The sequence below is a fragment of the Saccopteryx bilineata genome, chromosome 1, assembly GCF_036850765.1.
Source record: "Saccopteryx bilineata isolate mSacBil1 chromosome 1, mSacBil1_pri_phased_curated, whole genome shotgun sequence".
Lineage (NCBI taxonomy): Eukaryota > Metazoa > Chordata > Mammalia > Chiroptera > Emballonuridae > Saccopteryx > Saccopteryx bilineata.
In genome coordinates this window covers 305727053-305868973 of record NC_089490.1, presented here as the reverse complement: position 1 = coordinate 305868973, position 141921 = coordinate 305727053, and the positions used below count along the sequence as shown (strand labels likewise).

At 47.4% G+C, this 141921-nt stretch overlaps 3 protein-coding genes and 1 non-coding gene across 5 annotated transcripts; 2 read left to right on the top strand and 2 right to left on the bottom strand.

Moving 5' to 3' along the window:
* The first annotated feature begins 2513 nt into the window (after nt 1-2513).
* SCN4B (sodium voltage-gated channel beta subunit 4) lies at nt 2514-25795 on the top strand. The gene is made up of 5 exons (XM_066245821.1): nt 2514-3012; nt 14279-14451; nt 15419-15647; nt 18678-18807; nt 22125-25795. The coding sequence occupies exons 1-5, from the start codon at nt 2952-2954 to the stop codon at nt 22216-22218; spliced, it is 687 nt and encodes a 228-aa protein (XP_066101918.1). The 5' UTR covers nt 2514-2951; the 3' UTR covers nt 22219-25795.
* On the bottom strand, nt 17902-18092 carry LOC136321432 (U2 spliceosomal RNA). The gene has a single exon (XR_010728678.1). It is a non-coding gene; the product is annotated as a U2 spliceosomal RNA (small nuclear RNA).
* Nucleotides 25796-41904: 16109 nt separating the features above from the next.
* TMPRSS4 (transmembrane serine protease 4) lies at nt 41905-74619 on the bottom strand. Of its 2 annotated transcripts, none has more exons than XM_066245788.1 (13): nt 74370-74619; nt 59090-59123; nt 56052-56165; nt 55492-55644; nt 54255-54384; nt 50960-51064; nt 50006-50046; nt 47617-47776; nt 46234-46400; nt 44980-45078; nt 44659-44801; nt 42892-43041; nt 41905-42476 (listed from the first exon to the last, which is right to left on the bottom strand). In XM_066245788.1, the coding sequence occupies exons 1-13, from the start codon at nt 74370-74372 to the stop codon at nt 42465-42467; spliced, it is 1311 nt and encodes a 436-aa protein (XP_066101885.1). In that variant the 5' UTR covers nt 74373-74619; the 3' UTR covers nt 41905-42464. The 2 variants fall into 2 exon arrangements, with proteins under 2 accessions (XP_066101885.1, XP_066101896.1); XM_066245799.1 differs by having other exon boundaries at nt 50960-51061.
* Nucleotides 66842-131140, top strand: SMIM35 (small integral membrane protein 35). The gene is made up of 5 exons (XM_066245809.1): nt 66842-67009; nt 125368-125484; nt 126518-126551; nt 127998-128133; nt 129992-131140. The coding sequence occupies exons 1-4, from the start codon at nt 67003-67005 to the stop codon at nt 128095-128097; spliced, it is 258 nt and encodes an 85-aa protein (XP_066101906.1). The 5' UTR covers nt 66842-67002; the 3' UTR covers nt 128098-128133; nt 129992-131140.
* The last annotated feature ends 10781 nt before the right edge of the window (nt 131141-141921 follow it).

The following is a 141921-nucleotide window of genomic DNA, read 5'->3' as shown; positions in this document are numbered from 1 at the left end:
CAGCTGGGGGCTGTGTTCAAGTCAATGTCCCCACTCTCAAAAGACCATCAGTAGAAGGGGGGAAAGGAGTCAAGGTGCTCAAGTATTTCTTCCCATCTGCACCCAGAAACTGGGGACTCTTCAGGGGGCTGAACCAGGGAGGGCTCCTCAAAGAGATAGTTTTCAAAAGGCAGCAGAAAAGGAACTCTGACGTTTTGTTGATCTCTCTCCTGGTACTCTCAAGAGGATCCTCTAAGCTCCATCAATGAACTAGTGTTTTGAGAATTTTTGAGGAGACTGCTCTGTAAATATAAAAGCCCCCAACTGCCAGTGCAGTTCTCAAGCATTCCCCCACTCCCAGCGCGGAGCCCTCCTGGTGTTCTTTAGGGGAGAGATGGGGGCTTGGAGGAGCAGAGCAGGTAACAGGGGAGGTTCTAATCCTTTAAGAGTCACGTTTTCTGTGACCTTGAGCCACACATTCCACCACTCTGGGCCTGTGTCTTCATCTGTGAGTTGTGTGGGTTTCCCGAGGATCCTTCTGGCTCTAAGAGTCGGTGAACAATGCAGCAGCAGGGGGAGTGGAAGGCAAGAGGGAACTGACCTTTTCCTGTCACCAGGATCTAAAGATATCCTGGGAGCTCTGTCCCTTCCCCTCCTTCTTCTTGGGGCAGGGGTCACTTTCCTTCCCTTTGGCTCACTTCCTGTCTCACCTCAGCCTCCTGCTCTGAGAAATATGAACCCTGTTATAAAAATAAAGCGGGCAGCGTGGATGCCTGGGCCTGCTGATCTAGTGTCCGGGAATGCCCAGGGGAGGGGAGGGTGAGTGTGGAGATGGAAAGAGGCTTAGTTCTTTTGAGCCACAGACCTGTTTGAGAATAATAAGAGCTAAAATGTACTGTGGACTACCCTATGCCTAGCACTTTTACATGCAATAACATCTCAGTCTTCAGAGCCAGGTTCATTTCTGATGTTCGCAAGACCTGGACTGGGGCACGAATGGAAATTACATGTATGTCTAAATAGAAGTAATAAATTAGGATATTAAAATGTTAAAATGTACCTATTGTCCCCTCCCCTTTTAATTCATTTTTCTTGGTCTTAATTTTAAGGTCAGGTCCAGAAACCATAACTCGGTCCACTCTTCTCTGGTCCTGAAGAACAGGGGTCCTCATGAATGCCTGGGAACGCACTACCTGCATGTCCAGTTCCATCCAGGTCCCATTCTCTGCAAACAGCTGCCCTTTGCCTATGGGCGCACATCTGCATGTGAGGAGCCAGCAGCAAGGTCTAGAAGAGGAGGTGCATGGTCTACCTTCCTTTCTGTCCCATGAATCCCTTTTCTCGTGAGGAGGAATATGGCCAGAGGAGGGTCAGAGTGAGGGCCTCTAAACCTAGGATCCCTGGGCTGAGAGACCCCTGCTGGCTAGGTCTCAGGATGGCATTACTCTTAACAGTCCCAAGGAGATAAAGATCTTTTTTCTTTTTTTTTTTTTACCATTTACAAACAGAGGCTTCTGCAGAAGTTGCATAACTTGCTCAAGGTCACACCACAATAAATGCTGGAGCTGGGATTTGACTCCCCAGAACCTGACTCCAGATCCTGATATGGTCACAGCTATTCCGAGTAAAGCAGCGAGCCTCTTCCAGAAAAAACAAGTACACATTCAGCATGTCCCATGCAACCTCAAGGGGTCTCTCTGAAGCCCACCAGGGACCTTAGGTTAAGAAGGTGGGTGGTGGGAAGCTGTTAGGGGTGCAGGGCCTCTGTAGCAATGGTCAGGCCACGAAGGGGAGCAGGTTTCCAATTGTGAACCAGTTTCCAGACATGAAAAGAGTGGAGAGTCAGAAAAGATGACAGGATCTGGGGAAGAAAGGAAGCTTGGATGCCTGGGACGGGGGAAGCTACTGGACATTAGCTACCAAACTTCCCCCAAAGCACTCCTCTCTTTAACTCAGGACTGTCTGGGGAAAGGCTTGCTTGTTGGCAGTCTCCCCTCAGCCCTCTGACCTGGCTGATTCCCAAGCCAGGAGTTTAAAAGGGGGGGGCGGGGGGTAGTCTTCCCAGGTTCTGAAGGAGACTGGGCAACTCTTGAAGGAAGGTGGAAAGGCCAGAGTCTGAGGGGGCCTCCTCGGTGGGAAGATGAGGAGTAGGGGCGCCGCGGATCGGCATGTCTGGACCGATCCCCTAGCCAGGAGCATTATGATCAGGAGATTCCGTGAAGGAAAGGGGTGGTCGAGGGCGCCGGGGCCGGGCAGTGTGCGATTGGAAGCTTCGCTCCGGGAGCCGGGCGCTTGTGGCTCTGCAGAGGGCAGGACCGCACACGCCCACCGGCTGCGGCAGTGTGGGGCGGACACCTGGGTGGTCCCCTCGCGGCCCTAAGCGGGGAGCCGCTGTCCCAGCGTGTTCCCAAAACACAACAACACAGCTTCCCAACGCTGGGAAAGCGCCACCTCGACTCCACCTCCAAACTATCCTCCCCTCGGCAGCTCAACGCCGGGGAGGATGTGGGCGGCTGCCGGCGCCTCTGCAGTACCACGCCGCAGCAGCCGGCCGGGTGGAGAGGGAGTGGGAGCCCGGGCTGCTCCGGGAGCCCGGACCACGGGGCGGGCACGCGGGGCCGTGCTGGCAGCGGGCGGGAGCGCCCGGGCTCCGCGGCGGCCACCTCCCGTTCTGCGGCTGGAGCGTTTCCAGGGCTAGGCGCAGAGACGCCGGCCCCCGCGTTCGCTCAGCCGTCCTCCACCGTTCCTGCCCTCGGACTCCTTTCTCTCCCCGCTTGCCCTCAGCTACTCCCTGCAGCCGGCTCCTCCTCTCCCTCCCCTTACTCCCGCCTTCTCCTTGCTAACTTTCCCGAGCCCCTGCGGGCGGCGTAGAGCTCCCGGCAGTGCGGGCCCCACTGCAGACCCGGCTGACAGCTCGCTGTGCTCTGTATCCCGTCCCCGCGCCCCTGGCGCGCTCCGGAGCGAACGGGACGATGGCCGGGACTGGGGACCGAGGCGCAGCCTGGGCGAGATGGCTGGGCGCTGGGATTTTGGGTAAGGCAGCCCCAGCTTAGTCTCTTCTCCTGCCTCTTCCCCCACCTTTCCACTAGAGGAGGGGACACTCGGAAGAGCAGCACTTGGGACGGGGTGGCCTTTGGAGTGCGGCATGGAGCGAGAACCGGCTACCGGCTTCCTGCCGTAGCGCGGCTGGATCCGCTATTGCTCCCGAAGGACTGTGCGCATCCCCTGGCCCATCGGCTTGCCAGTCTCGCAATTAGTTCTTTGTTGTTGTGGGCGCTCTCAGCTTCAGACTTCTAGAGCTTGGGTCTGCAGCGTGGGTCCCCTGAGTTCAGAGGTTTGGGTATGCTGGGGAAGGCTATCTGTACCTTGAGTGTAGGGAATGCCTGGTGGTTTCCAATCCTGCCCAGAGCTGTTGGCCACTTGGATGCTTGCTACCCAGGCATCAGACATACACCAATTGGAGGGGGCACTCCTCCTCCTCTTGGCCCTTTTTCTGTTTGACTTTTCTGCCCTCCACCTCCTTCGGTGCCCACTGCCTTCCCTGCAGCTCCACACTAAGACCTGGAAGGGGTTGGAGGGACTTGGAAGACCCATCAACGCCCCTTTAGGAAGGATGTTGGCTCTCCTGATAAAGCGATAACATGGGGAGGGCCTGTTTAACTGGCTCCTGCTCTTCATTTTGGGGAGGAATGTGAAGAAGAGGCACATCCAGAGGACACAGAAGGAACACAGTATTAATATCTATGAATATGCACATGGTAGTGTTCAGTGTCAGACGACAAGAGATTAGAGACAGGCATTTATTAGTCCAGAATGAAACTTCATAAATCATAGATGGATTTCAATGTAAGCTGACCCTGTCCCTGGCACCTGCACTCTTCCTGTTTATATTGGTCAGATTTGGCTTTTGGCAGCTGCCGCCTTTGGGTTAGGCATGTGATATAAACAGGATGTGATATAGGCAGTTGTGTTGAAAAAAGAGAGACCAACACCTTTAAGAATGGCAGTCTCTGCTGTTTCTGCCCTTGTAAATTGCATACAGAGTTGTGATGTTGGCACCTGGGGGTAGAGGGGGATAGGATGTTTTCTTACTCAGGAGCCTCTGATATATACCCTAACTCTAGATGGGTTAACACTGGTGTTTTCTCTGGTAACTTTGGCACAGTGTATGCTGGTTTCACAGTGACCCCGATGAAATGGACCTCTGTGAGGCCTGAGGTCCCTCCTCATGGGGTGGGCATGGTGCTACTCCTCATAACTCCACCTCATCTCATCCCTGATCATCCCAGTTTCCCACTCTGACCATGCCAAGGGTAAGGGGTTACTGGGAATTCAAACTCACAGTCATTAAACTATCCCACTTATCAACACCTCCTGCTGTTTGGTCCAGTGGTAGATGCCAGTGCCAGGCCTGTTAGAATGTTTGTGGAACCAGTCTTCTGTGGAGAGCCATACTGTACACTAAGTGTGTGTGTGTGTGTGTGTGTGTGTGTGTGTGTGTGTGTAAGGGGATTGTGGTCAGGGTCTTTGTAGTTTTCTTCAGGTGGAAGTCCCTACCTACTCCAAGGACAGTACAGCTGGTAGATTGGGTGGGGGCAGAACCCATTGGAACAGATTTGGATGGAGCTCTGAGCTACCCTCTCCTCCTGGACTGCCCTCTCCTGGGAGTCCAGGAGAAAGCAAAATGATCTGGGCCAGCAGGCTCCAGAATTGGCCCCACCTGCTCTGCCCTGTACCCCACTGCTTCCCTCTTGGACCTTACCCAGGCAACCACTGCTGAGCCCTCACTGTGACATTCCCCTAGGCTTGGGACACAGAAGCCATCTTTGCTCTCAGTCCAGTGAGGAGATGTGGAGACCACTGGACAGTCAATTGCAGGTGCTCCCTGGCAGCACTGGCGGTGGCAGGAACTTTGGGAACCACAGCACAGAGCTCCCCTAAGGATGATAAAAGCATGCTCCAGAGAGGAAGAGTGACTTGCTTGACCGTGCATGGCTAACTGACGGTCAAGTGAACAGAATCCAGTGTCTCCAGGCTCTGTCATATTAACTTGCTTCCCAGTTAAAGTCTGGTGAGGGGGAATGTCAGCAGAGACTGTGTTGATGGGTTAAAGAATGTGAGGAACTCTGGGGCATAGTGGGATAGAGGTTGGGTTGGGGATGCAGAGCTGCTGTCCTCACAACTATGGGGCCTGGGAATACAGCATTAAGCTCCCCGGAGTCCTCTACCCCTCCAGCTCCTCACAGACAGAGACTTCAGTGATGATGATACCCTAGCAAGACACCCTTTTCTTGAGAAGCAGTTTCCAAGGCTACAGTGTTACAATTAAGGTTTATGTAGGTGCCAGTCCCTTTTAAAGCATGTAACTGGTAATGTATCTGTCCTACACACCTCTTCCTTGTTTCCTGATTTGCTTAATGGCTGTGATCTGTGTTTAATTATCACTTGTGAGGGTGCTATGTTGCACAACCCTCCTTCCCTTGGTATGTATTTATTAAGGGCTTGTTTAATGAGAATGCAATTAGTGAGAGGGTGCTCAGTCCCACTCAGAGGGGAAAAAAAGTAGAGGGTAAATAAAGAGTTCATGGGGAGAAGGAGAGGAAAGGGGAGAAGTGGAGAGAGACCACAGGTTTGAACCTGGACCCAGTTTAGTTCCTTTTCTGGAGATGCAGGCTTGGGGGGCATCCCTAAATCCTTATGGCTGGCTACCTCCTGGTGGGATCAGAATGATGGGCAGACCCTGGGCACAGATTCTCCTACTTTGCTCTGTTGCTAAGATTGTAGGGATCTGTGGGTAAGCCACAGTCTGGCCCTGCTAACATGCCCTCTTCTGTGGCCTGCAAGAGGAGGGACTGGCACACTGCTTGGACTTGTTTGCAAAGCTGGCTTTGTTGAACATTCTATTACTTTTCAGGGTCATGTTGCTATCCCAGCAAAGCTCCTGGGGGTGGACAGGAAGCAGGCAGGTTGCCTAGGGAGTGGAGCTGAAATCTTTCCTTTGTCTCTGGGCCCAGGGGCTTTGCCTCGCCCTCCCTGACTCCCACAGCCCCCAAGGCCCGCACCTACGATCGCCTTAGTCTCTTTCTGCTTCCCAGCTCTAACTTTGAGTCGATCTGACCCACTGGGGCCAGAGTGTATCAACTTATTTGTTAAAGTCAACCTGTTGTGTCAGGCAAGCCCTTGGAGCTAAACTTATTGTAGGCACCACCTTGTCCCTCTTTCTTTCCTCCATACCGGGTGGTGAGACGGATGCTTGGATGTGGCATTTGCCTCGGAATATCTGCTAGTGTGAATATTTGATAAAAACACTCGCATGTACCAAATACTGTTTTTACTTTAAGAAAACTTGAGAGTCCTGAGTATTCCTTAGACAAAACTGCAGCACCCGGATGAAGATGGTGTTGGGCGGAAAACTTCAGAGAATGGCAAACAAGATGGCTACACTGGGAGTAGGCAAATGGTCAGGGCCTTTTGGTGAACAAAGGCAAAACTTTGGGGCTCAGGATTGAATCCCACAGGCTGATGAATAGGAGAACTTAACTTGTTCATCAGTTCATCATGATGCCAGAAACAGGCCCCCCAATCCCAAATACACATGTACTCTGTGGAATTCTAAGGAGTTAATTGTTGGACAAAGCAAAGGAAGTCCTTCTGTACTTGGGGAAACAGCCAGCCACATAAAAATAATTACCTCCGAGAAGTGGAACCGGGTGGGAGTATACAACAATGTTCGGATGGTCTGGGGACATTCTTTTTTCTTCCTTTTTTTAAATAATTTTCTATTTCTTTCTGAAGCTGGAAACGGGGAGAGACAGTCAGACAGAATCCCGCATGCGCCGGACCACGGGGCGATGCTCTGCCCCTCCAGGGCGTCGCTCTGCCGCAACCAGAGCCACTCTAGCGCCTGGGGCAGAGGCCAAGGAGCCATCCCCAGCGCCCGGGCCATCTTTGCTCCAATGGAGCCCTGGCTGCGGGAGGGGAAGAGAGAGACAGAGAGGAAGGAGGGGGTGGGGGTGGAGAAGCAAATGGGCGCTTCTCCTATGTGCCCTGGCCGGGAATCGAACCCGGGTCCCCCGCACTCCAGGCTGACGCTCTACCGCTGAGCCAACCGGCCAGGGCCGGTCTGGGGGCATTCTTGGTTGACATTGGCCATTAAGCTGGGGTGCCCTGGTTATATCCAGACCTGCGATGGAGGCCAGCCCTGTCCCTTCCCCTTCTTGCAATCACTGTCTTCTTCTACCTGCAGAGGACCTAGGTCAGAGGGATTGGCTCACTGAAGCCCTTCTTGTGTTTGATAATCTCATGTTTGGCTCTCCTTTAGGAGAGGTACTAAAGACAGCCATCCCTGATTTGGGGATGTGCACACCAGATGTAGTATCTCTGACTTTCTCAAGGTCAGCAGGTGGAGTGGGACCTGTTTTTCTTTGACTAGCTCTCTCCTGGCTTGGTCATCCCCCTGAAGAACTTCTCCAGGGGCCTTTTGTGGACCCACACCTGCCTATGCTCCCTCTAGTCCCCCCAGCACAGCCTCACAGGTGAGACCACAGCAGATGGGCCACTGGGCTTTCCTGTGCACAAGCTTCCCAATCTGCACCGGCAGGACTTCCTGACTGCTGGGAGGGTGTGCCAGTGGGACGGCCATGTGTGCCCACCCTCTCTGATGCCTTAACTTGAGTGGGGTTCAGTATGTCATGGAAAAGTCTCTGCCTTTTTTTTTGTTTTGTTTTGTTTTTTGTTCCCTTCAGGCTATGGAGGGAATGGCAATGCTTCTTTCTGGGAGTCTGGGAGCTTCGACTGTGTTAGAGTGAAGTCATCCACAGGGCAGCACTCTAATCAGGCAGAAATGTGCACCATTATTAGCCAGACCTTAAGAAAATAGTTTTCGCCTGACGTGGTGGTGGCGCAGTGGATAGAGCGTCGGACTGGGATGCGGAGGACCCAGGTTCGAGACCCCGAGGTCGCCAGCTTGAGTGCAGGCTCATCTGGTTTGAGCAAAAGCCCACTAGCTTGAACCCAAGGTCACTGGCTTGAGCAGGGGATTATTCAGTCTGCTGAAGGCCCGCGGTCAAGACACATATGAGAAAGCAATCAATGAACAACTAAGATGTTGCAACGAAAAACTAATGATTGATGCTTCTCATCTCTCTCCGTTCCTGTCTGTTTCTATCTATCCCTCTCTCTGACTCTCTCTCTGTCACTGTAAAAAAAAAAATTTTTCTCCTTCGTTCCGGGCTCTTCTTTTTCTGCTCCTGTTTAAAATATTTCACTTTTGATGTGCTCTTGTATATGCCATTCTGGGACAGGGAGGGGATTTGGCCCCGACTTGAGTCACCCCCCATCTTCCCCGTGTCAACATCAAAACAACAACAACAAAAACACAACTTCCAATCCTGTAAGAATTTTTTATGAGTTTATTTGAGCCAAACTGTTGGCAATTGCCGGGAAGCAAAGTCTCAATGAATTGAGGAAGTGCTCCGGAAATGGCAGTTTCACCACCTATTTTGTACACCAGAATCACGGGAGCCGTAAGAGGGTTCCATTGAATTGATTGGTGATAGATTAGGGAGATGGGAGAAAGCACAGCAGGGAAATCTCTGGGGTTGAATAAAGAGTGAAAATGTGCATGTTGTTGAAACTTCTTTTACATGGATAGGAAGACAGTTAACCTTCAATGAGTCACATGATAACAATAACAATGAGGGGGTTTGCTGGTTCCTGCTCTGGTGGGATGCCTGCCTAAGGGGTGGGGGACAGGAAAAGAAGATGACCCTTACATTTATTTCTAAGGCATGTTATCAGGTACCTTATGTAGATGCAAAAAGACAACTGACAGGCTTGAGTAAACTAGCATTTGACCTTTCTTAGAGAAAATACCTCCCTAGAACATGACTAACTAAATTAAACTGGTTTTAGTTAGAAAGTTTTAATTTAGACCATCCTGGGTGGTTACTTTAGGTCTCTGAGTTTGCAAGGCCATTGTGTAGGCTCACCAGGAGCTTGTGAGGTTTAGTTGATGGCCCCATATTTGTTTACTTAATTTTTTTGTCCACATCCGGGATCCCGGTTCCTAGGCAGGGGTGGCAGGGGCACTGGAGATGGAACTCCTCTGCTTCTTAGAGCCTGACCTTGAGAAAGCCTGCTGCTGTCAGAACGCTGCCTTTCCTGAGAGCTTCCCTACCTACCACAGCTCCGCACTCTGGTCCTTGGTTTGTGGGGGCAGTGGGGTGGGGGAGGGGAGAAGCAGAGCTGGGGTCTCCAATCAGAAGGCTATCTTCTAGGCTGGAGGGTAGAATATTGTTTCTGGTTCCTGTTGCTAGACCTCTGGTGTGTGGGGAGGTGGTGGGGATGGGGTTAGGGTGGCAAGTGCACTGCTCACAAAAATTAGGGGATATTAAAAAATGAATGTGAAGTGATATAAAAAAGGCATTTTTAAAAATTAAACAAGAACATCAGAAAAGCAAACAAGTCAAAGAAAGTTGTTTGATTATGCAAATGAGATGCAAACTCAATTATTGTGACTGAGTAGCAAGTGACATATTGGTGGGGTGAACAGAAGCATGTCAAACTGGATGAGAGTGCCGCACATTGACTGTTCAGTAGGTGTATGGTCACCCAAGACTGCCAAACCACACTGACAGCGATGGGGCACGGACAGATCAGAGTGTCCAGCAGTTCTTGTGGGATCCTCTGCCACTCCTGCTCCAGGGCAACTTCCAGCTCAAGAAATGTTGTGGGAGGCATGGGGCGGTTTGCCAGACGTCTTCCCAGTGTATCCCAAGTATGTTCAATGGACTCGGGTCTGGAGAACGTGAAGGCCAGTCCATGTTTGATTCCTGCCTCCTGAAGCATGTTGTTGATGAGATGCGCACGGTGGGGCCTTGCATTATTGTCCATGAAAAGAGAGCTGTTTCCAACTGCTCCAGCATAGGGTACCACTATAGGGTGCAAGACCTCATCTTGATATCTGACAGCAGTCAGCGATCCGTTTCTGATTATGTGGAGGTCAGTATGACCACCAGTGCTGATGCCAGCCCACACCATGATTCCACCACCACCGAAGGAGTCCCTTTCTCGCACGAAATGTGAATTTTCCCGTGTTCGTTGTTCATGCCAGATCAGGACACGATGATTGTCAGGCTGCAGACTGAGAAGAGAACAGTTGACCACTCATGACGGGTCCAATGATGATGCTCATCAGCCCACCTTCTATGGGTTCTATGGTGTTCAGCCGATAACGGAATGCATACCATTGGTCGCCGGGCATGCAGTCCAAGACGATGGAACCAATTTTGTATGATCTGGGTGCATATCTGTCATCAACAGAAACTGTCCCCGCAGCTCTGTTGCATTGCTGCACCTGTTCTTTCTTGCCAATAAGGTCAAGTAGCGGTCATCTATTGCTGTTGTGGCAGACGGGCGACCCTGCCCTCGTCTTCTTCGTACTGTGTCAGTCTCTTGAAAGTGATTCCACAGTCTGCTAATCATGCTTTGGGATGTTCCAAGTGCTGTTGCCACTGTCGTCTGTGTTTGACCAGCTTCAAGACGTCCTATGGCTCTCCAGGCTTCGTATTCAGGCATACTGTGTTGCAGGGGCATTGCAAGGGCTGGGAAATTGCAGGCTGTGCACTTTCAAGATCAGGGCACATGCAGATACTCCAGTACTTTTAACCTTTTGTATAGTACATTTTCACCAATGATACTTACCTTTGGCATTCTGACACAAGTTGAAATTAATATGTGTAGTGATTCTCAAAGTGTCCTGCTGACCACAGCATTCCCGGAGAACATTTTAGAAATGCAAATTCTCCGGCTCCGCTCTAGAGCTCCTGAACCAGGAACTCTAAACGTTGGGCCAGGCTAAGTGTCTTCCCTGTGGTTCTGATGCTCTCTCGAGTTGGAAAGCCACTGCTTGGGAGTGTTCCTGGTACACAGGAGCTGACCCGAGAGTGAGCAATAATGCAAGTAACCTCTCAGCACTAATTGGAATCCTGGTGGGCAAACCCTGCTATTTTAAAATGTAAGGAAAGGTTTTCTTGTTTTGGGGTAATAGAAATATCTCTTGTTGACCTTAGGCAAATCACCTATATACTTTCTATGTTCAGTTATCTCGTCTTTAATATGGAGCTACTATAGCACACATTTATAATATGGGTGTGAAGATAAAAAGTGGCTGGCATATAGTAAATGCTCAATAAATACATGCAACAGGTCCTCAAATTATGTCATTTTGTTCAATGTTGTTTTGAGACAATGTTAATAGGTTGCCATAGGAACTTAACTTCTGTTTTTATCAACTGTCCCACGGTAAAATTGGTTTTGCTCCACAAAGTTTCATTTAAAGTCATCAAACTTATTGATGATGTGAGTGATGGCTTATGGCAGTGGTTCTCAAACTTTTTGAAGTTGGGGCACATTTAAAATCCTACAAATAATTGTAGGCACACTATATACAAATTTCTGAGAAATATGTTATAATAATTAAGTCAAATATTAAAGAAAAAATATAAATATAAAGCCCAAGCGTGCTTTTATGGTAATTAAATGAAATAAATACAACAAAATTAAATTTATTCTGACATTAAAAAACATTTTTATGTTACATTTTTTGAGTTTCACTTTTTAGAGTTTGTAAAAAAGAGGGGTTAAAAAATAAAATAATGACAAAATGTTATCTTTTTCTATATATAGATACATTCTTAGTAAGATTTAGTAAATTCGGCAGGTCCCGGAGTGAATATGTTAAGTTTTTTCATTCTTGTGTTTATGAAAAACATGAGCCTGATGTGTCCTTGTGATTTCTTCAATGTTTGGGCATATATTTGAAAGGCAAACTCTCATTTCCTCATCAATACATTGAAGAATTCCTCTCTTTTTACTCTTAATTGTGTTGAGTGCAGAAAACCCCCACCATACATATCATCTTAACTTTACACCAAACAAAGGATAAAAGAAACTTGCCTCCAGTCTTTCCAGGGAACATGGGGGTAGTGTAAACAATCCAGCACCACAGCTTAACAGCCTTTTGCAACCTAATCAGGCAAATGAGGTGGGGGTTGGGCAGACTGTCAGCTTTCAGCCAATTCCTCACACTTCTATCTCCCAAAAATCTAAACTCCAAAAACCCTATTGGTTTTTTGGTCCCCAACAGGCACATATTTCTCTGGAATACCATAGGGCACACCTGGAAATCTTCTAGGACACACCAGTGCACCTTGGCGCACACTTTGAGAACCACTGGCTTATGGTGTCAGCTGTTATCAACAGTAGCAGGGGTCGTGGTTGGGTTTCTGGGCTGTGGGGTGTTATGCCTGAGCTTTAAGGTAAGAGCACCCCGCTTTGCCTTCAGAAGCTAAGGTGACATGAGAAAGCTGAGGAGAGTCCCTGACAGCAAGAGCCCCCTGCCAGCTCCCCTTGGGGCCACTCCTCTGTCAGTTAGAAAGCTTTGCTTGGGTGCACCATTATCTCATGTGGGCAAAACAAGAGGAAATGGGTTCCTTGAGAGTGAGGATTGGGAGAAAGATCAAGGTTGGTAACCTTTAAAATAAAGATTGACCCTGGCTGTGTCAGGAACAAGAACGGTTATGGGATTTGCCTACAGAGCTGGGAGCTGATCTGGGCTGAGGGGGTTTCTCAATTGGCCCAGTCACTAAAACCCAGTCAGGTCAGCCATGTCTCCTCCCATTTGGGGTCTTGGTTGTTCTATCTCTTAAACGAAGCAGTGGGATTCATGGATCAGTCTGGGCCCTTTAGCTCTGACATTTGTGGGCATACCAGGCTGGAGGCCCAAGCAGTTGAGGACAGCAGCAGTCTAGGAATACATGCCAGGGAAACTTCGGGATAGGAGGCAGTGCAGCCAGGTGGCTTCTCTCAATGGCCTGTGAGCCCTTGAGTCAGACCCCAGCTCAGATTTCAGCTACCCTAGCAGTCATAGGGCTTTGGGCAAGGCACTCTGCTTTTCCAAGCCTTGCTTTCCCCACCTGCACAACATGATTAGTAACATTCTCCGTACAGGCGTGAAGTGGGAATGAAATGAGGATACTCATATGCAGTGCTTGGCAAGGATCTGGGTCTGGAAAGGGGACATTGTTCTTGGGGGTCACTGGGAACCTGAATAAGACCCCCTCTGAGTTCTCACCTGGGGTGGCTTCATTGTATCTAGAAGCAAGGAGAGGAAGCGTCCAAATCTGACCCCCTCACCCTCAACCTTGATTGCAGTGGGATTTTCTCAAGGACTTTGTAAGATAAGGGAAGGCTAGGTACCCTTATAAGGACTCAGGAGGTGGTCCTAGAGGCCATGAGTGGAAACTCATGGTTTCCACTTGCCCAAAAGACAGGGATGATTGATATGCTGGTAAGTGGTTGTGGTGTGGAGGGGGATGGAGGGAGGTCTGGGGACTGTCCTAGGGTGAGGAGCTGTGGGATGTGGGGGCTTCATGGGCTACTCTAGATCGGGAGGAGACAAGGTAGAGCACCCTTTGGTTGTGTGGAATCTGATCTCTGACGTGTCTTCAGCCCTCTTACTTTCTCTCCCTTGATTGCTTTAGCTGTTCCACCATGCTGCTGCCCAGTGCCGAGACCAGGCCCATTCCCATGCACACACCACACATTCCATCCTGCTGCCCAGTTGTTCTCGGGATCCCGTTCCGTAGCCTGAGGGTGTTGGACTCACATGGCCAAACAAGTTTCATTAGAGTGTCCCTCTGACCCTCTACCCCTCAGGGCTGTGGGTACTGGTGGGAGCCTCCAGGGCTCGGCCCAAATGGTGTCCTGGGCCTGCGGCTGCAGTTTTCTCTTCTCCACCACATGGAACCTTGCTTTCTGCCCCTCAAACCTCGCAATCCTGAAAATGTAAAGAGGAGGCCACGTACTCGGGAAATTTCTGTGGCAAATCCAAGGAGCCCATCCTGCACTTGGGGTAGGGCAGGGATGGCATATTCAGGGACTGTGCCTGCAGAGGCGGGGGCACTGACGCCCTGCACCCTGGCAAGGGCCTCATTTTCTTGGGTTGTGGTGACACCTAGTGGTCATTCCAAATGCCAGAAGAGCTGCAAAGTGGTCCAGAATTCCATCTTGCCCAGGCCGAGGGGGTGGGGCAGGGGGAATGGAGAATTAAGATGAGTGGTCCAGGTAGTGTCAACTGAAGTAAAGGCAACCATTTTCTTGAGGTTGACACTGAAGGTGACTGGAACCCCTCTGACTGAACATGCCACCCTGCCCTGCCTGAGACCCCCAATTCCAGACCTCCAGCCTGGAGGTTCCAGAAGGGTTTTACTGAGAGACGTGGTGCCCCCTCACACAGGTCTCTTCCTGCTCCCTGTGTCCCTGTCGCTGGAGGTGTCTGTGGGAAAGGCCACCAGCATCTATGCTGTCAATGGCACGGAGGTCCTGCTGCCCTGCACCTTCTCCAGCTGCTTTGGCTTCTATGACCTTGGCTTTTGGTGGGTCTACAACGGCAGTGATACATTCAGAATTGTAAGTAGTGGGGCAAAGAAAAGGCCAGGACAGATCAGATCCTCCTCCCTTCCCCGTTGCTTCTCCCCTGCCTCTATTCTAGACTCTGGTCCTTTGGAGGTCGACCTCACTGGGATGGCTCCCAGAACTTGCCTTGTGTCATCCTTTCTCCCAATGTTCCTTGCAGAGCCTACCTAGAAAGAGTCTAAGTGGGAGGGATGCTTAGAGCATGTTGCCAGAATTGGGGGTCTCCTGGCTAGAGTCCTCTGGTTGGTCTGAAGAAAGACTTGAATTGCTTGTGTAATAATTAATAATTTAATTTATAAAGCAAGAAAGAGAAAGACCTTTGAAAAGCTTGGAGAGAGGGAACGAGAAGAGTCCAAATAGGAGAAGGGCAAGGGAACTGGACTTGGAAAGAAGGGAGAGGAAGCTGAGAAGGGAACGAGACCCGTGGGAGCATCGTGGGGCTGTGGGTGGGGATGGTCAGTCAACAGCTGTTTACTGAGGAAGCACCCTGCAAACTAGGAGGGGACCTTAGAGATAGACGTGGAGAAGCCACGAGTGACCAACTCAATGTAACTAAATGCTTAACTTAGAGAATACTGATAGCTCTTAATGGAGGGTCACAGTTAAGATGGACAGGGGATGTGTGTCAGCAAAGGCTGGGGGAGTGTCTGAAGGGAAAAAGTGTGCTATTTGCAGAAGTTATTATAAAAGGCTTTTATGAAGAAAGCAGCAAGAGCTGTGCTATATTCCAGGGAGACTTCAATAAAAGAACATGGGTTTAGCCTGAAGCAAGTAAAATCAGGTTAGACTGGCAGAGCTATTGATATTAGAAGGAAGGCAAGAGGGAGAGAATACCTCTGAGCACAGGCTTTTCCTGGAAAAGACAGGGCAGGGGCCCAGGGAGTGGGCTGGAGAGATGTCATGACCCTTGAGGACCCTGATTCTTTCTTGTCCACCTTCTCTTTCCCCATCTACCTGCCAGCTCATAAACGGGACTGTGAAGAATGAGAAGTCTGACCCCAAGGTGCATTTGAAGACCGATGACCGCATCATTCTGGTGGGCTCTACTAAGGAGAAGATGAACAACATCTCCTTTCTGCTGACGGACCTGGATTTCAGCGACACAGGCAAATATACCTGTCATGTGAAGAATCCCAAGGAGAAAAATCTTCAGCACGAGGCCACCATTTTCCTCCAAGTGGTTGATAAACGTATGCATTGGGGGCTGAGACAAAGGCAGTGGAGTGGGAAGATCTGGGGGGAGGTAATCCAGTGTTATAGTGAAATGGTAAAATGGGGACCACACTGGTGTTTTTCTTTCACTTTCCTCTTTCAAGAGTTACTGGAGTTATATCTGGAAGCTCTCAGGACTTAACTTGAATACTTATTCTCCCAATGAGTAACTTATAAAATACACCTAGGTCCTGTGAACCTCATTTTCTTCATCTGTAAAATGGGAATATGGTTGCATTTTCCTAGGGTTGCTCTGAGAGTTGGAGAGGCTCCATGGGAGGGTTTTAGGACTGGTAAAGCTTCCTCTGAAAATGCTGATTATTACTACTCTTGTGTTTTTCTTTAGCAAGAGTTGATTGAATTCCAGGCATTGTACCAAAAAGTGTTATAAATGCTACACAGTGTTCTCACTTGAGGGATTGATAGTTCAAGGTAGGAGAAAAGATAAGTAGCTAGATAATTGAAATCGGAGCAGAGCATGTAGACATATAGGCAACAGAGATTAATAAGAATGTTCTTGCCTCTCTGGAGCTTACGTCCCAGTTGAGCGTTCTAGTCGGACACAGGTGCAACAATTAGACAATGAAGGACCCATGTGATAAGGAGCCGGATGGTCACACAACTCCAGACATTGTAGACAGCTAAGGAAGGGATGGGAGGAATTAGGCTGGGCTTCATGGAGGGGGAGCCTGGAAGGCTAGGAAGGTGCAGAAGCAGAGAAAAAGGGAAGGAAACCTGCTCAAGGCTCCTGATTGTGCTGAGTTTCATGTGTGCCTGGGCGTTCACTGCTCTTCGGAATGACATGGAATGTCTGGAGCAAGAGATGCTCATGGTTCATTGTTGGCTGTGAACATGGTTCATTGATGGCCGAGGACACAGCAAGACGCCATCAGGCAGCTTGTTCTGAGTCTGGGGTCACTCATCAGAGGCAAGTCTGCATAGGGCATCACCCCTTCCTCTCTGGATGTCACCCCAGTTTATGCTTAGCCTCAGAGGTAGATTAAGGTTGGTTGAGGCCCCGGACACAGAAGAAAATATTGGGCCATTTTAAAAAAAAGAGAGAGACAGGAAAATAAAAATACATGTTAACCATATTTTTAAAGAAATAAAAAAAAATATTATGTACTATTAATGTTAAACTTGCACATATGAAACCAAACTTGGTGTCGTTAGAAAAATGTATAAAGTTGTGGTTTTGCGGGGACCTTCAGAAATCGGGGCCCAGAGTGCGTGCCCAGTGCACCACCGTTAAATCTGCCTCTGCTTAGCCTTTTCAAGAGGAAAAAGAAAGGGAAGGGAACCAACATTTATGGAACATTTCTGAGTTCTTGGGCACTAAATTAGGCACTCTCACTTATTTTTGCTCCTTTGCTCCTCACATATCTCTTCAAGCTGATCTTTTCTTCATTATTACAGATTTGTTTATCAATTTGTCAACAAATGTTTATTGAACACCTACAGTGCGGTAGACATTTTTCTAGATTCTAAGGATACAGCATGCACAAGATAGACAAATTCTTGCCTTATGAAGATTACTTTCTAGTTGAGGGAGATATATGCAGAAAACAAAATAAAGGAGAAAATTGTATTGTATAAGAAGAACACGGTTAGTGTTATGAAGAAAAAATAAGGCAGGGAAAGAAATGGGGTGCTGGCAGGATTACTGGGAAAGGCCTCACTGGGAAAGGTGACACAGAATGAGGAATTCAAAGGAGGTGAGAGAGAAAGCTGTGAGGGTGGCTTTGGGAAGATGGTCCAGGCAGAGGGAACTGCCAGTGCAAAAGCCCTGAGGCAGGTGCTTGAAAAACAAGGAGGCCAGTGTGGCTGGAACAGAGTGAGTAGTAGATGAGTCAGATTAAACCTGAGTGTGTGGAGCTCTGTAAGCATGAGACGAGAGTCCCTGGAGGGCTCTGAGCAGATAGTTAATGCTGGATCAGGCTCACCCTGGCTGCTGTGCAAAGAATAGCTGGTGGAGGTAGGAGGCCAGTTAGGAGGCTACAACAAACATCCAGGCAAGAGATAGATGTCTTGGTTTAGAGTGGTGGTCAGAGGTCAGATTCCAGAATAGTTCTGAAGTTAGGGCCATCAGGATTCTCAGGTGGATTGGGTATGGGGTTTGAGAAAAAGAGGGGAGTCAAGGATGACTCCAGGGATTTTGGTCAGAGCAACTGGAAAGATGGAATTTTCTGGGGTTTTTTGTTTGTTTTTTTGGTTTTTTGGGGGGGTCTCTAAGAGGGGTGCACCGTTCCCGGAAGTACTGCAATACCGGGTCGATGCGTGGAGTGGACGGAGCAAGCCCCTATTCCATCTCCTATTTCTAAAAATCCATTTAATATATTGTCCTCGGATAGAGGACCTATCAGATATTAAACTGATAAGAACGGATACTACATTTGATCTTAGCCAAAAGGCCGAGAAGCGATAGGATGGAGTTTTCTGAATGAAGATAGGAGGGGCTATGGGTGGAACAGGCTTGTGAAGTCTGGAGGTCAGTTTTCAGATGAGGAAACAGAGGCAAGAAGGGTTAGATGATCTGCTCAAGGTTACCAGCTTGTTAATGACTCCTGAAATCCTGTATTTAAAATCCAGGCTGGCTCCAAGGTCTTCCCACTACTTGAGAGATATAGGAAGAGTGTTAATTTTTTTTTTTTTTTTTTTTTTTGCACAGGCAAAAAAGACATAGAGGGAGACCATGCTGTTCTCAAGTGGCAATTTGGAAGCCCTGAGTCTGAATTACTTTAGAATTTGTCTGTCTGTCTGTGGGAGGATATGTGGGAGGGGAAGAGGAAGAGGGGCCCCTTTGTGTAGTGTCTTAGCCTTATGGGTGCCATGTTTCAGCTTCATCTGTTTCCTGTTGTTAGGCTTGGGGAGGGCCAGGGGCCTGGGGTGGACATGTCCCAGATATGGGGGCTGGAGGCTATGTAGACCTTGGACTGGCATGGTGCTTGGCTCTAGGTGACTCCTGCTCCCCTAGTTCACCCCCCTCTCTCCCTGCTCTGGCCATGCAGTGGAAGAAGTGGACAACATGGTGACATTCATCATCTTGGCTGTCGTGGGTGGGGTCATTGGGCTCCTCATCTTCATCCTGCTGGTCAAGAAGCTCATCACCTTTATCCTCAAGAAGACTCAGGAAAAGAAGTGAGTTGACTCCATGGCACCCTTCTGTCCTTCCACCAGCCCGCCGCCCACTCTCATCTCGTGGATGTACCCCGCACCCTCTGGTTCCACGGCCAATGGCCCCCATCGGACCCCCCTTTTCATCATCCCCTCATTTCATCTCGTCTTCCTCATCCTACCACTCTCGCTCTTACCCCTGCAACTCTCCTCTCCTCTTCTCACCTCACCTCAGCCCCTCTTCTCCATCCTCCCAATAGGTACTTATTGAGCAGGTTGAACTCACTGAGTACACAGATGCAATCTACTTGCTCTTTCTCATCCCACTGCCTTTCTGCCCATCCCATTAGCTCCTCTCTTTCTACTGGCACCACCCTAACCTCAAGTCTCACTAAATTATTTAGGAAGCCCCCTATTTTTTTTTAAATCAGAGAAAATATCAGATTCCATGTACAGAAACTCTAACATGGGAAGATCTCTCCAGGGAGATGGGAGTCTTTTATTATGAAATTCTGAAAATTTAAATAGGAGAGATAAAGAAATACAAAAAAGCTGTACCGCCTCCTTGGAAGCCCTAGGGTAGGTTCAGGTATAAAAAGAGACATCTATCAGGGGAAGAGGAAGGCAAGTGGGGAGGGGCACAAACCCCCAGGCCCAGAACTGCCTAGACAGGCGGGCTCCACAGTGGCAGGTGGGGGCTGTCGCAAAACCTGACTGGGGAAAAGACATGGAAAACTGTGTTTTTAACAAGAAAGATGAGATGAGGCAGGCCTGCCATGGAGCGGAGAGGTGACAATGCCCGGGAGACGGAGAGAGAAGGGAGCACTGCTCTGTTCTGTTTGTTGAGAAGAGAGAATGAAGCTGGGAGGGCAGAAGCTACAGCGAGAACAGGGGAAGGAAGCTGAAGGCAGAGGGGATGGTAAGGGTGTTGGGGGTGTGGAGTGGGAAGCCGTTGGTCCCCTCAGCCTAGGTCCTGGCTGAGGTGAAGAGCTCTTGGGTTGTCTCCCTGCACCAAGGCCAGAGGCTGTGAAGGGTTTAGAAATCTTCAGAGGGACTCAGAACATGAAGCAGGACAAAATTCTGTTTTTAATAACCAGTAATACAGTTGATGGGGAGCAAAATCACAGAACAGGGTTTCAACATACGGGTTAAAGGCCCTCGGGAAACAGTGGTCGTGAGGTGCCGCAGGGCAGGCGAACCGCTTTCTCGCTTGAACACGGGGTCAGCTTCAAAACTTCAGCCGTTGCCACCAGACCCTACCGACTCCCGGGGCACATCCGGAGCTCACACATCCATGCTCTCATTCAGTGGATAATTTTGAGGTGCTGTGTGCAAGGCACAATGCCTGGTGCGGTGGGAAATTCCAGAAGGAGTGGAGCAGTGGCAGCCAAGAGGTGCAACAGAACCCACTGCTTGGGTTCCCAGCACTGCATAGCGTCCCTAGGGTGGGACGCTAGGGAAGGATTTCTGGTCACAGGGCTGTTTGTGGTAGGCCTTGCAAGATGGACCTAATTTAAGCCCTGGGGAGGGCAAAGAGAAGGGTGTTCCAGATGGGGGACCGCCAAGAGAAAAGGCAGGAAGTCTGGGAAGTGAGTATGTGACTTGAGAACAAGGTGTTCTGTGTGTTGGGGGTAGATGGTATGATCGGGAGGAAGGGGATAAAAACCCTGCAAAGGGGGTTAGGGACAGGCACTTGGGGACCTGCGAGTCCAGGCTGAGGTTGGTTTTCTTTCTAATCATAGAGGAGCTAGCAAGGGTCTGCAGGGCCTGGCACACCAGAGGCTTTCAGAAGAAAGGGTCTGCCATCATGGGCAGAGCAACTGTGTGGGGAGGTCTGGAGGCGGGAGACAGGCCCCAGGGAAGCCTGAGACGGGTCCTATCAGTGGCGGTGGTGAGGAAAGCCTGTATTAACAGCAGAGATGGGGAGCCCCCTGAGAGGAAGGGAGGTGCCCTACAGCGTCTCATCATCAGTTCTGGGCTTTCACGTGTGGGCGTGGCTTCCTCTTCCCTTATTCCTGCGCATCTTTCTTGGTCTCAGCTTACATGAAACTTCCAAAGAGCCTTCCTGGACCCCTGGAAGGAGCCTTTTTGCATTGAGCCCCTCCTTGGTACACCTCCACTCTTATTATTTACCACGTTGTATCACAGCCACTTCTTTAATATCTGATTCCCTGAAAAACTGCAAATTTTCTGAGATCAGGCTTCATGTAAAATTGTACCCTTCTAGCCTGACAGTGCCTGGTGCCCAGTAGGTTCTCAGTAAAGAAATATGCATCCACATTTAGGTGAGTAGGAATTGGCTTAGGTATATATATAGAGAGGGGATGGATGGACCCATCTCAGTAGAGGTCTCCAGTGGTATGCCACAGGCCCTGCTTGTTCATTGTTATTAAGATTTGAACCATATGAGGAATGGTATACTTACCAGATTTCCAGGAGCCTAACGACTATGTTAGAGAGCAAAATTGGGATCTTGAAGAATCCTGATAGGCTGGACGAAGTTCTGCAGGATGAAATTGATGAGGACAAGATGCTAAGTCCTTCCTCGAAGGCCTCAAACCTGGCTATACAGGCCCAGGGCAAAGCTAAAATGGAGTTTAGCAACAGCAGCTAAGAAAAAGCATTGGGAATGTTCAGGAGCAGAAGGCTGGCTGGGACGAGGCAGTCAGTCCTTCCCGGGAGATCTGCCATTGCGGTGGGAGGACTTCAACTGAAGCATGCTCGTCCTGGGGCAGCCAGGGTGCTGATGCTCCTGGGACGGCATCTTTTCAGCTAACCACATCTCCTTCTTGCTGCCTCTGCCCTGTCCCACCGCCCCTTGCCCACACCTGCCATCCTTGGTGCCAGAGCCCTGCCCCTTCCTTCTTCTCCTTTGGTCAGCGAGCTCAAGGAGGAAGGGCCTGCTGGCACTGGGGGAGGAGTGCTTTGCCCTCAGTATATTGCCCTCTCTCTTGGACCCTTTGTGTGGGTGGGCACAGCCTGGGAATTACCCTGGTTTGGCTTCCTCTCAACAGTGACACCTGGGAACAGTGCTGATACCCATGCCCCCTGTCATGTGGAGATGACCAGGTGATGGCTAGCCTTACTGAGTACTGTCTATGGGCCAGACACTGTTGTCAGTGCTCATTGACTCTTCCTAGCAACCCCATAAAGAAGGTGTCATTGTTATACCCATTGTATAGATGAGGAAACTGAGGTGCAGTGGTTAGGCGACTTGGCCTCTGGCTATCTCAGCTTTACAGAAGGCCAGGGAGAAAGCTGAGTGCAGGGGTCATGGCGCCTCCCACCCCCACAATTCATCCATTACTCCTGTTTCTCCTCTGTCCTCCCACCCTCTGCAGGAAGGAGTGCCTTGTAAGTTCTTCCGGGAACGACAATACAGAGAACGGGTTGCCGGCCTCCAAGGCGGAAGAGAAACCACCAACAAAGGTGTGAGCTCCTGCTTGGGGCCAGGCAGCCACAGAGAGCCTCACTTTCTGATGGTGAAACACGCTTGAGCCATGTCTGCGAACCCACGTGCCTGAGACATCTGCTGCTTGGCTCAAACTATAGTCTTTCTGGGTGGGGAGAAATTGGGGTCCTGTCCAGCCTGCCTAACTCCCTCTCAGCCAGGGCTTCCTAGGGATAAGGGCTGGTGGGGGTACAGTGGAAGGTTCAGGAAGGAAAAGGAGAGGCTCCGATGGTGTGGAGAGTTGGCCCCCCAACACTTTGGTGGTGGTTCTTCATAAGGCCCCCCAGCCTGTGAGAGCAACGCCTTGGTTTTCCTCTAGATTTCTCTTCAAGGGAGACTGGGAGAATCAGGGAGGGCTGTCCCAGGAGCTGGACCTTGTGTGTGGAGAGCTAACCCTTTTGATGGTGGAAATGATCGAGACTCTGTACAGGGTGTGGGGCTGCTGGAGTGCCACAGTGAGAGGCTTTGATGGATTTCTGACTGTCCCTCGAGTGGGCACTTCTCTTTATCCCCCCACCAGAGGGTGACTGCCTGCCTTGGGCCCACATCCTTGCTCCCACTACCCCTGCTGCTCTGAATCTGATACCTCCCAATCAGGGCTGGCTGTCTTGGTGTTGGGGGTTCCAGGCCCCCTGCCTGCTCCTCTAGGTTCCTGGGGGGCTCATGAAGGGGTCCACCAGGCCTTCCTGAAACACTGGGGCACTGCATACCCCTTTCCTAGCACTTCAGGACTGCAGAGGTGGGTGAGCCAAAGTCCTAGGCCTTTTGGCCACTGGAATGCCCATCCCAGCCCTGCCAATGCTGACCACCCCTTCTCCTTGGCATGGCAGGACCATTGCCACTCCTGGGAAGTCCTGAGCCTGGCCCTGCCTTGCTCTTTCCCTGAGCAGCAGGTGGCATCATCTTGCTCGAGGTGTTACACCCTCTGCTCCTGTTGGCTTGCCCCTCCGTGCCCTCCACCACACCTTCTCCCTCAGGGATCTTCTTCCTTTGGCTGAGAGGGCCATGGGTTTTCTGGCTGCTTCCTGCTCAGCTGTGCCACCCACGCTCCCATCCCAGGGAGGGGGAGGAGCAGGGACAGGGTGCCCACAGTTTTTCTTTGCTTTTCTAGAACTGGTTTGCACACCCCTGTGCATGAGGCTGGACTGTGCCTTAGCTCCCAGGTCCTAGCTCACACCCTGCCTCCTCTCTTCAGCCCATTCACAGCAGCCAACTCAGGTGTCCCCCAGTGGTCCCCACCCAGGCTCATGCAGGGGATTGGGGAGCTGGAGTTGTGTCACCAATGGCCCCTTGGCCAGTGACCAAGTCTTGAACACATCTGTCAAGTGCTGTCATGGAGGTCCTGACAAAGGATGGGGTGGTGTGGGAAGTGGGCCTTCCTGACGACAGTTCCATGTGTTGTCCCTGTGGGTGGACATGGGGAAGTGAGAGCCTGCACATGTGATAACGGAGGTCCCCACCAGCTGCTCTCACTCCCTTCTTCTCTCATACAGAATTCTGGGGGCTTGTTCTCTGGGCTCCTGGAAGAGATGGGAGGGGTGGCCCCCTTCTCCAGAGTGTATGGGGACTGCCTCAGGGCTCTCCTTTTGATAAAGCAGCAGCCAGCTTTGCAGCAGGTGGAGCCTGTGGAGCATGTGGCTGCAGAGCATGTGGCTACAGTGGGTGGCCTCTGCCCGCCCTCATGTGCTCACTGGGTCCCACACCCATCTGCCTCCATCCCTTCTGCACTTCTGCACCCAGAACTCATCCTAGGCTTGGGTTCAGATCTTCTCGGCTTTGGGAGCAGACAGATCAGAGCCACCAGCCATTCAGAAAACTTTTTATAGCTGCCATCATGCAAAACTGCTTTCTTCTCCCTTCCCAGCGTCACCATTTGGGTTGGACAGTGTCTTGGGCTCCACTTACCGAGAAGAGACAGACATGAGAGGTGGTCTAGGCATGGAGTGGGGAGAGGATGAGCATTATCCTCTTCACTCCTGTGTCTGCTGCTGACCAGTAGGGGGTCATGCATCTTCCCTGGGCTCAGCTTTCCTCATATTTCCAATGGATGTAATAATACTTACTACCTCACAGGACTGTTGTGAGGCTTGGTGAGTTTTTGTTTTAAAAGTCTTTTCAGCTTAGAAAGGAACCTAGAAGGCCAGGTATTATAATCAGTGGGATTTTTCCAAGTTTGTCCTATCTTCCATGTCCCATCCCTATAACTATCTCTTTCCATCTCTCCCTCTCTTTCTACTTCTTCAACTTGGAAATGTTTTAGTTTTTGTAATGTTAGAAACCTTGGCTCTGATGCTTAAAGCTTCTTGGCCATGGCTTTTGGTTGGCAGTTTTCAATAAAGGCGATTGGGACTGTGGGGGATGCTTTTGTTGCCCCAACGATTGGGATTATCTACTGGCATTTTGTAAGTGGGGACTGAGGAAGTTTAGTGCTGCTCCAAAGCTGGGATTCTACCCATGGAGAAATGCTGGCATGGACTTGCCGTGCAATGCAGGGCATGTTCCCAATGCAAGGCCTCAGTGTGCGCCAGTCTTCAAGGCGGTCTCCATGGCTGGGAGGGTGTTCTCGGGGCTTGTGGGCTAGAAGGAGCCTTTACAAAGTAGATCCTGGGAGCCCTGGACGCATGCCACTGTGCTGACAGGGACAGGAGTGAGACTAAAGACAAAGTCTTTCTCAGCTTCCCATCCTTGACCTCAAGATGGGTCCTCAGCATTCCAGGCTTTGGGTTTCTCCTCATGTGAGAGCTGAGCAGAAGGAAGCCAGAACGAACCCAGACGCTAGAGAGGGTTGGGAGAGGGGCCAGTGGGGCTAGCCTGTTCCTGTCTGGCTGGCTGACCAGAGCTGGTGGTGGTGTGAAGGTGTGAGAGTGTCCCTAAGATGTGGCGGGTGAGGTGTGCCTGTGTGCAGGGGCCTGCACTGTGCACGCGGAGGCGCCCGACTGTGGGGTGGGCGGGCTGTGCATCATAGAGGGGGAGTGTGAGGTGTGTGTACAGATAGGTGTGCCTGAGATGGGCAGACCACACTTCAGGAGCTACCTGCCTGGCTTCAGTTATACCTGGTGGGGCACCTGGAGGCCAAGAAAGGATGAGAAACAGAGGGGAAGACCAGCATACTCCTGGGCTCCATAACTCCATGGCTCCATCCCACTGTCACAGACAGCCGCCATCGAAGTGCTGGAGGTGGGGGTGGGGATGGAAGAGCCAGTGCGTCTCGGGAAAATTCTGTAGCTTGCTTACTCTGTCCCAGGTTGGAACCCCCAACCTCTCACCTCCCACCTGTATGCAGAGCTTTTGACTATCTTATGCATGGTTTATTCTTCTGGCTTGGATGACAACAATACCCTCAGTCAATTTCTTATATAACTATAGATCAAAATGATGCAGTAGGGGCCCTGGGGAGGCCTCAAGTTCAAGGTGCCTCCGGAGGCACCGCTGTGCACACTCTTAGTACCTGCCTGTGTTCGGCGCAGAACGGATTGATTCGACGGTCTCACCTTTACATGTTTGGCATTGCAGAAGTTTATTTAGCTTTGCACTGGAGGAAATAAAATTATGTTGAATAGACATGGTTTGTGGTCTTTGTTTTTGGTTAATTGGGATCTGGGTTCCAGTTTTGTCACTTGATGAGTTTCTTTACTTCCATGAGCCTCAGTCTCTTTGTGGCTACAATGTTACCTGCCTAGGTAAGATATCACATGTGAAAGGCCGAAGAATGTCTGGCCTTTTACAGGCATCCAAATCATATTAGTGCTGATACCTTCTCTGGAGGGCTTGGAAAGGTGGGAATTTCATACTGAAATCATTGCCAGGCCCTCCCTGTACTGAAGACCCAGGTAAGGATTCAGATACCACTCAATGTCATCATACCCCCTTCCTCAGGCCCCCCAATTTCAGGCTAGCATTTGGATCCAGGTGAAATCTGCTTCAAATGAACAAAGGCAGCCTTAAAGAGGGGCAGAGGAGAAGCACACAACCGCCTACTGGTCAGAGTGATGGGCACAGTGGGCTTTGCATGGCTGCTCCCTCAGCTCACTGTGCCAGGGGACAAGCTCTCTGGGGGAGGGAGAAGGAGGAAGCTTAGGTTTACCCCTCAGGAATGACAATACCCACGCATATTTCATATTGTCCTCCTCAGATTAGTTTAACCTGGATTACCTAAGCAACCCTGCACTCAGAAGAGTTCCAGCTGCTGGGCACAAGGCCAGTCTGAGAAGGAAATGGGGATGCCCATGAGAATGTGTGTGTCTGCTTATATGCTTGGACTTGATCACACCACCATATCTCTCTCCTCAGTGGAGCCACCCCGGGCTGCATTTCCAAGGTGCAGATGGTAGATAGGGGAGGAAACGAAGGAAGATGGCGTGTTGAAAGTTTGATGGGCCAGGCCTGGAAGAGCATTGCACCATTCTGTCTGTCTGCACCCCTACAGGGAGACTGGGAAATGGAGGTGCCGAGTGCCCAGCAGAAAAGGGAAATGCGTTTTGGTGAACACAGAGCTATTGGTGACAGACAGGAGTTGAGGCAGCTGCAGGAGGGTGTGGTGGGGAGGAGGATGAGGAGGCTGGGCAGTAGGCAGGGTGGGCAGAGCCCAGATCATGCAGAAGGTACGCCAGAAGGTTCACATTTTACTTTGTCAGCAATGGGGAGCCATTGGAAGACTTTAGCAGGGGAGAGCCAGGACTGAGTTGGAGATAGCAAGCCAGGGGACAGCGAGCATCGTGGGGCCAATGCTTTCGTGCAGGCAGGAGATAAGGCAGAGAGGGGGTTGGGAGAAGTGGAAGGCTGAGATAATTCAGGAAGTAGAATATCCAGAGCTCAATTTCAGGGAGCTAAGAGAAGAAGTTGGTAAGGATGATGTCTGTTTCTCCTTAGAGGATGGTGTGCTTCGATGTGAGTTTACCCTGAAAGGGAACTGAGGAGAGCAGCACGTTGGGGTGGGGAGGAGAGGGTAAGTTCATTTATGAGAATGTTCAGTATATTCATAGCAGAATAGTTTACATTTGAAAACGAGAGTTCAGCACTTAGGAGTAAGTGGTCTATTCAGACCATGGTGAAGATGGGTTCATCTAGGGAAACTTGGGCTCTGACATTTAAGGTCTGGTTGGAGGGGGGATGGCCATAAAGGGGGCTGATAAGGAAGGGCCCAAGGTAAAGGCACAGTGATGTCTTTGAGGTCAAGGTAGTAAGAAGTGTTAAGAACAGAATTAAGTTAAGGACCAGTCCTAAGGAAGGTCATTGGTGGTTCAAGAGAGCTCAGCACAGTGGTTGGGGAGGCGGCAGAAGTTTGATTCCAGGGAATGGAAGAGTCAGTGGGAGGGGGAGGGGCACTAGTGCATGAGGTTACAATTTCAGGTGACTTGGCTGTGAAGAAAGAGCATTGGCCCAAGTAGTAAGAAGGGTGGGTGGTTTCCTTGTCAAGCTGGAAGGGTTACCTGCAGGTGCAGAGGAGACACTGGAGCAGAGAGGCTGTGGTAGCTGAGAGAGTGGGAAGAGTCCCTTAGGCGAGCCTGAGAGGGTGAGACCCAGAGACCAGGTGGAATGATTAGCTCTAGATGGGTGGGGTCTTACTTCTGCCACTGCCAAAGGGAAAGGAAGTCAAGAGGAAGGGAATGTGTGTAAATTTGCAGGGGCAGGGGTAGGGCAAGAGATGGAGAGACTTTGCCTCCTGGTCTCTGCTTCCTCCTCTGTTATCAGACTGTAGAGCAGACTCAAGATTGAAGCCAGAGACAGCTCAAGACCCTCTCATTTTAGAGCCCCCAATAGTCCCACTTTCTCAGGTGAATGGTCAGTTCCTTTCCAGCATTCTAATGGCACTTGCACACACTGTGACAGGAACAGCACTTACAGAGGGAGAATGGTGTTCTGTCATAGCTCATCACTTAAACAAAACCATCAACCTGTGCTAACAGCTAAGATGTAAGTTCCCCTTCCATGGCCTGGGTGCAGCTATGAAAATGACCAACCCTGAACTTAGAATCCAGGGGTCTGGATTTAAGTTCTCATGCTATGATTTACCAGCAAATGGCCTTAGGCATGCCAACCCCCCTTTCTGAGCCTCAGTTCTCTAACCTGCAACTTGGGATGGTTATACCAACTGCTGGTGCTCTTGTGAGGATTACATGAGACAGTAGGAGTAAAATACTTTAAAAACTCCCAAGTGTTGGTCATGAATGTAAGTAGTTTCTAAGCCAGGTACAGCTTCCGCAAGTGTTTCAGTACTTATGAAGGGCTGCCCAAGCAAGGCGAAGTCCCACTGAGACACTGCAGAGGGACTGGAGGTAAGCCCGGGTGTGGCCATCACTGAGCACACAACCCCAGCTCCTATCAGGAGAAGCTGTCAGCTGAGCGGGCGGACCAGGAAGGGAGCGGTGTGGGTGTTGAAATGATTTCCTAGCAGACATGGTTGAGTCAGCTGTTCAGAATCAGACTTACAATCGCACCTCATTCTAAGCCCAAACCTGCTCCTTCCCAGTCTTCCTTGTTCACCCAGCCATTCAGGCCAAAAGTAGTAGAGTCTACCATGACTCATTATTTTCTCCCATTCCTTTTTTTTTTTTTAATTTTTTATTTATTCACTTTAGAGAGGAGAGGGAGAGACAGAGAGAGAGAGAGACAGACAGAGAGAGAGAGAGAGAGAGAGAGAGAGAGAGACAGAGAGAGGAGAGACAGAGAGAGAGAAGGGGGAGGAGCTGGAAGCATCAACTCCCATATGTGCCTTGACCAGGCAAGCCCAGGGTTTTGAACTGGCGACCTCAGCATTTCTAGGTCGATGCTTTATCCACTGCGCCACCACAGGTCAGGCTCCCATTCCTTTTTTATGAGCAAATCTCATCTGTTGATTTTCAAAATACATCCTGAACTCAATTACCTCTCCCACCACCATCCCCGCAGTTCTGGGCCGGACCCCCACTGGCTTTCACGTGAATACTGAGAAAGCTGCTTCACTGGTCTTCCTACTGCTGCTCTTGCTCCTTCTGAAGCTAGTCTCCAGCATGACCTTTTAAAATAAGATTAGATGATGTCATCTCTGTCTCTGGCTGAGATGGAATCTTGGGGGGCATTTACTGTTATACCACAAACAACTAAAAAACAAAAAAAAGAAATGCCATGGTGTTTTTTCAAACATAGGACCACAAGGAGTAGGCTCAGCTTAAGGCCTGGAAAGAATTTCCAGGCTGCAATGCAGGGAAGGGACCCAGGTAAGCCCAGAGCTCCCTCTGAGTGGATGGGAGGTGATGAGTATCTGGGAAGGCTAAGGCAGTCAGAATTCTCAGGGCCAGCAACCTGCAGAGGGTCCCCTGAGTCTTCAGTTCTGATAGTTGGGTGTATGAGGGAACTACCCGAGGCCACAGAAAAAGCCACCTGAAAGGATTAGGGGGAACAACCCCTGGAAGTGACCCAAGGCAGCCTTTTATCTAGGGCTGATCTCACCCTGTTACTGAGGCAATTTCCTTTGTATACTCTTCTTTGTTCACCATGAATTATGAAGTTTTCCCATTCTAGTTGGTGGCAGTGTTCCTATTCCTGGCCCTCTATGAGCTCCAGTGCTTGTTTCTGCCAGTTCTTTCTGGTTGCTTTTCCTTGGCCTTGGGTGGTTTTGTCACACACCTGCATTGAACAGAAGCCAAAGATCTGAGGAACCCTTTGTAGCTCTCTGAGCCCTCTCTCTGTGAAGCTCTCTTTGATCCAGGACTTTGCAAGGTGAGCCCGACCTGCTTTGGCCTCCTCGACTTCCTGCCTTCACCTCCTTGACACCAGGAAGCTGCTGGGTTCTGCTGAGTCTTCCTTCCTGTACTGTAGCAGGTCACTGTCCTGTGCTGCCTGCTGTCCTATGTCTGAAAACCATTCAGAATATTTCTCCCCAGCATTTTAGTTGTTTCAGACAGGGAGTAAACTCATTTCCTATTACTCCATCCTTATTAGGAATAATTTGCAAAAACTTACGTTCACATAAAAACTTGCACACAGGTATCTACAGAGACTTTATTTTGTCAAACCCAAACCAAGAAACTACATGAATGCCTTTCAGCTGGTGAATGGTGTAAAAGCTGTTGTACATTCGTACTGTGGAATACTGCTCAGTAATGAAACTTCCATGTGCCAATATGGATGAATGCGAAGTGAAGAACTCAGATTCAGAAAGGTACCTACTATATATAGCTCCACTTATATGACATCCTGGAAAAAGCATAACTATAAGGCTAGAAAGCAGACCAGTGGCTGCAAGGGGCTATAGGTAAGGGTGAGAAGGCTACAAAAGGCAAGGGGAACTTTTGGAGGGTGATTTAGTTGTGGTTGCATGCTTGTGCACATTGGTCAAAACTGGAACAACTTTACACTAAAAATGGTGAATTTTACTGTTGTAAGTGACATCTTGATTAAAAAATTACAAAAAAATCAGACGATGTCATTCTTTTGCTCAGAACTTCCCCGTTTAACTTATTCACGCCACATAATTGCCCAGAAGGCTTTGTTGTTCTGGCCCGTTTACCTCTTTGATGACTTTTTTTTTGAACACTCTCCTTCTGCTAACATATGCCACTTTAGTCACCTTGTTCTCTTTGCTGTTCCCCCAAATACTGTATCAGCCTCCTCCTGTCTCAGGACTTTTGCATATGCTGTTCCTCTACTAGAATTCTCTTCCCCCTGGTATTCAGTGTTTGTTCTCCTAGTTCAGTCAGGTCTCTGCTCAAATGCCATCTTCTCAGATGAGGCTTCCCTGGCCAGCTACATATAACACCTTCCACAAGCTCATATGCTTTCTTCTTACCTTGCTTTATTTTTTTTCAAATCACTAATCTCTAACAGACATATTATTTACTTGTTTATTGTGCATCTTCTTTAAGTAGGATGTAAACTCTAAGGTATCAACTGAGAGTAGATGGTTGTTTGATACTAATTCAACACTAACAGGAATTTGGGGTGCTGTGAAGAAGGAAATTTTATTCAGTGCAAAACGGCTCATTTGTGATACAGCACAGCTGTGAAAACAATGGCTCTGAGGCAGCCCTAGGGCCAGGTTCGTCTGGCTAGATACTCTGCTCTGCTCTGTTCTGTGCTGGTGCTGGTGCTGGGGGTGGTCTACTCTACTCTGCTCTGCTCTGCTCTGGTGAGACATCTTCAGTGTCTCAGCTCGGCCATGGAGACAGTCTTCAGTCTTCCATGGAAAGAGAAAGTGAGCTCTCAGAGCCAGAGGGGAGCTGACTTATGGACAAAATTCCCTGCCCCTAGTCCCTGATTGGTTCATCCTCATGCAAATGAGGACTTCGAGTCCTTGTAGTTTGATTAGTCCAAAAGGCACTGTCCTGATTGGCCAAAGCTTTGATTGGGGTAGGAAAAACCACAGTTCTATTGAGACAGGATAATAAAAGGCTAGGAAAATTCCTTGGCAAGTAGAACGGAGAGACTGAGACAAATAGATGAACAGACTGCTGAACAATTTACAGCCAGATAGTGAAGGTCACTTTCCTAGAGATTACATCTAGGCAATGCCAGGATCGGTTACAATGACTGATAACCCCTGCCAATCAGTGGAGATTGCAGCCCTGAAGTGTGTGTGTGTGGGGGGGAGCACACTTGGAAAAGCTGATGAATATTCTATTAAAATCTTCTCCTAAACTCCCAGTCATCAAAACCCCTCAAAACAAAGGACCCAACTTGCTCTCCCTTCCAGTAGCAAGCCCTCACATTTCCCTTCCCTCTCCTCCTCTTCCTACACACCCTACAGGTGTGTGTTTCCTAAACTCTAAGGGTCCCCACAAGACTTGCAACCAGGGAAGCAATGGGCAGTGGCAGTTCATTCTGGGCGAAGCCCCTGAACCTGTCTCCACGGCGGCCTCCTTTACTCTGACTTCCCAGTGAGCCAAGGCAGCCCCGCCTAGGCTCATTTCTTTCCTATAACATTTCCTGAGAGACAAAGCAGCCCCACCTAGGCTCTCTCCTGTTTTCTCTTCTATCTTAAACTCGTCCTTGTTTCATCGTCTCCAGCCTTAATGAATGTACTCTCAAAATCACCTGGACTCCTGTTGTGAAATTTTTCCTGCATGAAGTCAAGAACCCTTATACCACCAGCTGGCCTGAGGCAGACCCAGTGGGCCAGGTTCCCTTTTCAGTAACACTCTTGGTTGAAACAGGATTCCAGGAACTGCTTTGTAGGGGCTGGCTCAGCGAGCAGCAGCGCAGGGCAGGTCAGCAGGTCAGTGCAGGGCCAGGCAGTTCAGCAGGCTTCTCTGTGAAGCACAGTTTGTGCAAGAGGGCCCACCCCCTGCAGAAATGGCTGCTAGGCTCTGTTTATACTTTAGGCCTGTTAGCCACCGGGTACCCTTCCCTCAGGGTTCACCAAGGGGACAAGGACACTCCTTTTCTTGAAGGAGTGGCATCTTCAGAGGCCTGGGTCCCGAGCAATGTGCCTGGCCTATCCATAGGAGGGCAGCCCCTTGTGGCCAGAATGAACTGTGAGGTCAGTCGTCTGGGCCCTTGACATTACAAGGCAGAAAACATCTTTAGATGGCTTTCAGGTGGGCCATGGGAGGGACCTGAATCTTGGGCCTTGGCTTCTTCAAGTATGGTCTGTAGCATAAGCACCACCAGAGACCTTTATAGAAATGTAGACTTTCAGGCCCCACCCCAAATGTACTGAATCAGAATTTGTAGCGTGGCAAGTTTCCCAGGTGATTTTTGTGTATGCTCGAGAAGTACTAGTTTAAGCTGCCGAGTTCTTTCCCCTTGTGCACCGTCTGCAAGAGGGTTAGAAAGGCAAGGGCTTTTCCTTTGGTTTTCTCTTTTCCTGGCTGCAAAAGGGACCTCAACAGTGAGTGTGGAGACCTCTGGGAGCAAACAAGGGAGAGCTCAACTCCATCTGGTAATGACTAAGGCAAATGTTGATCAAATTCCTAGAGTTGCTAGTCACTTTCCTCCAACATTTTTGTGTCTCATCATGTGGCAAGCAGATAGACAGACAAGAACAGAGCAAGGACATTGGGCTAGACCTCAGTTGTGTTTCAGCGCCGGGTTCAGAAAAGCAGCAAAACCAGACAAATGACTCTACAGTTGACCTCAGGACCAGTTGTATTGATTAAGGACCCCCTGCTCTTATGCCAAAAAATCAGTGGAGACCACAGCCCTGAAAGGACACAGCTGCAGAGCTGATGAGTAGTCTATTGGGATCCTCCCCTGGAGACCCCTAAAATCTCCACCCTTGAAATCCCTTAGGACAAAGAACCCAGTGTCCTCTCCCTCCCTCTGGGAGCATGCCACCTTTCCCCTTCCCCTCCCGCACCCCCAGTCACATTTCTCTCCTTTTCCTAAGCTCTCTTTCTGTTGTCTCTGCATACGTTCCTTCTAACTTTATAAATAAACTTCTGATATTTTGAGTCTTGGCTCTGAATTCTTTTCTAGCCAGAACTCCAAGCACTGAGGTTGATGAACCAATGTTCAGTGTGACCCCACCGTTCTAAACACCTGGTGCCATTTCGTTCCTGCCTCTGCCAACAATTATACTTTCAGAAGGCAGCCATAATAATGCCATTTCCCCATGATAAAACCAGAACATTGAGACGTTGAAAGAATTTACCAAAGACATGTAACTATTAGTAGCTGAGCTAGGATTTAAACCCAGTGCAGTTTGTAAATCAAACAAGCACAGTCATTAATGGGTATTTATATGTAATATATAATGATAATAATAATATAACAATGAACAAGGCCCTTCTCTGAGTACTTTCTATGTATTAAGTCATTTAATCCTCAAACAATCCTATAAAGGAAGTTGATATGAAGGAGGACTAATATCATTATTAGTCCCATTTTACAGATAAAAAGACAGAGAAACAGAGACATTAAGTGTTTGTATAGAAAGAAGTCTGGAAAGATACACATTCAACTGAGATCGGTGGCGGCCTCTGGGAAGGTGACTGGGGATTGGACTCTTTACTTTAACCCTTCTAGATTGTTCAAATTTTTGTAACTATGTAGTATATTTGTCACAGACACACATGCACACGCGCACGCGCACACACACACAGGCACTCAGATTCTTCTCTCTTTACTACAGTGTCAGCCCACACTTATCCTTTTAGTTTTCCCTTCTGTCCTTCTCTTTCATGCTGGTCTCTGAACACAGGGCTTCTTCCTGCCCCATTCCTTGGTGCTTGCTGTTCCCTCCAGCTAGAACTGCCTCCAGGAATGGGTGCACGCCCTGTGACCCTGTGGTTGTATTTCAAATGTCACTTTCCGATATCATTTTAATACACTTATATTACAGCGCTCCTCACTTCCTTGTAAAATTCTGCCTTAGCTTGCCCGCCACCCTAAGGTCCTCTTTATCTCCCTCTCCCATGTCCCTCCTAGTACCTGGTCCAATTTCCCCGCAGAGCTCTACGTTGGTGTGATGGCTGACATTTAGGTGGAGATCTCCTCATGGAGATGGCTCAGGACTCAGAGCTGCGAGAGTCAGGCTCATGCTCAAGCTTCAGGCTCTTCTCATGGGATTCAGCTCCCTCCCTTCCCAGTGGAAAGGGAGAGGATCTTTACCACCAAACATATCTCTGTACCCTTCCTTCCAGAATTGGTGAGGGTCTACTGTGAGTCTGAGTTAGTCATGGTGCAAATGTCTGGTGCCTTCTTGGCCACCCTGGTGGGATCACTTATGTTCTGAATATAGAATGCAAGAATAGGCCTCTCTTAGCACAAGTCCAGATCCAGAAAGAGCACAAGCACTTCAAGTTTAACTGCTGAATTTTACCTCAAATATTCCATGAGGTATGATGTTTCTAAGTGCTATCTGTCTATCTATCTATCTATCTATCTATCTATCATCTATGTTCCATTTATATCTGTCTCTATATGTATATAATATATATTATATATTTTTCATTATCATTCCATTTTAAGTACATTTTTTTCTTTATTATTTATTTATTTATTTTTGTATTTTTCTGAAGCTGGAAACGGGGAGAGACAGACAGACTCCCGCATGCGCCCGACCGGGATCCACCCAGCACTCCCACCAGGGGGATGCTCTGCCCACCAGGGGGCGATGCTCTGCCCCTCCGGGGTGTTGCTCTGCCGCCTGGGGCAGAGGCCAAGGAGCCATCCCCAGCACCTGGGCCATCTTTGCTCCAATGAAGTCTCTGTTGCGGGAGGGGAAGAGAGAGACAGAGAGGAAGGAGAGGGGGAGGGGTGGAAAAGCAGATGGGCGCTTCTCCTGTGTGTCCTGGCCGGGAATCGAACCCGGGACTTCTGCATGCCAGGCCGATGTTCTACTATAATTTATTTTTTGACCTATAAATTATTTAAGTGTTTTTAACATCAAATATGTATTTATATTTTAAAAATTATTGTTTGTAATTTCTTTATAACTTAATAGCAATACAATCAGAGAGCTTAATCTGTTTGACAGTCTAAAGACAGCCTTCTTAGAAAACTTAAGTATTCTGAGTTAAATTTACATCTTTTTTTTTTTTAAGGAAACACGTTGTTTTAATTTCAGTGCCTAGAAAAAAATCCAGGTTCACATTACATAATATTTGACACTGATATATTAAGAACATGACCAACATAACAAGAAATGAGGAGACAGAAGAAAACATTTAAGCAATTTATAAATAAAGGGGTAAAGGTACAGTTGATTGATATTCTAATCTTTCCTACTTCTGAAGAAGGAAAGAAATTATCCATGCTTTCCTCAATGAGAAAACAAGAAGAGGACCTCAGGACTGGCACAGAAGTCTCTGCTGTGCTTTCTTATTTATTATAAACTTACCTCTTATCACTTTATTATGAGATTCAATCCTAGGCAAGCAGGAGCCCCAGGGAAAAGGGATGTGAAGCAGGGAGAGAGAGAGCAAATGTAAGGTGACATGATACTGAGCTGATGCAGCTGGTTGCTGAATCACAGGGACTGTCCCTGGGGAACCAGGGCTTCTCTGAATAGTTCCTTCTTTGGGAAGAAGTCTGAGTAATTTATCTACCGGCTTCTTCTTGCCTCCTGTCTTTCTTTAATCGACATTTATCCCATAGACAATAATTTTCGTGCTGTGTTACTCATCCTTCCCAGTTTGCTGGCTCTGGGTGCTGGAGCTACTGGGGTTCTCGCTGTGGTGGGTGCAACAAAGACCAGCCAAGCCAAAGCCCAGCCCTGGTTCCAGGGATGGTGGAGACCAATGTTGGGCTAGGTCGCTAGGAGAAGAGGTGATGGCCAGTGCCAGAGCTTGAGATCCAGGAAAATGAAAGGGCCAGAGTGAGTGACTATAGCCTAGGGGAGAGAGAATGGGGGACACAGGCAAGGCTGAGTAGAAACTGGTGGGAGAACCAAACGGGGTCTGGTGGATGCTCGTACTATTTCTGAAATGGGTTAAGACTTACTTTATGAGCCTGACCTGTGGTAGCACAGTGGATAAAGTGTTGAACTGGAAATGCTGAGGTCGCTGGTTCGAAACCCTGGGCTTGCCTGGTCAAGGAACATATGGGAGTTGATGCTTCCAGCTCCTCCCCCATTCTCTCTCTCTGTCTCTCCTCTCTCTCTATCTGTCTCTCCCTCTCCTCTCTAAAATGAATAAATAAATAAAAAAAAAAGACTTACTTTATGAACTAGTAAGTAGTTCATATTGATTGGCTGCATTTTTCTGCAAAGAGAAGCTTTCTTCCTTACTACTTTGGGCCATCTTGTTACTTGAAAGCAGATTTCTATGACAAAGCAGAATGCTTGAATTTTTTTCTCTTAAAATACCATTTCTGGCCCTGGCTGGTTGGCTCAGTGGTAGAGCATCGGCCTGGCGTGCAGAAGTCCCGGGTTTGATTCCCGGCCAGGGCACACAGGAGAAGCGCCCATCTGCTTCTCCACCCCCTCTCCTTCCTCTCTGTCTCTCTCTCCCCCTCCCGCAGCGAGGCTCCATTGGAGCAAAGATGGCCCGGGTGCTGGGGATGGCTTCTTGGCCTCTGCCCCAGGCGCTAGAGTGGCTCTGGTCGCAACAGAGCGATGCCCTGGAGGGGCAGAGCATCACCCCCTGGTGGGCGTGCCGGGTGGATCCCGGTCGGGCGCATGCGGGAGTCTGACTCTCTCTCCCCGTTTCCAGCTTCAGAAAAATACAAAAAAAAAAAATACCATTTCTGAGTACGAACTTGGTGTAATAGCCAACTCCAGTGGTGACAAAGGGGTTGTGGTTTTTTTCTTTCTCTTTGTTTACAAGTTTCAACTGGTATATCTTCCTGGTGAATTGAATTTTTTAGATTATGTAGTGATTCTCTTTATCTTAAAGACAGTTTTGTCTTTTTGTCCTAAATATCTATTTTATTTTATTTCAAAGGTTTTATTTATTCATTTCTTAGAGAGGTGTGTGTGGGAGAAAGAGGGAGAGAGAGAGAGAGAAGGGGTGGCAGGAAGCATTAACATGCAGCCACCTCCCGTACAGGCTTTGACCTGGGCTTTGAAACGGCGACCTCGGCATTCCAGGTCAACCCCTCATCCACAGTGCCACAAAGGCCATGCTTAAATCTTTATTTAAAAAACATGTTATACAGTAAAGCTTTTCCAGCTAAATCTGGTTGAGTGGTTGCTTTCCATATCTGTTTAAATCTCTTTAGTTTTAATGGTTCTGTAACCTAATGTTCTGGGTGTGTCTTTTATAAATAACAGGTAATTTGATTTTACATCTGTAATCACTTTGAGTATATATATTAATTGTGATAATTGAATTGTTTATTATTGATGCTTTTGTTTTTACTGTCCTACTTTGTACATTTTATTTGTGCTTTCTCTTCTTTTCTTTCATTTTCTCCTCCTTCTTTTGAGTTTGCTTGATTTTTTTGTTTTTTCTTAATCTATGTCTTGTTTTTATTGTTTTGGAAGTTAAACACTATTTCCATTCTTCTGACCACTTAGAATACTGTATATACTCTTCATATATCATAACTTTCATCAATATTTAAACTTCATTACTGAGCAATTTAACAGCTTTAGAATATTTTAACTCTAATTACCACCTCCCCCAACTTATATACAATGGTTGTCCTATATTTTAGTTAGACTTCTAGAAATTAACTCACAAAATGGTGTTATTATTTTATGTAGATGAAGTTTGTTTAGGTTTACCTACATTTTTACCGGTTGCTTTACTCTTCCTTCTCGCATCTCAGTTCTTCCTTTTAGGATCATTTTCCTTTTTCCCAAGGTCCATATCTTACATGTTCCTCTAGAGAAGATCTGTTGGTGTTCAACTTTCAGTTTTTTCTTTCCTGAAAATGCCTTTATTCTTGAAAGATAGTTTTGTAAGGTTCACAATTCTTGATTGACCATTATTATCTCTTGCCATACTGAAGATAAAATGCCACTGTCTTTTAGCTCCCTTCTTGCTGTGGGGAAGTCTCCTATTCGTCTAATTGTGGTACCTTTGTGGTCTGGTAGGTGATCTAGGTTTGACCTCTGGCTGCTGTAAAGAATTTTTTTTTTCATTTGTGATGTTTTGAAGTTTTTCTATAATGTGCTGAGGGGAGGATTTGTTTTAATATTCCTACCTTATTTGTGTGTGTATGTTTTATATGTATAGACTGTGGTGGCTATGCTGTATCTGTACATTCATGCCTTCAGTCAGTTCTGGAATTCTCAGCAGTTACCTCTTTGGATATTGTTTTTCCTTTATTCTTTCTATTTTCTCCTTCAGGGGCTCTAACTGGATAGTTAGACCTTATCATTTTAGCTTCCATGGTTCCTAGGCTTGTTTTTACATTAAAAAAAATCTCATTATCTCTTTCTGCTGCAACCTTAGTAACTTTTTCAATCTCTCTTTCAGTTCATTAATGCTCTCTTCAGACATGTCTTAAATGCTGTTGATCCTAAACATTCACTTTTTAACTTAAGAAATTATAATTTTTAGGCCCTGGCCGGTTGGCTCAGTGGTAGAGCGTTGGCCTGGCGTGCAGGAGTCCTGGGTTCGATTCCCAGCCAGGGCACACAGGAGAAGCGCCCATCTGCTTCTCCACCCCTCCCCCTCTCCTTCCTCTCTGTCTCTCTCTCCTCCTTCTGCAGCCAAGGCTCCATTGGAGCAAAGTTTCCCCGGGCACTGAGGATGGCTCTGTGGCCTCTGCCTCAGGTGCTAGAATGGTTCTGATTGCGGCAGGGTGATGCCCCAGAGGAGCAGAGCATCGCTCCCTGGTGGGCATGCCGGGTGGATCCCGGTCGGGCGCATGCGGGAGTCTGTCTGACTGCATCCCCGTTTCCAACTTCAGAAAAATACAAAAAAAAATTATAATTTTTATTTCTAAGAGCTCTGTTTGGTTCTTCATATCTGCCTGCAATTTTTGCTTGATTATTAAAATGTCCATTTTTAAAAACAGAAGCTAACAAGGGTTAATAAAGATGTGGATAAATTGGAAACTTGTACACTGTTGCTTAGAATGCGAAATGGTGCAGCCATTGTGGAAAACAATAAAAAATAATAAAAATAGAATTACCGCATGACACAGCAACTCCACTATGGGTATACATCCAAAAAAATTGAAAGCAATATCTTTTTAAAATTTTCTCTTTAGTGAGAGAGATAGAGAGAGGGACAGACAGACAGGAAGGGAGAGAGATGAGAAGCATCAATTCTTTGTTGCAGCACCTTAGTTGTTCGTTGCTTTTCTCATGTGTGCCTTGACTGGGGGCTACAGCCAAGCCAGTGACCCCTAGCTCAAGCCAGTGACCTTGGACTCAAGCCAATGACCATAGGGTCATGTCTATGATTCCAGGGGTTGCTCAAGCCAGCAACCCCTGGTGAGCCTGCACTGAAGCTAGATGAGCCCACACTCAAGCTGGTGACCTTGAAGTTTCAAACCAGGGTCCTGCTCAGCATCTCAGGCTAACGTTCTATCCACTGTGCCACTGCCTGATCAGGCTGAAGATATGTCTTGACAATATATCTGCACACCCATGTTCATAATAGCATTACTTACAATAGGTAGAAGCACCCCAAATGTTCATCAATAGCTGGATGAATAAACAAAATGTGGTATAAATAAGGGAACATTATTCAACTTTGAAAAAGAAGTTCTGACACATTCTACAAAATAAATGAGCCTTGAAGACAAAATAAGCCAGGAACAAAAAGGCAAATTCTGTATGATTCCTCTTATGAGGTGCCTAGAATAATCATATCCATAGAGACAGAAAGCAGAATGGTGGCTGCCAGAGGCTGGGGGAGGATGGAATGGGGGAGTTCTTGCTGAATGGTTATAAGTGTCAGTTTCGCAAAGTGAAAATATTTCTGGAGATGAATGGTGGTGACGGTTGCACAAAAATGTGAATATACTAAATGCAATCAAATCATATGCTTAAAAAAGGTTAAGATGGTAAAATCTGTGTTATATGTATTTTATCATAATTAAAAATAATTTTAAAGTATGGAAAAACATTTATTTTTAATTTATTTAAAGGTTTCACAAGTTATTATCATATTGGAGGCCTTATAGTTAGTAGTTTATAGCATGAGCTCTACAGTCAAAATGCTCGTGTAACACCAGGCGAGGTGTTTAACCTCATTGTATCTTAGTTTTCTTATCCATAAAATGGAGAGAAGAGAGTAGTTATCTCATAGGTTTATGTATTAAATAAATCAGTGTATCATGTAGTACTTAACTAGTGTTGGGTACAGACAAATGTTCTATAGTATTAGTAATTGTTAGAATTACTTGATAATTTTAACATCTAAAGTCCTCAGGATTCTAAATTTGCTGATTTTGGTGATTCTTGTTCATGGTGGTTTTTTCCTCTTTAAGAAACTTGACTGACCTTTGATTGTGAACTTACATTTGGAGGATCTTTGGGAAGCCCAAGACTCTAAACTTGGGATGTTTTCCTTCTCCATTAGATTTGCCTCCTTCAGCTGTCCCTGCTTCCTGTGGGAGTCCTTGGTTCAGCTCCCCACGCCACCGTGGGTCTGGGTTTAGTTCTGTTCCTTGTCCCCAGGGCAACCCAAAATTTTAATTAGCCGTTGCTTCCAGATCTCCAACTTAGTTTTAGCTCATGACTTTGATAGATTTATTATTTATTTATTTTTGAGGATTTATGTTATGTCCTAAGAACCTAATAAGACATTAACAAGTGTATTTTATCTAGGATTTGAGTAAAATAAAGCAAGAGCGTCCTCAGAATACTGGGACTTCCATACTTGAGCCAGAGAAGTCTACTGGGACTTACTTCTGTGATTGCAGAAACTTATATTCCCAGAACCCAGCTTAGAGACCACCCCATACTTGGCAGGTGATAAATGATTAAAAAAAAAAGAATTATAAAACCACACCCAGGGTTGTCTAGGCAGAAGTTAGGACTCTGAGGTGCACTATCTCTTTCCAGGCACTTGGGGAGCCATGATTCAACATCATCCTTGAATGCCTAAGTCATCTCCCTCCCAAGCCATGGATTCTCTCGAGCCCATGGCTGATATCACAGGGAGGGGGAGGGGAGGAGGGCAGAGGAAGATGGCCTGTGTGGGTAGGAGACTTGTCCACCTGGCTTCCCTGGTCTGAAGCTCATTATTGCTCCTACTCAGCGACTCTGGTCTCTATGTCTCCCTTTCCCCCAACTCTCTACTCTGGGAATTAATTGTCTTCCCAAGACCTGTCCCTACCCAGGGGGAATAAAATTGTGGTTCAACAGTCATAGCCCAGTTCTTATTAAGCAGCCTAGTCAGACTATATCAAAGACTTCATATACCTGTTTAATGAATGCGGCCATATTGGTAACAATAACAACACCAGTAAATACAGTAGTTGGGCCAGCAGCAGGACAGTGCGTTTTACATTTCAGCTGGTTCCTTGCCCTGGTAGACTTGGAGATGGGTTCAGAAGGAGGGGGCTGGATCACACCCTTTTCTCCCTCCATTCCAGCTCTTGTTTATCTGGGCTCTCACCAGAGAGCCTACTTCTCTTCAGTGAGGTGGAAATGTTCCTTCTGGGCTTAGCAATGCCTTCTGAGACTTTGGCCCAGAGACTGGCCTGTTTCCTGGGCTGTGTCTTTCTCCTTGGGATGTTGGGAGCACCGGGGGGACACTTAGCTGGGTCTGCTGCCTTCCTCTTGGATGCATCTGGGCTATGGGTCTCTTACAAGAATGGAGACCCTTTGTTGCACCAAAAAATGCTGAGGCTGTAGACAGAGAGGTGTGCCCAAGAACTCTTGCTCTGTGTCTGGCTTCTGGAGGATCCCCAAGTGGGCAGGAAGGAGGGAAGCAGTTTCTGACACTGCAGAGGGGCAGTGACTTCATGGCTCAGACTAAAATAAGAGACCAACAAAGAGAGAGTCAGCTGAACAAAGTAGTGACATGTGCACAATTAATCTTCCTTGTCTGAGGCTCTTTGCTTCTCTCTCTACCCTCTGGGGATGTCTCATAAGCCTTTTCACCTTCCTTCTCATCAGAATCTGTTCTCTGGAAAGTATCAGTCTCATTCTGCTAGAAAATAGACAGTGATAAAGCTGGGTGTGTCCCATTATGCATTTAAGGGAGCCTCTGATCTAAGGGATTTCAGCTCTTAATGATGAATTCTAGGCTGTGACTTACTGGTAGGGAAAATTATTTGGGATATAAAAGGTTGTCTCAGAGACATTTAAATTAAACCTAAGGATGGTTTGGTATCCTAAGGATAGAGGAAGGAAAAGAGGGCCCAATAGACAGGGCAAGCTTGCTCACCTTCCAGACACTGTAGATCCAGTTGAGATAGGCTGCGACTTTGGTGTATACTCCTGGGGTACTTGGGCCCCCGCAGCCATGGCCCCAGCTCACGATGCCCACAACTTGCCACTGGCCAGAATGATACATCAGGGGCCCACCACTGTCACCCTTTGAGAAAGCAGAGCAGGGGCTGCTGGGTAAGGCAGGCAGAATGGGGTAGAGGGGTGGGCTTCTCTTTCTTCCCCTTTTACTGGTCCACCTGTTGTTCTGCACTCCTCAGCGTTCTCTGCTGGTCTGCCTCACTTCCTCTGCTCACACTGTTCCTGTGGCCTAGAATGTCCTTCTCTTTTGGGCTAAAGTGTTCTTTAGAGGTCAAGTAAATTATGGGTGTGCCTGTAGCCCCCTTTCTCGGAGACCCACAACCCATACCGGCAGATTGAAGGCTCTAAGGGGTCCTACAGCAAGGAAGCCTGGTTATCTCTGTTTAATATAGTACCCAAGTGTATTTAACCACCAATGGAGCATCTATTTCAGCCCAGGCCGTGTTCTAACAGTTGGAATTCCATCAATGAAAAGAATAAGGATCCTTGCCTTCAGGAAGCATAGAATCAAACGGAGCAGGTGGTGGTAGGGGGATAAACAAGCACACAACAAGACAGACAAAAAGCCTGACCAGACAGTGGTGCAGTGGATAGAGCGTCAAACTGGGACACAGAGGACCCAGGTTCAAAACCCCGAGGTCGCCAGCTTGAGTGCAGGCTCATCTGGTTTGGGCAAGGCTCACCAGCTTGGGCCCAAGGTTACTGGCTTGAACAAGGGGTTACTCGGTCTGCTGTAGCCCCCCGGTCAAGGCACATATGAGAAAGCAATCAATGAGAAACTAAGGTGCTGCAACAAAGAATTGATGCTTCTCATCTCTCTCCCTTCCGGTCTGTCTTTATCCGTCTCTTTCTGTCACAAAAACAAACAAACAAACAAACAAAAAACACCACAAGACAGACCAAAAACAAAACAAAACAAAACAAAAAACCAGATAGCAAAAGGTGCACTTATTTGGATGTCTGCTTTCCTAGTTCCTATAACCCTTGAGGCTTCTTCCCTCAAAACCTAATATATTGTGGCCAAACAGCTGTGTATGCACTCACTGTCCTGTAGTGTGCATTCCCTGAGTGTAGACACTGTCCCCAAAGCCCAGCACTGACTGACCTGGCATTCAAAAGATGGCTAAGAGGTGCCTCTGAGTGAAAGAACTGAGTGACTGAAAACAGAGGTGGGGTAGAATTAAGGGTTTCAATGAGATTGTCTGGGAGGGTACTCTGGGGGTGGAGAAAGGGCAGTGTGTCCAGCGGGTGGTTGGGGGGGCAGGGTGAGAGGACCTCACATCAGGACTCATCCAGCATGACATGTGTTTTCTCTAGTGAAGTTCAGTGGCTTGAGGACAGTTATAGAGAAAACTGGCCTGGAATTATTGCCCTCAAGGGACTCATACCCCTGTAGATGATGGGAAGTAAGGCTGGGTGAGGAGGGCAACATCATCTTCGTATGTGAAATACATACACATTTAAAATCTTTCTGCTTGTCTCCATCCATCTATCCATCCAGCCCTCTATCTTTAGCTGACTATAACTCTTCTTTCCCTCTTTTTCTACCTTCTCCTTTCATCACACATTGAGTGCCTGCCATACGCAAGACGTCAGGTGGGACATTCAGCTTTTGAACTTTCTTGTTTCTCTAGGACCTATATCACGATCCATAGAATTCCCCCTTAGTCCTCGGAGGCCTCACCTGGCAGGTGTCCACGCCGCCCTCCAGGATGCCTGCACACAGCATCTCTTTGGTGACTTCCCCTTGGTATGCATCCTCTGCATTGCATCGAGTTCTCTCAATGACCTGGACTGAGGCCTGCAGTAGTATGTCAGACATCTTCCCTGGGAGGTTGAAAACATGCTCACATCCTGTCCTTGCCTTCTACCCTCAGCCCAGGATAATTTTTCTGGGTTACTACATGCTTGGACCTGCAGAATGGGCTTTTTTGAAGGATAGTCCTCCTTCCCATTACCTCGAAAGCTGCTGCCTCTGCTCTGTGTTCCCGAGCCCAGAACTTACCTCCGCCCTGCTCTGTAAAGCCCCATCCGATGACCCATAGGGGTGTGGCTGGAGTGAGCTCCTCATCAGAAAAGGGCAGGCAGATGGGCCTGACTGTGCCTGCCAGGGGCAGAGAGGGAGAGGGGACCTAATGTTCAGGAGAGCCTGTGGTTAAGCCTTCTAGAACACATTCCATAGGATGCTAATAGAAGTGGCAAGAGGAAAGGGTTCTATGGTCAAGTAAGTTCAGACAATGTGGGTTAAACACAATAAAAATTATTTTAAAAAATTAAAAATAGTCCTGGCAGGTTGGCTCAGTGGTAGAGCATCAGCCTGGTGTGCAGGAGTCCTGGGTTCGATTCCTGGCCAAGGCACACAGGAGAAGCGCCCATCTGCTTCTCCACCCCTCCCCCTCTCCTTCCGCTCTGTCTCTCTCTTCCCCTCCTGCAGCCAAGACTCCATTGGAGCAAAGTTAGCCCAGGTGCTAAGGATGGCTCTGTGGCCTCTGCCTCAGGCACCAGAATGGCTCTGGTTGCAACAGAGAGAAGCCCCAGATGGGCAGAGCATCGCCCCCTGGTGGGCATGCCAGTGGATCCTGGTCGGGCGCATGTGGGAGTCTGTCTGACTGCCTCCCTGTTTCCAACTTCAGAAAAATACAAAAAAAAAAAAAATTAAAAATAACTTTCATATCTTTAATATCCAATTGTGCTCAAAGAAGAGCACTATAGTTTAAAAATGTTTCCCAAACTTATTTGAGAATAGAACTTCTTTTCCCCAAGAAACTAGTGTCTGTGGAACCAATAATTGGAAATGCTGATCTTAATACCATCCAGTATAAGCATGAGTCATCTAACAGAGGTGTTCCAAAATCCGATGGGCTGCTATACAGTGATGAGCTCCCTGGCCCTGGAGGAGAGCAAATGGTACAATGACCCCTTGGCAGGGATACTGTGCAGGCTCTTGGCATGGTTAGGGTTGGAGGATGGACCACATTGTCTCACAACTCCTAGACTGGGTGAATCTATGATGCTCACTTAAGGTACTCTGCATAGAGAAAACAGATCTCAAAGCTCTGGCAAGGGATGGGGTGGGATGTCAGCTGGCAGCTTAAGGAGACCTCATGGCATCAGTGATGTTAGGCTGATATGTTTGCTGGAAACAAATGGGCAAATGAGTTCTTGGGAGAAGTGATGAGCCCAAGGCCACTTAGTGAGCTAGTAGAAGAGTGGGTATGACCCAACATAAGGGGCTCTGTTCCCAGGTGCCACATCTCACCTGAGAACGTGAGTGGGTGCTGCAGCTTCACAAGAGCAATGTCCTTCTCTTTGGGGTACGTGGCGTTGAACTCAGTGACAAAGATTTTGGCCACAGGCAGGGATGGGAAGTTGCCTAATTTGTCTGAGCCGACCCTCACCTTCCAGTTGGGCACATCGAGATGCTTCCTGGGGGCAGAGACAGTGGGATTTTGACCTGAGCCAAGCATGAGGAGGCTTTGCCTAAAGCTGGGTCCCCAAGGCTCTGGGGATTGGGGTGCTGCATGTCCCTGCTTTAGGAGGTAATGATGGTGAAGGCAAGGGTGATGGAGAAGGGATAGTCCGAAGAATCACTTACCATAGCCCAAATTCTAGAAGGGGATTTGATCCCTTTTCCCCAGTAAAACCTGCCCAAGAAAACTTCTAACTGAAATGCAGGGGAAGAGGCTCTTCACAAGGCCTGCACTCCAGGGCCCTGGCACTGTCTCCTCCAATGCTTTTATTATCGTGGTTACTTGTGTGACACTTGCATTGTGGTCAGTTATGTTATGTACTCGTTTTTCTTCCCCCTGACCCCAGACACAGCTTAAGGATGGTAGGCCAGGAAAGATTTATAGCTTTTGTCAGAATCTCAAAAAAGGATTAAGAATCACTGGCCTAGATTGTCAGTTCCTCTAAGTAATGGAGCCTAATGCACATGGACACACAATATAATGCTTGGTACCTAGTAGGAACTCACCAGAGGTTGAATGAAAGAATAAACGAAAGTAAAGAAGGCCTGGAGGCCCTTCTCTGGAAGAGTGGGCAGGTCTGTCTCTGCTGGCTTGTAAGGAAATTTATACTTTTTTTGTTTTGAAGTTTCTGGATATAGTAAGAGAATGGCAGTTACTCTAGACCCGAGAACCACTTCCTAGAGGACTAGCAGAGGGAGAGCATCCTCGGACTCCAGGCAGGGCAGAGCTCCTGTGGAGTGAGTAATCTGGGATGGATTGAGAACACTGGGTTTCTGATGGCTTTTAACCTGGAGGAGATCAAACGTGGTGACTACTGCCCTCTGCTCATTGGGGTGGCCGTACCCTAGGGCAGGCGTCCCCAAACTACAGCCCGCGGGCCACATGTGGCCCCCTGAGGCCATTTATCCGGCCCCCCGCTGCACTCCCAGAAGGGGCACCTCTTTCATTGGTGGTCAGTGAGAGAAGCACTGTATGTGGCGGCCCTCCAACGGTCTGAGGGACAGTGAACTGGCCCCCTGTGTAAAAAGTTTGGGGACCTTTGCCCTAGGGCATAGTCTTTAAGGATAAAAAGAAATGAGGGTCTGAGAACACAGGTCAGGAGATAGGGCCCCAGACACTCAGGCCCCCTATGGCTGTGACTCCCACAAGGTGCTCTGCAGCATGGGCCTTACCTGAAGCAGTGGGCCGCGGTCAGGATCCAGTGGGTGTTCACGATACTCCCTCCGCAGATATGTTGCTTGTTGTACTGGATGCTGACCTGCCAAGGCCAGGAATCCACAGAGGCGATCTCTCCGCCCACCACCCGAGGAGCCCTTAGGCTCTCCCCACAGGCTGGGCTCCGTAGAAAGGAGGGGAGAAAGCAAGAGTCAGGCTCTTGGGAGATGAGGCTGCTCTCCTTAGTGCCCAAAGTCTATCCAGAATCTGTCATTGGGACGGAGGGGGCTGGTGCTGAAGGGGACTGGCCAATTTGGAATGACTCATGAAGAGATATGAGTGTCCTAGACCACAGGCTTTCCCCTACTCTCCCTCTTTTTTCCAGCTCTGGATGTGCTTAGGAGTTTATAGTATAAACATATGAACGTGGGTGTATCCATTGTGCTGGGAATCCATGACCTTCAATCTAAATGGTGATATGAAATTAGGAAAGTTCTGTCCAGGTGGCGTGTCCCCAAGCCCCTCCCACTGAGGAACCGGAAACAGAAGCCCACAGCCTACTCTGGGAGCTGAAGATGCAAAGAAAGTTTCAAAAACTGGTTCTCCCCATCCTAAATTCACCTTCCTCCAAGTTCCTTCCCCCTGCTGAATGAGTCTCCCAAGCTGACATTCTGTTCTCTCCTTCACATTCCATATCTGCCCTGGCTTTCACATCTGACCCTTGAAGTCTTATAACAACTGCCATTTCCACCTCCTCGCTCTGTTCTGAGCTTCTTCGATCTTTCTGGTGGTCACGGCCACAGAGCTTCTGAAGGGGAAGGGCTACCACTCTTTTTGGGCCTATGGTAGACGGGGACTTTTCAAACACCACTGAATTCCAAACAGTGCTTTCCACATGTCACCTCTAGCACTCCTCCCAAGCCCCTTAGCATCCCTCTTTGTTTATAGGGCAGAGTTTAAACTTCTCCGGGCACGTCCTGCTGTCCTTATATGAAGTTTCCATTTAGCAAATCAATCTGCTTGGAGCTCCCTAAGAAGTCATTCTGTTTTTTGTTCAAGGAAGCCCCTGTCTGTGAGATACTACTTCCTCTCTTGTTTATCTAAATCACTGATTCATTCAGCAAATTTGTACTGAATGCCTACTGTATCTCAGGGATGCTATGAAGAGACTGATGGACAAGACAGAAAGGCAGACATGGTCCCTCCCCTCCTGGAGCCTGCAGTTCATCCTTCAGTGTTTAGCCTGGGTACCACCTCTTGGCCACCCATTCCCTGGGGAGTTTTCTTTCTTGGAATGTCCATCGCCTGTCCTGGGTGTTCGCCAGCCTTTCATTGTTGTCATGCTTTGAACTTGTCTTTTCAGTGAGACCTAAGGCTCCTGAAGGTTGTGTCTGTGACTTAAGCTTCAGTGCTATTCAGCTCAGCACATGTGATGATGTGACCATTCATTCATTCCCTAGTCACCAGGTGTCAGCCCCACACATGTACTGTAGTATTGTAGGTATTGTGGGAGATCACATGATAGTGACGGAAAGTTTTAGTGTCCAATAGGGAATCGTATGTACTGTTCAACTTCAAGGGCAGTGATGATGACTTTCTCCCTCTCACCAGCCCCCAGCTGTCCAGTTTCTGGCCATTCTTCTGGTCTCTGCTCAGTTCTTTTCCCATGAGGCTGGTAGGGTGAGCTGGTCCACAATGCTTCTTTTCTCTTCTAAATTCTTCTGTTAGGGTTAGGGGGTCTCCTGGGATCCTCTTGGACGGTTGGACTACAGGACTTCTTGGGAGAGAAACCTCACAGAGGTCAGGTGAATTACTTGAGGCCACACTGAAGCCAGGGCTGGTGCTCAGGTCTCCCAATCCTCCGTGCAACCCTCTCTGAAGCACGTCAACTGTGACATGCAACCACTCAGTTCAGCATTTCCCACACGTGGCCTTGCACCTCTCTCCGCTCACTTATATAGTCCTGAGGGGAGTGGCCAATTCCTTCACTTTTCTCCTTCCAACCAGCACCTGACAGTGCTGGACACATTCTCACTGTTCAGTGACTCTGCTAAACAGAGTTTGGCTAACCCAATCTGAATAACTGAACTGACTGTGAGAAAGTTCTGTGGGCCCTGACCAAGAGTGAGAGGGATAGAGGCCCAGTCCAGCTCTCTCCAGTTTTCCTACTGTTTCTCCCAGGTCCCCACTCAGGTTGTCGGGCTGTGTGTGAATGGTAGGAGGAAGTTCTTAATGTCAATCACTTGAAGAAACATTGACCTACAAGCCCAAGGCTCACAGAATTAAGGCTAGGACAAAAACAGAGTGAAACTTAGAGTTCGAGGGATTTAGGAGTGAGGGTGAGGGGCTTTCTGCATTCTCATTGCTGGTCCAGGACCCAAACCCTCAGAAATGGGCTGTACTCACCAAGGCAGTGCAGGGACACCAGGGAGCCTGAGAGACAGGGCCTGGAAGGGAGAAACAAAGGCCTGTGTTTTCTGGCTCCCCGCTGGCTAGGAGGCAGGAACTCAGGTCTCCTGGTAGTATTGATCCAAGTACCCTCCCAACCTGGGAAATATGGACTCTGCATAGGGGGGCTGTATAGAAACTGCATCTCCACTCAGTTCAGTTTGGTTTAATTTGATTGGACTAGCGCCCCTGTGGCAAACATCTACAATGCGCTGGGCTCCTGGCAGCCAGAGATGGAGGAGGCAGAGGCTGGGAGGTGTCTGCTGCTCTGCAGGTTTGCCAAACAGAAGAGGAATGGGACTTCAGTGGAATTCCAGGTAAGATCCTTCTGCCCCTATGCCTGTCCTCTTCAGGATTCACCCTGATAAACAGTCAGTACTCAGCAACATCCCTGACTGCTAAGAAGCCAGCACCCTCTTTGAGCCACTCTGCTGCAGGTGACAGTTTTCATTTAGATGACATGCTCTAGTTCAGGGTAGTGACACATGAGAATAGGCCATGACAAAGGCCACACAGGCTCTGTTTTGGCAAGTTGGGAGTATGGGGAGGCCTTGCTCTGGCATGGGTGAGTGGTACGGAAGGACAAAGTGGTCTTTGGAGTATTGCCGGTTGGGCTTAACAAGGAACAGAAGGCAGTAGAAAGAGAAATGGTTTTACCATTCGACAATAGGAACAGCACATTTTGTCACACTAGCTGTCCATTGTATTAAAAAACGTCAACACAGAAAATCTCTCAGAAATTGGTTGTCCAGCACTTGGTATCTCACAGTCTGCTTGGCCAGGAGCCCTTCTTGTTGCCTGGCTCACTCTCCCCTTGCTGCGTCTATGCAGGGTGGGCTGGCTGTAACGCTGATGGCTGCCCCCCCCCACCCCCACCACCACGTGCAGGCCAGGGGATGTCTTCTCACTTACCCACTTGCGTTTTGCACCTGAAGCTCCTGGCTGTTTGCTGTGATTTCAACAACATCTAGATTTTGGTCTGGGCCAATCTTCACAGCTTTGAAGGTAGGTTTGCTGCTTATGTCAGGATGAGAGAGAGAGACGTGAGTTAGGGCAGGAATTTAGGACAAGGTGGTGGGAATAGCCCACACTCAGAAAGAGGGTGGTCGAGAATGCCCTCTGGGGCATGGCAGGGAAGTGGAGGTGGTCGTGGTTAGAGGATGGTTCCTGCTTTGCTACATGAGAAGGGACATTCCCTTGGCATCCCAGGACTCAGCTCTAGGCACAATGCTGTCATAGCCTTGCTTTCTTGGGCAAGGAAGCTTTAGTCCAGAACCTATCCCACTGGAGAAATATTAGGGATACACTTCCCTCACTCCCAACTCTGTCCCTGTTTCAAATGTCCCAGCAGTTTCTTCTGTTTCACAGTGAGGGGAACAAAGAGACAAAGGGACCTAGGAGAAACCCAGGCAACTCCCTCTATCTTGGAGGGGACTGAAATGTGGATATTTGGCTCTCTAAGGCAGGGGTCAGGAAACTTTTTGGCTGAGAGAGCTATGAATGCCACATATTTTAAAATGTAATTCCATGAGAGTCATACGACAACCCGTGTACGTTAAGCATTATCCAATAAAAATTTAGTGTTGTCCCAGAGGACAGCTGTGATTGGTTCCAGCCACCCGCCTCCATGAACATGAGCGGTAGGAAATGAATGAATTGTAATACATGAGAATGTTTTATATTTTTAATGTTATTATTATTTTTTTTAATTAAAGATTTGTCTGTGAGCCAGATGCAGCCATCAAAAGAGCCACATCTGGTTCACAAGCCATAGGTTCCCGATCCCTGGTCTAAGGCATCTGGTCTGAATTTGGTGGCGGAGGTACTTTTATAGTTTCCTTGGAGATAAGAAGTGAGTCCAGACAAACATTTCTCTTACTTAGACCACCTTACTTCCGCTAATTCATGTTTGACTTCTTTCAAATCTTAGGTTTATGTCTTCGTCTTTCCAGGAAGACTTCCCTGATTAATCCTATCTTTCCAATTGTTCCTTTACTCTTTCTCATCTGTTTCATCCCTCTCCATCCCCAGTCATGTTAGTGCCAGGTCTACATGCAGGGCTCAGACCACCCCACAGCGCTGGCTGACTGGCTGGCACAGTTTCACATTTCCAACCAGGGATCTGGCCCAAGTTGGTGCATTCAGATGTTACATCTGGGAGGACTGGAGTCTAGCAGTGTTTGGTTTTGTGTTAAGAGCCCTTAAGACCAAGGTGCTTGTCCTGGCTCTGACACTAGCTTGATGTATAATGTTGGCAGGTCGCATTCTATCTCTCTACACCTCACTTTCCCCTCTGGCAAATGTTGGGTGGGCCAGATGATCTCTAGAGTCCCTGTCACTTCTAACCATCTAGGCTTTTGTGGTGTTGGGACAAGAAGGACCACCTATTCAGGCGGAAGAAGAAAAGTAGAGAAATCTGAGACCCAGAAAGAGGGACAATGGTAGAAATGGACAGTCCCGGAAAATTTAGCCTCCATTTACTGATTACATCCTGAGGAATAATTCTGACCAGCATTGATTTTATAGAGATCAAGAGCCAGGTGGTTTGAAGCTCCAGGAGGACAGCATTTCCAAGAACCTCTACCTAAGAGCCCTTGGGAATACCCTGTTTTCATAATCAAGCCACAGCCTGCTGTGCTGGGTGCAGCTAGCTGACTCTGCAGTGGGCGGGACTGCAGCAGGGAGGAGGGGTGGTCACTGAGGAGAGCGGAGCAGGGTGAGCCTTCCCAGTGGCCCTCAGAAATGAAGGTAGTAAGATGTCCCGTTCAGAGGGTGCTGGGCGTTGTACCCTGTTGAGGGGAGAGAGCAGCAGGAGCCTGACAACCAGAGAGCAGGGGACAAGCAGGTCTGATGGATTATTAGTAATGGCTGCCTGGAACATTTACTGAAAAAGAACCTTGAGGCTGCTTTAGGGATCGATGCGAGAGAGTTCTGTGATTGATTGATGGTGTCTGCCCAGCACAGGGGATCAGGAACCTATGGCTCACGAGCCAGATGTGGCTCTTTTGATGGCTGCATCTGGCTCACAGACATCTCTTTAATAAAAAAATAATAACATTAAAAATATAAAACATTCTCATGTATTACAATCCATTCATTTCCTACTGCTCATGTTCATGGTTGTGGGTGGCTGGAGCCAATCACAGCTGTCCTCCGGGACAACACCAAATTTTTATTGGATAATGTGTAACGTACACGGGTAATTGTATGGCTCTCATGAAATTACATTTTAAAATATATGGCATTTATGGCTCTCTCATCCAAAAAGATTCCCAACCCCTGGCCTAGCACTTATCATTTCTGTCCAGTCTCTGGGTACTGTTTCTTAGAATCATGAAGTTTGGGGCCTGCCAGGGGGAGGTTATCCCACTCTACAACTGAATACATCTTCTCTAGTCAGGCTCTCTGAGCGATCAGCTGCCCCCCCCCCTTTATATATGGAACCTCAGGAAAGAGAAAATGACCCAACCTAGACTCAGAAATGCTCCCAGAACTCCTGATGCCCAGAAATTAGGGGATTTGGTTACAGATTCCAGTTCTCTCCCTCCCAGCTACCATTCAAGAAAGTTACTTCCTTTATCCAAATTTATTTCTAAAACAGATATAATAATAACTACTTTCTTGGTTTTTGCCAAGATCAAATGAATATAAATATATACACTATATTATAATTATATACACCTCATTATAATTATATACTTCTTCATCACTGAAGATTTGGAACTGCTTTTAAATTTGCTGAGAAAGTTGGGATTGCTGATGGAACTCCAAAGAAATCAGGTTTGTTTAAACCAAATTTTAATCAGTATGACTTCTGTCTTCTGAGACGGAGATGCATCTTATAGGACGAGGAGTGAAGAGTGGGAAGTAAAAGAAAGGAGAGGTTGCCAAGGAGCTGGCACTCTGTGTGTGGGGTGGGGGACACATGTTCTCCCACCGACACCTCATACCTGTCCTATGACGCTGTCATCACTCTCCCCAGTTAGCGCTCCAGCAAACCGAGGCGTAGGAGAGTGAACTTGGGAGACTGCTTGTAAGTAGAAGTGCTGGGGTCAAAACGGTTCTGTCTGACACCCACACATGTGTTTTCAGGAAAGAAGGAGAAAAGGAAGAAGAAAGGGGGAAGAAGTGGGAAAGAAGAAGGACTACAGTGAAGAAGAGACGTCACAGGGGAGAGGTGACAGCCTCTGAGGCTTGGGCTGGGTACCTGTCAAAGCCCATCTGCCCACAGGCTATCTGGGCCAGAGCTTCTGTGAAGTTGTCAAAACAGGCAGAGGCCCAGTTCCTGGTGGCCGGGTCTAGCACCTGAAGGGTGGATCGGTCGCTGGAGAGGCGGACTGGAAGAGGAGGAGGCTGGGTCAGCTGCAGGGCCCGTCTGGCCAGCTGCCCTCAGAATGCATTATGAGACCAGCCAAGCTATGCCCGCCCATGACTGAGAGCATCACAGACCTCCAACCTTGTCAATCTCAAGGGAAGCTCCTCCACTGGGCTTTGCTCGACTGAGCTTTATGTTGATAGTAGCTAGGGTGACCAAATGTCCTGTCACCCTGGCATAATTATTACTTGTTCCTCCTTTTGCTGCCATAGGTATCAGTTTTGGTGATATTATTACATGGCCCTTTACCTATGGTTCACACAGCTTGCACAGCCTGGGGAGACTTCTCAGCAGGACACCTAGCTCCTTCTCCAGGTGAGGTTAGAAGGGGAGGCTGATTGAGAAGTACTATTGGCAGTAGGGTGGCAGGTGCCCATAGGTGTTTGACTTCTGATTTAAAAAAACAACTGTATATATACACACATATACATATATGTGCATATATACATTAAAAAGTATATATATGTGTGTGTGTGTGTGTGTGTAGACACACACACACACACACACACGAAGTCATTCAGCCCTGCTCCTCAAAGCACCATCGTCCATGTCCTGGCTCTTTCCTCTTCAGAGTCCAAGCACTAAGTGGATCAAGTGGGCCTAGCCCAGTCCAAGAAAAAGCATGGGTTTTTATGTTGAACACATCTCATTGCTTTGAGGGACCTCGCTTGGTTTTGTGACATAGCATGTTACAATAAACACACACACACACACACACACACACACATATATAACAAGAAGGACCTTATCACAATAGCTAATTAGTTGCCTTACTGTCTTTTCTAGTCATCTTGAAACAACGGAAAGGAAGGAACTCCCTAGTCCACCCCTCTGCCTAAGTTTCACCCAAGCACAACAGAAACAGGGAAAGCTCAGTTATAAATTTCTGTTTCCTTCGGTCCACATTTACCAAATATTTACATTAAGTACTGAGATCAGGTAGACAAGATGTTCTGTTGTCAAGACCCTTCCGATCAGGGTGGAAACCGACAGGGGCAGATGGACCACTAGAACCTGAGCTGACTTTCTGCTGAGCCCGCTCACCTGGGTCCTCAGCCCCTGGACTCACCTGCCACTGGAGGCCCGTCAGGGAAGCTCTTGACGCAGTGCTGCTCATCCTCCCCTGCGGCACAGTCCCGCTGGCCGTCACACAGCTGCCTCCGGGGGATGAAGTGGAGGGGCTGGCCACAGAGGAAGTAGTATTTGTCCAGGATCACCTTAACTGGAAGACGAGGGCAAGGAGAGGCAGAGAGGCCTGAGGATCAGGCAGGCCTCCTGGGGGCAGAAGGGACTGTGTTATCCAGAAAAATAAACTGCTTGGAGAAAGGCAGATCCTGATTCCAGACCCAGTTCCGCCACATCGTGCTGGTGTACTTGGTCCTGAGTCTCAGTTTTCTTATCTGTAAAATACAGATAATAAAACCCGCTCCATACCTAAAGATGGCTGAGGAACTAAGAGCTACTGTGTGTGGGAGAGATTTAGAAACAGCCGCACTAGCTGCTCTCCCCCCCCACTCCACCCCCCACCGCCGCCTACAGTGCCTCTGGTAGTGGGGGCAGCACACTGGGTCTGGGGTCTGAAGGTGGGGCAGTAATGAGGAGGTAAAGGGGGTTGGGGTTGCCACTTACTGAGGACAGCCACAATGACAATGGTTGCCAGGCTCAACAGGGCTGCGATGATGGGGATCCCCACTCTTTTGAAGGTCTCCAGGAAAGGGCGGGGCTTGTGCGTAGAGGTGACATCTGTGGAGTGGAAGGCAGAGCCTGCAGTCAGGACTTAGAGACCTCTCCTGCCGATGCCCATGGTCTCCTTGCATTAGTCTCAGCGCTGAGCCTCAGAATGCTTTGGGGACAGTTTTGCTTAGCACTGGGGGTTATGTCTTCAGAATAGTTAGCTTCATCAGCACATAGCCACCCGCCTCCAGGCTTATCCACTTCACAAGGGCCCTTCAGAAGAGCCTCCAGAGCACGGCTTTTCCCTTTGTCTTAACTTAGGGTGTCCTAGATCTTTCACCCTGTCCAGTCAGACCTGCCTCTGCCCTGGGAGAGGCACAACCCATTCATTTTAGTATTATTAATTCTCTTTTCTAACTTATCTTTCGATTTAACTATAAGCTTGTGGAGGGCAGAGGCCTCTATCACAGTGTGTACTTAGTAGAGGCTGAATAAATACCCACTAATGAAAGCGTCTGCAACTCAATTCAGTAAACAGCAAGTCTCTAAAACTGTCCTTGTCTTTTTTTTTTTTTGTATTTTTCTGAAGTTGGAAATGGGGAGGCATTCAGACAGACTCCTGCATGCGCCCGACTGGGATCCACCCGGCACGCCCACCAGGGGGCGATGCTCTGCCCATTTGGGGCGTTGCTCTGTTGCAACCAGGGCCATTCTAGCACCTGAGGCAGAGGCCATGGAGCCATCCTCAGCGCCCGGGCCAACTTTGCTCCAATGGAGCCTTGGCTGCAGAAGGGGAAGAGAGAGACAGAGAGGAAGGAGAGGGGGAGGGGTGGAGAAGCAGATGGGCGCTTCTCCTGTGTGCCCTGGCCGGGAATCAAACCCAGGATTCCTGCATGCTAGGCCGACGCTCTACCACTGAGCCAACCAGCCAGGGCCCCTTGTCTTTTTTTTTAATTTAATTTTTCCATTGATGAAAGAGAGAGAGAGAAAGGGAGGAAGGGGGAGAGAAAGAGAGAACGAGAGAGAGAAGCATCAACTCACCATTCTACTTAGTTGTTCTATTTAGTTGTGTACTCACTGATTGTTTGTCACACGTGCCCTGACCAGGGATCGGCCCGTGACCTTGGAGAGCTGGGACAACGCTTAATCCATTGAGACACCCAGTCAGGGCTAGAATGGTCTTGGTCTTTAAAGGAGGTTACCATTTGTGGGGAGAAGCAAAGAGAGACATAGTTGCCACCACCACACTGGATACCATCAAGCACTTAAATGGGCCTTTGTAGATGGAGATGGGACAGGGAGGAGCTGGACCAGGGACAAAGGCCTGGGGGTGGGGACTGTGGGCTCCTGGTGTGCCTGGGAGGTCAGGTGAGTGAAAGTACCCTGTGGAGGCTGGACTGGCAAAGTCAATTGGTGGAGAATCTTGAATACAATGCTAGGGGTTTGGATTTTATCCTGAAGGCAGTGAGGAGCCATGGACAGCTTAGACAGCAGAGATACACAATCATGATAATATTTAGCAAGATGCACCTTTCATCAGTGAGGAGATGATTTGAAACAAAAAATGTCTGGGCGCAGGGGACCATGTAGGAACCTACTGATGCTTAAAGCAGAGATAATAACAACTATATTGTCCATTTTACATTGTTATCCAGGGAGATGGTACGTGGGCAAGGCTTTGAAAAGTCAAATTCTCAGGAAGGATCAGAGGCAGTTCCTCTGGGTCTCCTCTCCTTGCAGGTAGTAAGCTGGAGAGGTGCTGCAGGGATGTTTCCATGGAGAACTAAGGCAAGAGTCACAGGAAGCCCTGAGAACCTCTAGAACAGGGGTCCCCAAACTTTTTACTCAGGGGTCCAGTTCACTGTCCCTCAGACCGTTGGAGGGCCGGACTATAAAAAAAAAAACTATGAACAAATCCCTATGCACACTGCACATATCTTATTTTAAAGTAAAAAAACAAAACGGGAACAAATACAATATTTAAAATAAAGAACAAGTAAATTTAAATCAACAAACTGACCAGTATTTCAATGGGAACAATGCTCCTCTCACTGACCACCAATGAAAGAGGTGCTCCTTCCAGAAGTGCGGCGGGCCAGATAAATGGCCTCAGGGGACCCCTGCTCTAGAATGCAGTAGGTCAGCTCTCTTCCTCTCCACCTCCAAGTGACTTGCTCTCTCACTTCTTTCAAATCATTCCTTAGATGTCACCTTCTTAGTGAAGCCTTCCTTGGCCTCTCTATTTTAAAGGCAATCTTCCAACATTTCCTATCCTCCTTCCCTGTTTTTTTTTCTTTTCCAAAGTACTTATCACCTCTAAAGTACCCTATAACTGTATCTTACTTATTTTGTAATTGTTCCGCACCGTCCCATTCCTGCCTGCCATGAAGACTCCAAGAAGCTCTTCGAGGGCTCCCAATAGATCATTCATCTCTGGGATGACAAGCTAGCCTCACATCCCCGGGTGCTCAATAAATAAAGCATACACAAATGAATGAATAAAATGTCACCATGTCCATGGCCCCAGGAAAGAGGACAGTGCTGAACACTGACTGCTGGAACTTTAAAAGCAATATCTGCTAACACTATTGATAACCTACTTTACACCAGGTCCTAATAACACAGACAATACCAGCCCACATCTTCTGGGCTTGAGGTTTAAATTCTCCCTCTAGGAGCACCAAGTTTCCTACGTGATCCTATCAACAGATTCAATGATATCAGCACTTATTGGGCCCCGGGCTCTGGAAGAGTGCCATTCTCTGCTTTTGAGGAGCTGAGGGAAGAGATAGAAACAAACATAACTTGCTATCATTATTCAGGGCAGAATAAAATGAGACCTGCAAGAAAGATGGAAGGTGTGTGCTTAAGAAAGCGATTCATTTATCCATTCAACAAATATTTGTTGAGCACCTACGACAGACCAGGCACTGTTCTGGACGCCAGGGAGTCAGAGGCTGAAGTAGACAAAGGAAAGCCAGACTTGAGCTTACCAAGGCTGTTCAGGGGTTGATCACTGTCAGGATCCTGTAATTGAAGGAGAAACAGTCAGTGAATAGAGGGAGAGACCTCTCAGGGTGGGGCTAACAGGCCACGAAGGCTCTTGGTTCTTGTCTGCATTCTCTTCTCCCAGCTGAATCTAAGTTTATTATCTAAGTCTCTGTGATATCCAAATAATTGATTCAAAATATAAAATCAATTATATATCTATATGACCTGGTAGAACTAGTTTACTAATTTTAGTGAGTAGTTAGCAATTGTAGAAATGACTGTTTGTTGGCTTGTTTTGTGTGGCTAAGTTTCTTAAGATGATTCTACTCTCAAGAGCAAAATCAATTGTTTGTCAATCATTTGTCTACTTATATAGGTGTAGTTCTGTAAACTCTTGAACAAAATGTGTACTCCTGTGGCCAATAAGTGCCAAAAGATGCTCAATATCATTACTCATCAGAAAAATGCAAATTCAAACCAGAATGAAGTATCTCTGTATATCCACCCGAATGGCTAAAATAAAAAAGGTTAACAATATTAAGTGTTGATGAGTATGTGGAGCAACTGGATTTTTTTTTTTTACAGAGACAGAGAGTCAGAGAGATGGATAGATAGGAACAGACAGACAGGAACAGAGAGAGATGAGAAGCATCAATCATCAGTTTTTTGTTGCAACACCTTAGTTGTTCATTGATTGCTTTCTCATATGTGCCTTGACCGCGGACCTTCAGCAGAACAAGTACACCCTTGCTCGAGCCAGAGACCTTGGGCTCAAGCTGGTGAGCTTTGCTCAAACCAGATGAGCCCTCACTCAAGCTGGCAACCTCAGGGTTTCGAACCTGGGTCCTCCGCATCCCAGTCTGACGCTCTATGCACTGCACCACCGCCTAATCAGGCACAACTGGAATTTTTATACATTGTTGGTGGGAGGGTAAATTGGTACAAATGCTTTGGAAAATAGTTTGGTTGAATCTACTAAAGCTAAACCTATGACTATTCTATGACTCCATGACCCAGTGATTATAGTCAAGAGAAACAAGTGTATATATATCTAGCAAAAAAACCTGTACTTGAATGCTTGTCACAGCTTCATTCATAATAATTAAAAATTGAAAAAGCCCAAACATCAATCACTGGTGAAGTAGATAAATAATTATGGTGCGTTCATATAATGGAATATAACTCAAGAACGAGCTAATGTTAATGCAATGACACAGGAGTGAATCTCAGGCATAATATCAAAGAAAAAAAACTAGACACAAAAGAGCATTCTCTGTACAATCTCATTTACATTAAGTCGAAAGGTAAAGCTACTACTCAGTGACAGAATTCAGCATAGCAGTTTCCACTGGGGAGGTAAGGAAAGTTATTAGAAGGAGCATAGTGGAGCCTTCTGTAATGCTGGAAGACTTCCAGATTTTGATCTAAGTGTTGAGTGTGTGTGTGTGTGTATGTGTGTGTGTGTGTAAAAATTCATTGAGTGGTATACTTTAGACTTGAATACTTTACTGAATGTATGTCACACCTAATGAAACAAACAGACAAACAAAAGCACAAAACCACCAGAGCACTGTGGCATTTCTGTGAGTGTACTCTTAGGTCACCATGACACGGGTACACAAATACAAGCAAGGCTCTGGGCTTCCATTTAGTCACACCACTTCCTGGTGCACTGAGCACATACACAGGAAAGAGCCAAACATACACAGGCTCGTATACAGAGTACGTGAACCCCCTTTCTGCAAGGCAAAGGTTAAGGGAGAGGGCGCTGCCAATGTTCACACTCTCTGAAAACCCTCCTTTGGCTCTTGTGCCTTCCAGAGACCTCTTTTCTCTTTCCTCCCCTTCCTAGCCTGGCACAGGACCAAAACCCCCAGGCTGAGGGAACAGCAGGTCTGCCCAAGCTCTAGGTCCCCACCCAGGGACCTGCCTGCTGTTGTGCTGAAGTTCTGACTGCTCTAGTGGTGGCTGGGGAAACTGCCCTGGACATTTTTGGCTGTGAAGTTTTTCAGTCCCATTTGAGAGGGAAAGAGTGTCTTCTAACCCCTGGGTTGGTGTTCCAGATGAGATATGCGGGGTCCCCGCCATGGCTGAGCATGGCAGACACAGTCATTGCGAGAAGGAGCTCTTTCCTCCAAAATGCTGTAGCCTGCTGGAAGGACATGCCTAGCTTTGTCTTTTGGTGACATGAGGCCACGGGTGGCTAGGGGGTGTAGCAGAGACAGTCAGACTCTGGAGTCTGCAGGGGCTGGGTTGGAATGCAGGTTCTGTCTCCTATTAACTGAGAGCCTTTGGGTAAGACACTTAACCTCTCTGAGCTTCAGTATTACCCTCTGTAAAGTGGGGAAAGCACACCTACTTCTGAGAGCTACTGTGAGGATGAAACGAGATGTGGTAGACAGTGCCTGGTTCACACACGCGAGGCCCCTGCTCTGTGCCCGTCCATCTTGTGCTCCACAGCATTTGGCATGGGACTTTATTACATCACTCTCCCTGTGGGACCCCGGTTTCTTTTTTTTGTTTGTTTTTGTTTGTTTGTTTGTTTGTTTTTTGTATTTTTCTGAAGCTGGAAACGAGGAGAGACAGACAGACTCCCGCATGCGCCCCACCGAGATCTACCCGGCACGCCCACCAGGGGCGAAGCTCTGCCCACCAGGGGGCGATGCTCTGCCCCTCCGGGGCGTCGCTCTGCCGCCACCAGAGCCACTCTAGCGCCTGGGGCAGAGGCCAAGGAGCCATCCCCAGCGCCCGGGCCATCTTTGCTCCAATGGAGCCTTGGCTGCGGGAGGGGAAGAGAGAGACAGAGAGGAAAGGGGGGGGGTGGAGAAGCAAATGGGCGCTTCTCCTATGTGCCCTGGCCGGGAATCCAACCCGGGTCCCACGCACGCCAGGCCGACGCTCTACCGCTGAGCCAACCGGCCAGGGCAAGACCCCTGTTTCTTATTGTCTTTGTGCCCTCAGTATTTTGTGTTGGGCTTGGACCTAGTAAAGACCCAATCAATGACTGCCAAATGGAACTGAGCTCTGGACTCTGCATTGTAGTTCATGTCCAGCCATTTCTCTCCACTATCACCAGGGCCTGGATGGGATCAATTTCCAGAACAACGATGGGAATGATCGGGCCATTCTGCCTTGCTATGGCTACAGAGTCAAGTGACAATAGTACCAACAGTAATCTACACACAGCTGGTACAGAACTGTTTACAAAGTCCTTTGCCTAAGTCAAATTTAAGGGTGAATAGAATTGATACCAAGTATCTGATAACTGGTATGTGTAGCACTAAATAATTAAGTATCACACTGAGCAAATATTTGTTAAGAGTCTGTGTTGTATCAGGCACTGTTCTAGGAGCTGTGGATTCAAAGACAAGTGACAAGTAATTGCAGCAGGAGGGGAGAAATGCCCCCCAAAAGCAGATGAGGTGGGGATTCCGGGTGGGAAGGAGAAGCAGGGGGAGTGAAGGCCATACACAGAGAAACCAGAAAGAATCAGAGAGCGGTGGGGCTGTGCTGAGAGTAAAGCAGGTTATAGGAGACAGTGGCTGGATGGACAGTTAGGGTGGGAGGCCTAGCGGAGGGGCCAGAGTGTTTAGGGAGGGCCTCTGGGCTGAGGCTGGAATGACAGGAAGTAGCCAGGCAGACAGGTGTTGCAGGACAGAGTAGAGATCTACAAGGCTGGAATAAGGTGAGAATAAGAGGAGGGAGGAAGAGGCGGGCTGTGGAAAGATTCTGCGTGTGGGTAGATAAAGGCAATAGGTCTCGCCAATGGGTTGGATGCCCTTGAGTTTTTAGTGAGCAGACAAGAGGGCTTTTGCTGGAATATGGAAGGCTACAGGAGGGACAGACTGGAGGGGTATCAAGGACCCCCATATAGTGGCCCTTCCTCTGTCCATTCATTCATTTTCACTGAGTCATGCCCGCATTAGTTGAAGCAGGTAGGACAAGTCTTGTTTATTATTAACTCAACAAATATTGACTGTATGCCTTTGATGAACCTGGAATGTGCTAGAAGCTGAGAAACAGAGGGAGCAAAAGAGGCTTACAATCTGCATTTTCTGGAGCCTGAATTCCTCATCTCTGAACTGAAGTGACCTCAGGACTCCTTTGATTAATGTTTTCAGGTGCTCACCGCTGAATAATTGTTATACAGAACAATTTTATACCCTTTTGGAAAAGAGAAAACTTCTATTTTCTTTTTTGAAAAACAAAAAAGTGAAAGAAAATGATAAACTACATCAAAACTGCAGGCTAGAAGTAGAGGGACTGTGGCTATCTTGGTAATTGCTGCATCCCTGGGGGTCTCCTACAATGCTGGGCATGCAGTAGGTATTTAATAAATATTTGTTAAATGAAAGAATTAAGGAAAATATCTCAGTGGGCAGGACTCTGTCTCGGGCCTGTCTTCAAGACGCTGACTGTGGTACATTTCAACCAAAACAAAGAGAGGAGGACGACACAAAATAGTATAGATGGTGTTAGCAGTACAGGATTAGAGGAAAATAAGTCCCGAAAGACTACATAGCACACAGAATCCTTTTCATAAAGTAGCAAGGAGACGACGAACACGGGACCCGGGGTGATGCTGACTTTGGTGGGGGCTTTTCGGGCACAGCACCTGGCCCTCCGAAGCTGCCCTATCAAGACTAGTCGAGTTTGGCCCTGGCCGGTTGGCTCAGCGGTAGAGCATCGGCCTGGCGTGCGGGGGACCCGGGTTCGATTCCCGGCCAGGGCACACAGGAGAAGCGCCCATTTGCTTCTCCACCCCTCCCTTCCTCTCTGTCTCTCTCTTCCCCTCCTGCAGCCGAGGTTCCATTGGAGCAAAGATGGCCCGGGCGCTGGGGATGGCTCCTTGGCCTCTGCCCCAGGCGCTAGAGTGGCTCTGGTCGCGGCAGAGCGACGCCCTGGAGGGGCAGAGCATCGCCCCCTGGTGGGCAGAGCGTCACCCCTGGTGGGCGTGCCGGGTGGATCCTGGTCGGGCGCATGCGGGAGTCTGTCTGACTGTCTCTCCCCGTTTCCAGCTTCAGAAAAATACAAAAAAAAAAAAGACTAGTCGAGCTGTTACTACACAAAAGAGACTTGCCCACCTAACTCAGCAGAGGGATCTCATGATTAGATGAAGGTTATCATTAAGTCCTAGCTTTTGTTTTGGGTGGTGGGTTTCTGGACGCTTATTACATTGTTAAAACCATCTAACTAGCTGGTGAGTTACAAGAGGTCCTGCATGAACCAGCAGTGAGGAATGGAGGGTTCAGACCCACTCAGCGCCGCCCACCTGAGGGTCAAAGAGAAAGTAAAGGAGCACCTGTCTGGCTACACTGGGGGTCCGAGGACTCAAACTCCTATTCTCCTCTGCTTGGCCTCTCATGCTGCCTGACTTCTGCCCCTTAGTGGCCCGCTCTTTTTCTTTTTTTGAAGCCTCCCTGGCAGATGTTTCTGACACATAGATCAGAGATGATGGGTTCTGAATTTCTCGGCAGGAGGGAGTTGCTGAAGGTCATGGCAGGGAAATGTGGGTGCATTTGAGGCCTCTGAGTGCAATTGGGGGACTCAGTATCAATGACTTTCCTGAGCAGGATGGAGATGGTGACACCACAGTGTGGCCATTGCCCCTCAGCCCAGAACCAATCCTGAGCTGTTGAAAGGGGAGAATGTGGCTGAGAGAGGCAGGCACCAGTTAAGATTTGGGGATCTGGCCAGACCCCATCACTCTGGGGAGTCCCTGCCCTGATCACAGCATGTAAAGCCAAAGGGTCGCTGGGGACCATCCCAGAAAACTCCCTTGTTTCCCAATGAGGAGAGAGTCTGGACAAGGGGAATGTCTTGCTCTGGAGTTGATAGAGAGAAGGAGGCTGAATGGTTGCCAAAGACCAACTGTGTCACCATCTCTGCTTTGCTGGAGGCATCTCTGTTTATTCCCAACTTAACTCAGCCCCTGGCCACACCTGCCATGGCCAGGCCCAGCCTTTGCCTTGGTGTTGGGGTTGCTGGCCGGGTCAGGCCTATCTGCTCCGTTGATTCAGTCTGCCGCAGAGCCCTGACCCATGGATCTAGCCCAAACAGAGCTTAACTTAGGGCTCATCTGAAAATGAAGGGCAGGAATGCCCGGGCCCCCAGAGCCCAGGAGGGACAGACCTAGAGGAGTGGGCAGCAGGGTGGGAGGTGGAGGTGGGCAGGTGTTAGGATGCCTGGAAAACACTTGCTGATTGCCTGACTAGCTCAGAGAATCATCTTTCCCTGCTTCTTGGTTACTAGTGGCAGAAGGACATTGATCCAAGACCCAAATGTTGAGACAGAACAATTAATTACTGTAGCTGGTTATCTTTATGTGGTTTACAGCATCTTCCATAAATGCTATCACAGCTAATTCTCAGAATACTGAGCAGTTATCCCCAAGTTACAGAAGAGAAAACCAAGGTTCATGTAGATTAAGTGGCCACTGTTGCCTCAGAATAAATAACAGACCCAGCTCCTAGGGCCAGGTTTTTGGGCCCAGGGAATATTGTTTTCATTTCCCCATAGTTTTAGGACCCTATTTGGGTAAGGGTCAGTCACTAGCTGGTGCTGGGTCTTTACTTCCCTGCAGTGAAGTCTGGTTGCATACGTTAGCATGCCATTAACATGCAGAGATTACACCAGTTTCTACGCAGCCCTTCCTCAGGTCTGAAGGCAAACCCACCTCTGCCTGGTTTTGGGGTCTACTGAGTCACTCATGAGCAGGAGTAAGAAGACCACCTTCCTGGAATGTATTAGGAAAGGGCCAACTACAGTGCTTGGCACCAAGTAGGGTCTTTATTGATATGATACTAGTGCCCCTTCCTTCCCCTCTTCGGTTAGGTCTGCACCGGTTCTCACCTGCTTCTCCTTCCTTCTGTTACCAATTCCCCGCCACCTCCTCTGTTTATATCCCAGAGAAACTCCTGACGGGGCTTAGCTCAACTCCAACCTTCCAGCTCAGAGATGATGAATCAGATGCGCAGGGGTTGGGTGGGGTGGGGTGGGGTAAGTCTTATTTTTAAATGTGTGCTGCAGAGAAACCACGAAGGCCTAGCATTGGGAGTTTGATTTCTCATCTTGCCTTCTCTTCTGACTTGCTGTGTGGCCTTGGGCCTGCCCCTGGACCACCCTGAACCTCAAAGTCCTTTAGGGTAACTGGGAATACTCTTTCAGATAAAAAGGTTAAAAACCACACAGGGCAATGGATGTGCTCCATTAGGCTAATAATGTGATGGAGAAGAGGTGGCAGCTCACAGAGGCCAAAGGAACAGGGAACCTGGCCAGCTCCTTTGTCTGCTGTTCTTGCCAAATCCTGTCCCCAGGGCTTAATTTCTCTCCTCCTCTCCATAATGCTGACTCTGCATTTCCTTGTCCTGGAATGAAGTTGGTAGGGTAGAACTGGGATGATTGTGGTGTCGGAGACTTGAGAAAAGCAGGGGCATATATAAGGGGCTTTCTAGCCGGGTTCGGTCTATAGCAGATTCAGGCTTCCATGCAGGCCCTGGCTTCCCATGGTCTCCCAGGGAAAATGCAGAGCAAGGGATGCTGCTGTTGCTAGGTGGTAAAATAAACAGGTCCTTTGGGGCTCTGGCAGGTGGCAGCTAGGTTGCCAGAGGACTAGACACAGCAGGGGAGAAAACCCAGGGGAGGGTGGGGGTGGGGAAAGTTCTAGGTGAGCCTGGAGACCCAGAGGCTGCTCAAAGACAGCTTTCAGAGTATAGCTCAGCCACAGGCCACCTCTGGGTCAAGTGTTAGGGGGCTGTCCTGACGGGGGCCTCACACTGCTCTTCGACCCTTGAACCTGCATCCTACTCCCAACCCGAGGGCAGACGGCTGGGTCCTCTCCACCTGCAGCTGGGATAGGGTAGTTTGATACCTTTGCCAGGCTGGAGCAATAACCTCTCTCCTGGGTGCCTCAGCCATGACAGGTAAGGTGAGGAGAGGGGACAGGAGGGCTGGGCGGTCATGGGTCAGGAGAGGAGGGCGTGAGTTTCCTGAGATGCAGCAGCCGTCATCCTGCATTTCCAGCACCTTCTGAAGTGTTTCCCTGTCACTAGACAGATCCCTCCCTCCCCTCCCACTGTCCCACCTGTGCCATACACAGGTGGGCACTCAAGTTCTCACATGAAGGACCTCAGGAAACGTTCCCACCTGCTCTGCCTGGTGTCTAGGCATCCTACTGCAGCACATTTTCCTTAAAGACTGACCTCAGTCTCGATTGCTACATTAGAAATCATTTCACCTTGTTCTAAGCCACATAGGTGGTAACCTGCTGGCAATTTGAGCTGAGTAACTTGGGCCCCATCCCAGCACATAATGGCTCCAGGGCAGAGCCTGGGGCAGACAGGAGGTATCAGGTAACCTGAGATTATCTTGTGGCCAGCCTGCTGCCCAGCTACCTTCATTTGAGACAGTGGTTTTCAACCAGTCTGTGGATCGCTGCCTGTCTGCTGCGGAAGAGCTGACCAATCTGATGTTGTGTGAAGATTATAGATCCAATGATCTTAGTCGAATTCAGTAATGCTTAGGGTGACTGCCGCTTAACAGCCTGTATCATTGATGAAATATATTGAGATTGTTTTAGATAGCTTTGGAACTTGTAGGCTCATTCAAACAACCTTTCGCACTGTGCAGAGCATTTACAAATCATGCGCAAAAGAGAGCTTCATGGTGTTTCAGTGACTTCTCTGCATCTGTTACTTTGCAATTGCATAACTGTTACCACTTTCTTCCCACTGACATACTTTGTGAGTGCTTCGTGAAGGTTTCCCTGCTGCGTGTCCACTTGTCAGGGGAGGCTGTGTTTTACAGTGGATGCAGTGCAGGCCATAGGAAAATTATTTCACCACTGGGAGCCTCAATTTCATGAGAAAGAGAGAAGCAGAGATTCAATAAGTCTTCTTCTTAATGAGATCAATGTGCTCCTTGAAAACATATAGCACACTGCTTGGTACATAGTAAGAATGCAATGAAGGTAAGAAAAAAAAATAGTGCTTTATTTATTCACATAGGCACTATTCTGGGGGCTGCATATAGAGCAGTGAGCAGAAGCAGCAAACCAGGGAGCCCAGGGAGCATATGTTCTATTATTTATTTTTAATACTTAGTAACTATTAATACACAACCTAGTAAGTGCATGACATAGTAGATACTAAAAGTAATCAATCATTAGTGGGAAAGAGCCTTCTAGAAGGTCTTGAGTGTATGCAGTAGGAGCGAACAAATGGTAGCTATTTTCATGGTTTCACTAGGCAAGGGGCCTGGTTTCAGGAGGGACTCGATGGGCCAGGGTGTGCTGGGGAGGGTGACCATGATAGTTAGGGCCTGAAATGATGTCATGTGACCTGTGAAAACGCTTTATGAACAAAGACTGGAAGATGCAATCCAGAGAAGTGAAGTCCTACGTTAGCACTGATGTATCCTTTAATGTGAGAAGGGCCATCTCAGGGAAGAGGCAAAGATGAAGCCAGGATCAGTGGGGGAAGTGACAGCAGGACTGTTCTCTCTCAGCACAGGGAAGAGTATTTTAAGCAGCAGAAGGTATGCGGGTGGAAGTGGGATGGTGAAGGAGATGTCCACAGACAAAGGCAAGGCCAGATAAGGGATCCACAGCACGCCAGGGGCAGGGCCTGACGTTGCTGCAAAGGGAGGGAGGTGGGCAGGGGTGGGAGGAGTGGGTGTGGATCCCAGTCCTTGTATGCAGCTTTGGTTTTTCCTGTTTTCCACATATATGTTCTACATCAGATATCCATGGGGCAAAGGGACTGAGGCTGAGACCAGTCTGGGGAGACTGCTTATCTAGACACCGCAAGGGTCCTTCACTCAGGGCCTGTGGCTCTGAAGGGCTTGCTGTTAGCCTGGGACTTCAGTTCCATTTTCCCATGAAGGATTTACTTACAATTTTAGGTCTGATTTACTTACAATTTTCTCTCTTTAAATCAGTTTTTTACCCTTAATGATCTCTTGATAACCTTTTTTTTTTTCCTAAGCAGCACTGAGTATGAAACTTTATCTCTGTCTTCTTGACCTTCTTAACTATGATTTTCTTTGTCCATGAGTATTTTTTCTTCTTAGTGACCTTCAGTAGACAGTGAGGGATGTAGTCTCCTTGCAGAAATGATTTTGTGCTAGCAGCTGATGCAGTCTTCACTAAATAAATACTTTATTATAGAATCCATCAGCTCCTGGGTAAGGAAGAGGCCCCTGGTTCTTCAGTTTCTAGTTCTATCTCAAGTTCAAGTTCTAGTTCCAAGTTCAGCCTTCATAGTTACACCTCTTGGAGAAGAAGGAGGGCATCATGGAAAAGCAGGGCACTGGATACTGAAACCCCAGAGCTGGGAGTCCCAGCTCCGACTCTCCTTGCTGAGAGACCCTTTACAAGTCACGGAAGCTCCCTGAGCCTCCTTTTCCTCATCTGACTGAGGACCCTGATATCTCAGAGAGTTGGTATAAGACTCTGGATGATGATTCTGGATGTGAAGGTTCTGGATTCTCAAGCTGCAAAATGCTGCCCTTGCTGAGATGAGGTAGAGACGAGTTGCTGCTGTTCTTATTCTCTTTAAGACCACCAATGACTTCTACTCACCAAAACAGGCCCTCTCAACAACCTGGCTGTCTCTGGGAATGGGTGATGAGATCATTCGTGAAGTCCTCAGTGCCAGGGTGGGAATGGAGTGAAGGTGAGATGGGGTGACCTCAGTTGTCTTGCCCTCTTCTTATTGACATCTGTGGGTGAATGAGTGCCCGTTGTGCCTGGTGGGGGAAAGCAGTTCACCTGCCTCTCTACTCCATCTACGGATTATATGGAATGGAGGGCTCCAATTTTGTGTCTTCTTCTCTGAATCCCCCACAGTGTCTTGTAGTGTGTAGCACATAGTATATGCTCAGCAAACACACGCTGATTGAATAAGTGCATATTATAAAGGAAGACATTGAGGTTACAGGAAATGCCTAAAGCAGCTGTGCGCTCAGCCACACCAGCATGCGTCCCTGGTTGCTTGCTGCCACCCCTGGATAGATGCCCACCCCTGGACAGGTGCTGTCTCTGGTTGCATGTGTTGGGAAGCTGGAAGCTGCTCACTGGAGGGGGATGGGTAGGGGAGAGAGGGTGCAGGATTAAGTCTTGTTTACAAGTTTCTCCACTGCAGCTATGGTAGTCAGAGGTGCAGGCTGCGAGGCAGAGGTAAACACCTCTCGGGAGGATTGCCACATTGGCCTTGCTCACACGCTCTCCCTTCCCTATCGCTAGGGTTTCTGGGCAGGTTCAAACCTGTCCCTCCCTCACCATCCTGTCTGGGATGAAACACCTAGGTAACACCTCTGGTAGAATCTGGCTTTTTTTTTTTCATCCAGACTTGGTTAATTTTGTTTTCAGTGTCAGATAAATCAGACAGCTGGTTGTAGGGGATCCAGCCTTGGTCATTTGTTTGTCATTCATTCACAGACGCTCACCAGTTGCCTGTCCTGGGCTAGGTCTGGGGCTGAAAGATGGGAGGGACAGAGACCTTGTCCTCAAAGAAGGTCACAGTCTGATGGCAACAGGTTTATAAAATTATGTGGCAGACAAAAACATTTTAGGTTTTGGGAAATACACTGTTTTGGGGTCATCGTTGCTTGAAAATTTGAGATGTTTTACAGACAGAGGTTTTCAAGTGCGCAAGAGGGAAGGTGGGGGGTGGAGAGCTGTCTGGGGGATCTCAGGGCCTGAGCCTGCCTCTTGCCGCCCTGGCTTGGCACTATGGCTTTGGAGAGTTTGTCCAGAGTCCTCCAGCCCAATTTTGGTCTCTTTTTTCTGTTTCTTCCTTTGCCCTGGACTAGTTTCTCCTCATTTCCTACATTCAGCTCCTCAGATTCCAGTAGGCTTTGTCACAGGGACAGGCTAGGAACATTTGCGGCAGGTGACCACTGGTTTTCTCAGCAGCACAGAAGGAAGGCTGAGGGGAAGAGAGAGGCCTGGGGGCCTGAAGGAGGCCTGACTTCTAAACCACTTCTCCATATTAGTGGCTAGGCCCAAAGTGGACCCAGAGGGCAGGAGAGAAGAGCCCTCAGAGATGGAAGAGAGCCTGGGGGTTGTGCTTCTCCTCTATGTGTGATTCTCCCAGCCTGAAATGGCCCTCTCCCCCTCTCCCAGCTCTTGGGCAGCCCTCAGCCCCCTCTGACCTCCAGCAAGGCCACATGCCCTGATAGAACTTCCACAGTGCCCTCTGTTAAGTCAGTTGTTAATAAAACGTGAGTTTATGCGACTGTTTGTAAACACTTATCTCTCCCTCCCCGCACCCCTCTCAACTCCGAGAGCTCTGTGAGAGCAGAACCCATGTCTGTTTTTTCTCACCAGCAAGGCTAGTGCCAGCACCGAGGGGGCTCACTGCCCCTTTTGTGGAATGAAAGAACAGAGCTAGGTGCCTGCTGCCCTGACTGGTGGGGAAGGGCGGCCTGGGTCAAGTACTGGAGGAGGCCCAAACATGAGACTCTGGCAACTGTTGGGTCCTTTTCTGGCCCAGCCCCAATGAGCTGCAGGGTCCGGTGGGGGCCCTGAACGTGACCTGGATAGGGGCCTACACGACCACCCCATGGGCCCAGACCTCAGCTCCCCTCAGTGGGCCTGCTGCTGAGCCACAGCACTGTCCCACTTGTTCTTGCTCTTCTCGGACAATTCTCTCTGCCTGGAACACTGTCCCCTTCTCTGCCTGCAGAGAGCCCACACAGCTTTCAGGGTCCAGAGACAGTATTTCCTCTTCTGGGACAGCTCTCCAACCACCTTAGACAGAATTTACTGCCTTTTCTGCCCTAGCAGTACCTCGTGTCACTGATGGTATTGGACTTGTCACACTCTCTTGGCATCCTTTGCTTAGGGAGTTGTCCTCCCTCTGGATTATAAGCACTCAGGGCAGAACCTATGTATTGCACCTTTTGCTTCCAAACCCCTCCAGCCACCTGGAGGTAGCCAGTAGCAGGGACTGAGTAAATGGTGGGTGGAAGGATGAACTTACTTTGGGGGCCATAGTGGCATTAAGTCTTCCCTCTGCCCCCCATCCAGGGAGTGAGGGGTCCTGGGAACCGGACCTAGCCTTCCTTTGCTTATTTTGCCCTCTTGGGTCTTTTACTGTCTAGCACTTGGTCTGCTTCCTAAGAGCCTAGGAGGGCACCACCAGACCTGAGTGGGTTTCTGGACTCTGCCTCCATCTGAGGAGGCCTCTGCCCGAGCGCCCAGACCTCCATTGCCAGTAGGCTGTCCTGCTGACCTGCCTCATTACTGAGTACTACCAGCCAAGCCCAGCAAACCCCTTGGTCTGTACCAGCTGACAAGGCAGGGAGGAGAGGGTAGAAGGCCCTGCTTCCTCCAGTGAATTCAGAGGGCTGACATTGACTGACCCCAGGCATTTAGCACTCTACTCTGGTGTCTCATAGTATGCTTGAGGCCTTTTGGGCAATACTGAGCCCAAACCAGGCTGGCTAGTCACAGGGGCTTGGCTTCCCTCCAGGGTTTGGCTGCAGCCTAGGTGTTAAGGGACACAGAGATTGTGTTCAGACCTCTACCTGGGACCTTCTCCACCTCTTGCTCTCACTGGGCGCACCCTGTTGAATAGGCTCAAGGAAGAACCATTGTTAAGAAACAGCAGCCGCCCATGACTCCGATTCTGTTCAGGGTGGGGCCTGTGGGTGTGGGAGGTGGCAGGAAAGGGAAACAGAGGGGGGGCTGGGCCCGGGCAGGACTTGTCCCATCTTTTCCCAGTGCTTGGAGCTATGCTTGTCTTGGCCTCCTTAGAGGAAAATGATAGAGTAATTAGGCACAGGTGGCTTCTGGCTAGCTCAGGGGTCTTGCCCTGGATCCTGGCCATGTTGCTGCCTTGCCTGTGGGGCCCCAGGCCTAGCCCTTCCCCCATAGTTTGCCTACCTGCTCCTGCCCTACCTCCCTCACAGGGCAACACTCAGCTCCCTCCCTGAACTGCTGCAAAGGGCTGGCCATTCATACGTTTCCTGGAGTGAACAGTTGTAAGTCCTTGCATTTGCACAGGTCTTCATGCTTTACAGAGCCGATTCACATACATTTTTAGCCCATTCAACCTTTCCATTAACCCTGTGTGTGTGGATGCATGGGGGAGGGGGTGTGGACAATATTTCTATTTTACAGAGGGAGAAAATGAGTCTCAGAAAGAGGCAAGCCTCAAGACTAATAAGCTTACAAGGGAACTGGCCATCTGACCTTTTGATCTTATGGTTAGCACTCTAGTTATAGGCCCTAGAAACTGCCCTCTTCCAGGTTGCTTCCCAGGAGCCTCAAGGTTTCCTCAGCGAAGCCCACAGCCAGGCAAGCTGGCCCTGCTTCTTCTTCTCTCCTGAGAGCCCTGCAGGCCTCGCTTCTCTGCTCACAGGCTGGGCTCCAGCTTCCTGGGATGGGGACACGGGAAGCTGGTGCTTCAATCTTGGCTGCTCTGCAGAGTGAAGCAGGCACTTTCTGACCCTCAGCCACCCCAAGGGCTGGGGCTCGAGCCTCGCCAGACTTCTCAGAGGCATCCAGGGGGAAGAGCTCAGGCTAGAAGTCATTTGAGGGACCCCAGGAAGTCACCTCTTTTCCCCTTTGACAGACTGCTTCCCCTTTCCTTCCTGTCCCTTCCTGTCCCTCCCTCCCCTCTCATTTTCATGTTGGTTGTTGGACAGCTCCATCTTCTTAACTGGAGAGGAAAGTTAAGGGCTGGGCTGCTCAGATCTACCATTTGTTACCTCCCTTCGTGTCCTCAGCTGTCTGGAGACACTCTCTTTGCCTCAAAACAGTGAGGCCACTCACAATCCAGAGGAAGGGGGGAGGACGGGGCCAAAAGGAGACTGAAGAGGTCTCCATGTAAACCCAGGTTATTTGGGGGCAGTTCACCAGGATTTTCTTCAAAATAAAAGGACTCTTTCTCCAGGGCAGTGGCAAAGGCCATGGTCATGTCAGGATAGCCCCTCACTCTCGGGAAGTGCCAGCCTCCAGCCCACAGGCCGGGAGAGAGAGCAGGAGGGATTTAGAAGGGAACAGCCAGCAAGGTAGCCCTGGCCTGTGTCTCAGTTTCCGTGTGCTGGGGCCAGGGCTGTTGGCAGAGAGAGAGAGAGCAGGCCAGCTGGGCACTGCAGCAGGTAAGCGGCTGGGGTGTGGTGGCAGTGCAGGTCTGACCGTCTGACCTCTTTTTAACCTGGAGGGTGTTTCAAAAAATTCTCAGCTGCTGACCTCTCAGGCTGCCTGAAGCGCTCTTTGTGGGAGACCCCACCACCACCACTGCCAGTCTTCAGAGCAGAGGGCCCCACACTCACCATGCTGACTCAGAGGTCTTGGTTTCTTTATGGCCTGGAGCTGAAGTCAGCAACCCAAATCCAGAAGAGGGCCTTCCCAGGTGGGGCGCTGGCTGGTCCACAGGTCGGAGCCCCCAGGCAGCCCTGGCTAGAGGAGGCCTAAGCGCAGAGCAGGCCCTGGCCCCGTGTGTTTGGCATCCTCTTCCCCTTAGTGAGCTTTCCACCTCCCACTGCCGAACTATAGGAGTGATTTGGGGACTGTGGGGCAGGTAGCCTGAAACAACCCTACAGGTGAAGTTGCCAAACTGGAATGATTATTTGTCTTGTAACCTGACACCCGTCTTAGGGACTGGAACAACACCTAGAGTCATTCACAGGCCCTTTGCCTCAGAACCGGTGACACCCCTAGATGTCGCAAAAGCCTTCCCATCTGAATGACTTCTACCCAACGGGGTGTTAACTGACTGTTGAAGTTAAAAGGCTCTCTCTCCCTAGTTGTGTGACTTCTCATTTGTGTGGGTGCTTTTGTTTGAGGTCGTGATAAGTTAGAGGAATTTGGGGCTGGGATCACAAAATTTATTGCTCAGTGGAACTGGATTGCTCCCACCCCTTAAGATGAGATAAACTTGGCCTGCAGGTGTGCAGGGCTCATGTGCACCACCCCAGCCAGCATCCCACCCCAGCCAGCATCCCACCCCAGCCAGCATCCCACCCCAGCCAGCATCCCACCCCAGCCAGCATCCCACCCCAGCCAGCATCCCACCCCAGCCAGCATCCCACCCGAGAGCTTCTTGCCCTTGCCTTACCAGTTATTTAATTTTCAATATCACTGTGGGTGCCATGGCTCAGACCCAGGTCCCCCTCTTCACAGGACCACTTCTGATTGTCATTCCGTTGTATCCTGAGGCCAGGACTGCCCCTGGCCATGGTATGTGAAAGCAAGGCCTTGGAACCGCGGAGCCTGGAGCTGGAGGAAACTGGGGCAGCTTATCTTCTCCTGTTCCCTTTGTGGACGAGGAGACCGAATTCTAGAGAGGCAGAGCCAAGGGTCCAAGACCACGCAGTAAACGAGTGCCAGATTCTGCACAAATTCAGATCTTCCTCTGTTTCTTTTCTGTTTTTATTCCTTGACAAAAACAGAGAGAGAGACCGACAGACAGGAAGGGAGAGAGATGAGAAGCATCAATTCATTGCGGCACCTTAGTTGTTCATTGATTGTTTTCTTGTATGTGCCTTGACCGGGGTGGGGGAATACATCAGAGCAAGTGACCCCTTGCTCAAGCCAGTGACCTTGGGCTTATTTAAGCTAGAGACCTTTGGGCTCAAGCCAGTGACCATGGGATCATGTCTATGATTCCACACTCAAACCAGATGAGCCCGCACTCAAGCTGGAGACCTCGGGTTTGAAACCTGAGTCCTTTGCATCCCAGTCTGACAGCCTATCCACTGTGCCACTGCCTGGTCAGGCAGATCTTCCTCCATTTCTTGGCCTTGACCTTCCCTGGATATTAGCCCAGGGTAGACTTGAGTATTGGCTCTTTCACTGAAAAATGTGCTTCTGTGTGCCGTCTCTCTAATTTTACAACAACCTTATGAGGAATATTTTGTTCCCATTTGACAGTTGAGGAAATTATAGCTTGTGGTTTGTGAAGTGACAAGCCCCCACATCACACTAATATTTTCGCAGACTTGAGGTTTGCACCGGTTCTCCTACAACTACCAGCCACAGGAGGAGGCTGAACATAACACAAGTCTCTGAAAGACCCCTACATGGTCTCGGGAGATATTACCCATGGAAGACCCTGGTGACATCTGAGCAGAAGAAATATCAAGTAGATTTAACTGACTGGCCAGATCTTAGCTGCCCAGTGTGGCATGGCCTTGGACTTAACTCTGAGCAGCAGAGATCTGAAGTTGGTCTGGAAGATCTCTTGAACCAGCGTGGCCCCAACTTTAGAATTGGAAGTTTGGGGCAGAGTCCATGACATCAGAACAGGTGACTTGAGGGGTCAGGTTGCAAAGACCCAGGCAGGCCTTCCTTTTCAAGAGGCCATTGGTGGGCAGTGAGAGGCTAGTGAGCTGCCCTGGAACAGGCTCTCTCCAGCCTTGGTTCCTCTACTTGTCAAGCTAAACATCTGGCCCAGGTTTGCATATACTCGCTGGGCACTCAGGTGATGAAACAGGGAAGAGGTAGCTGCCTGGGCAAGAACACTGCTGGGCGCGGCTAGTCGGAGGATGATTACTCAGCCCTCCTGGCTCCAGCTCTGCCCCAGCACCCAGGAGGGGAAGGAGGCCTGGGTGGGCTGTGGGCAGGGCCTCTGTGATGTGATAGGAAGAGTCTGCAGGGTCAACAGGTAGAGGCACAGACTCCTGGAGACAGCAGAGGACCCATTCCTCCCAGGGGCCAGGTAGGAGCAGCTGGACGGACCCCCCATTCATCCAGAGGCAGCCCCAGCTCCCCCCTCAGCCCCTTCTTGTCCTGCTCTGAGCACACTTTCTCTTTTCCAACCATCTCTTTAGATTCTCCTCTTGTTTTATTTTCCTGCTTCTCTTTTCTTTTGCTCCCATTTTATCTCTTTCTCCAATCAATTTTCCTCTTCTTCTTTCCTTTGTTCTTGTTTCCAGCACAGGGGTCCAGATGAGAGGCAGTTTTGCAAAGTAGCTAACAAAACCCAAGCCACAGAGCCCCTCCCTTGCACAGACCTCCAAGACCGGGAAGTCTCCCGTGATGTGTTCACATGCGTTTATACAAATTTTGCAGCCTATTTTTAGGGCATATTCTCTTCTTAAAAAGGGCCTCTGCCTGACCAGGCAGTGGTGCAGTGGATAGAGCGTTGGACTGGGATGAGAAAAGACCCAGGTTCGAGACCCTGAGGTTGCCAGCTTGAGCGCGGGCTCATCTGGTTTGAGCAAAGCTCACCAGCTAAGACCCAAGGTCGCTGGCTTGAGCAAGGGGTTACTCGGTCTGCTGTAGTCCCATGGTCAAGACACATATGAGAAAGCAATCAATGAACAACTAAGTGGTACAACGAAAAACTGATGAGTGATGCTTCTCATCTCTCTGCGTTCCTGTCTGTCTGTCCCTGTCTATCCCTCTCTCTGACTCTTGCTCTGTCTCTGTAAAAAAAAACAGGAAGGGCCTCTCAAAATGTAAGGCCTTGGTTAGGAGCATGGACTGTGGTGGCCTGGAGTCTTGTGTCATAATCCTAACCACCAATTGTTTGTGTGACTATGGGCATTTTATTAAGTACCCTTAAGGTACATATTACTCATTTGTAAAGTGGGGATCATAGTAGCACTGACCTCATAAAGTTGGTATAAGGATTAAATTTGATAATCTGTCTGGCACCTAAGAGACTCCATGAATGAGGAACTGTTACCCTTATTCATTTCACAAAATGTGCATTGTGGAGCTCCTGCTGGAACCAGCGCTTGTGCCAGGGGCTAGGATTAGAAATAAAAGACATGGTGGCCCTGGCCAGATGGCTCAGTGGTAGAGCATCGGCCTGGCGTACAGGAGTCCTGGGTTCGATTCCCGGCCAGGGCACACAGGAGAGGTGCCCATCTGCTTCTCTAGCCCTCCCCCTCTCCTTCCTCTCTGTCTCTCTCTTCCCCTCCCGCAGCCAAGGTTCCACTGGAGCAAGGATGGCCTGGGAGCTGAGGGTGGCTCTGTGGCCTCTGCCTCAGGCACTAGAATGGCTCTGGATGCAACAGAGCAACGCCCCAGATGGGCATGCTGGTGGATCCCGGTCAGGCGCATGCGGGAGTCTGTCTGACTGCCTCCCCATTTCCAACTTCAGAAAAAAGAAAAAAAAAAAAGACATGGGCCTTGCACATGTACTGCTCAGTCTGCGGGAGGGGATGTGATATGGCCATACATTCAACTAAATTAAAAAGATGCTCTAGGAGCCTGACCTGTGGTGGCACAGTGGGTAAAGTGTCGACCTGGAATGCTGAAGTCGTGGGTTCTAAACCCTGGGCTTGCCTGATCAAGGAATATACAAGAAGCAATCAATAAAAACTAAAGTGCAACAACTATGAGTTGATACGTCTCAATAACCCCGCCCCCCCACCATGTATAATCAATTAAAAGAAAAAAGATATTCTAGGAGAGGTGAAAAGAAAACTCTGAAGCTTCAGAGATCTTTTTCTTCTTAAATGCCTTCTCTTCCTCTTCCTTCTTTTCTTCCTTCTTTCTCCTTTCCTTCATTTTCCTCTGAGGACATTTTTACCTCAATATGTAATTTATAGGACAGTATATTAATTGCCACTTGTTTCTGATTGTACATTTGATTTTAATATCAGCAGCCATCTATCTATTCATCCAGATGTGTCCATCCATCCATCCATCCATCCAACAAATATTTTCTATGGTGTTACCAGGCTTCATGGCTAGGCACTGTGGTTGGGGGAAATCTCTTGCCTTGGAGAGCCGAGTGTGCATACATACTGCACTTCCTATTAAAATAAGAGCTTCTGGGGGCAGCCAGCCCTCTAGATCCTTCCTGCTCAAGGCATGCCTGTGGAACCAGCAGCATTGACATCAACTGGGAGATTGTTAGAAATTCAGAATCTCAGGTGCCCCCCCCATACCTACCAAGTCAGAATCTGCACTATAAGATCTCTGGGTGATTTATATGCACCTTCATGTTTGAAGATTACTGTTCTAGATAAATCAATTAAGTAGCAGGATAAAGAATTAAGTCACATTTTTATAAACCCAAAATGAAATATCAGAAAGGAAAAAATTAAAAAATAAACACCTAGGAATAAATTTAACCAATGAAGTAAAAGACTTGTAGTCAGAAAATTATAAGAGACTGAAGAAAGAAATTGAAGAAGGTACAAATAAATGGGAGCATATATTATGCTCATGGATAGAAAGAATTAACATTGTTAAAGATGTTCATACTGCCCTGGCCGGTTGGCTCAGCGGTAGAGCGTCGGCCTAGCGTGCGGAGGACCCGGGTTCGATTCCTGGCCAGGGCACATAGGAGAAGCGCCCATTTGCTTCTCCACCCCTCCGCCGCGCTTTCCTCTCTGTCTCTCTCTTCCCCTCCCGCAGCCAAGGCTCCATTGGAGCAAAGATGGCCCGGGCGCTGGGCATGGCTCTGTGGCCTCTGCCTCAGGCGCTAGAGTGGCTCTGGTCGCAATATGGCGACGCCCAGGATGGGCAGAGCATCGCCCCCTGGGGGGCAGAGCACCGCCCCTGGTGGGCGTGCCGGGTGGATCCCGGTCGGGCGCATGCGGGAGTCTGTCTGTCTCTCCCTGTTTCCAGCTTCAGAAAAATGAAAAAAAAAAAAAAAAAAGATGTTCATACTACCCAAAGCAATCTACAGATTCAACAAAACTCCTATCAAGATACCAATAGTGTATCTCACAGAATTAAACTAATAATCCAAGCATTTTGTGGAACCACAAAAGACCTCAAATAGCCACAGCAATCTTGAGAAACAAGAACATAATTGGAGGCATCATGCTACCTGATATTAAACTGTACTACAGGGCCATAGTACTGGCATAAAAAACAGACATATAGATCAATGCAAAAGAATAGAGAGCCTGGAAATAAACCCATACCTGTATGGTCACTTAATATTTGACCAGGGAGGCAAGAACATACAGTGGGGCAAAGACAGCCTACTCAATAAATAGCGTTGGGAAAATTGGACATATATTTGCAAAAATATGAAACTAGACTACCTTTTTACATTATATAACAAGTATAAACTCAAAATGGATTAGACTTAAATGTAAAACTCAAAACCATAAACTACTAGAAGAAAACATAGGCAGTAGAATCTTGGACATTTCTCTCAGCAGTATTTTATCTAATATATCTTCTCAAGCAAGAGAAACAGAAGAAAAATAAACAAATAAGACTACACCAAACTAAAGAGTTTTTGCACAGCACCAACCTATTCCTGAAAGGAAGACTCAGTGGCCAGGTTTTCTGGTGCTCCGCTTTCGCCCCTCTCCCGGGATATAACTGCAAACTGGTTCCCTGAAGAGGTGAAAGAGAAGTACCAGGTACAAGCAGGGGCCGAATCAGCATTGAAGGCAAGGTAGTCAGGGGCTTAACAAGATAACACACCCGATTCCCACTGGCCCAGCTACTGAAGGATGCCACCTGAAAATCTGGAAGCATAAAATGGTCCAGATTTGGTTTTGGGCTGAGGTATCTTGGCATATGCTTTCGGCTGAGATCAGGACAGCCCCCAGGTTATCCAGAAAACCAAGTGTAACTAGCACAAGACAGGTCTCACATGCACAGAAGGTCATTCAAACAGAAACGGTGGATCCAGAAAATTGGCAGCAAGAGTGTCAGTGTCTTATCTGGTGCTGTTGAGGGAGAACGTGCACCGACTGGTGAAGAGACATCATAGGTGTCTATGTACAGAGCTTTACAGTGACAAAGCGCTTTTTCTCAAATGACTTCTGGAACAACTCTGTGCAGTCAGCCAGAAAATTGAGGCTCAGAAAAATGGAACGACTTACTTGTCCAGGGTTACACAGCTACTAAGACGTCCACTTGGGACTGACCGGTCCCAAGCCCATTCACGTGTTACTTCAATCTGCCTTCTTTCAACAACTTGGCAGTATATCTTTTCGTTGAGTTGCGGATGCCTGTATTGAATTGAATAGTGTCCTTCAAGGATTCATGTCCATCTGAATCCTCAGAATGCGACCTTATTTGGAAATAGGGTGCTTGTAGATGGAATTAGTTAAGATTACGTCATGCTGGCATCAATGGGCTCTTAATCTACTATGACTGGTGAGAAGAGACACAGAGACAAATGTGCACAGAGGGAAGGAGATGTGAAGACACGGAGGGAGGGACTGCATGGAGATGGAGGCAGAGATTGTAGTGATGCTGCCGTAAGCCAAGGAGCACCTGTGCCACCAGAAGCTGAAGGAGGCAAAGGAGGGCCCTCCCCTGGAGGCTTCAGGACCATGGTCCTGCCAACACCTTGACTTCAGTCTTCTGGCCCACAGACCTGTAAGACAATGGGTTTCCATTGTGAAGACACCCAGGTCGTGGTATCCTGCTCCTGTAGCCCCAGGAAGCTAATGGAGTGCTAGTGGTGGGGTTGCATCTCGCTCTGCATGGTGTTTTCTGGTGCTTTTGATGTTTCCTCTAGAGTTGTCAGGTCCTTCCCCCTCCTTGACAGTTATACACACAGAGCACCTAAATCCTGGTTGCTTGTTCCCTATGCAGACAGGTGTCGATCCTTGACTTATATTATATTTATTGCAGCAGATTTACCTGTGAGATCCTCTTTTGGTCTGGCTTGTATTCAGTGTAACTTCTGTCATCTCAGCTATACCTGTGTTGTGGTGTGACTGTATCTGGGAGGGGATGGAGGTGGTGACACCTTAAGAACAGGCTTACGTCTTACAGACCCCCCAGAGAATCTCCTGAGTCCATTTGCCTGGAGCTGGTGGTCTCAGTCTGGGGCTGAGAGGCTATGCTGGATCTAGCCTTGACCTTCAGGTGTAGTCAGAACCACTGCTGCCCGAGGAAGCTGGGTGTAGTCAAGGGGCCATGGGCTTGCTTCTCATGAGGCAGAGGGGTTTTTGAGTTCTTTTTTTTTTTTTTTTTGCGTGAGGAAGCCTTCCTGAGTGAGGACCTGCTCTTGCTCAGGTTTCCCTGCAAAGGGAAATACCGAAGAGGGAGGGACCCGCCTGGTAGGAACCCCCCCCCCCACACACACACACACTGCTTCCTGCACACAAAGAAAGTGTACTTCTTTCATCAGAGCCATGGAGCTAGATGCTGGTGGATGTTTGAGTCACAAACTTTGCCTGTTGACTGTTACTGTTACTGTCCAGGGACAGCCTCTTTATTCTATGACTTCCTCTGACCTGCCCCTGTGTTGGAGGTGGGCTGGGATGTGTAGAAGGGGGCAAAGAAGGGGAAATGAAGACGAGGTGGTGAACTGGAAAGAAGGTGGGTTCAGTTTGAATCCCATCTTAGTGACCTTCTAGCAAGAACAGTGTTAAGTGCTTATGGATCCACGTTGTACTCCCAGGGTGAGATCTCACGTTTCTTCACAGTTGCAGTGGTTGTGTAGTACCTGGCCCACAAAAGGTGTCTAAATGTGGCTTCAGTAAATTCAGTTGAAAACATAATAGGAAGATAATTCTGGCAGCAGTGTAGGGGGAGGTAGGGAGACCTGTAAGAGGCAGCGGCAGTCGCTCAGGTGAAAGATGGACAAGGCCTGAATGAAGGCAGGGTCCTCAGGCGTGGAGACGATGAAGAAGAGGAAGGACAGACTATACAGTGACATTCTACGTACTATATGTAAGATATCTAATTGTGTCCCAACAACCTTGCAAAGTAAGCCTTAACGTTTCTGTTCTACAGATGAGGGCACTGAGGAAGCTGGCCCAATAGCACACAGCCCACGCTTGGCAGGCCGACCCCAGCACACACTTGGTGTGAGACGCTGAGCTGCTGGGTTTAGAGACATTGCTGATGCAGAATCCAAAAAACTGGTTGAGAGAAGGATTGGGGATGACTCAGGTTTTCATGTGGGTGATGGAGTTGATGGTAGGCCATTAACAAATGAGTTCATTGTTGTCACCCGTTAAAATTAATTGTCTAAATAAAAAAAAAAATGAGTTCATTGGGTTGACCTTATTGGAAGAGGGAATGCTTTTAGATCATCCAGGCCTTGCCAAATCCCACAGGCCACCATTTATTGATAATGCTGGTGCTTCTGATTTGACTGAGTGCATTTGGCTGTGGAGGAGCGTGTGATTCCGTGGAGCGCCTCACTGCCTCCCTGGTGCTGCGGGATGCTGACACAGTGCCCCCAGGTGGTAGAGGCTCACTTCTGCACCTAGGACCCTGCTTGTCTTCCAAGCCAACTTCGCCTCTGGCCTGAAAGGCAGTCAGTGAGCAGCATTTTGTTAGGTGCAGCATACAGTCACAGTCCTGGAGGGCTCTCACATGACCTTCCTCAGCCCTCATCCTCTCCCTGCCGGTGACCCAGAACCAAAGTGCTTGGACTTGAAGATCTCTGGGCAAGCCTGTCCTTCAACTTCATCACCAGCTGTGTGAGAGTCTCTCATTCATCAGACCTTTATTGAGCACCTACAGTGTGCAGGGCAGTGGGGACAGACAGGTGAATAAGGGCCCTTCCTTGCCCCTGAAGCTCTTATTTACCTATTTTAGTTTAACAGACATTTATGCCTTTAGCTGAATGACCTCTACACACAAAATAGATGCTTTAAGATTTTTGAGTGAAAAGAAATTGAGGTCTTAAGAGGTTTTATGGGTTTGCTATATGTTTCTGAAACTCATTTAATGGAGCCTTTAAGACCCTGATGGCTTCAGCCAGATGGGAAGCCTTGGAAGCTCTTTAATGAGTTGGAGTGTGACCAGGCACAGACGTGGCCCCGTGCCCTGCTGGCGAGGCTATGGGGAGTGAGTGAGCAACAGAGCTGTAGGTCGGGCAGCCTCCCCAGGGGAGGGGACATTGGAAGTGAGTGGGAAGTGGGGCCAGAAGGGGACAAGAGCATTTGCAGCAGACAGGGGGCTGTGTGTTTGGATAATCAACCACTGATTCCACCTTCTCTGCACTGGCTTGTGCTGGGGCTGGGGGGACACACAGTCCACGGCTCCAATGGTGAGACAACCACAAGACGTCTTCTGAAGAAGCTCTATACAAAATGAAGAATTTGGGTGCAGGCCTTATGTACAGACTAGATAGAAGGTCCTAAACTTGGGTTCTAGAACCCAAGGATTATGCAAAGCAGAAAAAAAACAATCACAGCTTTCATTTATGTGTATTTTGAAACTAAGAATGGGTTCTCCATTGTCTTTCCACTCCAAGTTAAAAACTCATGTATTGATGGATTATCATCATTGATGGAAGCTGGCCAGCAAAATGCAAAATTATCAAGATAATTTGAAATATAGATTCAAATCTCCTAATGTTAGTAGTTTTCTCTAAAGGTTTGTAGTCTTTCAGATATTGGCTGTTGCTGGCTGTACATGTAAATGTAATTTATATGTAAGTAAATATACATATGTTAGAGATGGGTGCTAAATTTTTTGTTATCAAGGGATCAGAAAGGTTTGGAGATCACAGTCTAGGCAATAAGGAGCTAGTAGAAATTGTTTAAGGAGAAGGAAGATGATTTGTTTGGTCTTTGTATTGTTAATGTTAGAATACTATTCCTCCCCCCTCCCCCCACCCTGGTCCGGCAGCAGGGTGGTGTGAGAGATGGGTAGAGAGAATAGCAGGGGACCACTGCAGAAATCCACGTAACAGAGGATGGGGTCCTGGGCCCAGGTTAGTTGTACCAGGAAAGCAGAGAGAAATTTGACAAATGAATTGATTTGGTGACTAATTAAATTTGGAAAGTGAGGCAGAAGGATGGTCCAGGGGGAGTCCCAGTTCTCTGAGTGACTGGGCAAACAGTGGTCCCATTTATCAAGGTGGCAAAGAGAGGTGAGGGGTAGGCTTGGAGAGGAAAGTTAAGAGTCTGAATCTGAGCACACTCAGTCCAAGCTGCCAGTGAGAACCCTGAGTGGAGCTGTTCCGCTTGGTTGGGCATCTGCCTGTCTCAAGGCTGCAAGCACCCCTTCCCAGGGAGGGCTCTGCAGGGTGACGTGTGATGGTTGGTGCTGAAGGAAATTAAATGAGTCAATTGAGCAGTAATGGCGTCTTCTGTCCAGGCTGCCAGATTTTAGCCAGGCCACTGGGAATCGTGTTCCAGGGATCAGATCCAGACCACTTTCCATATTTCATTTCTGGGAACCACTCAAAGCATGTGACCCCTTATGTTCTTCCTTCTCTGAGCCATCTGGGCTGTGACCAGGCTACATGATACTTCAGAGTTATTGGGAAAGCCAGTTAGGCTGGGTGTGTTCTTGCTGTCATCTCTAGTGCTAAGCTAAGTAAAATGAGTGGTGGGAAAGGAACTGGGTGGGGTCGGATGGGGTCTGGGTGCCCTGCAGTTGCTGAGGCAGAGACAGGAGTTGGACCACTTGGAAGGGCTCTCCTGGGGGTCATGCTTTAGAACAGATATATTTCATTCTGTCCTGATCTGGTCATTTCTGAGTTGGAATATCTGGAAGCCAAAATTTGGGCTTTCAAGGGGATACTTGATTGAGTTCATCTGGAACCTACATGGAGAAGGCTAGCAGTTTTATCAGTGTTGACTCTGAGGATGGCACTCGGGACCACACACTTGAATACAGTATCTGGTAGGCTCTTGGGGTCTGGTGTATGGGGGTGAGGTTGGGTGTGTGAGAACAATAGAAGGTTGCTGGCTATCTTTCCTCCCATTTTAGTACTTTTCTTTGGAAGAGAAAACGGGAGAGGTATAGACAGGCAAAAAAGATTGAGTAATTAAGAGTGCAAAGTAGATTTAGAAATAAAGACAGAAAAATGGATATGAGAGAAAGAGAAGGAGAGTGAGAAAACAGGCAGGAGAACAGAAAGAGGCGGAGGAAGTTAGCCACTGGGAGAAACAGGAAGAAGATTGGAATGGAGACAGTGAGGAGACAGGAAGTAAGGGAGATGGGCAAGAAAACAGAGGAGGATCAATGAAGAGGGAGGAACTCAGAGATGTGGAGGAGACAGAGAAAAAGACAGTCAGGCATGTGGAAGGAGGAATGGAAAGAGACCTGCTCCCTTGTCCTCCATCTTTCTTCCTTGCCCATCCATTTGTCTGGTTCCCAATCACAAAAGGGGAGGAGCTGAGCCCCAGTAAACTCCCCGTCTCCATTTCCATCAGCTAGCTGGGCTACAGGAAGGGTCTGAGGCAGGTTGTCATCTTTGCTGCTTCTGGGCAGGAGCCCTCAGCAGGGTCTGGAGCGGAACCAGCTGACCCGTGGATCTGGTCCCTGGGAACTGAAGGCATACTTAACTTGAAGTAGTAGCTCTGGGTGCCCGTCCTGACCTGCTTTCTTTGTGGTGGAACATATTAGAAGCCTGTGCAGCATGGACTCAAGGGCCTTCCAGTTCAGAGGGGAAGCTGAGTGGTAATCAACCCAGACCGAGGCGTGGGGTGGCAGTGCTTGGTAACTGTCACACTGTGCACAGTGAGTGGCTTTGTTACTCGCACATCAACGGCGAGGCAAACAAAGCGGGAAGCCCCGAGGCATGAGGGTTGGTTTTGTGAAGTCAACTCATAACGGGAAGAGAAACACCATGTTGGAGGCCCAGGGCGCAGAGGTCTGACTCTGGCTTAGTCAGCGACAATCACACATCTAGAGAAACAAAGTGCCACCAAAAGGGGGATCCCAAGGAGGAAGGAAATGGGCTTCAGAGATTCCCAACAAGCCCAGGACAGAGGCCAGAGCCTGGAAGTGGGGGTACTAGTAGGTTCTACTTACAGAAAGGTGACTCTCTGGAGGCCCAGTGCTGTTTATGGGGCATTCCAAGAGTGCAGGTGACATTTGCCCACACTCCCACCTCCCTTGATCTGACTGTGTGTTCACCTGGTATCTAGTTACTGGGACAATTCCCTGGGACACTGATGCCAGGAAGAAGATAACCTGAGGTGGGACCTGTCATACTAGTCCCTGGAATAATTTACTATTAGAAAGGATTAGTGTATTGGCATGATTGCAAGAGATGGTACTTAGTAAGTGGGCACTTATCAGGCTTTGCTGGCTTCACAGGAATGTTTATGTCATCCATGCTGCCCGCAATCTTGTGAAGTGGGCATCGTGTCTTCCACCTTACAGGCAGAAGAACAGACCTAGATCTGGGGTGTGCAGCCAGTTCCGTGAGGCCAGATTCTGGTCTGTTAACCCCTCTCCTTCTTGGAGGAGCTGGGATGAGGCTCAGTAGTTACCAGGCCCATCTCCGGCCTCCCAGTCACCCCCACTAAATGTGAGAGGAGTCTGTCACTGAGTTCGTGGTGCAAGGACTCTCTTATCTCTGGACAAGCAGGGTTTGGACTAGGTGCTAGAACCACTAAGTCAGTAGCTGGCCGGGGGTTTTCCCCATTGGAGTCCTCCAAACTTGCAACCAGAACCACTGTGATTGGACACAGGGCTGGAGGAGCATCAAGGAGGTGCTTCCTCTGTCCCTTACGCATGGGTCAATCGGGGAAAATTTAAAGTGGGCCAGGATGGCTGTCTGCCCAAATATCCACAGGATGAGGGCAACCAAGCAGGAAGGGAGGTGATGTGAGAGCTTGCGTCTGTCCTCAGGTCTGGTTGCAAAGAGGTTTAGAAGCCAGGCTGGAGCCAGCACTCCAGGGGACCTGGAGCAGGCAGGGCACTAGAGGAAGAGAGGAAGGAAGGAGAGGGACCGCTCTAGATTCCAGCTCTCTAGAGCAGGACTCCAGTCAGCTAAGGGCAGCTGCTTTCATACCCCCTGGGACCAAGAGACTCACAGGATGCTAAACTTAGAAGGGCAAGGAGACTAAGGACAATCTCTAAGGAAGCCAGGCAGCTACCTCTGGGTTTCCAGCCCTACTGCTTCCTAGGGCTGCCTGCCCCCTGCGCCCCCTGCGCCGCCCGTGCGGGAAAGCCAGCTGGTAATGGCATTGGCTGCAGCAAATCCACACTGCAGCAAAACCCTGACTCATGCCTTCCAAAGCCAATAGATCTTATTTTAGTGCATCCCAGCTTTGTCTGTCATCAGCACCAAGTTAATTGCAGGAGGGCTGGGGAGAGGTGGGGGAGAGGGTGTGGTTTCAGGGGCCCCCCCGAGCCTGGGAATCAGGTTGTTGCAGAGCCCGGTGGCTGCCCGCCCCTCCTGCTTGTCCCACACAGGTGGGTCTGCAGGTTTGTCTGCTAGGGCAGTGCAGCCTCCTCCCCTTCCCACAGGCTCCCAAGCTCAGCGAGAGCAGATAAAATGCTAATCCAATCCTTTCAGGCCTCCTCTGACTGTGGGTTCTTAGCTTGCTTCAGCACAGCAAGCATTCTCCTCCATTTTCCCTACCCCAGGGCGTGGGAGGTCACTGGGCTTAGCAGAGCCCTGCCACCCTGCAGGGGACCTGAAGTTCCACATGGTTTTCTCCAGCAGCGTCTGAGAACCTCACCCCATGCCCCGAATCTGGGAGTTCCTGCAGCACTGGCTCCGAGGTCTCACGTGGCCCAGGGTGAGGCCAGTGGCAGGAACTCAGCCCTCTTTTCCGGGGTGCAGCCAAGGGACACAGATAGAGCCACATCCAGAAGGCTCACAGGACAGAGGGATTCTGCTGGGCCTGTGTGCCCGAAGGCCTGTCATTTTCTTGTCTTGGCAATGAAGCTTCCATGACACGTTTTTGTATTTTCATCAAGGGTAGCAAATGTTTTGCACTGTTTTGCAGTTGGCGAAGTTCTCACGGGCTGAGGCGGTTCGTGAGGCGGGCCCTACGAGGCTGCTCATCCTTCCCAATTGTGCTGGGGAGCCCTTCACGAGTGTCAGAACTGGGGCTTGAACAGGCCCGAGGGCTCCACACGGGGCACGTTTCTCTTCCCGCCGCAACTCCCCTCCCAGACTGAGGCCCCCGGTCCACGTGCCCAGGGCTTCCCAGGTGACAGAGCCCTTCAGAGTGACTGCCCTCCTCACGTCTCATATTGCTTCTTTGCGACGGGGTGGCACTGACGGTGGCGAAGTCCCATGGCCTCCCAGGTGATGGCAGCCTCCCAGGCCGCCTGGGCTCTCTTGGAGGCGTTCGTGCCCACGCCAGCTCCTGCAGAGCCCAACACTGGGCATGGGAGGTGCTTAGAAGTTCCTGCTAGATTGCACTAAGCTTGCACCCAAAGCCCCAGCGTGGGACACACGCCAGGGTGGGGAGCTGGGAGGCCCGGCCACTCCAGGTGAGGCCTGGCCTAGTGAGTGGGGGGTTTGCGACTTGCCCCGCTCGCCTGTCTTGACCTCTCTCCCACTTCCCTCTCTCCCTCTCATTACCAGTAAAACCCCAGAAACACAGCGCTCTGTTTAGAAACAGGAAGGTGGGGGCTGTGCTCTGCTCTGAACTTACTGCCTCTTCTGCAGAAGGACCTTCTCACCCCTGTTCCTTCCCCAGATCCCCAAAGCTGGGCTCTGGGTCAAATTCCAGAGCAATCTGGCCTAGAGGCAAGATGTCCGCCAGCCCCAGAGTCATGGGCAGGCCTGGCCTGGGCCCCCCAGCTCTCAGCTTCTCCACTTGACCCTTCCTCTGAGTTTCCTCAGGTTCTGAGTTTTCTCATATTCTTACAAGTGACTTTCTGGTTTGTCCCTATTCCAAACCCTTGTTCCATGGTTCTGCACAAGGCTACCCTGATTCCTGGCATTTGCCTCTCCCCCACCTGTTAGGCACACCATCCTGAGGTCTGTCATTTATTTCTGTGCCCAAGCCGGGGCTGCCTGCTGGACCCTTGCCCACACCTGCCCCAGCTGTACCTGCACTGTCCCCTTCATATCCAGCTCTGACCCTTTCCCACAAGCCTGGCTGTGGGGTGAATACTGAATCCGAGGCTGGGCTAAGAGAAGAGAAACCTCACCTGGAAGAGGGGCAGACCCAGTAAAGGGGGCTGTGGACCACCCCGGGGCTGCAGGGATGTCCAAGAGGAACTTAACAGCCAATGCGAGCCCAGGAGTGCAACCCCTCTGCTCTAGGGACCAGTCCTCCTGGCCTCCAATACAGCCTCCATAACAGGGGGGGGGGGGGGCAGCCCCAGAGCCTGAGTGCCTGAGATATTTTTTAAACAATTATGAGACTTGTTCTAATTAGAGAGAATCAACTCCCAGCTGGGTCACAGGGTTAAATAGAGTTTAATCCCCTGCCTGCGGTTACCCTATTCTTGTGGCCAGGTATCAAATTGTAGACTTATATCAACTGAAGGTGAATGTAATTATTTGCATCTAAGCTGTTCATGTTTAGTTCCACGAAAAAGGCACTGTGAAGCAGCCATTGTGGAGGATTACTGGGAAAAGGGCAATCGGAGTGACTTTGGGCCTGACTTGCATTAGACTCATGTGGAGTAGTTTGATCCCTTCCCACAGGCTATGGGTTTCCATACATGTAAACAGCTTCCCATCACCACTGGAACACTCCCCTCCAGCTGGCCGTTCTCCAGTCACGCTTCCCCGCTCTGCAGCCTCTCCTCTCTCCACTTTCCATCACGTCTGCTCTTCGGTCTCATGGTTTTCTACCTCCTGAACACCCCGCGTCCTCTCAATCCATTGGCCCCCATTTGGCTTGCTGTTAGCCTCCTTAGGCGAATCCCCCTCAATACTTACTAACTTTTAAATACCCTCATCTTTGAGCTTCTGCTGTACCTGGCCTGCAAATCTCCCACCTGGAGCAAGGCAGCCGTCCAGCTGGACCACCTGCACCTGGGGTGCTGAAAAAGCCCTCAGCCTCAGGTGTAGCCCCGGCAACTGCATTATCTCCGACTCCCTGCTGAGCTCTCTTCTCCCTCTTTGGATCTCTCTATGTCGATGGTCAGCTCTTCCCCCACGGTAGCTGTCAGATTTTTGGGACTTTCTTCAAATTCTCCATTGTGTTGTCCCTCCCCCAACATTCTCAACACATTTCCTGACCTTGTACAGTACAGAAAAAAGTAGAGGCCCTCAGACAGAATCCCATCAAATTCTCATTCCTCCTTAACCCTGCCCTCCATAATCATAGACATACCTACTGTTATTTCCCCATGTATAAGATGCTCCCATGTAAAAGACACCTTAATTAAAAAAAAAAATATATATATATTTATTTATTTATTTTTTTTTTGTATTTTTCTGAAGCTGGAAACGGTGAGAGACAGTCAGACAGACTCCCTCATGCGCCCGACCGGGATCCACCCGGCACGCCCACCAGGGGGCGACGCTCTGCCCACCAGGGGGCGATGCTCTGCCCCTCCGGGGCGTCGCTCTGTTGTGACCAGAGCCACTCTAGTGCCTGGGGCAGAGGCCAAGGAGCCATCCCCAGCGCCCGGGCCATCTTTGCTTCAATGGAGCCTTGGCTACGGGAGGGGAAGAGAGAGACAGAGAGGAAGGAGAGGGGGAGGGGTGGAGAAGCAGATGGGCGCTTCTCCTGTGTGCCCTGGCTGGGAATCGAACCTGGGACTTCTGCACGCCAGGCCGACGCTCTACCACTGAGCCAACCGGCTAGGGCCAAAAAAAATTTTTTTTAACAGAGACAGAGAGAGAGTCAGACAGAGGGATAGACAGAGACAGACAGACAGGAATGGAGAGATGAGAAGCATCAATCATTAGTTTTTCGTTGCGCATTGCGACACATAGTTGTTCATTGATTGCTTTCTCATATGTGCCTTGACCGTGGGCCTTCAGCAGACTGAGTAACCCCTTGCTCGAGCCAGCAACCTTGGGTCCAAGTTGGTGAGCTTTTGCTCAAACCAGATGAGCCCACGTTCAAGCTGGCACCTTGGGGTCTTGAACCTGGGTCCTCGGCATCCCAGTTCGACGCTTTATCCACTGTGCCACCACCTGGTCAGGCAGACACCTTAATTTTGAGGCTCGAAATTTGAAATAAAATGTATTACATAAAGTTATTGAACTCAAGTTTTATTCATCATAAAATTCCTCATCACTGTCAAAACTCCCATCCATTAGCTTGTCCTCATCTGTGTCTGATGATGAATCACTGTCTTCATATATTGCCTCATCCTCAGTTCCATCTATGGCATTTGAAATGTCACACTTCTTAAATGACTTGACAATCTCAATCTTGATATTATCCCAAGATCTTTTCACCCAGGGACAAACTTCTCTTATAGTTGGTTTCTTCACTCTTCCTGCTGGTGTCAAATTGTCCCCAGAAGGCTTCATCCATTGGCTCCATTTGTCTCTCATGGCAGCTTTGAAGGATTTGTTAATGCTGACATCAGTAGTTGGAGCTGGGATGTCAAGCCTCCAGGTATGATGGCAAGTTTTGTTTTTTTGCTCTGCAGCAATCTTCTTTGCATTTTTTGTTATGTGTGCCCTGCACTGATCAAGCACCAACAGGACAGGTTTGCATAAGAGCCCACCTGGTCTCCTTCTCCAAACTTTCTCAAATCAGATCTTCATCCCATCCAACCCTTGTCATGAACGTGGACAATCACTCCTTGAGGAATGTCTTCTTTTGGCATTGTTTTGTGTTTGAAAATCAGCATAGGAGGCAGCTTGGTTCTGTCAGCACAACAAGCTAGAACAACTGTATAATGGCTCTTTTCATGTCCACTTGTCTTCACAGTTACAGTTTTCACCCCCTTCTTATCAACAGTTCTGTTACTTGGGACATCAAATTGAAGGGGGACTTCGTCCATATTTGCAATCTGTCCCAACTCAAACTGATGTGTCTTCCAACATTAAATAACAAAACGATAAAATTCAAGGACCTTCAGCTTTCAGTCATCTTTTGGGCAAGTCTGGTGCATGTACACATGCTTAGTCCTTCTGTTTCATGAACCTGAAGCACCAATTGTGTCCTTTGAAATCAGTAACTTCTTTTTCATCAGCAATTCTTCTTGCCTCATGCTGAACCATCTTTTTGGACACAGGAATTCCAACTGCCCTTTGCTCTTCAATCCGTATCTTCAGTTCCCTCTCTAAATCAGGCCATTTTTCTGACTTGCTTCTCATAACCTTCTTCTATCATGATGTTTTCAGTAGGGTTTCTTCTTCCCACAGCCAGTCTCAGATTGATTTCTTAGTTAGAGGAGGACCAAACTTATGTTCAGCAGCACAATTTCCATTCACTTTTGCAAACTGGATCACTTTTCATTTGAATTCAGCACTGTATGAAAATCTTTTATGAACCATTTCTGGGCAGAATGTGGCAAGATGGAACCTACCGTAATATACCGGTAACAAGTGCAAAAACAATGAGCGCAAAGACAACAAGCGCAAAAAAGCGGGAAGGCAAGTAAAAAAACTACAACAATGAGCGCTGAAACAAGCGTGAAAAAGCAGAAAATGCAAGTAAAAAAATCTGCAATCACTGTATAAGACACACCCAATTTTTAGACCAAATTTTTCGAGAAAATAGTGCATCTTATATGTGGGGAAATACGGTATGTCAAAACACTTCTTAATTTTTCTTGAGTTTAAATGAGAGATTTGTTCTTTATCTCCTAAAATATTTCTGAATCCCATTCCATTCTTCTCCTTAAGAAAGTGAGCATCAGGCCTTGGCTGGTTGGCTCAGTGGTAAAGCACAGGCCCAGCATGTGGATGTCCCGGGTTTGATTCCTGGTCAGGGCACAAAGGAGAAGTGACCATCTGTTTCTCCACTCTTCCCCCTCCTCCTTCTCTCTCTCTCTCTCTCTCTCTCTCTCTCTCTCTCATTTTCTCCTGCAGTGCTTGATTGGTTTGAGTAAGATGGGCAGAGCATTGCCTGGTAGGGGGTTTGTTGGGTGGCTCCTGGTTGGGGCGCACATGTGGGAGTCTGACTCTGTGTCTCCCCTCCTCTCACTTAAAAAAAAAAGAAAAAAAGGAAAGAAAAAAATAAGTGAGCATCAATTATCAATTCCTTCTGTCTCTTCACCCCCCATTCCCTTAACCATGTTTCCCTTTATTCCACATCCTACTGCTCAAGCTCTGCTGCCAGATGGCTTTCCTTCCTTTCACTGCTCAGCTTGGGGAGACAGTGGTCACCCCTTGTCACTCTCACTTCTCATGGAAATGTGTGGCCTTTCTGTTCTGCTCCATGCTCCACCACCTCTTTGCCTGCACTCACTCGACCACCCACCACAGCCACTGTAATAACATTTCAGCTCCCGTCTCCCTCACCAGATGCCTGGGGCTGTAGCTCTTATTTCCATATGCCTAGCTGTTTATTCAAACAATGGAATATGATTATTGAGTAAATAATAAGGAAGAACTTCCCAGAAGGGGCAATCATGAAGTGGTATTTTGTAGGCAGACATGAAGCAGTGTAAAAGGAGAGTGTGAGTGAACTGGATAGAGCAGGAGTCTCTGACTCAGATTCCTTCAGAGGCTGGGGAAAGACAGACATGACTAGATGTATTTAGTGGGTGCCAGGGGGACATCGGCAGAAGGCACGCTTCACCGAAAGGCAACATATTTCAAGCACAATGTCAACACTGCCCAGGCTGAGCAAAGCACAGTGGTTTGCCCTCCCTGGTTCCAGGTGGCAGGGCTTAGGGCCAGGGGGCACTACGTGGTACACAGTGAGGGAGGTGCTTGGAAAAGAGTGGCCGTTCCTTAAAAAACTTAGACTCGGGGTGTGTCTTTGCTGCGCTGACTCCCTGTGGGCCTGGGTCTCCATAGTTTATCCTGGATCTGGTATGAATCCCAGGTGTCTTGGAGGCCCTAGGATTTGAGGTATTCAACAGAGGCTGCCAGACCAGCACTAGAAGCCACAGGTAGGAGTATCAGACCAGGGACCCAAGAAGCAGGGATGGCCTTCCATTTCCTTCTTAGAGACATTACATATAGATATGGAGACCACTTCCCTGTCAGGGAAACTGGGTTCAGGGTGCGGTCTTTGGGATCATGGGTGTGATGAGTCCTCACAGCTCCTTCCAGGCCAAGGACTTAGAGAAATTGTAGGACTTGAGCTTCCAGGTGAACAAGACCCTGTAAACCCATTGCTCTGTCTGGGTGACCCAGCTCTAGCTGTGTAGGATGCCTAAGGATTGAGCCCCACCTCCAGTTTTTAGGGGAATGTGCTGATGGCCATCTTAGCCACAAGGGGGCGCACATGCTCCAGGAATGGTTTCTCAGGGTTCTGCTTCCTGGGGGAGCAGAATAAGGTATCCAGCATGGGTGGCCAGAGTGTGATAGCAGTGACTGCAGGTGACTCACAGGACTGACCTTTCAAAATTACTCTTTGTCCCCAGAACTAAGGCCACTCATGGACTCATTTATTCAAGAAACATTTGCTCCACACCTGGGAGGGACCAGCTCTGAGCTGGTAGGCTCTGGGGAACACAGCATCAGATAAGCAAGCGGTTCTCAACCTGTGGGTCGCGACCCCAGCGGGGGTCGAACGACCAAAACACAGGGGTCACCTAAAGCCATCGTTCAACCCCCGCCAGGGTCACGACCCACAGGTTGAGAACTGCTGAGATAAGCCCACCTGGAACCTGGGAGGAGTACGCAGCTTGGGAAGGGAGGTAGACCCTCAGAACTGAGGTTTCCAAGTGGACTGTTTGTCCTGAGTATGGTGGGGGCACCCAGGAGGAAGGGGTGATTCTGCCTGAGACCTGGCTGGTAGTATTTGCTGTGGGTTTTGAAGAGTGAGTAGGAGTGCAACAGACTGAAAAGTTAGGGGAGACGCAGTCTTGGAGGCAGGGCAATGCCTCGAGCCCAGGCTTGCGGACAGGATCCCGCCAGCTTGTTTGAGCTGTCTGGACAAGCAAAGGTCCAGTGGGAGGGGGCTGGCCGTGAAGGGTGCTGGCTATTGTGGTGAGGGAGAAACGACAGCTTATTCCTGAGGAGAGGAGCCCTTCTTGAAATCCAGAGTAGACCCAGGTTTTGTGGGACCTGAAGTTTATACAGTTTTCAAAGCTGTCTTAGAGCAAGATTAGGTAGAGAGGCGTGGAAGGGTCTGTGCAAGTGAGGGCACTGCCTCATGACAGCTCTGCCTCTGTGTGGACACACACGGTTCCCATCTCCCCCACCCCCTTTTAGGTCCCACCCTCAGCAGCGCCCCACTGGCAGCTGGCTCCTGCTCCCCTGTCCCTTTGCCTTTCTCCCTTCCTTGTGAGGCTGGATTCCAGGAACCAGCTACCGGCTCTCTTCTGGAGGAAGGAGGCATAGCTGCTATGCTGGGGGCAGATAACGTCGTATATTGAGTCTCTGCAAACACGGCTCCTCAATCATTCCAGGGCATCTTTGAATCTGCCCAGTGACAGGTCTTAAGTGAGACTGAGGTGAGGGTTTCCCACTCACCAGTCACGCCTCTGCTGTTGTTCTCACCAACTGCCAGCAGGCGGGCCAATGTTCCCTCTGCCGAAGGCTCCTGAATGGCCTAAGGATACCTGGCATGGGGAACCTCACATGTGGGAGGTCCGCCTAGCCCTACATCTAGCCCTGTCCGTTTGCCCTGTCATGCTTGTTCGCGATCACCACTGAGACTGCCGGGGAAGTGATTCACCATAAAAGTGAAACCACTGATGACGTGGCTAGCTTTGGTGTTCTCCTGTCTTGTGGGATGCTTTCACAGTAAGGGCATGCACAGGTAGGGTGGAGCTGCCAATTTTTTGCCCCAATCTGTCTGCATTGTGGTGAGAGAGAGTTCTCACCTTCACCCCCTTCCTGAACTGTTGGAAGATCTCACACCTGAGTAAAATCTCGATCTCAGGTTATCACCTGTGCAATGGATCTCTGAGACTTAGCTCTGATTTGTAAGATCTACTGGTGGCTCAAAGCCTGTATTTAATCTGGAGGTTTTAGCAAGGGCAGGGGGAAGAGAGAGGTGGCCGCTAATCTCAGCAGCAGTACTGAGCATCCGCTGTGTGAGACACTATTAGCCCCAGAAGAACAGAGCCAGATCAGCCGTGGCCTTGTCCTCACAGCTCACTCCGCCTTTTACAAATGGTCTCCTGTCTGGGCTGGGAGGCATGGAGGCAGATGAGCAGCCATGCGTGTGTACAAGAGACACCCACAGTCTGTCTAAGGAGGTCAGCAAAGGAAAGGGAATGTCGTAGACAGCCTGTGCAAAACTGGGAAGGGTACTTTCTCTGCTTCTTGTTCCATTGGCTAGAGTGAAAGGCAGTATCTGTCTTTGACCTCCATTTATTCTCTCTTGGCCCTGGCACTGGCAAAGATAAGCCCGCTCCCACCTCTCTCACACATCCCCACAAAAGTACACCTAAGAACCTTTCTCTCCTTCTTCCTCAAATGGCGAGAATTAGGTTGGTATGCGCCATAGCACATCTCTGCTCCCAGAGAAGTTCTCAGAGGAAGCAGATAGGATAGGAATGAATCGGGGTAGGTCAGTGAAGTTGGTTCCTCCAAAGGTTTGGGAGCTTCTGGTCTGGGGTTTAATATACAACGAAGTGACTGGGTGACACAAGGGAGAGAGAAATGGGAATGCTTTAGGTACTCAGGTATTTATTTCTAGAGGCTTCAAGTCCAGGCCCAGAAAACCGCAAAGCCCCCAAACTTGCAATCATCCATACCAAGTAGCCCTGATGTATCCTATTTTCTGCAACATCCACGAATGAGCCTGACTTTGTGGACGGAAAGCAGGAGCTGGGGGATGGAGGAAGCATGGCTGAAAGGGAGGCCATGGAGCAGGAAGACCTCTGGGGTGTTCAGGATGAGTGCCTGCCACTGTGGCGTGTCAGCTGTCTCCTCTCTTCCCTTTCTGCCCCAGGGTCTGGCAGATGTCCCCAAGAAGAGCAGATGCCCCCTTGCCCATCTTCCTGAGCAGCCACAGGAGCCTGGAGGCAGTTGAGAGTGTGAGTGGGTGGCTGGGTGCCCATGCTCCCGCTCACCTGAGCTGGGCATGACCTCTGGCCCACCTGAGCAGAGACCTGGCTGTGTCTGGGCAGGTGCCTCCACACATGCCCCCCTGGCTGGCACTGCGGAACTCCCTCCTTGCAGGCTTGGGAGCTCAGGAGCCTCTAGGGCCATGCCATGCCTGGGGCACTAGCTGGGAGAAGAAAGATGCTCTATGGTTCCCCCAAACCCTTTTCCTCTTACCTCACATGAGCCTCACAACAATGCCATTAGGTGCATATCACTCATTAGTTCTTCACTGACAGAAGATGAACTTGGAGCTCAGAATGGCTCACCCGAGATTGCACAGCTGGTGTGTGGCCGGGCTGGGGCTCAGTGCATGGCCCTCACCCCCCGGAGGGCAGGCCCTGTGCTCCTTCCAGGACTCTGACAGGCTTTACAAAGCCTCCCCATGCCCACTCCTCCCAAGGAGCCTGGGCCCTCAGAACCCTCACCTAGCCACCGGCATGGGATGGTTTGAGCTCAGTGGCACAGTTCCCCTAACAACTGCCCCACCCCCAGCCTGTGCTCCTTCCAGGACTCCAATAGACTCTACACAGCCTCCCTGTTGGCTTTGTCTGTTGGCCTGTCTGTTACTCATGTGCTTAACACATAGCTGTGTTTTGCCAATCCCTTTATAACCTTTGCCTCATCCCCCAAAAAACCTGTACTGTTACTTACTTAATATTTTTCTTAAATCTGATTCACTTTTACAAAATAGGTACCTCCTTTTAACCTTGTTCACAAGAGGCAATAGAGTCCAGAAAATCCAGGTTTGACATTCTGATTTTTCTTCTTAAACACGTTAAAATAAATGCATAACTATTAAACAATGAAAGAAAGGCCCGGGTCCCGCTGTGCTCCTGCATTACTCTGGGAGAGCTGACAGGAGCGGCGGAGGGAGAGTCCTGGGCCAGGTTCCATCTGAACCCACCTGTTCAGAGATCATAGACAAGCACCTTGAAGCACTCAGGGTGGCTCTGTGTACACCACCCCCTTCCCAAGACACAGACTACCCAGCATACCGTAGGCATCAGAATTGCTGCCCTAGGTAGGGGGTGGAAGACCACAGGAGCCCCCAGCCCATAGCCATCATTCGCTTAAGCTGATGTAAAGGGACAGTTTCCCTGGCTCTCCCAAGATGAATGATCACAGCTTAGACACCAAACTGGTGGCAGCTGGACTACTGTATTTGCTTCTGCTGGGCTTGGGCTGGGCTTTTCCAGTGGCAGCAGAATCCTTCACATCTCCATCTCCCCAGCCCTTGGTTTCTGGGCAGGGCAGTCTAGGGTCTTCTGAGATGGCTCGGGCTGGCAGCCTGTGTACTCTGTGTGCCTCCTCCTGGATGATATCTTGGCTCCACTGGGACACCAAGACTGCCCGGGATGAACCAGGGCATGAGAGTTGAGCTTTGGGTATCATTTGTCAGGAAAGCTCTAGGAGGGACAACTTCAGCACCTTGACTTGGGGCTCAGTCTCGGTGTCTCATTTCTTTCAAGATCACCACGGTAGAACCGGGGTTAACTCTCAGTAGCTAATTCATTCCTAAGGTGCACTTAGTAGAAACGAGGCCTGCTTCTAATTTCCTCATTGCCTTTGTCTTGCTCAGAGAAGTACTAAAGCCAATATTCTTGGGACTAGCATCTACCAAGAAATCTAAAATGTTTATTTATCTTAAAGTCTTACTCAGAACAATACATTACTGAACCTAAACATCTCTACGTCTAACCTTAAGTATATTCAATATGACTCTCGCCTTCCTCTCCAGAGTGAGATAACAGGAACTATTTTCTTTGGGAAACTCCCTATACTGACTCTCCTATAATTGATTTTGGAAGGCTTGTCCCTCTTTCCTCTAGCCCCAAATGGTGGTCGCCTGGCCATAAGAAACTTCCCTGGGGAACTTCTTGTGAATCATAGATTCCCAGGCTCCCTCTTTGCAGAGTTTGATTGAATAAGTCTGGAGTGGATCCCAGGTAGCTCCATTTTTTTTTTTTGAAAGATGCTTAGGAGATTGGGAAGTATTTGGAAACAACTACTCCACAATTGTCCTGATTAGTCTAAATTGTGGGGAGAACTTGAGTCAGACTCAAGCTGGGGTCTGTGAATCACAGGACTATATCAAGGCACAGGGCTGAGCAGGCAGAGAACTACCTGATGTTAAGATTGCTTTGCTGCACAAGCAGGAACCAGGTGTTAGGGTTTCTTGAGGCTCCCTCCTGGTTCTTCATAAACTCTATTACCAGCATAAAGGGTGATGCTCATCTTCCTGTATGCTTGGAAGGAGACCACATGTCCATCTAATCTAAAAGTGGTATCACATCACATGGGATCACTTAAAGAGAAAAGGAGCCCAACTCACTCAGCCTTGTTTTATGTCACAGGAAATCATGTTCTGTCAGGAGGCTATTTCTGCTCACTCTTCATTCTTACACTAAAGATCAAAGGCAGACTTTTGAACAGCATGGGTAGGTGGAGATCTGTGTGGACTCACATAGTTTGGTGCCTAGCTGATTTCTGTCTTGCTCAGAGAAGTACTAAAGCCAATATTCTTGGGACTGGCGTCTACCAAGAAATCTAAAATGTTTATTTATCTTAAAATCTTACTCAGGACAAAGGTCAAAGGCTGCTGATAGATCAACTCAAATCTACCAACACTCTAATACTCTTCTAGAAAATTCCACCTCCAGCGAAGGCAAGTCGCTTACTGAACATTACTCTGTCAGAAACCAAACTACCTCTCCTCCTTTTGCACGTGCATCTCATTGAGCCTTCACAATGACCATGTGAAGTTAATATTTTTGTCTCAATTTGACCAGAGGTGAGGACAGAAACCTGATCTTACCTGAAGTAACAATAGGTCACCTTCCAGATGGCCTGAGTCGTTTCTCATTCCCTGGTGTTCTACCACTAAAGTGCGTCTTCTGGTGGCCGAGGGTTAAGAAGGGCTGCCTGAAACCTGCCATCTGCTCATTGGTGACACTGGGGTGGAAGCAAAGTTAGAATTTGGGGAAGTAGTAAGCAAACCAATGTTCCTAAATTTTTTAAAAAAAAATTAACTTATTTCAAGTAAATCAGAAAAAACCAGGAACTGCATTATTCCATACGTAGGTGGGATATAAAAGCGAGACTAAGAGACGTTGATAAGAGTGTGGTGGTTAAGGGGGGTGGGGGAAGAGGGAGAGGGAAAGGGGGAGGGGAGGGGCACAAAGAAAACTAGATAGAAGGTGACAGAGGACAATCTGACTTTGGGTGATGGGTATGCAACATAATTGAATGACAAGATAACCTGAACATATTTTCTTTGAATATATGTACCCTGATTTATTGATGTCACCCCATTAAAAAATTAACTTATTTCTTCAGAGCAATTTTAGTTTTACAGCAAAATTGAGAGGAAGAGACTTCCCATGCCCCTGCCACCACACATGCAGAGCCCCCCTCATTGTCAACGTTCCCCGCCAGTGTGGTACGTTTGTTATGCCAATGAGCCGACACAGACACATCGTTATCACTCACTACCCATAGCTTACCTTAGGTTCACTCTGGGAGTGGCACATTTTATGGGTCTAGACAAATGTATGATGACATATTCCCAATATTACATCACACAGAGTATTTTTACAACCATAACAATCCTGTGCTCCATTTGTTCATGCCTTCCTTACCCCTAGTGTCTAGTTAAGGAAGGAGATTCTTGTTCTTTTATTGTCATTATATGATTAGTATGTTTTTAAGTGATTTTTTAAATTACACAACTATTCCTGTTGCAAAAAAATTGGAATGGCATAAAATTGCTGATATCTGTTCTTGGCTTACAGAAATGGCAAGAACAGGAATGATTCAACCCAATATTAAGGCATAACTGGAAAGTTTCTCTTTACTCCCACCCTTACTGCACTCCCACATAATTTGGGAAACATAGGCAGTTTTAGAACATTTTCATCACCTCAAACAGTAACAAGAACAGCATATACCCTTTAGCTATAACCCACCCCCACCTGCCCAATCCCTTTTACCTCCCACCCCTAGGCAACCAGTCATCTACTTTCTATTGCTATAGATTCAAGACTTTCTTATGAATGGAATCACATAACATACGAACTTTTGTGTTTGACTTCTTTCACTTAGCATAATGCTTTCAAGGTTCATCCAAGTTGTAGCATGTACCAGTACTCCATTCTTTTTTATGGCCAAATATTCCATTGTATGACTATCCCATATTTTTTCTATCCATTGGTCGATTGATGGATGTTTGGGTTGTTCCTACCTTTTGGCTACTATGTATAATGCTGCTATAAACATTTGTGTACAAGATTTTGTGTGGGCATATGCTTTTATGTCTTTTGGTTCTGAACCTAGGAATGGAATTGCTAAAGCATATGATAACTGTGTTTGAGGAGCTGCCAGATGATTTTCCAAAACAGATGCATCATTGTACACATACATTCCCACCAGCATTGCATGAGTGTTGTGATTTCTCCACATCCTCACCAACACTTGCCTTTCTGATTCTAGTAATCCTAGATAGATGTGAGTGGTATCTCATTGTGGTTTTTATTTGCGTTCTTCTGATAACTAATGGTGTTGAGAGTATCTTTTCATGTATTTTACTTATTGGCCATATGTATAGCTGCTTTATAGAAACATCTATTCTGATCTTTTAGTCATTTAAAAATTGGTTTGTCTTTTTATTATTGAGTTGTAAGGGTTCTTTATATATTTTGGATACAAATTCCTTATCGAAGACATGATTTTCTTCCATTTTGTGGAAAATGGAAGACAGGTATTTTCTTCCATTCTGTGGAAAAAATTCTTTATTGATGGTGTCTTTTGAAGCACAGAAGGTTTAAATTTTGATGAATTCCAGTTTATCTATTTTTTCTTTCATTGCTCATCCTTTGGGTATCTTATCTAAGATTTTTTTGCCAAATCCAAAGTCATAAAGATTTACCCCTATATTTTGTTCTAAGACTTTTAGACTTGTACCTCTTACATTTAGATCTTTGACTCATTTTGAGTTAACTTCTGTAAATGGTGTGAGGTTAGGGTTCAACTTCATTCTTTTGCCAGTTTCTATCTAGTTGTTTCAGCATCATGTGTTGAAAACATCATTCTTTCCCCCATTGACTAGTTTTGACACCTCGTAAAAAGCTGAGTATAGATGTGTGGATTTTATTTTGGATTCTCAATTCTATTTCAGTGATCTGTATAATTATCCATGTATGGGACCACACGGTCTTGATTACCATTGTTTTGTAGTAAGTTTTGAAATTGTTAAGTGTGAGTCCTCCTATTTTTTTCCTGCCTTTTCAGGACTGTTTTTACTATTCTATGTCCCTTGCAATTTTCTGTGAATTTTAGAATCAGCTCATCAATTTCTACAAGAAGGTCACCTGGGATCATTTGGTAGCTCATTTTGAGGAGTCCTGCCATCCCAGCAATGTTCAGTCTTCTGATCCATAAACATAGGGATGTTTTCCCCTCTATTAGATCTTTATTTTTCTCAGCAATGATTTGGAATATTCAGAGTATAAGATTTACACTTACTTTGTTAAATATATTCCTAAGTATTTTATTTTATTTTATTTGGTTTTTGATGCTATTGTGAATGGCTGTTTTAGTTTTATAATTTTTTCAGTAACAGTTTATATTCAACATTATGCTGTATTAGTTTCAGGTGTACAGCATATGACTAGAGACATACTTTACAAAGTGTTCCCCCAATAATTCAAGTACCCACCTGGACTCATACATAGTTATTATAATATTAAAACTATATTCCCTATGCTGTAATTTACATCCTGGTGACTATTCTGTAACCACCAATTTGTACTTCTTAATCCTTCTCCTTTTTCATCCAGTCCCGCAACTCCCCCGCCCCCACAACCATCAGTCTGTTCTTCGTATCTATGAGTCTTTTCCTATTTTGTTCTTTAGATTCCACATCAGTGAAATCGTATGGTATTTGGCTTTCTCTGTCTGATATTCACTTGGAATGTTTTCTTATTTTTGTTTTGGGATTGTCCATAACAAGTATATAAAAATACAACCATTTTGTGTATCTATCTTGCATCCTGGAACCTTGCTTAATTTGTTTATGAGTTCTAATAGTTTTTAGTAGATTTCTTAAGATTTTTTATTACATAGATGATGTCCTCTGTAATATAGATAATTTCATTTCTTTCTTTTTAATGTGAATATCTTTTATTTATTTTTTGTTGCCAAATTGCCTTGGCTAACACCCCAGTAAAATGTTGTACAGAAATTGTAAGAATGGACACCTTTGTTTTGTTCCTGATCTTAGGAGGAAAGAATTCAGTCTTTTACCATTTAGTCTGATGTTAGCTGTGGGTTTCTAATAGAGCTCCTTTACAAAATTTAAAAAAGTACCCTTTTATTCCTAGTTTGTTGAAAAAAAAATATATCAGGAGAGGGTTTAACACATTTTAGAACATTTTGTTAAATGCTGTTTCTGCATTTACTGAGATAACGTGATTTTTATTTTTATTCGGTTTATATGTTGTATTATGTTAATTGATGTTCAGATGTTGAAACAATTTTGCACTCCTGAATAAACCTTACTTGAGCTGGTATATAATTGCTTTTATATGTTGCTGGATTATGTCTGCTAGTATTTTGTAGAGGATATTTGGGTACATATTCATAAGAGATGTTTTGTAACATTTTACTTATAATGCCTTTGTTTGATTTTGATGTTAGAATAATACTGGAACTATAAAATGAGTTGGGATGTGTTCACTCCTCTTTTTTTTGAAAGTTTGTGGAGAATTGGTATTAATTTTTTTTTAAATGTTTACTTGAAGTCAGTAGTGAAGCTATGTGGGCTTAGGCTTTTCTTTGTGTATAGGTTTTTAATCTCTTCACTTGTTATATTTGCTCAGATAGTTTATTTAAAAATTTATTTATTTATTTATTTTAGCGAAAGAGAAAGAGTGAGAGAAGGTTAGATAGAGACAGAGAGAGAAATATTGATTTGTTGTTCTACCCATTCATGCATTGATTCTTTTTTAAAAAAAATTTATTTAGTAAATTAAATTTACCAGGGTGATATTGATCAATAAGAGTACATAGGTTTGGCCCTGGCTGGTTGGCTCAGTGGTAGAGCATTGGCCTGGCATGCAGGAGTCCCAGGTTCGATTCCCGGCCAGGGCACACAGGAGAAGTGCCCATCTGCTTCTCCACCCTCCCCCTCTCCTTCCTCTCTGTCTCTCTCTTTCCCTCCTGCAGCCAAGGCTCCATTGGAGCAAAGTTGGCCTGAGCGCTGAGGATGGCTCTATGGCCTCTGCCTCAGGCACTAGAATGGCTCTGGTTGCAACAGAGCAATGCCCCAGATGGGCAGAGCATCGCCCCCTGGTGGGCATGCTGGGTGGATCCCGGTCGGGTGCATGCGGGAGTCTGTCTGACTGCCTCTCCGTTTTCAGGTAAAGATTTCTATAGCATTTGAACAGTTAATTATGTTGTGTACCCATCACCCAAAGCCAAATCATTTTCCGTCACCATGTATTTGTTTCTCTTTACTCCCTTCCCCCAACCTTCTCCCCCACATCCCCCTCGCCCTGGAAACCACTTCACTTTTGTCTATGTCCATGAGTCTCAGTTTTATTTCCCACCTATGTGTGAAATCATACAGTTCTTAGCTTTTTCTGATTTACATATTTCAGTCAGTATAATGTTCTCAAGGTCCATCCATGTTGTTGTAAATGGCATTACATCATCATTTCTTATGGCTGAGTAGTATTCCGTTGTATATACGGACCACATCTTCTTTATCCAGTCCTCTATTGAGGGACATTTTTGTTGTTTCCATGTCTTGGCCAATGTGAATAATGCTGCTATAAAAATGGGGGTGCATGTGTCTTTATGTACCAATGTTTTTGAGTCTTTGGGGTAGATACCCAGTAGAGAGATTGCTGGATCATATGCTAGTTCTATTTCTTACTTTTTGAGGAACCATCATACTTTCTTCCATAATGATTGTACTAATTTGCATTCCTACCAACAGTGAATGAAGATTCCTTTTTATCCACAGCCTCTCCAACACTTGTTTTGTTGATAATAGCCAATCTAACAATGTGAGGTGGTATCTCATTATAGTTTTGATTTGCATTTCTCTAATAGCTAGTGAAGATGAACATCTTTTCATATATGTATTTGTTATTTGTATGTCTTCTTGGGAGAAGTGTCTATTGGTCTTCTCCTTTTTTTAAATTGGGTTTTGTGCTTGATGCTGAGCTTTGTGAATTCTTTATATATTTTATCTTAATTTTCTTTTCTTTTGGATGCTCTTCTTCAGTGTTCACTGTTATCTTGTTCTCTAAATCATTTGATCCTCTGCTTCATCTAACCTGCTATTGATTCCTTCTAGTGTATTCTTTATTTCAGATATTGTATTCTTTATTTCTGCCTCACTCTTCTTTTATAGTTTCTATGTCCTTTTTAATGCTTATTATCTCAGGTTGCAAGCTTGGCAGGGTTGGGCAACTGGGGTCAAGAGGACAGGGCTAGTCGGTTTCCTACTGGAGGGCCATGTGATTGGGCAGTCATTGAGGAGAAAGTAGCCCCTACTTTAGATCCAAATCACTCAGTCTCTGTCAGAGTCTCCAACTTTAGTGTCCCCGAGAAAGGTGAGCCGCAGGTTCAGGTTGGTGCAGCCAGTCGTCCCCTCTGCAGGAACAATTTCAGCTGGGTGGAGCCATTAGTTTCAGGGGGATAGATCAAAAGAGTTTCCCATTGGGGTGATGTCAGCCGAGCCCATAGGAGGGGGCTAAGCACTTTGTCCCAGTCCTAGACAACAGCCTCTGAGGGGCTCACACTTTGAATGTCTGAGCTCTAAGCTTCTCTCCCTTCTCCTGTGGAACTGAGCTCGGCTGGGTGGGGAATCTGGGGCTTTGCAGAGATAAACTGAACAGTCTCCTATTGGGGGTGGTGCCTGCAACCCTGTAGGAAGGGGGTGGCCACATTTTCCATTTCCCAGAGTAGCATAGGGTGAGCTTGCAGGGGAGATATGAGTTACCCGCCCCTGCATGAAGTAGCCACACACTCCAGCACCTGCTTGCCTGTTTTCCAGACAATAGCTTTCCCGAGAGACACGCTCTGACCATCCTGGCTCTCAGCAGCACTTTGATCTCCCCGTGTGGCTCAACACAGCCAGATGGGGCCAGCCAAGTGATTCAACAAGTGGGGTAAAGGACACCTGCTGTGTGATTGAGGTGGGGGAGACTGACCTTCTTTCCAAAGCCACACAATTTAGTCACTGTTTAGGTCTCCGCCAAATGCCTCTCAAGAAAAAGGGCACCCCAAAGACATTTGTGGGTGCATCCAGCAGACCCCTCTGCAGGACCAAGCATGGCAGAGTGGCCCCCCTGGCAGTCGAGGACAGGCAGTGGATTCCCCAGGCTGGTGCAGTATTAATAGGAGTCCTTGTCCCTGGGAAGGAGGCATCTTGATATCCCAGATGAACTGGATCCCATCTGATTTTCACCACCAGATGCTCTGTAGGCTCCTCTTTAACTTTTGCACTGCTCCAGTGGTACAGCCACCCGCATCACCCAAGCTGGGCATTCAAGGTGTGTCCTCTCCTCCACTGTAGTTGAGCCTCGATTGCTGTTGGCACACTAATGAGATGGATTTACTCCTAGGTTAATTGGCTTTGAAGATGGGCTGTGACCACCATGGAAGATAAGCTGTGTGGGGGCCCACCCCATAGGGCAGGGCTTACTTCAGCAGGGCTCTGGCACTTACTGGGTCAACCCCTTGCCTGGGTCACTTTTGGAAATGGTTGGGTTGGTGCTATGATGTGGCTTGAAGCTGCCTACTTAGTGCACTGTCTCTGGGACTCCCCAGGAGGTACAGGCCAAAGTCAGCTGCCACCTGTGTCCTGCCCTGGGCCACAGGTCATGAGCTACAAAGTGCGATGCAGATGACTACTATGTGTTCTGGGCTTGGAGATACCCAGAAGAAGCCAAATTGTGATTCTAAGCTGGCTGCCACTAGTGCTGGTCTTGGAGCCATTTAAAAGAGGTTTAGAGCACACCAAGGTCAGATGCTGCTTGTTTGAGAGATTTTAGGAAAGTCTGAAGCATAAGCCAAGACAAGTCACTAGAGAAACAGCCTGATTGGGCCTGCAAGTTGGTTGAGGCAGGGTCTCAGAGAGTCACCAGGGAGGGTGAACAGCATGATCCTGGTTGATGGTAACTCTGGTATGGTTCCTGCCTGCATGCTCTGTGAGGGGAGGGTTTATCAAAGGAACAATGGCCTCTGCCAGCACTTCTGTCTGGGAGAAAACTGCTGCTCCAGCTCATGTACTGATGCCAGACACTTCAGTTCCTCCCCATATATTCCTGGTGTCTTTCAAATTGCTGTCCCAGTGCTGGAACTAAGAGTGAATGAGTCGGATGAATCCATGCATGGGCCTTTTAAGAGAAATGCCTAGACCCTGAATGCGCCCGATCTTGTCTGATCTTGGAAGCTAAGCAGGGTCGGGCCCGGTTAGTACCCTCCCATTTGGATGGGAGAAATGCCTAGGCTCCAGCTGCCTCCATCTCACTTAGTCACCACAATCCCCACTAGTTTTTATAGCCAGAAGTTATGGAAACTTCTTTTTCTGTCACTGGAACCCTGGACTGCAGGGCCTGCTGTGGAGCTGGGATCCCTCACATTGAGGGGGGACCTCTGAAACCGAGATGTCCCTCCTGACTTTTAACTGCCACAAGTGGGTATGGGACCAGCTAATTCTGCATCTCCACCCTTCCTACCAGTCTCAGTGTGGCTTCTTATTTGTGACCTTAGTTGTAGGACTTCTATTCAGCTAGGTTTCAGGTAGTTATAAATGATAATTGTTCTGAAGTATAGTTGTAATTATGATGTGGTTGTGGGAGAATTTGAGTGTCGCATTTACCTACAGCACCACCTTGTCTGAAGCGTCCCTCCTTCTATTCTTTGGGTAATGTTTTGTTTTAGGTTGGGGATCTTGTCTCTTTTTTACATTGGTTTTGCTTATTTACTTATGCTGTACTTTGTGTGGTTTCTATGCCATTTATTTGGGCAGCTAAGCCCAAACAGTCGATTTTTCTGACATATGAACTACTGACTCTACTCCTGCACCTTGATTCTATTTTCAAAAAGAGAAACTACTATTTTCACTCAAGGTACACATCTACAAATTTCCTCTTCTTCTCTCAATCCCTTCTTTTCCTTCTCTTTCTCCAGCCCCCTAATTTATCTCTTGATACCACTTTGTTCTCAGATTCTTTTTTCCTTTTCCACCTTCTCCTCTTCTTCATTATCATTCTAAATACAGGTTATGTTAATTTTCTACTTTACAAACTAAAACCCAAGTTTCCCAGGTTAATATTTTATATAGGACAAGCATAGGCTTCTTTGTAAAACCAATGTTTACAGGGATTTTTTAAACAGGGTTTTAATGAATGAAGATGGTATTTTGGCCAGACCCTGGTATACTGAAATCTTACCTTAGACTACACAACATCTTTGCAGGAGATATACATTTAAAAATCAGATAGACGTTAAAGAAAGATGAAATAATATTATATCATAGGTCTTATGTCTCAAGTCTACACAGATAGATGTGTCTTGTAAAGTTCACTGCTGCCGTGATCAAACTTGAAGACTTCTGGGGCATTTTTTCTCCTCTTAGCCCAAGTCTGAATACTGAATCTTACCACACTCTGCCAGCAAGAGCAGGGAACTGTCATCATAAGAGTGGCAGAGCATAAATGAGGGAAGCATGATGGCCAGGCTGCATGATAGCCAGACTGTTCTCCTACTTCTAAATATGTGGAAATTGGAAATAGAATAAAGGACCATGACTATGGCCTTTTGAACACATACTGACTTTGCCCACTAGCAAACTTGGGCCAGTGAGCATGAGCATGACTCAGGGGAGGTAGCAAAGCAAGGGGAGAAAAGCACATCTCTTTCCCCAGAACCTCATGGTTCCTTATGGGATCAGGACTAATAAAAGATCACAGTCATAGGGTCTCCTCATTAAGCTTTGACTGTATGGCTACATCCGAAATCTGTATCTTAATTGTAAGGAGTGGGGGTTGAGAGAAACGGCTCCTTTCAGGTCAAATAACAAAACAGAACTTTCATTTTGAAAAACCACATTTTTAACAATATCTTAGTGATTCAAAGCTGCTTTTGGATAATGTGGATGTATGCCTTCCTGGTGTAGATGATGAAGATATGATTCCTTTGAACACTGATGGTAATGGGTATGTTGAATTAAGGATAGTTTCAGGAATCTGTTAATATTGTTATCTAACAACTGACATAAAGAAGCTTTTCAAAGTCATAACACAGTTTGGAGATGTCATCTAAAATGTATTTGATTGCTGTCTAATAATTTTACAGAGCAAGCGATTTTCAACAATAAAGAATAGTGGAAGGGGCATGGGATCAGAGCTAAAAGGAATTGGACTTTTGCTGTGACTGGCTGGTAGAGCTCTGTGAGTTTGGGTAATTATTTCACTTCTTTGAGCTCTATTTACAGCGGCAGTAATCCTGCAGCCTAAAATAAGTGATGGCCTTTTTTAGACTCACATGCCTAACAACCTATTAGAAAAGTATGACAGAATTTCCACCTATAGTGCATCTTTGCGACCAAGGTTGTTCTACAGGCCCTTCCTTAAACCTGGATTTTGTGGAAGGAAACAGCTATTATTAAGTTTATCAATTTATCATAAATTCATAATTACTAAAACTCACATAAAACCTCAATCTTTTTTTTTCTTTTTACAGAGACAGAGAGAGAGAGTCAGAGAAAGGGATAGACAGGAACAGAGAGAGATGAGAAGCATCAATCATTAGTGTTTCGTTGTGACACCTTAGTTGTTCATTGATTGCTTTCTCATATGTGCCTTGACCGCGGGCCTTCAGCAGACCTAGTAACCCCTTGCTCCAGTCAGCGACCTTGGGTTCAAGCTGGTGAGCTTTTGCTCAAATCAGATGAGCCTGCGCTCAAGCTGGCGACCTCAGGGTCTCGAACCTGGGTCTTCCGCATCCCAGTCAGACGCTCTATCCACTGCGCCACTGATTCAGATCAGGCAAATATGAATCTTCATGGGATGTATCATAGTTGGTTGAAATGTCATTTCCCTATATAAAGTCCCAGGAATGGGTTCTCTGTTCATCCTTAACTTTTCCTATAGTAGGAATAGCCTAACCTTGTTTCTGAGGAGAAGTCTGGCTGTGCCTGAAGATTGTTCCACTTCAGGACAGGCATTGCATGGGTGAGAAAAAGGGTCAAGCTTCTCAACATCTACTAAGAAAACATACCCTGGCTTTGCTCAGTTGTAAATATTTGTCTTTGATCTTTATAAGCAATACAGAAAACACACATCTCAAGCTCTTACCAGGGACCACACCCTCGTCCTGCACACTTTACAGTTTACACATACAGTTTAGCTGAAAAGAGTGATCCTTATGGAGGGTGGGTTGAAAGGAAACATAGTTCTTTCCTTCCTAAGGACAGGTTAGCCTTTCCATAACGCAACGACAAAGAAATTAAGTTGATGATAGCAACCGTGGAACCCAGAATTCCTTGCAGGGAAGAAAATAGATTGTTTGAATAAATAACTTGATGGATTCTTCAAGTTTGGAAAAATTTGACTGTATCTCTTCAAATATGTTTTTTCTCCTCCTTTCCTCTTTTGAGGACTCAAGTTACACATACACTGGATTGCTCAAAGTCATCCCGTACCTCATGCGTGCTCCTTTCACTTGCCTTATTCCTTTTTTTTTGTATTTAATTTTGGATACTTTCTATTGGTATGTTTCTACATCAGGGGTTGGGAACCTATGGCTCGCGAGCCAGATGTGGATCTTTTTTTTTTTTTAATAATTTTATTTTTTTAATGGGGTGACATCAATAAATCAGGATACATATATTCAAAGATAACAAGTCCAGGTTATCTTGTCGTTCAATTATGTTGCATACCCACCACCCAAAGTCAGATTGTCCTCTGTCACCTTCTATCTTGTTTTCTTTGTGTCCCTCCCCACCCCCTTTCCCTCTCCCATTCCCCCCTCCCCCCCCCGTAACCACCACACTCTTATCAATGTCTCTTAGTTTCACTATTATGTCCCACCTACGTATGGAATAATACAGTTCCTGGTTTTTTCTGATTTACTTATTTCGCTTCGTATCATGTTATCAAGATCCCACCATTTTGCTGTAAATGTTCCAATGTCATCATTTCTTATGGCTGAGTAGTATTCCATAGTGTATATGTGCCACATCTTCTTTATCCAGTCATCTATTGATGGGCTTTTTGGTTGTTTCCATGTCCTGGCCACTGTGAACAATGCTGCAATGAACATGGGGCTGCATGTGTCTTTACGTATCAATGTTTCTGAGTTTTTGGGATATATACCCAGTAGAGGGATTGCTGGGTCATAAGGTAGTTCTATTTTCAGTTTTTTGAGGAACCACCATACTTTCTTCCATAATGGTTGTACTACTTTACATTCCCACCAACAGTGTATGAGGGTTCCTTTTTCTCCACAGCCTCTCCAACATTTGCTATTACCTGTCTTGCTAATAACAGCTAATCGAACAGGTGTGAGGTGGTATCTCATTGCCGTTTTGATTTGCATTTCTCTAATAGCTAAAGAAGATGAGCATCTTTTCATATATCTGTTGGCCATTTGTATTTCTTTCTGGGAGAAGTGTCTATTCATATCCTCTTCCCATTTTTTTATTGGATTGTTTGTTTGTTTGTTGTTGAGTTTTATGAGTTCTTTGTATATTTTGGATATTAGGCCCTTATCTGAGCTGTTGTTTGAAAATATCATTTCCCATTTAGTTGGCTTTCTGTTTATTTTATTATCAGTTTCTCTTGCTGAGCAAAAACTTCTTAGTCTGATGTAGTCCCATTCATTAATTTTTGCCTTCACTTCTCTTGCCTGTGGAGTCAAATTCATAAAATGCTCTTTAAAACCCAGGTCCATGAGTTGAGTACCTGTCTTCTTCTATGTACTTAATTGTTTCAGGTCTTATGTTTAGATCTTTGATCCATTTTGAGTTAATTTTTGTACAGGGGGAGAGACTGTAGTCCAGTTTCATTCTTTTGCATGTGGCTTTCCAGTTTTCCCAGCACCATTTATTGAAGAGGCTTTCTTTTCTCCATTGTGTGATGTTGGCCCCTTTATCAAAAATTATTTGACTATATATATGTGGTTTTATTTCTTGACTTTCTATTCTGTTCCATTGGTCTGAGTGTCTATTTTTCTGCCAATACCATGCTGTTTTGATTGTCGTGGCCCTATAATATAGTTTGAAGTCAGGTATTGTAATGCCCCCAGCTTCATTCTTTTTCTTTAGGATTGCTTTGGCTATTCGGGGTTTTTTATAGTTCCATATAAATCTGATGATTTTTTGCTCTATTTCTTTAAAAAACGTCATTGGAAGTTTGATGGGAATTGCATTAAATTTGTATATTGCTTTGGGTAATATAGCCATCTTGATTATATTTATTCTTCCTAGCCAAGAACAAGGTATATTCTTCCATCTCATTATATCTTTTTCGATTTCCCTTAACAATGGTTTATAGTTTTCATTATATAAGTCCTTTACATTCTTTGTTATGTTTATTCCTAAGTATTTTATTTTTTTTGTTGCAATCGTGAAGGGGATTATTCTTTTGAGTTCCTTCTCAGTTGTTTCATTGTTGGCATATAGAAAGGCTATTGACTTCTGTATGTTAATTTTGTATCCTGCGACCTTACTGTATTGGCTTATTGTTTCTAGTAGTCTTTTTGTGGATTCTTTGGGGTTTTCGATGTATAGGATCATATCATCTGCAAAAAGTGATACCTTTACTTCTTCTTTTCCGATATGGATGCCTTTTATTTCTTTGTCTTGTCTGATTGCTCTGGCTAGAACCTCTAGTACCACATTAAATAAGAGTGGAGAGAGTGGACAACCCTGTCTTGTTCCTGATTTAAGGGGGAAAGCCTTCAGTTTAGTGCCATTTAATATGATGTTAGCCGATGGTTTATCATATATGGCCTTTATCATGTTGAAATATTTTCCTTCTATACCCATTTTGTTGAGAGTCTTAAACATAAAATTGTGTTGTATTTTATCAAAAGCCTTTTCTGCGTCTATTGATAAGATCATGTGGTTTTTGTTCTTTGTTTTGTTGATATGGTGTATTACGTTAACCGTTTTACATATGTTGAACCATCCTTGAGATTCTGGGATGAATCCCACTTGATCATGATGTATTATTTTTTTAATATGTTGTTGTATTCGATTTGCTAGTATTTTGTTTAGTATTTTAGCATCTGTATTCATTAGAGATATTGGTCTGTAGTTTTCTTTTTTTGTGCCATCCTTGCCTGGTTTTGGTATGAGGGTTATGTTGGCCTCATAAAATGTGTTTGGAAGTATTGCTTCTTCTTCAATTTTTTGGAAGACTTTGAGTAGAATAGGAACCAAGTCTTCTTTGAATGTTTGATAAAATTCGCTGGTATAGCCGTCAGGGCCTGGACTTTTATTTTTGGGGAGGTTTTTAATGGTTTTTTCTATTTCTTCTCTACTGATAGGTCTGTTTAGGCTTTCTGCTTCTTCTTGACTCAGTCTAGGAAGGTTGTATTGTTCTAGGAATTTACCCATTTCTTCTAGGTTGTTGAATTTAGTGGCATAAAGTTTTTCATAGTATTCTACAATAATTCTTTGTATATCTACGGTGTCCGTGGTGATTAATCCTCTTTCATTTTGGATTTTGTTTATATGAGTTCTTTCTCTTTTTTCCTTGGTAAGTCTTGCCAAGGGTTTGTCAATTTTGTTGATCTTTTCAAAGAACCAGCTCCTTGTTCCATTAATTTTTTCTATAGTTTTTCTGTTCTCTAATTCATTTATTTCTGCTCTGATTTTTATTATCTCCTTTCTTCAGCTGGTTTTGGGTTGTCTTTGTTCTTCTTTTTCTAGTTCCTTAAGGTGTGAAGTTAAGTGGTTCACTTGGGCTCTCTCTTGTTTGTTCATATATGCCTGAAGCGATATGAACTTCCCTCTTATCACTGCTTTTGCTGCATCCCATAGATTCTGATATGTCGTATTGTCATTTTCATTAGTCTGTATATATCTTTTGATCTCTGCACTTATTTCTTCTTTGACCCATTCATTTTTTAAAAGTATGTTGTTTAGTTTCCACATTTTTGTGGGATTTTTTTCCTCCCTTTTGCAGTTGAATTCTAGTTTCAAGGCTTTATGATCAGAAAATATGTTTGGTACAACTTCAGTTTTTCTGAATTTGCTGATGTTGTTTTTGTGGCCCAACATATGGTCAATTCTTGAGAATGATCCATGTACACTGGAGAAAAATGTATACTCAGTCACTTTGGGATGAAATGTCCTGTAGATGTCTATCATATCCAGGTGCTCTAGTGTTTTATTTAAGGCCACTATGTCTTTATTGATTCTCTGTTTGGATGACCGATCTAGAGCCGTCAGTGGTGTATTGAGGTCTCCAAGTATAATTGTGTTTTTGTCAGTTTTTGTTTTAAGATCAATAAGTAGCTGTCTTATATATTTTGGTGCTCCTTGGTTTGGTGCATATATATTAAGAATTGTTATGTCTTCTTGATTCAGTGTCCCCTTAGCCATTATGAAATGGCCATTTTTGTCTCTGAGTACATTTCCTGTCTTGTAGTCAGCATTATCCGATATGAGTATTGCTACACCTGCTTTTTTTTGAATCTTATTTGCTTGGAGTATTGTTTTCCAGCCTTTCACTTTGAATTTGTTTTTATCCTTGTTACTTAGATGAGTTTCCTGTAGGCAGCATACAGTTGGATTTTCTTTTTTAATCCATTCTGCTACTCTGTGCCTTTTTATTGGTGAGTTTAATCCGTTTACATTTAGTGTAATTATTGACACTTGTGAGTTCCCTATTGCCATTTTATATCTTGCTTTCTGTTAGTTTTGTGTCTTGTTTGATCCTTCTCTTTCGTTTTTCTATCTTTTGTTTTTATTTGGTTGTATTCCATACATCTTTCCTCTGTTGCTATCTTTTTTATCTCATGTGCTTCTGTGGTGGTTTTTTAAATGGTGGTTACCTTTGAGTAATGAAAAGGGTCCCTACCCTGTTCATTGTAGTGAACTATTTTGTGAGTACTTTTGCACTCCATCGTCCTTTGCTACTGTTAATCTCCATCTTCTCCCCCTCTTTCTTTTTGTTGTTGTCACAGTTTAAATTTGGTTTTATTGTGTTCTTCTTGGAGCTTTTACTTGTGGCTCTGTTTTTTTTTTTGTTCTTTTTATCTGATTGGAGAACCCCTTTTAGTAATTCCTGGAGTGGGGGTTTTTTGATGATAAATTCCCTCATCTTTTCTGTGTCTGTGAATGTTTTTATTTCTCCTTCATATTTGAAGGATAGCTTTGATGGGTATAGTATTCGTGGCTGAAAGTTCCTCTCTTTCAGGACTTTAAATATTGGGGTCCACTCTCTTCTAGCTTGTAGAGTTTCTGCTGAGAAATCTGATGATAATCTAATGGGCCTTCCTTTATATGTTGTATTCTTCTTTTCCCTGGCTGCCTTGAGAATTTTTTCTTTGCTGTTGGTTTGTGTCAATTTCATTATGATATGCCTTGGAATAGGTTTGTTGGGGTTAAGAAAACTCGGAGTTCTGTTTGCTTCTTGAACTTGAGGCTTTAGTTCTTTCCACAGGGTTGGGAAGTTCTCATCTATTATTTGTTTGAGTATGTTCTCCATTCCATTTTCTCTCTCTTCTCCCTCTGATATACCTATTATTCTTATGTTATTCTTTTTGATGGAGTCAGATAATTCTTGTAGGGCTATCTCATTTTTTTTAATTTTTGAGTCTCTTTCTTCTTCTCTCTGTTGTGCCTCAAGTTGCTTGTCTTCTATTTCACTAATCCTCTCTTCTATCTGACCTGTTCTATTAGCTAAGCTTGTTACTTCGTTTTTCAGCTTGTGAATTGAGTTTTTCATCTCTGTTTGATTTGTTTTTATAGTTTCAATTTCCTTGGACATATATTCTTTGTGTTCATTGAGTTGTTTTCTGAGCTCCCTAAATTGCCTTTCTGTGTTTTCTTGTATATCTCTGAGTATTTTTAGGATTTCTATCTTGAATTCTCTGTCATTTAGCTCCAAGGTTTCCAATATATTAAATTTTTTCTCCATAGATTTTTCCTCATCTAGCTGTGTTACCTCTCTTTCTTTTGTATCCATGATATTCGATTTTCTCTTCCTTAATGGCATCTGAGGGTGGTTTTGTTGATAGTATTAATGAGATTTAATAAAGAATAAAAAGTTAAAAAAAATAAAAAAATAATAAAAAAATAAAAAATCGAAAAGAGTTGTTTTTTTTAAAAAAAATTAATAATGAAATAAAGAAAAATAAAATAAAATAAAAATTTTTAAAAAAAGGAAATTATTCCCCCCCTCCTTTTTTCCTCTCCTCTCCTCTCCCCTCTTTCTTGAGAAAATCTTGTGGTGGACTGTGAGTTATAACAAACAATGCCTGTGATGGAGGGCCTGAATTGGGGAAAAGTAATAAAGGGGAAAAAAAGAAAAAAAAGAAAAAAAAAGAAAAAAAAAAGAGCGTATGGACCCACAAAAAGCAAATAAGGAAAAAATTTGGGTCAAGAATAAAATGATTTGCTTTTAGGTGTTGGTTGTCTAAGAGTTATGATGAGAGGAATAAGAGGAAAACGGAAAAATGGGGGGACAAATTAAAAACTTACTATTGTATTTAGTGGAACAAGAACTAGATAATATGGAGAGCCAGGGATGGGAGCACTGCTAGTGAGTTAAAAAGGTGAAGTAAAAACCCCCCAAAATGCCACAAACATAGGTTTGAGTCCCAGATAAGATAATTTGTTTGTTATTGAGGTTTGAATGAGAGGAGATGTAAAGGAGAAAGGAAGAAACTAATATAGAGGGAGAAAAGAAAGAGAGAGAGAGAAAAAAGAGAGAACCACTAAAAGAAGAAAAAAGAAAGGAGAGAGAGAGAGAGAGAGAGAGAGAGAGTTAAGGATTTTGGAGTGCAACCCTCATAGAGAGAAAGGAAGAGAAGAGAAAAGATAATGGGAGATGTAACACTTATGGGTAGTGTAGTTCAAGGAGAGGAGAGAGTAAGACCGGCAGGGAGTTAATCGGCCAAATTGGAGGAGGAAAAAAAGTATCAAGAATGAAGATAAGAGAAACAAACGAACAAGTATAATAAAATGGGATAGGTTATAAAGTCTGCAGATTATTCTTGATTTTGAGAGGTTATCTTCTTGCTTTTTCTTTTCTCTCCCTCTTCCTGGTCGGTGACTCTGTACCCCGGGTCCTGCCCCTTTGGCACGCTCAGGTAGAGGTTTGCAGTTGATAAGTCTCTATGGCAATGTCATGTATTGTGCTTTAGTCTCGTTGGCAGTCGAGGCTCATTAGCATTTATAGGCTCCGACAGTGAGAGAGTCCGTGTTCCTGGAGCCTTTCTCCTAGTCTTTCCTTCCTTAATTAGTAGCCTGATAATCCAGCTATGGGGTTGCTGCTGCCTCTGCCTGGATAGTAAGAGGCTCAAAGAGCTGGCAATTCCCCACTCTATTTCCACTCAGCACAGGGCTCTGGGTAAGGCTCAGTCAGTCAGAGCTGCTAGCATAATCAGGCGGGCTTTCTGCCCACTCAAAGACCTCTGGCTCTGCCATTCTGTCCGGTAACACAGGCGGGCGCCCACTTCCGGGGCACTTGGAGGAAACTCTCACTCACTGTCTGCGACCAGGATATCTGGCCAGCAGTCTCACGCTCCGATGATGTGGTTCCAACCGCAGGGAAAAGTTGCAGCGTTGGAACTGAGTCTCGCTCCGTCCCCGTGCGCGGCTTTTGCAAGGCGCTGGGGCGGCCCGAGATTCCGCTTTGGCCCACACAAAGGCCCCTGACTCTGCCCCTCTGTGCGATAACACGGGTGCGCACTGCCGAGACACTTGGAGGAATCTCTCATTCACTATCTGTGCGCGCAGACCAGGATATGAGGCCGGCTGCGTTTCCCTCTGAGTGAAACCCCCTCCAGCATGGAAAATCTCCACCATTGGAATTAGTTCTCACTCCCTCCCGTGCGTGGCTTTCCCAGGGCGCTGGGGCTGCCCAGAGACTCTGCCCTTGGCCCACAGAAAGGCCTCTGACCCTGCCTCTCCGTGGGGCAACACGGGCACCCACTCCCGGGGCCTAGGAAGAAATCTCTCGCCCACTAACTGCGCGCACGCCGACCAGAGACCGGGTAAAATGGCCGCTCCGCTTGTCTTTCTTTGTTTGGGTTTGGCTCGAGTGTTAGCTTGTATTGCCCGGGTTGCCACAGGATCAGATTTTCCTCGGCTTGGATCTCCGTGCCACAGCCGGGTTCGGCCGTTTGTGCCGCGGCCTGGATCTATTCACCCCCTTTGCCCGCCTCAGTTTCTATATTCACAGTTACCAGAGAAAGCCGCCCTGTTTAGGTTAGTGAGGAAGGCGGAGCATTTCTTACTCCCTATTTCCTTCGGGGTTTGGTTATATATTTAGCCAATTTTTCACTCAACCATACCTTTGGGTGTATTGCGAAGCATCTGGAGGCTCCAAGTATAGGTTTTTCTGTTTCTGGTTGAAGATCTTGTTGAGTTTTGGGGGAGATTTATCAGTATTGCTTCCTACTCCGCCATTACTCTGACGTCATCTCAGATGTGGATCTTTTGATGGCTGCATCTGACTCGCAGACAAATCTTTAATAAAAAAAATAATAACGTTAAAAATATAAAACATTCTCATGTATTACAATCCATTCATTTCCTACCGCTCATGTTCATGGTTGCAGGTGGCTGGAGCCAATCACTGCTGTCCTCCGGGACAACACCAAATTTTTATTGGATAATGTGTAACGTACACGGGTCATTGTATGGCTCTCATGGAATTACATTTTAAAATATTTGGCGTTCATAGCTCTCTCAGCCAAAACATTTCCTGACCTCTGCTCTACATGCGTCATTTTTTTTCTTTCTGTAATGTCTAATCTGCTGTTAATCCCATCCAAATGTAGTTTTCACTTCAAGCACTGTGGTTTTTATTTCTAGAAATATGATTTGGGTCTCTTTTGTATCTTGACTGTCTCTACCTAATTTTTGAACATGTGAAATAGAGTTGTAACAACTACTTTAATGTCCTTCTTGGCCGATTCTTACATCCTCGTTAGTTTTGGGTGGGTTTTAATAGACTAATTATCCTCCTCATGATGTGTCTGTCTCTGCATGCTTGGTAACCTTTGATTGGATGCTGGACCTTGTAAATATTTACCTTGTTGGCTGCTGGATATTTTTGTTTTCCTATCAATGTTCTGGGAAGCAGTTAGGTTACTTGGAAGCAGTTTCATCCTTTCTGGTCTTGCTTTTGCTTTTATGATTTGTTAGGTGGGCCCAGAGCAGTACTTGGTCTGGAGCTAAGTTCCCCACTGTTGATGAAGACCTTCCTGAGTTCTCTATCTACACTCTGGGAATTTTAAGTTTTCCTAGGCTGGCTTATGGGAACAGGTACTGTTCTCAGTCCACTTGGAATGCGAGACGCTGTTGCCACTACTTCTTTCAGATGATTCTCTCTCTGGCTTTAGTAGTTTATTCACTCATGTGTGCTGCTCCATCTCTTACTGAGTACTTGCAGGGGGCCTCTGCACAGCTCTGGGGTTCTCTCTGGGAAGTTCCCACCTTCCTGTGAACCCCCATTGTCTTGTCTCTCTGGACTGTCTTCTCCATCCTCATTTTTTGATATGTTGTGTTTTCAGTATTATTCAGTTTTAAGTATATTGTAATTTCTCTTATAAGATGTACAAAAATGAATTCCAGGAAGATTAGTGTCCTAACTATGATTAGTAAACCTAATATCATTTATATAAAATTCTAAAGCACATAAAACATGGTGTCTATACTATATATACTTCATGAGGATAAAATGAAATAACAGTATAAACACACGTGTAAGGAAACTAATGCCAAGTTTGGGAGAATAGTTACTTAGAGGAGGAGGTGAGAGAGGACTACTCTGAAATTGAGATACTTAGAAAGCAAGAATAGCAAGATCTTAGAATTCTTTAAAGATGTTCAGTAGGCACATGGATGCTCATCATGTTATTATATGTATTTCCTGTGTGCATCACATATATATATTTTTTAAGTGAAAGGAGGAAGACAGACTCCCACATGTGCCTTGACCAGGATCCACCCAGTAACCCCCATCTGAGGTTGATGCTCGAATCAACTGAGCTATCCTCAGCCCCCGGGTCCAATGCTGGGACCAACCGAGCCACGGGCTGAAAGAGGGGAAGAGAGAAACAGGAGGAAAGGGAGGAGAGAGAAGCAGATGGTCATTTCTCCTGTGTGTCCTGGCTGGGGATCAAACCTGGGACATCCATATGCCTGGCTAACTCTCTATCCACTGAGTCACTAGCCAGGGCCACATCAAGTATTTTATAATAAAAATTTAAAGGTATACAAAAGGGAGATGAAGTAAATAATATTAACTAAAGGAGCATTCTAGAAAGAGAAAGAGGTCAGTCAGAGTAATGAAATGTGTTTGCAAGTTCCCTCAGCCAGAAAGCCTTGCTGGGGATGGAGACAAAGTGGCGGCCAGCAGAGGTTACACACTTCCTTCCTCACCAGCTGGGTCTCCAGCAGGCCTGTGATTTCCCTGCTGGTGTTTTCCTGTGGTACTTTCTACTCCTGAAGAGACTTTTCTTCGATGAAACCCTTCAAAACTCCAGCTTCCACAAACACCGAGAACACGACTGCCACGCCTGGCTGAGTCACCGATCCACCCCCCGCCGAGTCACTGCCACCTGTTCTTGCTGAGATCATGGGCCTCTCTTACACTTCTCCGTTAGCCACACAGATGCTCTCTGTGTAACTACAGCCTCTCAGCGTCTTGCACTACTTTTCTCCAATGATCATGTCTTGCTTGGATTTTTGTAGTAGCCTCCAGACTGGTCTCCCTACTGTGTCTGTTAACACAGCAGCCAATCAAAGTGAACCTTCTAAAACATCGAATTATGTTACTTCTTTGCTCAGCATCCTCTTATGACTTCCCTCCTTGCTTAGAGGAAAAACCAGGCTTTCCTTATGGCCTTCGAGCACTATGAGTACTGCATTATCTGGCTCCTGTTCCCCCGTCTCTGGCTGCTTGCCCTTGTCCCATGCCCCTATACTCATGACTCTGGGCTCCTATATGCATTTGGAACCTGTCTTGCATGCTCCTGTATCCATTGTACCTATTGCTCCCTGTGCTTACATTTTTACTGTAGCTGTCTCCGTGGTGTGTTCTTCTCCTCACCTCTTCTAGGGCTTCCTCCTCCTTTGTCACATTCTTTCTGAGGCCTTCCCTGATTGTTTTATTTAAAACTGTACGCTCACCCCCACCACGCTGTCTATCTCTTCCCCTGCTTTCTTGCTCTCTCCCTAGCATGTATTGTCTTCCAGTATACTATATCATTTATTTAATTTATTTTGACCTTCCCTATCTTCTTCCACTGGAATGTAGTCTCCATGAGGAGAAGGGGTTTTATTCATAATACAAGTGTCTAGAACAGTGCCTGGCACAGAGAAGGTGCTGTTTAGTGGATTCTTGTTTCCCCAATTTTCTTGGGGGAAGGGTACCTGATCCCTGATGCCATCTGCTCACGATGGCACCTATGGTGCAACCCTGGCGATGGCCATCACCTAGACTGGGCTCTGAGCATCAGCCATGGAGGGTGCTGCAGGGCGTGCTCAGATCCCAGCTGTGTGATTCCTTCAGGTTTGGAGGGCCTCTGTGTGACTTCCCTGCTTTCTTGGGGACACAGAAGTCATTTGGTTGCTCCTGTGTGATGAAAGAGCCCAGCAATTCTTCAGAATTGTCTCAGGCTCTGTCTGCCAAGGAACTCCACCCAACTATTCTTACTGGGCTCTTGTTTTCTTTCTGGGGCTCAGTCTGGCTGTTAGACCTCTGGGGCTCAGCTTTGAATCAGGGAGTAAGGACTTTCTCTCTAGGACCCATTGAAGTCCTTTTGCTGTGAACCAGCACAGCTAGTAATTCCAGGTCCTGAGTGGGAACGGCACAGAATTAATAAAATAGGCTTAAAGAGAAAAAGGATGGGCTCAGGAGGACTCTGCAACACAGAAGATAGCTTGCAAAAAGTGAGTCTCCACTGCCCTACCTGCTTTATTTATAGGGCAAAGTGAAGTCATTAGCAAATCAAAGAGATCATTAAAACAAAGTCACATTTCCAAGGCAACCCAAGTATTCTCCCAAGTGTAGAAAACCCCCACCATACATAACATCTTAACTTCACAAAACAGAGAATTAAAAGGAAATTGCCTCCAGTCTTTCCAAGGAACAAGAAGGATAGGACAGTAGAAACAATCCAGCATCACAGCTAACATGGATGTGTGGAGAAAAACTTAGCCGGTAGCAACTTCACTAAGCAAGTGAGGTGGGACGTTGGGATGAGTGCAAATACTCAGCTTTATAGCCAATATGGAGGAGTGGGGGGGAGGACTTAGCCTTTTGCTAAGCCTTAAACTTACAAGAGCTTTGCCACTTGTAGTCTGTCACATCCTTTCAATATTTTCCAGTTCTTCCTCCCTCCCTCCCCCCTCCCTCCCTCCTTCCCTCCTTCCCTCCTTCCTTTCCTTTCTTTCTTCTTGAATTGAGAGAGAGAAAGAAGGGCAGGGGGGGGGACAAGAAACATCAACTCATAGAAGTTGCTTCTCACGTGTGCCTTGAACAGCAAGCCCAGGGTTTTGAACTGGGACTCAGTATTCCACTGAGCCACCACAGGCCAGGTTCCAGTGCTTTTTCTTCCTCTGCCTTTCTCCTTCCCTTTCCCAAAGTTGGAGAATTTTTTGCCTAGTATAGCCAGGAGGTAAGCTTCCTGTGCTCATTCTTGTCTATGTTGTGACTCCTTTCCATTTCTCTAAGGGCTGGGGCTTTTGAAATCTAAAACTAGGAGGCGAGCCCTCTTCGTTCTGCATTTTGCTGTGACTTTCTCTTTGCTGAGTGGAGAATAACTGGGCTGCTTTAATGGGAAGAAGGGACATGGGGCATGGGAAAGGCAAAGGCTTGGGTGGAGGGCAATTATAAAATATTTTAATTAATTAAGTGAGTGAGAGAGAAAGAGAGAGAGGGGCAGATAGGGACAGACAGGCTGGAAGGGAGAGAGATGAGAAGAATCAACTCATAGTTGTGACACCTTAGTTGTTCATTGATTGCTTTCTCATATGTGCCTTGGGGGGAGGGGAGCTCCAGTCAAGCCAGTGACCCCTTGCTCAAACCAGAGACCTTGGGCTCAAGCCAATGACCTTGGGCTTCAAACCAGTGACCTTTGGGCTCAGGCTAGCAACCGTCGGGTCATGTCTATGATCCCACACTCAAGCTGGCAACCCTGTGCCCAAGCTGGTGAGACAGTGCTCAAGCTGGAGACCTCAGGGTTTTGAACCTGGGTCCTCCACATCCCTGGCTGACCCTCTATCCACTGTGCCACCACCTGGTCAGGCAATTGTAAAATATTTTAAAAACACAATTGCACCATTTGATAATATGTTGACAAAAACAATAATGCTATAATTAATGTCTATCAAGCACTAAGTGGATGCCAGGGCCTCTCCTAAGTGCTCTATAAATGGCATCTCCACCAATCAGTGTATCAACTCTGTGCTTATTATTATGCTTACTTTCCATAAGAACAGATTGAAACCTAGTGAGAGAAAGGGGGCTGCTCAGGTCTCACATTTTGCAGATGGTGGGCCTGGGTTCAGCCGCAAGCCTGCTGTGCCAAAGGTGGCGCTGAACCCCTGCACCTCCTGTGTTCTCAGCATCACTCCCGGAGCCCCGCAACGCAGGGAACCATAGAGATGGGGCATCAGTTTATCCTTCCACACTTCCGCACGTCATCTGGCAGGAGTGGGGCTGGCTTGCCCTTCCTTCCCTGACCAGGTGGGGCACTTTGTCCCCATGGCACACCCACATCAGCCTTTTCCTGCAAACCTCGTTTCCCGCTTGGCTTTTCCTTTGAGCCAACTCATCTCCCTGAAGGCTCTCTCTCTTTCTTTGTCCTTTTCTGTCTCTCTTAGTTTGGCTTTACAACTAAAATATAAATTTAGCTAAGAGCTCTTACCATAAAAAGGGAAGAAAAGGAGAGGATAAGCAGCAAACAGAGCCAAAGGGTTGACACCCTGCCACTGGGTTATGGGCTGGTGGGGAGGGCACCGCAGGTCTTTAGGTCTCCACTCTCCAGGCCTCCGGGTGGCCCTTCCTGACCAACGGGCCCTTTGCTGAAGAGAGTCCTTTGGGCTCTTCCCCAAGCAGCAGTGCCTTTTCCAATAAGTAGGATGCCTGTGGCTTTGGGAAGGCCTCTCAGCTCCAAACTATTGGAGAACTAAACTGTCAGAGGACTCTTATTTTGGATAAACAAATAAACTCTAAAAAATCAGGGTATCTGACATTCACATCTTAGTATAGCCTTGCTGAACTAGCCAGGTCACCCCAGGGGACAGTCACTTTGGTGGCAGTGGGGAGAGAGGCGATGACGTGGGACACGGTGCGGGTCAGATGGCATAGGGACTGTGAGAGGGCTCTGGGGAGCTGGCTGAAGGGTGCTGTGTCTCTCTGCAGGTGAGGACTCCATCACTACCTTGGGCCTGATCCTTGGTGTGGGGCTATTGCTGCTGCTTGTGTCCGTCCTGGGCTACAGCCTGGCCAAGTGGTACCAGCGTGGGTACTGCTGGGAGGGTGAGTGAATACTGGGCTCCATAGCCCCCTGTCTGCGAAGCCCCTCCTCTCCTGCAGCAGCTGGAGAGTTGGGTGGGGCTGCAAACTCTTCAGCATGGTGTCATGCAAAAATATTTCCTGTGGTGGCTGCAGTGGTTGAAGACTTGAGTGAGTGGCTGAACACTCGAGGTGGTGGGGGTGGGGTACTGGGTCCCTAATCAAGGGAGTGGGGGCTCCTCCCACCCCAGCAAGCAGCCAGTTTCCTCTTCTCTTAGAGCTCACAGGTGTCCACCCCCAAACCCTCTGTGGGCCTCGAGGCCACGGGCAACAGGCTAGAGAGGCCAAGTTCCAGGTGTTTCCCATTCTGGCTCCTTGTACATCTCTCTCCTGCTTGTGGGTCTTGGGGTTCTCTCCTAAGCTTGCTGGTGCTCCATCTTCACTGGGAGTCTCCTGCAATTTTGTGTGAACTCCTGCCTCTGACCCATATTTGCTCATAGGACCCAGGAGAGCTGGGAGTGCATGCCAGACCCCTGAGCTGTAAAGAACACTTCCCAAATCTGCAGTGAACTTCAAAAGCTTTCACCAATGTTTGCTGAATGCCTATTATGTGCCAATGCACCTTTTCCTAATATGGTTTTCTTTAAAATTCCATGCAAGGATGAAATTCTTAGTCTCCTTTTTTGTTTGTTTGTTTGTTTGTTTTGTTTTTATAGATGAAGATGTGAGGCTGAAGTCTGGGTTGGAAAGTGGTAGAGTCTGGACTCAAGCCTAGGTCTGCTCCTTTGGGGCTCCAAGCTAGGAGTGCTTCCTTCCCAGGGTAATCAGTACCCTCAGTAGAGGGATCCCCAGTGGCAGGATCTGCCTCGAAAAAGTTGGTGATTCAGTCTGGGAAGATGGAGCATGAGGAAGCAGAAACTGTAGGGACTTGGGACCCTCCCACCGTACCCTGAGGCCCCTCCCAGGCAGGGGTAAGGGAGCACCAAATGCTCCCAGAGGGATGATGGACAGTTTTCCCAGGACATACTAACCCTCTCTTTTTGGATTGTCTTTCTAGGGACTAATTTTGTCTTCAACTTGTACCAGATCCGGTGAGTAGATTTAGGGCAGTAAATTAGGGGTGGGAGGTTAGTATACTTGAGAAAGAGTCAAATATGAAGCTAAAACTTAGCTGCTTTCCTTCCCTGTCTTCTCCTTATCCCCTAGGCAAACAAGAGAAAAAGAAAAAGCCAGGGTCTATTTAGAACTTTCTAACATGGATAAAACCATATAAAACCCTGATGACAGTGATCCCCTTAACATTCACCCCCAGGCAGGGACTGTTCATTCACTCACTCATTCATCATCTACTCATCATTTATTCAGGAAGGATCCAGTGGTGTGATTCAAATAATTTAACAACCAGTTCTCTGCCCTAATGACCGTTTTAAGTATAAAAAAACAATACACTGAAAGGTAGTTTATTATTTCAGGCATTTAATACTTAAATAAGAACAATAAAAGAAGAATTTACTGGAACATGAAACTAGATTATATTATAAGAAAGAGTTTAAAAATATTAATGAAAAAATATTAAATAATACCTGACAAAAACCATAAAACTGTTATTTAAGATATTTCCAGTGACAGCTTGTCACCTCCTGGTTGGCACCTCTTCTCTTTATGTTATATGTTTTTTTACTGAAATAACAAATGTGAGGGAATTAAAATGTAGCATTTCATTAAAAGTATACTGAGTTTTATGAAATGAATAAGTAAATATTACAAGCATAGTTCCATCAAATTTTTTTCACCTTTGGATAGAATAAACATTACTACGGGCACTTAGAATACGCTGTTACGCAGATGACGTTAAAAAAGAGTAAGGAATGTAAATTTGTGATTTCCACATTGGGCAGCTGCCCTGGCACCCACCTTAGAGAGAACCCTGATTACAAGTGCCATTTTAACAATCGCTTCACCAAACTCAACAAAAAATTAGGCATCAGTTCTGCTGAACCAGTGCAAACCGTTGTCTATCGGCTGAATCCCACTGCTGGGAGGATCTATTGTGGCAGGTACTGTGGTATTTGTTTCTAAGAGTATAAAGATAACTAAGCATCATCCCTGTCTTTAAGTGTGTTTCTGTCTTGGCCTGATTACAAATACTGTAATAAACCTGGACTTGTTATCTTTGAATATATGTATCCTGATTTATTGATGTCACCCCATTAAAAAAATAAAATTATTTAATAAACAACAACAACAACAACAACAACAAAACAAATACTGTAATATAATCTCAGACATAATACGGTATTAAAAGAGAGGAGCAAATGAAGACATTCAGGGACCGGAGTCAGTCCTCGGGGTAAGTCATCTTGTCTTCTCCGCCACAGGGCAGGCCTGCTCCTCATCTGCTCTGAGAGATGGGGTAGCTAGTCTGGAAGGTAAGTCAGTGAGCCAGTGAGTCACTGCCAGGAAGTTTTCCCCATGCTCTGGTCCAGGGACAGGCTGGCTTCTTAGCCTCAATAACTTGATTGGATCATCTTTCTTAGGAACTCAAAGGAGCTGGAGACTGGTCCACTCTTTACCATCAGTGGCCACATCAGCAGCCCAGATGGTGGCTACACAAAACTCTCCAATAGGCTAGTCTAATAGGAGGGAGCATCAGCCTTCTGGAGCCCACGAGAGGTGAGTAGAAGGTGGGCGAGCTCCTGAGTGAGTTTGATGTCCTAGTAAGGTTCTCAGACAGTCCAGGCTCCCAAGCCTAGCAAGGGCTGCTTGGAACCCGAAGAGATCATCTGATTCATCCCACGCCTTCTGGGGAGTGGGTGCTGTAGGAGATGATCTTTGGGATATGATATCCCCACTTCTTACCAGCACTGGGCGGTTTCTTTTACATTCATCCACACAATCCATGTCCTATCTTTCTTTCCTGAGGAGGTTCTATTTCTTTCTTTCTTCTTTTTAAAACAATTTTTTTTAGGTGAAAGGAGAGTAGATAGTGAGACAGACCCCTCATGCACCTCGACTGGAATCCACCTGGCAACCCCATCAGGGGCTGATGCTTGAGTACTGAGCTATTTTTAGCTGAGGCTGATGCACTCCACTGAGCTATCCTTGGTGCCTGGGGTCACACTCGAATCAACTGAGCCACTGGCTCTAGGAGGGGAAGAGGGAGAGAAGGGAAACAGGGAGGGGGAGAAAAGCAGATGGTCGCTTCTCTTGTATGGCCTGACCAGGAATCAAACCCTGAAACTCCTTACGTTGGACCAATGCTCTATCTACTGAGCCACCAGCAAGGGCCAGGGGTTTCTATTTCTAATCAGATGGAAGCTTCTAGAATAGAGTTTTATGTCTCAACCCTTTGCTCTGAGATTAAGGTTTCAGATGACACCCCTGTTCAAGAAGCATCCCTCTAGAGCAGGGGTCTCAAACTCACGGCCTGCCGAACAATTTTGTGCGGCCCGCAGACTAATCCACGAAGTTCAAAATATTTTGGATAAAATTAAGTAAGCCTAGGGGCCTACTTGTATTTTTCATTTCTCTAGCATCCTAGCTAGATATTAGCTTAGTTAACAGCAGTTGTGCTGTGAACTTACAGTTTCTGGTCGTTTTGTGACACTGAGTAAACTGCATGTACGATTGTGCTTGTTGTACTGATTTTTTTTTGTTTTCAACTGCAGTGAGAAAAGTGTTGTGTAACAGTTGCCTTTTGTAGACCTAGTGCGGCCCGCCGAAGGGCTGTGATCTTGCTCTGCGGCCCACATGCTGAGTTGAGTTTGAGACCCCTGCTCTAGAGCTTTATTTCTATAGTTTCTAAGCCTGGGAGCCATAGGCCGACTTCATGCTGGCTGAGCCTTTGGTAACACCTTCCCTCCCCCTGGCTTTAAGCCTATCTCTTACCCACATCCCAGTTGCTTCTTCCCAGTCCACACATTTCCTCCCCCCAGCAGTCCCACATGAGTCCTGTTCCTCTCTCATCTTCTCCCACAGAATGCCACACTCAGCATCTTCAGGTGTCCCTCTCTCTGTCACTCCCCTCTTGCTCAGAAGCTGAGCCAGACAGGATGGTATAGAGCAGTGGTTGGCAAACTCATTAGTCAACAGGGCCAAATATCAACAGTACAACAATTGAAATTTATTTTGAGAGCCAAATTTTTAAAACTTAAACTATAGGGCCTGACCTGTGGTGGCGCAGTGGATAAAGCGTCAACCTGGAAACGCTGAGGTTGCCGGTTCAAAACCCTGGGCTTGCCTGGTCAAGGCACATATGGGAGTTGATGCTTCCTGCTCCTCCCCCCTTCTCTCTCTCTCTCTCTCTCTCTCTCTCTCTCTCTCTCTCTCCTCTCTATAATGAATCAATAAAATCTTTTTTAAAAAAACTTAAACTATATAGGTAGGTACATTCCTTATTGAGGTAGCGTCCGCACGTGGTATTTTGTGGAAGAGCCACACTCAAGGGGCCAAAGAGCCTCATGTGGCTCACGAGCCACAGTTTCCCAACCACTGGCATCTTTTTGTCACTCTCCCTTTTCTCTTTCCTCAGGCAGAGACTCCTGGCTCAGCACCTGCCCCTCCTGCACTCCCCTGGGCTGCCTTCATCTCCTGTCTTCAAGGCCTGGCCTGGGCCTTTACTGTGGACAATGACATCTACTCTGGGCACACCACCCACCTGTGGCATGAGAGGTCTAGGACAGTCAGGCCTCTCAGGAAGAGTCTGGTAGAGTAGCGATGGTATTCTCACAGAAAGAGAAGAGGCTACCTTTCCCTAGGGAGGAAGGGCTGGCTCCCAGAAGGTCCCTGAGGCCATGGGCGGAGTTCTAGGGAAATTGGAAAGCACAACCCTCCTGCTTAGCCCAGTGTGGGCAGGGCCTGGAGACTTCGGAGCTAGCAGGGCTCTACCTGGCGTGTTCCCACTATTGCCCTCTCTGCAGGGCTGACACCAGGAGCTGGAAAACCAGTCCTGTTTTCAATAGGGAAAGTCCTGTGGGAATGGAGGTGATTCCAGACACTATCTGCCACCTGAGTCTGTTTTCCCTGCTGCTGACCCGCCTCAGTGCCTCCAGAACAGTTTTGAGGGAAGTACTTAGAACAGTCTAGAACATGTGCTTGTTTTTAGGCTCCTGTGACCAGGTGGGCATAGAGGTAGGGAGAGCTCTATCTCCTGGTGTTCTGCATTTCCAGTGCTAAGCTGCCCTGAGGTGGGGAAGTTAGACCAGCAATGGTGGGACTGGGGAAGAGGAACCCAGGCTAGACGTAAAATACCAGATAATGCACAAGGGAAGTCAAGAATCGAGGGTAGCTTGGTGGAGAGCGAACAGTCTGTCTAGGTGGGGTCACTTCTTTTTTTGTCTTTGTCTTGCTGGACCTGAGATTGAGCCTGCATTGGGATGTCATTTTACTAGGTTCTTTCTTAGTGCAGAGTCGCTCAATCCAGGGAAACTGAGTTCGTGGGGCAGCGGCAGATAGAGCAGGGCCAGTCACTGCTGAAGCCTGCAGTTAGAATTCTGTAAAGTCAGTAGCCGCAGCCACCATCACAGCTGCCCAGCCCGTGCAGGTTTGTATTTGATTCAGACAGACGGTAATTGTTGGGCAAATAAAATATATTATGCTCACTTTGTTAAAGATGGCACTGCCCACATAGAAGCCCATCACCCAGGTGATATTAATGTGTGTTGGGGGCAGGATGTGGGCAGGCAGGAGCCTTGTAGCCTGGGGCTTGGTTTTAGGTCTAAGTCTTCCCCACCCTTTTTGATGTGGGGTGGTACAATCCCATCATGCCTCAGATAAGTGACTTTGTATTAGAGACTTCCCTATTTTGTATATTGGATTAAAGGTTTTGATTTCTACACTATAAAATGGGGGCAGACCGGGAGCTTACTCTCTCGGTTCCTGAGATTGGCTTTAGAGCAGAGAGCAGGGTGGAAAGCAGAGTAAGGCCACGTGGAGGAGAGGAGAGGCAGCCAAGATGGCAGAGTGCTGAAAGAGAAGCCAGTTAGTGCAGAGTTTGTGTAGAGAGAAGGAGATGGGGAACAAAGGAGAATGAGGCTAGTGAGCTAGAAACCTTTGAGTCTAGGAAACTCAGATTAGTCAGTAGCTTTGAGAGCACTGAATAAGTGGGTTTTGGAGCCCAGTGTGTGTTTTTACTTGCCTGTGGGTGCAAGCTAGGATTAAAGATAATGGCCTACCAGTTTGTGGCTCTGTTATTTCATTACCGTCTGTCCGAATCTAATGGGAACCTACATGGGCCAGGCGGCTGTGATGGTGACCGTGGATACTGGCTTTACAGTAATGAAACAACGGAGCCAAGAACTGGTAGGCCATTAGCTTTAATCCTAGCTTGCAGCCAGTGAGCAAGAAATACACACAGTGGGAAAACACTTTCCTTTCCATTCAGGGCTCCCAAAGCCCCTGACTTATCTGAGTTTCCTAGAATCAAAGTTTCTACCTCACCAGCCTTATTCACCTCTGTTCCCCATCTCCTTCTCTCCGCACAAACTCTGCATAAACTGGTTTCTTCTTCAGCACTCCGCCATCTTGGCTGCTTCTCCTCTCCTCCACATGGCCTTTTTCTGCCCTGCTCTCCTCAGCATGGTCTCCTCTGCCTCATTTTATAGTGTAGAAATCAAAACCTTTAATCCAATATACAAACAAGGAAGTCTCTGATACAAAGCCACTTATCTGAGGCATAATGAGATTCTTCATGATAGTGCACCACCCCCTATCAAGCAACAGTCAAGGGTGTGGGGAAAGCCTTAGTCTTAAAACTAAGCCTTAGCCCTGGCCGGCTGGCTCAGTGGTAGAGTGTCGGCCTGGCATGTAGAGGTCTCGGGTTCGATTCCCGGCCAGGGCACACAGGAGAAGCGCCCATCTGCTTCTCCATCCCTCCCCCTCTCCTTCCTCTCTGTCTCTCTCTTCCCCTCCCACAGCTGAGGCTCCATTGGAGCAAAGATGGCCCGGGCACTGGGGATGGCTCCTTGGTCTCTGCCCCAGGCGCTAAAGTGGCTCTGGTCACAGCAGAGCGACGCCCCGGAGGGGCAGAGCATCGCCCCCTGGTGGGCAGAGCGTCGCCCCCTGGTGGGCATGCCGGGTGGATCCCGGTCGGGCGCATGCGGGAGTCTGTCTGACTGTCTCTCCCTGTATCTAGCTTCAGAAAAATACAAAAAACAACAACAACAACAACAACAAAAAAAACAGCCTTAGGCCAGAAGTCCCCAAACTATGGCTATGGCCAGTGGGCTGCATGCGGCCCCCTGAGGCCATTTATCTGGCCCCCGCCGTACTTCTGGAAGGGGCACCTCTTTCATTGGTGGTCAGTACTTTCAGAGTACTGTATGTGGCAGCACCGCAAAGTGCAGCGTCTTTGCTCATGTACAGTACTACTTCCAGTGACACAGGACGCACGCATCACGGCTCTGGAAGCGCGTCATATCACTTGTTACAGCTAGCAGTGACAAATATGGAACCGGACATTGACCATTTCATTAGCCAAAAGCAGGCCCATAGTTCCCGTTGAAATACTGGTCAGTTTGTTGATTTAAATTTACTTGTTCTTTATTTTAAATATTGTATTTGTTCCCGTTTTGTTTTTTTACTTTAAAATAGGATATGTGCAGTGTGCATAGGAATTTGTTCATAGTTTTTTTTATAGTCTGACTCTCCAACAGTCTGAAGGACAGTGAACTGGCCCCCTGTGTAAAAAGTTTGGGGACCTCTGCCTTAGGCTATAACGACCCTACTTGCTTACAGCCTGTCCCCACACCCACTGCAAACTATAAGAGAACAAACATATATATCATATTTACAAACTTATTTGACCAACAAATTCCCTGTTGATGTCTCAACAAAAAGGCCAACAAGATGCAGGAGCCAGGACAGGGATAGGCAAGGAGGAGAGAAGTCATATTTGTCTTCCTATCTTCTTTCCTGAGGCCTGGTTTCTTTCTTGCTTTGGGTTCTAACCGACTATATAAGAATGAAGAAAGAAGTGATTTATGAGCTACGACCCTGTGCTGTCTGCCAGGGTCTGTTGGGCATATAAAATATATTATGCTCACTTTGTTAAAGATGGCACTGCCCACATGGAAGCCCATCGCCCAGGTGATATTAATGTGTGTTGGGAGCAAGATGTGGGCAGGCAGGATCCTTGTAGCTGGGGCTTGGTTTTAGGACTAAGCCTGTCCCACCCTTTTTGATGTAGGGTGGTGCAATCCCATCATGCCTCAGATAAGTGACTTTGTATTAGAGACTTCCCTATTTTGTATATTAGATTAAAGGTTTTGCTTTCTGCACTATAAAGTGGGGCAGACCTGGAGCTTGCTCTCTCTCAGTCCCTGGGATTAGCACTAGAGAGGAGAGCAGAGAAAGGCCACGTGGAGGAGACCAGGAGAAGCAGCCAAGATGGTGGAGTGCTGAGTGAGAAGCCAGTTTGTGCAGAGTTTGTGCAGGGAGAAGGAAGGAGATGGGGAACAGAAGTGAATAAGTCTGGTGAGCTAGAGACCTTTGATTCTAGGAAACTCAGATAAGTCAGTAGCTTTGTGAGCGCTGAATGAGTGGGTTTTGGAGCCCAGTGTGTGTTTCACTTGCCCGTCGGGTGCAACCTAGGATTAAAGATGATGGCCCACCAGTTTCTGGCTCTGTTATTTCTTTACCATCTGTCCGAATCCAATGCGAACCTGCATGGGTCGGGCAGTTGTGATGGTGGCCGCAGATACTGGCTTTACACGGGCCATTCTCCTACTGCAGCCAGGCTCCTGCTTAATAAACCATTCTCTAAATTTGGGGGTCTTCAACTGGTCTCCAACTCTTCTATTCCTGAGTAGGTGGGGGTGGGGCAGACCCCATTGACTTTGGGTCCCGCCCTTGCTGGAAGGCTCAATGGGAGAGGAGGGGTGAGAGGAAATGGGCAGACTTTGGCACCCTTCCTTAAATTTCAGTTCTGAGGGCTGGGTCCCATTCCTTAACCCATGGGGTGTCCAGCTTCAATGAAACCTCAACTATGCCCTGCTCAGCATGGATCCTGAGCCAGCAGCCCATGTGGGGCTGCTCTAGGCCCCAGGGAGCGCTCAGGACTAAGCAACCTTGAGGAAACAGACAAGTATGGGACTCAGAGTCCAAGTGGTCCTGGCCCCAGGGTCAGTGACTTCAGATACAGAGACAAGGACAGCTGCTGAGGGCTGGGAGAATGCAGGGTATTTCCCATTCTTGGCAGCGGAACTGAGAATGGGCTGCTTCCTCTTTTAGGGCCCTCTGACGTGTTCCCTGTCCCCTCTGCCTCCTTCTCATCCTCCCAACTTCCACAGTCCTACCGGCTTTCTTTACCCTTGGACCCTGGCCCCACCCAAGTGTGTCACCGGTTTCTGCTTAGGGCCTATTTCAGCTCATTCAGAAATGATTATGGGGCTGGTCTGGCTACAGGTCTGGCACCCATGACCATGCTAGGACCTTCCCGAAGCCTCCCTCTTTTATTCATGCCACTGGCCCCAAGAGCCAGGAGGTAGCCAGGAAAGTCAACAGTGCTATGGGCTGGCCATTTCCAGTCCCTCTGCACACCCTGTTCCTCTGTAGTGCTTTTGCCAAGGCTGTTTTCCTGCCTGGAACGCCTTCCACTCCCCACCCCCACCTACCCGAGCACATTTAGTCTCCATGATTGGCTCAAGTCGCATCTTTCCTGTGGCTTCCCTCAGGACTCCAGACTTGATGCTGCTTATTTTGATCCTAACTGTAGATTGCCATGTTCCCTCCATTTGTGCTGTTCCCCAACCAGGCGGAGCCCTTGTAGGCAGGGTTATGTCCCACAGGTTTTTAGTAATTGCTAAAAGGGGAACACATAAGAGGTGCTCAATTAATGCCTGCTGAGGAGAGAATAAACACCCAGTGTGGCCACAGCAGCTCGTCTTGTCCCAGAAAAAGATGCCCAGGTGATCTGAGGAGAAGCAGGAACTGTTTGCAGAGTACACATTCTACAGAGCACATGGCATTTTCATGCACGTTACTGCATCTTGAGTTTTGTGGCAGCTTTGTGACATGGGGATTATTCTTGGCCCCATTTTACATATGGGGAGATTGAGGTCCAGTGAGATGGTATGCTTTGCCTATGGCTGCATTGCAGCCACCGACTGCTCTGGAGCCTGGGCAGAATGTGAGGCCTCACAGATGCTGCCTGACCTCAGGGCTTGTTGGGGTGAGGATTGAGCATTGCAGAACAGGGTCTGGTCTTGACACACCCTGCACTGCTCTGTGGCCAAGGACTAGTCACTTCATCACCCTGGAAATAGAAGGACTAGACTGCTTCTAGGACACCTCTCTCTTGCCTGAACAAGAGGAAAATTTTATCTTTGTTGTTTTTTGTTTTTGTTTTTTAGATCTCTGTATTCTCAGTGTTGAGCATAGGACCTGGCATACAGTAGGTGTCCAATAAATAAAAGATGCAAGTACAAAGTGCAGTTGTAACCTTGTAAGTTAGAAGGTGGCAGTTGAAAGTAAATTAGGAGGTGCTACGGTTCCTTTAGACCCCAAAGGTCTAGGATCCTAGATGTCATGCAGCCTTTCTTTGGCCTTGGATTTATCTGACCAGCTTCTAAGATTGACCTTTGCCAAACAAACCCTTCTTTATCAAGAAGGCAAAACACTTAAGTTTGCTGAGCGCATACCTAGTGCTGGGTGCAGCCTCATGTACATAGCCTCACTGGTGAGGGAACAGAGGCTCAGGGTCCTGTGAAGTGATTGGCTCAAGGCTGGGCAAGAATGTATTTTTTTTTTTTTTATAATTCTTTTTCACCTACTTTTATCTAACCTCTGTCTATGTTAATGGCTTCCCTGAGCTCCTGGGCCACTGTGGGTCTTTTCTGGGTCCCCAGGTGCAGTGAGAAGGGCATCTTAGAAGTTTGGGCTCCCCAAGCCCTGTCCTTTTCTCTCAGTTTCTCACTGACTCATTCCTCATCCTTTTATTTATTTATTTTTCTTTCATTCTTTTTTTTTTTTATTCATTTTAGAAAGGAGAGAGAGAGGGGGAGAGAGAGAGAGAGAGAGAGAGAGATGAGAAAGAGACAGAGAGAGAGAGAAGGGGGAGGAGCAGGAAGCATCAACTTCCATATGTGCCTTGACCAGGCAAGCCCAGGGTTTAGAACCGGTGACCTCAGCATTTCCAGGTCAATGCTTTATCCACTGCGCCACCACAGGTCAGGTCTTACTTTTATTTTTTGATACTCCTTTTGCCTCCAAATCATCTAACTCTGCCCATTCTTCAGGCCAGCTCTACTTTTGCTTGTCCAGGGCACCTTCTTTAAGAGCTGTGGGTCTTGTTGACTTCTTTTTTTTTTTTTTTTCATTTTTCTGAAGCTGGAAACAGGGAGAGACAGTCAGACAGACTCCCGCATGCGCCCGACCGGGATCCACCCGGCACACCCACCAGGGGCGGTGCTCTGCCCCCCAGGGGGCGATGCTCTGCCCATCCTGGGCGTCACCATATTGCGACCAGAGCCACTCTAGCGCCTGAGGCAGAGGCCACAGAGCCATGCCCAGCGCCCGGGCCATCTTTGCTCCAATGGAGCCTTGGCTGCGGGAGGGGAAGAGAGAGACAGAGAGGAAAGCGCGGCGGAGGGGTGGAGAAGCAAATGGGCGCTTCTCCTATGTGCCCTGGCCGGGAATCGAACCCGGGTCCTCCGCACGCTAGGCCGACGCTCTACCGCTGAGCCAACCGGCCAGGGCTTGTTGACTTCTTTTCATTACACACACTCTCTGGCTCTCTCAACCTAAGTACAGATGGCCCGCTTGTCTTCATTCATTCATGCAACTTCCAGGAACTGTGCTCAGCACCGTGGGAGAATCCAGTCTCTCTCGAGATTAACCTTGCACTCTCCTGTTTCACAGTTACTTCTTGCAGGCAAAAGTTAGGTCGCAGACCTTTACTGAGTTCTCCATGGTGCCTTGCATGGCTCTGGCCATAGCCAGGAACTTTTCAGGAAATGGTGTTGAAGGGTTCCTCTGTATCTTCAAGGAAGGAATCTTGCGCTTTGTATCATCCCTGGTCCAATCCTTGGTGCTCTAAAAACCAAAGCTATTGATTTCTGCTTGATATCCTCAATCATATTCAATCCTGTGCCCATCATGAAGCACACATGGAGACAAAGCTCACACGGTGACCTTTTCTGTTTAAGGGATAACCTAAGGGATGGTCAGAAACATAAAGAGGCTGGGCAAGGGGGGAGGGCTCTGCTCTCTTGTAGGTTTTTTTTTTTACTCACAATGACCTTGTTCCATGCCAGTGGCTATGGAGAGCCCAGTATCTATGATGCCTCTCTCTCTCTCTCTCTGCCTCAGGGGTCTGAAAACCAAAGTGGCAGTATCATTACTATATCTTTAAAACTGCTTAGTGACTAAAAAACAATGATAATTAAGAAGAAGATCTGGTACAAAACAGGAAGCCAGTGGCCTGGTGAATTCTCACACTTGGGGACCAGAAGTGAAAATGTTCTGTTCGCCCAGAGGAACAGCAGGCCAACAAAACAACAGGTGGGGCAGCACTGGAGGCCAAGGGTATGGTGGACTGCCCGAGCCCTGGCCTTTACCTATAGAGCCATGGGGTTGACCCCCTCCCTAAAGCCTAGGGTGAGGTTTCTCAGACACAAGCCGGGAGCCATTGGGAGGGAGAGATGCGGAAAATGTAAGAAGCCTCGTCTTCCATTTTAGTCCCAGTAGTTGGTGGGCCTCAAGTGCCTTGTTTGTATAAGGCTGCCACTGGATGCGGGGACTCCGAGGCTCCTTCCAGCTATGAGGCCATGTCAGAGCATGGGTGATTCCTGTTTCACAGTGCCAAGGGCTGGGGGTGGGGGAGAGGTGGGAAGAAACAGCTGTGTGCCTGTGGACTGCAGAGGTGAGCCAAAGAGGAGAGGAATCCTATCTTGTTGCTTGCTGTATTCCCACGGCAGGTGTTCAGCGAATGCCTGCTGAAAGAGCGAGGACTAAAAGTCACATATTTTCATGTCCTTTGTCCTTTGTCTTGCCTCCTGACCAATTCCCTTGCTTTAGGCTTCCTGTGTGGCCTGTATCCCTGAGTTCCTATAAAACCTAAGAGCTACAGGATGAAAATAGTGGGGGAGGGAATCATCATGGTATCGTATGACTGAGCTTAGAAGATGACAAGCCTGAAATAAAATTTAAAATTGAATTTAAGTACAGCCTGCTTTCTTTCCAGCTTAGTCTAATCTCTACCAAGTATCTGTTTAGCCTCAGGCTACCATTACCACCACAGCCATCTCTATTTTGATAGTATATACTCCTTCAACTTCCTTTACATTCTTTGTGAGAAAATCCATTCTCTTATGCATTCATTTATTCATCAAAAATTTATTGTGCACCCCGTACTGTGTGTTAGACATGGGGTGGGTGTGAAGGATACAGAGACAAATTGAGAGAAGCTTCTGCTCCCTGAAATCTCACAGGGAACGGAGCCCTGAATGTAATGCATTCGGTGACAGCTATACACCCAGTGTGATCAGAGAAGTCAGCTTGAAGATTACTCTCTCCATTTGATAGATGAGAAGATTGAGGCCTAGGCTAACACACAGACTTGTGTCAAAAAAGGCACAAAAAACAGGTAGTGACTGAGCTGGGTGAGCCTAGAACCCAGGTCTCTGAGGTACCAGCCAGCCCAGTATTCTCTTCACTCCTCGGGTCTCTCGCCTTGTCCTGCTTGGTCTTGAGGCATCTCCAGACCAACAGCCTTGTCGTGGAAGTCCATTCAGCCTTCATGGACTGAAAGATGCACCCTCTGTGCGTGCCCGCTCCTCCCTGCACTGTGGGACGCTGCACTGCCAGGGGGTGGTCCTACTGCCTGTGTTGCCCCTTTACGCAGTGTGTGAATTGTGGGCACAAATCTTAGAATCTCTCAGTTTGGGGGAAAGACTACCAATCCCACTTAGCATAAGTTAATAAATTACGTATTTTACTCCTTTCAGTTCAATCCAACAAATTTGCATGTAGTACCTTAGCTGGCCTAATGTTCCTTCTCTACACCTGTGGACTCCTGTGCACATCTCTGTCACAACACATACAGAAGATGCCTCACATCCCCTCGGCCCCAACCCTGACACCAGCCAGGTCCAAGTGGCCTCGAACTGGCTTTGTGTGGACAGGTATTGTGCACAGTGCTCGCTGCGCCTCACTTACTTTCTGCCCAGCCTCCTCCCGGCACCAGCAACTGGAGAGCAAGGGGATTGGGCACCTCTTAGGGGAAGCTCCGCCAGCAGTTTCAGGGGCTGACGGATCAGGGTTTCTCCTGTCGATGCTGAAGGGACAATTGGAAGGGGCCTCTAAATGCTCCTTGGAGCATTCTGATGGAATCAAGGCCGAGTTTCAGCTTTTCCTTCTCTCCTGGTCCCTCCCTCTCACTCTCTGTGATTATTTACTGAATACACTACCTGCCCACAAGCCCTTGAATCAGGTTCTGCTTCTGAAGAAGCAATCTAGGTTAAGGTAGCACTTACCACCTTATATTGTAAAAATACTTTATTTATTGATTTTACAGAGACAGGAGAGAAAGGGGAGCATGGAATGGGAAGTATCAACTCATAGTTGCTTCATGTTAATTGTTCATTGCTTGCTTGTTGTATGTGCCTTGACCAGGGAAGCCCAGAGTTTCGAACCGGCAACCTTGGCATTCCAGGCCAAAGGTTTATCCACTGCGCCACCACAGGCCAGGCATTACCACCTTATATTGTAAGTCTATCTTTATTCATTTATTTAATTGCTCACTCATTCATTCATTCATTCACTTACTCATTCACTCAATAAATACAAACTGAGTGTTTACTAGATGTTCTAGGTTGTGGGAATGCAGGAGTGAACAAAAGAGATAAAGTCTCTGCCTTCAGAGACCTTATATTTGATTGGGAGAGACAAACCGTGAGCAAATAAACACACACATAGATCACATAACTTCAGATAGTGGTAAGTGCGCTGAAGATAAACAGCTGGGTCTGGAGAGGGATGGAACAGAGACGAGGAGGGTGCTTGGATAGGGTGGAGACCTCTCCAGGGAGGCCCCACTTGAGACAACACCTAGAGAAAATGAGGCAGCAATTCAGAAGAAGATGTAGGAAGAACGAGGGCAATGACTTGAGGCAGAAAAGAGCTTGAAGCTGAGTGAGAAAGGGGAGCATGCAGGAGGCACGGCAGAAGAGTCGGCAGATACCAGTTCATTTGAATTGAACCTTTTATTTAGACCAAGAGCAAAGGAGGGGACTTTCAGCAGAAGAATACAACCTGAGTTCTAGTTTATAAAGATCACACTGACTACTGTCCTAGACCGAGTATACTATACAAGTCCCACTGTGTTAGACTAAGGGAGCAGAAGTGGAAGCAGAGGGCCAGGACAGAGATAAACAGTGGTCCAGGTGAGACATAATAATGGCTGGACTGGAATGATAGTGTGGGAGACGGTGACAAGAGGTTGGATTCACCATCAGTTTGGAAGGTAGAGCTGATAGGACCTACCTGGTAGGTCAGATGTGGGGTGTGAAGGGATGACTCCTGGTGTTTTCCTCGAACAACTGGGTGATTGGTGGCACCATTTACTTAGGAGGGGAACCTGGGGGACACAATAACTGTGTGGGAAGCAAGACATTACGATTTTGAGGTGCATGCCAGATGTCCAAGTGGAGCTACCCGGGAGGCAGTAGAGTTCAGGGAAGGAGTGCTGCTGGGACATTTGGAAGGCATCAGCATCCAAATGGCATTTAAAGGTATGGCCTGGGTGATATCAGACAGGGGCAGTAGGAGCAAAGGGTTGAGTTTAATGGAAAAAGCAGCAAATCATCAAGTCATCCTCTGAAGCAGTGATTCTCAAATTTGAGTGTGTATGGGAAACCTGCAATTTGTTTATGAAGCAGGCCCCTGGGACTAGCAGGCAGAACTTGTGGGCTCAGGGCAGAAGCTTAGGAAAAGCAATCACCCCCAGGTGATTCTGAGGCAGGACACGCTCTGAGAAAGCACCCTGGGGGATATGATAGGTAGATGGGAGTGTGATGAAGTGAATCGGGGCAAGGAACACTGCCAGGATCGTGGTGACAGATGGCAGGATCCTGAAGGATATTTCTATTCTCTCTAGGGCCATTATGAAGCCTTAACCTCCATTAACTCCTCCTTCCCTGTGCAGGTTAAGGTATACAGGTGTGGCACCCTATACCCAGACATTTGCCCATTATGTACCAGTCTGCACCAGATGCTCGTACCCATGCCAGCTTCAGAGCTTATCATCTCTACAGACAGGTTGGTTTATTAAAAACCCTAGGTGAACTCTTGTGTTAGGCTGCAATTATCTCTAAGAAACAACATGACTACAGTGAAGCTCCTGGCTGCTGTCTGCAGGACAGGTGCCAAGCATAAGCATGGCTCCTGTCACTCAAAGAGCAAAGGGATGGTAGCCTGCTTTTTCTCAAGGCAGAGCTGATCAAATGAGTAATCTAACTGCAAACT

Excerpts from the sequence above, each read along its gene's own strand:
- SMIM35 (XM_066245809.1), top strand. Across the intron at positions 125,485-126,517 it reads GCGTGGGTACTGCTGGGAGG|GGACTAATTTTGTCTTCAAC; the intron begins GTGAGTGAATAC and ends TTGTCTTTCTAG. Across the intron at positions 126,552-127,997 it reads TTCAACTTGTACCAGATCCG|GAACTCAAAGGAGCTGGAGA; the intron begins GTGAGTAGATTT and ends CATCTTTCTTAG.
- TMPRSS4 (XM_066245788.1), bottom strand. Across the intron at positions 50,047-50,959 it reads CAGGTGCAAAACGCAAGTGG|GCCCTGTCTCTCAGGCTCCC; the intron begins GTAAGTGAGAAG and ends TCTCCCTTCCAG. Across the intron at positions 45,079-46,233 it reads GCACCCACTCACGTTCTCAG|GCACAGTCAGGCCCATCTGC; the intron begins GTGAGATGTGGC and ends TGCCCCTGGCAG.
- SCN4B (XM_066245821.1), top strand. The coding sequence starts at position 2,952 with ATGGCCGGGACTGGGGACCGAGGCGCAGCCTGGGCGAGATGGCTGGGC. Across the intron at positions 14,452-15,418 it reads GCAGTGATACATTCAGAATT|CTCATAAACGGGACTGTGAA; the intron begins GTAAGTAGTGGG and ends TCTACCTGCCAG. Across the intron at positions 15,648-18,677 it reads CCTCCAAGTGGTTGATAAAC|TGGAAGAAGTGGACAACATG; the intron begins GTATGCATTGGG and ends CTGGCCATGCAG.